The sequence below is a fragment of the Phyllobates terribilis genome, unplaced genomic scaffold (genome assembly GCF_046119375.1).
Source record: "Phyllobates terribilis strain yellow unplaced genomic scaffold, ASM4611937v1 Scaffold_5__5_contigs__length_657084704, whole genome shotgun sequence".
In the NCBI taxonomy this organism is placed as follows: Eukaryota; Metazoa; Chordata; class Amphibia; order Anura; family Dendrobatidae; genus Phyllobates; species Phyllobates terribilis.
This window is the reverse complement of record NW_027362765.1, coordinates 297,475,779-297,619,957: the sequence shown is the minus strand read 5'-3', so window position 1 is coordinate 297,619,957 and position 144,179 is coordinate 297,475,779. Positions and strand designations below refer to the sequence as shown.

The 144,179-nt window shown below is 46.3% G+C and overlaps 2 protein-coding genes across 8 annotated transcripts; one reads left to right on the top strand and one right to left on the bottom strand.

Moving 5' to 3' along the window:
* The first annotated feature begins 68,376 nt into the window (after positions 1-68,376).
* CAPG (capping actin protein, gelsolin like) lies at positions 68,377-82,754 on the top strand. Its single transcript, XM_073684379.1, has 11 exons — positions 68,377-68,435; positions 68,560-68,658; positions 68,861-68,890; positions 70,342-70,511; positions 72,700-72,854; positions 73,276-73,440; positions 76,554-76,703; positions 78,297-78,392; positions 78,467-78,593; positions 79,760-79,848; positions 82,489-82,754. The coding sequence occupies exons 3-11, from the start codon at positions 68,868-68,870 to the stop codon at positions 82,552-82,554; spliced, it is 1,041 nt and encodes a 346-aa protein (XP_073540480.1). The 5' UTR covers positions 68,377-68,435; positions 68,560-68,658; positions 68,861-68,867; the 3' UTR covers positions 82,555-82,754.
* Positions 82,755-82,967: 213 nt separating this feature from the next.
* Positions 82,968-140,289, bottom strand: LOC141273043 (zona pellucida sperm-binding protein 1-like). 7 transcript variants are annotated; one of them, XM_073684378.1, is made up of 12 exons: positions 139,983-140,289; positions 114,340-114,461; positions 108,990-109,425; positions 108,771-108,914; positions 108,192-108,367; positions 108,016-108,110; positions 103,477-103,598; positions 101,464-101,653; positions 87,293-87,410; positions 85,857-85,938; positions 84,301-84,381; positions 82,968-84,225 (listed from the first exon to the last, which is right to left on the bottom strand). In XM_073684378.1, exons 1-12 carry the CDS (start codon positions 140,035-140,037, stop codon positions 84,092-84,094), a joined length of 1,755 nt encoding a protein of 584 aa, XP_073540479.1. In that variant the 5' UTR covers positions 140,038-140,289; the 3' UTR covers positions 82,968-84,091. The 7 variants fall into 7 exon arrangements, with proteins under 7 accessions (XP_073540479.1, XP_073540478.1, XP_073540474.1 ...); XM_073684377.1 differs by lacking the exon at positions 139,983-140,289 and adding exons at positions 126,434-126,531; positions 130,652-130,787 and having other exon boundaries at positions 82,968-84,381; XM_073684373.1 differs by having other exon boundaries at positions 82,968-84,381.
* Positions 140,290-144,179: the final 3,890 nt, after the last annotated feature.

Sequence of the window (144,179 nt, the reverse complement as noted above, 5' to 3'; positions counted from 1 at the left end):
TAGTATACCCATAACAGTGCCAGCCATAGTATCCACATAACAGTGCCAGCCATAGTATCCCCATAACAGTGCCAGTCATAGTATACCCATAACAGTGCCAGCCATAGTATCCCCATAACAGTGCCAGCCATAGTATCCCCATAACAGTGCCAGTCATAGTATACCCATAACAGTGCCAGCCATAGTATCCCCATAACAGTGCCAGCCATAGTATCCCCATAACAGTGCCAGTCATAGTATACCCATAACAGTGCCAGCCATAGTATCCCCATAACAGTGCCAGCCATAGTATCCCCATAACAGTGCCAGTCATAGTATACCCATAACAGTGCCAGCCATAGTATCCCCATAACAGTGCCAGCCATAGTATCCCCATAACAGTGCCAGTCATAGTATACCCATAACAGTGCCAGCCATAGTATCCCCATAACAATGCTAGCCATAGTATCCCCATAACAGTGCCAGCCATAGTTACCTCATAACGGTGCCCACCATAGTATTCCCATAACAATGCCCACCATAGTATCCCCATAGCAGTGCCCACCATAGTATTCCCATAACAGTGCCAGCCATAGTATCCCCATAACAATGCTAGCCATAGTATCCCCATAACAGTGCCAGCCATAGTTACCTCATAACAGTGCCCACCATAGTATTCCCATAACAGTGCCCACCATATTATTCCCATAACAGTGCCCACCATAGTATCCCCATAGCAGTGCCCACCATAGTATACCCATAACAGTGCCAGCCATAGTATCCCCATAACAGTGCCAGACATAGTATACCCATAACAGTGCCAGTCATAGTATACCCATAACAGTGCCAGCCATAGTATCCCCATAACAGTGCCAGTCATAGTATACCCATAACAGTGCCAGCCATAGTATCCCCATAACAGTGCCAGCCATAGTATCCCCATAACAGTGCCAGTCATAGTATACCCATAACAGTGCCAGCCGTAGTATCCCCATAACAGTGCCAGTCATAGTATACCCATAACAGTGCCAGCCATAGTATCCCCATAACAGTGCCAGCCATAGTATCCCCATAACAGTGCCAGCCATAGTATCCCCATAACAATGCTAGCCATAGTTACCTCATAACAGTGCCCACCATTGTATTCCCATAACAGTGCCCACCATAGTATCCCCATAGCAGTGCCCACCATAGTATTCCCATAACAGTGCCCACCATAGTATCCCCATAGCAGTGCCCACCATAGTATTCCCATAACAGTGCCCACCATAGTATCCCCATAGCAGTGCCCACCATAGTATTCCCATAACAGTGCCCACCATAGTATCCCCATAGCAGTGCCAGCCATAGTATCCCCATAACAGTGCCAGCCATAGTATCCCCATAACAGTGCCAGCCATAGTATCCCCATAACAGTGCCAGCCATAGTATACCCATAACAGTGCCAGCCATAGTTACCTCATAACAGTGCCCACCATAGTATCCCCATAGCAGTGCCCACCATAGTATTCCCATAACAGTGCCCACCATAGTATCCCCATAGCAGTGCCCACCATAGTATCCCCATAACAGTGCCAGCCATAGTATCCCCATAACAGTGCCAGCCATAGTATCCCCATAACAATGCTAGCCATAGTTACCTCATAACAGTGCCCACCATAGTATTCCCATAGCAGTGCCCACCATAGTATTCCCATAACAGTGCCCACCATAGTATCCCCATAGCAGTGCCCACCATAGTATTCCCATAACAGTGCCCACCATTGTATCCCCATAGCAGTGCCCACCATAGTATTCCCATAACAGTGCCCACCATAGTATCCCCATAGCAGTGCCAGCCATAGTATCCCCATAACAGTGCCAGCCATAGTATCCCCATAACAGTGCCAGCCATAGTATCCCCATAACAGTGCCAGCCATAGTATACCCATAACAGTGCCAGCCATAGTTACCTCATAACAGTGCCCACCATAGTATCCCCATAGCAGTGCCCACCATAGTATTCCCATAACAGTGCCCACCATAGTATCCCCATAGCAGTGCCCACCATAGTATCCCCATAACAGTGCCAGCCATAGTATCCCCATAACAGTGCCAGCCATAGTATCCCCATAACAATGCTAGCCATAGTTACCTCATAACAGTGCCCACCATAGTATTCCCATAACAGTGCCCACCATAGTATCCCCATAGCAGTGCCCACCATAGTATTCCCATAACAGTGCCCACCATAGTATCCCCATAGCAGTGCCCACCATAGTATTCCCATAACAGTGCCCACCATAGTATCCCCATAGCAGTGCCCACCATAGTATTCCCATAACAGTGCCCACCATAGTATCCCCATAGCAGTGCCCACCATAGTATTCCCATAACAGTGCCCACCATAGTATCCCCATAGCAGTGCCCACCATAGTATTCCCATAACAGTGCCCACCATAGTAGTCCCATAACAGTGCCCACCATAGTATCCCCATAACAGTGCCAGCCATAGTATCCCCATAACAGTGCCAGCCATAGTATCCCCATAACAGTGCCAGTCATAGTATCCCCATAACAGTGCCAGCCATATAGGTGCCTCACAGGAATTAATGCAATGAGAAATGAAAAAGTGAAAAATGTAATTTCTTTCAACTAAAATGTTGCTTCAGCCTCAAATTTTGAATATTCACGAGGGGGAATAGGAGAAAATTGATATAATTTGTTACACAATTTCTAGAGAACGCGGCGATGCCCCTTATGTGGTGTTTGGGCACACAGCACGGCACAGAAGGGAAGATGCACTATTTGACTCGTAGCGCATAAATTTCACTGGAATAGACTGTGATCAAGTCGATTTGCAAAACCTCAAGGGGGCCGACATACAGAAGCCCCGACCCACATGTGATGCCATGTTGGAAACTACACCCTCTTAAGTAATTAATCTGGGGGTGTTGTGACCATTGTGGACTCACAGGTGCTTCATGTTTATAGCATTGGGACAATGAAATTAAAACGTGTTTCTTTTACTAATATGTTACTTTAGGCCCAAATTTTTCATTTAATTTTCTCAAGAAGTATCAGGAGAAAAAAGATACACAATTTGTAACCCAATTTCTCCTTAATGCGGCAATATCCCTCATGTGGTTGGAATCTACTGTTTGGGCACATGGCACAGCTCAAAAGGTAAGATGTTTGATTTTTGGAGCACAAATTTGGCAGTATAAGTCATAACTTTCTAACTGGTTTGTCTCCCTCACCGATTTTCAAATCAGAGAGTTGTTATCTCCGATGGGGAACTTTTATCCCTGTTACAAGATAGGACAGAAGCTGAACCGCTGCTCCATTCATACTCTGGGGGGCTGCCGATAAAAGCCAACTGCAGCGATTGCCAGCCCCTTAGGGAATTAATGAATGGTGAGTGGTCAAACACTGCAACTCTATTCTAATGAGATCGGTGCAGGTTACAGCAGTTGGACCCCCACCGATCAACAAGTTTTCACCTGTCCTATTGAGGAGATGTTGTTTTCACTGAAGATTCCCTTTAATATGGTGTAAGGGCCACATGTGGGAATTATTACAGTGTGAAGACACAAAGGAGGCCTTATTATTATTGTGTGGGGCACTAGACAGGCATTATTATTGTTTGGAGACACAAAGAGGACACTGTGTGACATGCAGAAGAAGTTCTGTTGCTTCCAAAGCATCCAGCAACTGTGACAAATAACACAAGCACAGGAGACAGAAAGTGTTTTGCTTCAGAAGCATCCAGAAACTAGAGGGGTTAACACAGTCACAGGAGACAGGGAGTGTTTTAGCAGAGCCCCAGGGGGATTGTGAGGAACTTGTTATTGTAGTCTGGCTGAAGCCGAAGAGAAAGGTGGTGGTGTGTTATCTGGATCTGACAGAAGGCAACTGAACAGGATTCAGATCAGGAGAGAAACTAAACACAGGTCAGATAAACTCACTGAACTAGCAGTGCAGAGTATTATCTGGCAGGAAGATAAGGACTGGAAGAATTGTGTCACAGGGATCATCTCCCTCATCAAACCCTCCCCCCTCCATCTCCATGCAGGATAAATAATGCTGTGTACTATTGTGTCCTTGTGAAGGAAAAGCCTGTGGTTGTGCATGCATAGAAGGGTGCTGCTGAGAGATCTAATCTATGCTGAATTATGCTACTGAAGAGACTGTAATACTGTGCCTTGTAAAGAAACTACTGTATTGTTACTGGAGCCGGAAACTCGGACTGTACTGTAATGAAGATTGTTGCTGTAATATCACCGAATTGCACTGGCCGTGCTTCAGATTAAATTCCACTGTTAAAATGTTGAAAAAGACTCTTGTCAGATGTGTCTAGTCAGCAATTGAATCTATCGTGTGCCTGAGAGAAGCTGCAGCCTATGGTCGCCCTGAGTAACGGTTCCCCGATTCATTCAGCCGATACAATTGAACTTGCGATGATGGGGGGGGGGGGCCCGACGCTGGCACTGGGCCCCCCTGGCTCACAGGCCCCATAGCGGCCATGTGGCAGTTTCAGGGAGATTGTGTCTCCCTGCTCTGCCGCAGAGTTTATCTGTATCAGTGCGCTGCGCACTCCAATACAGTTAACAGTAGTGTAGCTCCGGGTGGGGCCTGGGGTGACCGCACACTCTGCCCACCCCGGAGGGAGGGAGTTGAAAGCCCGTGTTGCCCAGCGACAGCCCCAAAACATCACTGCTCTAGAGTAGATCTGCATGGAGGAATGGGCCAACATACCAGCAAAAGTGTGTGCCAACCTTGTGAAGACTTACAGAAAACGTTTGACATCTGTCATTGGCAACAAAGGATATATAACAAAGTATTGAGATGAACTTTTGATTGACCAAATACTTATTTTCCACCAAAATGGCAAAAAAATGTCTTTTCATATCAGACAATGTGATTTTCAGGATTTGCTTTCTCATTTTGTCTCTCATAGTTGAGGTCTACCTATGATGTCAATTACAGGCCTCTCTCATCTTTTTAAGTGGGAGAACTTGCACAATTGGTGGCTTACTAAATACTTTTTTTTCCCCAATGTAAGTATATATGCGGGTGCATGTCTGTATTCAGTAGCACAGTGTGTGGGATCTCTTATTTAGGAAATAAATGTGTACATATATATATATTTATATATATATACAGTATATATAATGGGTGAAAAAGGCTGTAATCAGATGAGAAGTCAGTGGTAAATTACTGGATGTAAATACTCCCAGCGCCGTTGACGCGCCCCCTGGGCCGTGGGGTACTCGGTAGCCGGGCCGGTCGGTGCTGGGGGATATCACGGTGGCAGTGACCTGGTCCGTGACCTAGGGCGGTAAATTAAAGGGGAAAGTGAAAGCGGAATAAAGTTTTTAGAGATAATGTTCGTGACGCCACCTGTGCTATGCGGTATATGGAGCCGCCGCTGCGGTGCAGATCCACTGGAGCTGATGGTGACGCAGCAGAGTTGGTTCAGCTCTCCACAGGTAGAGCTGAGCTCCAGGGCAGGATATAGTGATGCTATGAGGTAGCTGTTGTCGGTGCGGTGTAGTGCAGGGCTGGTGATGGCGCAGTAATGAATCAAGGACACAGTGGGGTGCAGTCTTCAGGCTTTACTCATAGTTCAAGGCAGTTCCAGGTCACCGCTTCAGCCGGTAATGAAAGCCCACGTTGTCCTGTGTCCACGGGGGTAGGGATCCAGCAATCTCTCAGGTACCTCAGGAGCACTTAAACGGGACCCCGTTCTATGTACCTTTCCCGGTCGTCTCACTGCGCTGGCTCTCACCCTCCTGCCCTGCGCCTCACAATCAGTGTCCCAAGCCAGTGGCCTCGGGCCTTGTTGGGCGACGTACTCTCAGTCCCCTGGACCCTATGCGGCCACCTTTTCGGCAATGTTATTGTGGGTTTTGGCTGCAACACCTTGAAAATGCTGCTGCATCTGGTTGGCTAGCTGAGCCTGGTTATTCTCCACTAGTTTTGGGGCCGGTCCCCTTCTGCGGCCTGATCCCTCCACGTCAGCGTGATTTTGGGCGCACGGGTGGCCTCTGCACTCGCCGTGCCCCTGGGATCCCCTCTGTCTCTCCTGGAGCCCTTCTCACTGCTCCTCTCTCCTCCTGGGCCTCTCTCACTAGGCCCGAGTCTTCTCTCCACTCCTCTGAGCAGAGCTCCTCCTGAGCTCCTGCTCCCAACTTGACTCTGAACTCTGACCACTTCCAGAACCTTCCACCCTCACTTTTATACTCCTACCCTCTGTGCTCCCCTGATCTACTTCCTCTACCCACACCCATTACATGGTTCCCCCTCTCTTGGTTCCCCCCCTTCCAGCCAGGGACAGGGCTCAGCAGTGAACAAGTGCATCTTGCCCCTCCTGCTGGTCTGGAGTCGTGTAGTGTTGGATGTAGGTGGGTGGGTCCCGGGTAGTACTCCCTCCTTACCTGAGAGTGGGGTACTACACCTCTGGGTGAGATGCTGTACCTCTGTGGCGACTGGACCCGCAGGGGCGCCACACCGTTACTCGGTCACTGCAGAGTTTGCTGCACTGATCACTGTCCCCCTGAAAATAAAAAAGGTCACATGAACATATTTGTTTCCTGAATAAGGCTATGTGCCCACGATGCAGAAATGAAGCAGAAAATTTCTGCAGCATTTCTGCATCTCCCTGGCAGAAAAAACGCATGCAGATTGTGCATGCATTTTTCCTGCAGAATACATGCGGATTCACATGCGTATCCACATGCGTTAACGCATGTGTTTCCGCATGCGGACTGACAAGCACTTTCCAGGCGATAGCATCACGTGGAAAGTGCTTGACAACTAGGTCACACTGTATAAATCCATGCAAACGGCATAGATTTGTATAGTGTGACCGTAAAAATTAAAAAAATAAAGCTATACTCACCCCCGATCCCCCGCCGCGTGTGCTGCAGCACTCGTCCTGGCTTCTTCCGGGTTGCCGGGCTCTCGCGAGACAGCCTGCGGTCACATGACCGCGACGTCATCTCAGGTCCTGGAAGGAGAAGCGCTGCCGGCAAGCCGAGAGAAGCCGCCGGACAGGTGAATATAAACTTTATTTTTTATTTTATTCTTTTTTTTACAGGTACAATGGTACCCAGGTCTGGATGAGAGTCTCCTCTCCTCCAGAACTGGGTACCATCCGCACATAGAGACGCATAGAAGCCGCTTGTACAAATGTACAGACGCACATTCTATGCGTCTCAATGCAAGTCAATGGCGGCGCTTCCGCAAAATTAATGAACATGCTTCGGATTTATGAGCGCTGCAGAAACGCTGCGGAAAAATCCGCAGCATGTGCATTGACATTGCGGAATGCCATTGGGGAGCATGGGGTGCGGATTACCATGCGTTCTTGATGCGCATGAAAAACGCATCGTGTGCACGCAGCCTAAGAAATCTCCCACGCTGCGCTGCTGAATACAGACATGCACCCACCATTAATAACTATTTAGTATGCAACCCAGCATTCCAAATGTAAATTGATAATCCACCACTGTAAACCTATAATTAGCCACTGTACTCTTTTCCCCACTTCATTACCAATCATTCTCCTGCGTCCTCAATGCCCCACCACTGTGAACGTTCCGCTCCCCTTATTCATTATAATTACATGTTCCCCCTGATTCTTTATATTTACAGGCCCCCTCCCCCCAAATCATTATGTCATGGCCTCTCTAAATTCCATTTGGCAGGATGTGTGAGTGTTCATCTTCTATATGAAACAGGATGTACAGTACTGCAGGAAGTGCTACCACAAAACAAGATTGATCACTGCATAAAAAAGAATGCAGAACGATGCCCAGAGTACTGGGAAATCCATGTGACCACTTACAATTGCACAACAGCTAACAAATTGTCTTCTACTACTGATGACCCAAATTGGACTTAGAAAATTCTTTACCAAGTTCTTTTAGAAGTTTGAGAGACGAACCTGGGTTAATTTTGTAGTCAGTTTCAAGACCTTAAAGGGGTTGTCTTGCCTTAGGCCACATGTCTGCAGTCACTGTATGGGACTGCAAACACTTATGAATCCTCACAGTGCGCACACTGCATGCTGTGAGGATTCTCTGATGCCGGCGCTGGAAGCGGACTGGCGCCTGACTGCAAGTATGCGATTTGCATACATAAGATTACGTGCCAACTAGATGTGCGCGGCGTTGCTTGATACAAGTCAATTGAGTGAGTCCGGATATGTCTAATTGGAATGTGACCAGGAGTATGGAAATCGCATACTTGAGGTCACATGATTGACCGGTTCTGGCACCGGAGAATCCTCATGCTGGTAGGATTCACAAGTCTGCAGTCATATTCAGTGACTGCAGACTTGTATCCCAAGGCCGGACAACGCCTGTAATGTCTGCCATCTTAGACTGAAGAGTCTTTTGGTTTCCTGTTGGGGGTATGCCGTTAAGGGCTAAGGTTCTAAAGGTTTTGCCCAGCAAAGTCCTTTGACAAGTCAGTAAGACATCATAAAAGTGTGATCGGTAAGGATGCAGATTACACCCCCACTGATCCAAGGATTGAGATTGTACGATGTGCATGTGATCACTCTCCAGAACAAAGGAAGATACAGAAGCCTCATTCTTCAATCAGAAGATTGATACCATCAGACAAAGCTTTTGCCTAAAGTCCCCACAGCCCCTTCTCATATCTACTCAATCCTCAAGGGCCCCATAGTGGCTGCCGAGCAGTGCAGGGACATCGAGTCTCCCTGCTCTGCCCCAGGGTGTAACTGCGCAGCACGCCGATACAGTTACACTAGTGTAGCTCCGAGTGGGCCTCCTGAGAGCACGGGGCCTGCCCCCTTTGCCCCTCTGGTAGCTATGCTACTGGGGCCAATGAATGAAATCTGCCGTCATCCAGAAGTTGTTCTGTGTCACGGGATTGTCCCTGGTGCAAGGAATACTCAGGTCTCTGCTATGAATGGATTTGGGGTAGGTCCTGTTTACTTAATATTTCCATTACTCATTATATAGGGATTATTCTCTTGCTCTTTATCATTATTATTTGCCCTTCCTTGTGAGCACCTGCCCATCTATTAGCCTGAGCCTTTATGTTTTTTACTATATTTGTTGACAACCATCCAATACCATTGTAGTGATTGCATTGCTTTTCAGTTTACTTTGTAAAAAATTGCACATATAGTGCTTCTATAATATCTATCTATCTAGAAAAAAAGAATAAAAGCAGCACCCGTTATATATACACTGCTCAAAAAAATAAAGATAACACTTAAACAACAGAATATAACTCCAAGTAAATCAAACTTCTGTGAAGTCAAACTGTCCACTTAGGAAGCAACACTGATTGAGAATCAATTTCACATGCAGTTGTGCAAATGGAATAGACAATAGATGGAAATTATTGGCAATTATCAAGACACACTCAATAAAGGAGTGGTTCTGCAGGTGGGGACCACAGACCACATCTCAGTACCAATGCTTTCTGGCTGATGTTTTGGTCACTTTTGAATGTTGGTTGTGCTTTCACACTCGTGGTAGCATGAGACAGACTCTACAACCCACAGAAGTTGCTCAGGTAGTGCAGCTCATCCAGGATGGCACATCAATGCGAGCTGTGGCAAGAAGGTTTGCTGTGTCTGTCAGCGTAGTGTCCAGAGGATGGAGACGCTACCAGGAGACAGGCCAGTACACCAGGAGATGTTGAGGGGGCCGTAGGAGGGCAACAACCCAGCTGCAGGACCGCTACCTCCGCCATTGTGCAAAGAGGAATAGGAGAAGCACTGCCAGAGCCCTGCAAAATAACCTCCAGCAGGCCACAAATGTGAATGTGTCTGCACAAACGGTTGGAAACCGACTCCATGAGGGTGGTATGAGGGCCCAACGTCCACATATGGGGGTTGTGCTCACAGCCCAACACCGTGCAGGATGCTTTGCATTTGCCACAGAACACCAGGATTGGCAAAGTCGCCACTGGCGCCCTGTGCTCTTCACAGATGAAAGCAGGTTCACACTGAGCACATGTGACAGACGTGACAGAGTCTGGAGACGCCGTGGACAGCGATCTGCTGCCTGCAACATCCTTCAGCATGACCGGTTTGGCAGTGGGTCAGTAATGATGTTGGGTGGCATTTCTTTGGAGGGCCGCACAGCCCTCCATGTGCTCGCCAGAGGTAGCCTGACTGCCATTAGGTACCGAGATGAGATCCTCAGACCCCTTGTGAGACCATATGCTGGTGCGGTTGGCCCTGGGTTCATCCTAATGCAGGATAATGCCAGACCTCATGTGTCAGCAGTTCCTGCAAGATGAAGGCATTGAAGCTATGGACTGGCCCGCCCGTTCCCCAGACCTGAATCCGATTGAGCACATCTGGAACATCATGTCTCGCTCCATCCACCAACGTCACATTGCACCACAGACTGTCCAGGAATTGGCGGATGCTTTAGTCCAGGTCTGGGAGGAGATCCCACAGGAGACCATCCGCAACCTCATCAGGAGCATGCCCAGGCGTAGGGAGGTCATACAGGCATGTGGAGGCCACACACAATACTGAGCCTCATTTTGACTTGTTTTAAGGACATTACATCAAAGTTGGATCAGCCTGTAGTGTGTTTTTCCACTTTAATTTTGGGGGTGGCTCCAAATCCAGGCCTCCATTGGTTAATAAATTTGATTTCCATTGATGATTTTTGTGTGATTTTGTTGTCAGCATAATCAACTTTGTACAGAACAAAGTATTCAATGAGAATATTTCATTCATTCAGATCTAGGATGTGTTATTTGAGTGTTCTCTTTATTTTTTTGAGCAGTATATATATATATATATATATATATATATATATATATATATATATATATAAGGAGCAAATGGGTGTACAAAGCTTCCCATGCATAAGCCTAATGTGAAAATAAGAAACATGAAATGGAAGCAGCATTCCAAAAATAGTGCAAATTATAGGACTTTAACTGCTCATGTAGCGACGTTTCGGTTTATCGGACTAGCTTAAAAGAGAATGGAACAGCACCAAAATTGTACAAAGACGGGGGCAAGGCCTCCGAGACAATGATGCCGTTGTCATATGGATATATATTCAAAAAGAAAAGCAGGCAGCACTTCAAAGATAGTGAAAAAAATGAGGACTTTATTAGCCCATCAGGTGTGCCAACGTTTCGGCTGAGAACACCCTTTTTCAAGCTTGAAGTCCACATTTGTTTCAGTATCTTTGGAGTGCTGCCTGTTTTTCTTTTTGAATATCTATCTATCTATCTATCTATCTATCTATCTATCTATCTATCTATCTGTGAAGATGTGCGGTTGTGGATTTTAATAATAATCAACTAGGCAGGTTAACTATGTAATTAGTTTTATTCCTTCTGTCTATGGTAATACAGCAATTCCAGGTAAATGGCCAAAATGCAATTCTCTCAGTCCTCAAGTTCCCAATCCAGGATCAATAGTTACACTGCCCCCATGCCAGGTGATACCTACTGTCTCCCAACTTTTGGTTGGTCCACAGCTTTGGGTATTTCCCGCTGGCATATCAGGAGATACCCAAATATCAGTATTCCAGCCCCATTGCAGCACAGTGTTCACCGGTTGGGGATGTGGATGATGTGAGCTAGAACATTCCCGGTATTCCCTGGCGAAGTGTTCCATGCATCCACAATTATGGCAGCTTAACTCCCCTCATCCTGACAGGGGCCATACTTGGGGGCTTGGGAAGCCTCCCCCTCTTTGTGAAGTCTGAAATCCCTGCAGTACCTCCTTTCGTCGGTCCATGGGTCTCGCTGGCCTCCCTGTGAGCCCCTGTTTCCGACTCGCTGTTGCTGTACTTCCACATAGCCTTGGTCGATTAGCAGACCAATCATCATTCAATCTTGCAGCCTCATCCAGGCTGAGTGGTTTTCTATCCACCACCCATAGGCGGATTATAATGAGGGCAATTTGGGCTACCGCACATTGCCAGATTACCCTCACTATAATGTTTTCTGCGCTGCCACTGGTGGCGCAAGTGGTGTCGCTGTAAACCCGAGGACTTCTTTGCCTGAGCCCCGGACCTCCTGTGACTACCGCACTTAACTGTGCAGAGCAGAGGAGGGCTGCGCCGGTCCCCAACCAACTGAGGGGCCTGCAGTCTTAGCAGCCGCAGGCCGGCACTGTACTTCTGAGTGCTGCTGTGCCCGGCCGGCGGCATCATGGTATAGCAGACGCATGACGCACCCCGCTGTGCGCAGTCGTGTCTGCCAGCCTCCATGACACGAAGCGCGAGAGACTTGAAGAACAGGATACAGGAGTGTGGGCCGGACCGGAAGCAAGCCGCCCAGCAGGTGAGCACTATGTGTCTGGATGCTTCATTCAATGGCTGTAAAAGCATCCAAAATGTATTTGCATGTAGCTGAGGTTGTATATATCTACAAATGTATGCTTGTGTGTATATATGTGAATATATCTATGTATGTTGAATTGTGCGTATTTGAAGATGTGTGCGTGCATGTATGTGTGTATATACAGTGGGTACGGAAAGTATTCAGACCCCTTTAAATTTTTCACTATTTGTTTCATTGCAGCCATTTGGTAAATTCTAAAAAGTTAATTTTTTTCTCATTAATGTACACGCTGCACCCCATCTTGACTGAAAAAAACAGAAATGTAGAAATGTTTTCAAATCTATTAAAAAAGAAAAACTGAAATACCACATGGTCATAAGTATTCAGACCCTTTGCTCAGACACTCATATTTAAGTCACATGCTGTCCATTTCCTTGTGATCCCACTTGAGATGGTTCTAATCCTTCATTGGAGTCCAGCTGTGTTTAATTAAACTTATAGGACTTGATTTGGAAAGGCACATACCAGTCTATATAAGACCTCACAGCTTACAGTGCATGTCAGACCAAATGAGAATCATGAGCTCAAAGGAACTGCCCAAGGAGCTCAGAGACAGAATTGTGAATTGTGGCAAGGCACAGATCTGGCGAAGGTTATAAAAGAATTTCTGCATTACTCAAGGTTCCTAAGAGCACAGTGGCCTCCATAATCCTTAAATGGAAGAAGTTTGGGACCACCAGAAGTCTTCCTTTACCTGCCCGTCCAGCCAAACAGAGCAATCGTGGGAGAAGAGCCTTGATGAGAAAGGTTAATAAGAACCCCAAGATCACTGTGGCTGAACTCCAGAGATGCAGTAGGGAGATGGGAGAAAGTTCCACAAAGTTAACTATCACTGCAGCCCTCCACCAGTCGGGCGTATATGTATATAGGGAGCAGCGTGCGGCCTCACACTATATATAGGGAGCTGCGTGAGTCCTCACACTGTATATAGGGATCTGCGTGCAGCCTCACACTGTATATAGGGAGCTGCGTGCAGCCTCACACTGTATATAGGGAGCTGCGTGCGGCCTCACACTGTATATAGGGAGCTGCGTACGGCCTCACACTGTATATAGGGAGGTACATGCGGCCTCACACTGTATATAGGGAGCTCTGTGCAGCCTCACACTGTATATAGAAGTGCTGGCGAACCTATGGCACGCGTGCCAGAGAAGGCACGCAGAGCCCTCCCGGTGGGCACGCGCGCCATCGCCGCACCACTAGCGCTACTGGATCGTGCCTGGGGGGTGAGAACTCTGAGCCCGCCGAGTGCCGACGCCAGCCCCTTCAGCTAGATGTGCATTCTCGGACGTAATCTAGCTGAAGTGTATTGCAGCGCACGAACTTGCCAATCAGAGGCCAGCAGCTAGCAGCGTACACGCGACTGGGCAGTGACGTCATGCGTCCCAGTCGTTAGGACGCTGGAGTCAGCTGCCGGCTACAGGAGAGGACGCTGCGAGGGAGAAGAAGGAAGGTGAGTAGGAGTGTTTATTATGTTTTTTGTTTTTTTTTAATATGCGATGCACAATGGCGCCAGCAGGCTGGGGGGGGGAGCATATATACATGGACTGGGGGGGAGCATATATACACGGACTGGGGGGGAGCATATATACACGGACTGGGAAGGAGCATATATACATTGCCTGGGGAGGGAGCATATATACATGGACTGGGGGAGGGAGCATACATACATGGACTGAGGAGGGAGCATACATACATGGCCTGGGGGAAAGAGCATATATACATGGACTGGGGGACGGAGCATATACAGTTAGGTCCATATATATTTGGACAGAGGCAACATTTTTCTAATTTTGGTTCTAGACATTACCACAATGAATTTTAAACAAAACAATTCAGATGCAGTTGAAGTTCAGACTTTCAGCTTTCATTTAAGGGTATCCACATTAAAATTGGATGAAGGGTTTAGGAGTTTCAGCTTCTTAACATGTGCCACCCTGTTTTTAAAGGGACCAAAAGTAATTGGACAATTGACTCCAAGGCTATTTCATGGACAGGTGTGGCCAATCCCTTCGTTATGTCATTCTCAATTAAGCAGATAAAAGGCCTGGAGTTGATTTGAGGTGTGGTGCTTGCATTTGGAAGGTTTTGCTGTGAGGTAAACATGCGGTCAAAGGAGCTCTCCATGCAGGTGAAACAAGCCATCCTTAAGCTGCAAAAACAGAAAAAAACCATCCGAGAAATTGCTACAATATTAGGAGTGGCAAAATCTACAGTTTGGTACATCCTGAGAAAGAAAGAAAGCACTGGTGAACTCATCAATGCAAAAAGACCTGGGCCCCCACGGAAAACAACAGTGGTGGATGATCCATGGTGAAGAGAAACCCCTTCACAACAGCCAACCAAGTGAAAAACACTCTCCAGGAGGTAGGCGTATCAATATCCAAATCTACCATAAAGAGAAGACTGCATGAAAGCAAATACAGAGGGTTCACTGCACGGTGCAAGCCACTCATAAGCATCAAGAATAAAAAGGCTAGACTGGACTTTGCTGAAGAAACATCTAAAAAAGCCAGCACAGTTCTGGAAGAACATTCTTTGGTCAGATGAAACCAAGATCAACCTCTACCAGAATGATGGAAAGAGAAAAGTATGGCGAAGGCGTGGTACAGCTCATGATCCAAAGCATACCACATCATCTGTAAAACACGGCGGAGGCAGTGTGATGGCTTGGGCAAGCATGTCTGCCAGTGGCACTGGGTCATTAGTGTTTATTGATGATGTGACACAGGACAGAAGCAGCCGAATGAATTCTGATGTATTCAGAGCCATACTGTGTGCTCAGATCCAGCCAAATACAGTCAAACTGATTGGTCGTCGTTTCATACTACAGATGGACAATGACCCAAAAACATAAAGCCAAAGCAACCCAGGAGTTTATTAAAGCAAAGAAGTGGAATATTCTTGAATGGCCAAGTCAGTCACCTGATCTCAACCCAATTGAGCATGCATTTCACTTGTTAAAGACTAAACTTCAGACAGAAAGGCCCACAAACAAACAGCAACTGAAAACCACCGCAGTGAAGACCTGGCAGAGCAGCAAAAAGGAGGAAACACAGCGTCTGGTGATGTCCATGAGTTCAAGACTTCAGGCAGTCATTGCCAACAAAGGGTTTTCAACCAAGTACTAGAAATGAACATTTTATTTACAATTATTTAATCTGTTCAATTACTTTTGGTCCCTTTAAAAACAGGGTGGCACATGTTAAGGAGCTGAAACTCCTAAACCCTTCATCCAATTTTAATGTGGATACCCTCAAATGAAAGCTGAAAGTCTGAACTTCAACTGCATCTGAATTGTTTTGTTTAAAATTCATTGTGGTAATGTCTAGAACCAAAATTAGAAAAATGTTGTCTCTGTCCCAATATATATGGACCTAACTGTATACAAGGATGAGGGGAGGGCAGCATATATACAAGGATGAGGGGAGGGCAGCATATATACAAGGATGAGGGGCAGCATATATACAAGGATGGGGGAGGGCAGCATATATACAAGGATGGGGGGGCAGCATATATACAAGGATGGGGGAAGTACAGCATATATACAAGGATGGGGGGAGGGCAGCATATATACAAGGATGGGGGGAGGGAAGCATATATACAAGGATGGGGGAGGGCAGCATATATACAAGGATGGGGGGAGGGCAGCATATATACAAGGATGGGGGGAGGGCAGCATATATACAAGGATGGGGGAAGGGCAGCATATATACAAGGATGGGGGGAGGGCAGCATATATACAAGGATGGGGGCATATACCAAGATGGGGGTGAGCACATTCTTTATTTCTGCTGTCTCATACCCCTGCTCCTTCCTGTGGCTGCTCTATGCTGCCCTCGCCTGCTCTTTGTATCAGTTGTTTTTTCTAAACTAAAACCTCAATATTTAGGTTAAATTGCCGTGTTGGCACTTGGCGATAAATAAGTGGGTTTTGGATTGCAGTTTGGGCACTCGGTCTCTAAAAGGCCTCATACTGTATATATAGGGAGCTGGTTGTGGCCTCACACTGTATATAGGGAGCTGCGTGTGGCCTCATAGTGTATATAGTGTAAGGTAGCGCTAATGATCATGTTGAGGGGCACTCACTTCACCAGGTCAATTAAAGCACGCATGCAACGTTTTCCGGTAATATGAAGTCCAGCAGTTTATTACACATCATAAACTGCTTATAACATAATCCATCTCAGTGGCTAACAGGAATGTTACACATGTAATATCCTAGAGCCTTTTCAGTGGCAGCTATGCCCGCTTGGCTTCAGATACAAACTTCAGCAAGGTACAACATCAATATTCATTTTAAAGCACCGATTTACCTTTGCTGGGTCTTAGTTGCTTCTATCAGCTCTGTTCTGCCACAGGTGTGGATTAAGGCTCCCGAGACTTGGTCTCCAGGCCACGTGCCTTCCAGGGCTACTGGTGTCCCAGACACAGGGATCAGGCCTCTTGCCTCTCCAGGCTACTGGTGTCCCAGACACAGGGACCAGGCCTCTTGCCTTCCAAGGCTACGGGTGTCCCAGACACAGGAATCAGGCCTCTTGCCTTCCAAGGCTACTGGTGTCCCAGACGCAGGGATCAGGCCTCTTGCCTTCCAAGCCTACTGGTGTCCCAGACACAGGGACCAGGCTTCACCATTGTTTCAAAAACCACCAGGATTTATATATCCTTCTGTGCGCACAGGACCTGTGATGATGTCACAGTCATGTGATCTGTCACCTGAAGGGGAGGTACGTGGTCAGCCAGAACACACCCCCTCTGACATTTTGGCAATGCAGCAAGCCGCTGCATAACAATAGGAAGCTACATGTGGCCTCACACTGTATATAGGGAGCTGTGTGCGGCCTCACACTGTATATAGGGAGCTGCGTGCGGCCTCATAGTATATATAGGGAGCTGCGTGCGGCCTCATAGTGTATATAGGGAGCTGCGTGCGGCCTCACACTGTATATAGGGAGCTGCGTGCGGACTCATAGTGTATATAGGGAGCTGCGTGCGGCCTCATAGTGTATATAGGGAGTTGCGTGCGGCCTCACACTGTATATAGGAAGCTGCGTGCGGCCTCACACTCTATATATAGGGAGCTGCGTGCGGCCTTACTATATATATATAGGAAGCTGCGTGCGACCTCACACTGTATCTAGGGAGCTGCGTGCGGCCTCACAGTGTATATAGGGAGCTGAGTGCGGCATCACAGTGTATATAGGGAGCTGCGTGTGGCTTCACACTGTATATAGGGAGCTGCGTGCGGACTCATAGTGTATATAGGGAACTGTGTGCGGCCTCACACTGTATGTAGGGAGCTGCGTGCAGCCTCATAGTGTATATAGGGAGCTGCGTGCGGCCTCATAGTGTATATAGGGAGCTGCGTGCGGCCTCACACTGTATATAGGAAGCTGCGTGCGGCCTCATAGTGTATATAGGGAGCTGCGTGCGGCCTCACACTGTATATAGGAAGCTGCGTGCGGCCTCACTATATATATATAGGAAGCTGCGTGCGGCCTCACACTGTATCTAGGGAGCTGCATGCGGCATCACAGTGTATATAGGGAGCTGCGTGCGGCTTCACACTGTATATAGGGAGGTGCGTGCGGACTCATAGTGTATATTGGGAACTGTGTGCGGCCTCACACTGTATGTAGGGAGCTGCGTGCAGCCTCATAGTCTATATAGGGAGCTGCGTGCGGCCTCATAGTGTATATAGGGAGCTGCGTGCGGCCTCACACTGTATATAGGAAGCTGCGTGCGGCCTCACACTGTATATATAGGGAGCTGCTTGCAGCCTCACTATATATATATAGGAAGCTGCGTGCGACCTCACACTGTATCTAGGGAGCTGCGTGCGGCCTCACAGTGTATATAGGGAGCTTTGTGCGGCATCACAGTGTATATGGGGAGCTGCGTGCGGCTTCACACTGTATATAGGGAGCTGCATGCGGCCTCACACTGTATATAGGGAGCTGTGTGCAGACTCACAGTGTATATAGGGAGCTGCGTGCGGCCTCATAGTGTATATTGGGAGCTGTGTGCGGCCTCACGCTGTATATAGGGAGCTGCGTGCGGCCTCACTCTGTATATAGGGAGCTGCGTGTGGCCTCACAGTGTATATAGGGAGCTGCATGCGGCCTCATAGTGTATGTAGTGAGCTGCGTGTGGCCTCATAGTGTATATAGGGAGCTGCATGCGGCCTCATAGTGTATGTAGGGAGCTGCATGTGGCCTCATAGTGTATATAGGGAGCTGCGTGCAGCCTCACACTGTACATAGGAAGCTGCGTGCAGCCTCATAGTGTATATTAGGGAGCTGCGTTTGGCCTCACAGTGTATATAGGAAACTGCGTGCGGCCTCACACTGTATATAGGGAGCTGCGTGCAGCCTCATAGTGTATATAGGGCGCTGCACTCGGCCTCATAGTGTATATAGGGAGCTGCGTGCGGCCTCACACTGTATATAGGGAGCTGCGTGCGGCCTCATTGTATATAGGGAGCTGCGTGCAGCCTCACAATGTATATAGGGAGCTGCGTGCCGCCTCACAGTGTATAGAGGGAGCTGCGTCCGGCCTCACAGTGTATAGAGGGAGCTGCGTGCGGCCTCACAGTGTATAAAGGGAGCTGCGTGCAGCCTCATAGTGTATATAGGGAGCTGCGTTCGGCCTCATAGTGTATATAGGGAGCTGCGTGCAGCCTCACACTGTATATAGGGAGCTGCGTGCAGCCTCATAGTGTATATAGGGAGCTGCGTGCGGCCTCATAGTGTATATAGGGAGCTGGTGCGGCCTCACAATGCATATAGGGAGCTGCGTTCGGCCTCATTGTATATAGGGAGCTGCGTGCGGCCTCACACTGTATATAGGGAGCTGCGTGTGGCCTCACACTGCATATAGGTAGCTGCGTTCAGCCTCATTGTATATAGGGAGCTGCGCGCGGCCTCACACTGTATATAGGGAGCTGCGTGCGGCCTCACACTGTCTATAGGGAGCTGCATTCAGCCTCATTGTATATAGGGAGCTGCATGCAGCCTCACACTGTATATAGGGAGCTATATGGAGGCTCATACTGGGTAGGAGCTATGTGGGGACTCATACTTTATATAGGGGGATGTCGGTGACGCGCCCCCTGGTCCGTGGGGTACTCGGTAGCCGGGCCGGTCAGTGCTGGGGGATGTCACGGTGGCAGTGACCCGGTCCGTGACCCAGGGCAGTCAATTAAAGGGAAAGTAAAAGGGGAATTAAGTTTTTAGAGATAATATTCGTGACGCCACCTGTGGTATGCAGCTATATGAGGCCGCCGCTGCGGTGCAGGTCCACTGGAGCTGATGGTGACGCAGCAGAGTTGGTTCAGCTCTCCACAGGCAGAGCTTAGCTCCAGGGCAGTAAATGATGAATAGTATGAGGTAGGTAGGTGTTTGTTGGTGCTGTGTAGTGCAGGGCTGGTGATGGAGTGCAATCTTCAGGTTTTACTCACAGTTGTTAAGTTACTCAGGTTACACTTTCTGGATTATAACCACCCACGTCGTCCTGTGTCCTCCGGGGTAGTGATGCAGCAAACTCTCAGGTATCTCAGGAGCACTTGGACGGGACCCTGTTCTATGTACCTTTCTCGGTCGTCTCACTGCGCTGGCACTCACCCTCCTGCCCTGTGCCTCACAATCAGTCTCCCAGCAAGGCCTTGTCGGGCGACTTGCAATCCCCTGGACCCTATGTGGCCACCTTTTTGGCGATTTAATTGTGGCTGTTGGCTTGCAGCACCTTGAAAATGCAGCAGCCTCCAGTTGTCTAGCTGAGCCTGGTTGTTCTCCACTAGTTTAGGGGCCGGTCCCCTCTCTGCGGCCTGATCCCTCCACGTCAGCGTGGATTCGGGCGCACGGGTGGCATCCGCACTCACCGTGCCCCTGGGATCCCCTCTGTTCCTCCTGGAGCCCTTCTCACTACTCCTCTCTTCTCTCTTTCCTTCTCCTGGGCCTCTCTCACTAGGCCCGACTCCTCTCACTCTACTGAACTCCTGCTCCAAGCACTGGAGCCAGGAGCCTGGACCTCCTACACTGCTCTCCTGAGCAGGACTGGCTGTTTCTAGATGGTTCCCTTTCTTCTTATACTCCTACCCTCTGTGCTCCACTGAACTTCTTCCTCCACCCACCTCCTCTACCTAGTTCCACCCTCCAGCTAGGGACCAGGGACTGTGCTCTCCCTTAGGAGCAATGTCACCCTTCCCTACTGAAGTGGAGTGTATTGGATGTGGGTGTGTCGGTCCCGGGTAGTGCTCCCTCCTTACCTGAGAGTGGGGTACCACACCTCTGGGTGAGATGCAGTACCTCTGTGGCGACTGAACCCGCAGGGGCGCCACATCGGCATATTTAATTGTGCTCAATATTAAGTCATGCAATTAAATAAAAATTATTAATTATTAAATTAATAAGTTAATGAGCACAATTAATTTCAGCCTATTGCTTCGGCCTCCACAACAGTCACGGTCTCTCATGTGGCCCCTCGGAAAAATGAATCTCCCACCCCTGCTCTATTTTATATAGTGCTGTGCTATGTATAGTGCTGCATACAAGGGAAACACTTGTGTGGCACGTTATGCATGCCACTATCTGTCTTTTTCCATCTACAGATCTGCACCAGAGCACCTGTGTGTTACTCACATGACCTATGACATGATCTATAAAAAAGGGATCCAGTGACATGTCACGTGATCAATTGGGTATCTGGGGTGGGCCACGCCTTCAAAACTGCCCGAGGCACTGGCTACTCTGAATGCATCCCTGCCGCCACCCATTGTTTTAAGTCACCTGGGAGCTTGGATATAAATTGTTCCAGCATGAATATATCCACAACATGTTCTGCTTCCCAGGCCCACAGTTCTTCTATCCTCCGAGTGCATGCCGTACATAATATGTTGGCAAACTCCTGATGCGTGTGTGCATCGGGCTTGTCAGTCTCCCAAAACTTCCTCCGGTAGGTTTCAGGCATGACGGCATACCTCTCTAATAATGAGCTGTGAATGGTAGAATAACATCTCTGATCCCCGGAAGACAAGTTATTAAAAGCTTCTCTTGCATTTCCGGTAAAGCCAACATTCAAAAATCTGGGCCAGTCATCGACTGACACCTCATGCACCAGGCAGAGGTTCTCAAATAAATGGAGATATTCATCAATATCCGACGTGTCCTCATTGAACTGTGGTATATCCTGGAACCTTAACCCCTTTCTGACGTGGGGAGTAATAATACGTATCTGCGCCCTGAGCCTATTGGACCAGATAAGTATTATTATGCCCTGGCAAGCGCACCCGCACAGAGGTTGTGCTGACGCAATCGCCGCTGGGTGTCAGCGGATTGTCATTGTCACAGCTGACACTCGGTACTATGTGCCAGGAGTGGTGCCGCACCGCTCCCAGCACATTAACCCTCGAAATGCTGCAATCGAAGTCGATCGCAGCATTCCGGGAGCAAGGGGAGGTAAGCGCCGCTTACTTACCTCGTCTCCAGCGTCCTGTGCTGTCTGTGCTGGGTCCCGTGTGACATCCTGCATGGGGCATTATAAAGAAGGGGGGGGGTGTGATATCATGCATGGGGCATTATAAGGGAGGGAGAGGGGGGTGTGACATCCTGCATGGGGCATTATAAAGGGGGGGAAGTGACATCCTGCATGGGGCATTATAAGGGAGGGGGGTGTGACATCTTGCATGGGGCATTATAAAGGGGGGGAAGTGACATCCTGCATGGGGCATTATAAGGAAGGGGGGGTGACATCCTGCATGGGGCATTATAAGGGAGGGGGGATGATATCCTGCATGGGGCATTTTGAGGGAGGGGGGGTGTGACATCCTGCATGGGGCATTATAAAGGAGGGGAACTGACATCCTGTATGGGGCATTATAAGGATGGGGGGGTGTGACATCCTGCATGGGGCATTATAAGGGAGGGGGGTGACATCCTGCATGGGGCATTAAAAGGGGGGGAAGTGACATCCTGCATGGGGCATTATATGGGGGGGTGACATCCTGCATAGGGCATTATAAGGGGGTTGACATCCTGCATGGGGCATTATAAGGGGGGTGACATAATGCATGGGGCATTATAAGGGGGGTGACATCCTGCATGGGGCATTAGAAGGGGGGGTGACATCCTGCATAGGGCATTATGTGGGGGGAACAGCCTGCATGAGGCATTATGTGGGGGGAACAGCCTGCATGGAGCATTATGTGGGGGCACAGCCTGCATGGAGCGTTATATGGGGGCCAGTATTCTGTATGGAGCGTTATATGGGGGCCAGTATCCTGTATGGAGCGTTATATGGGGGCCAGTATCCTGTATGGAGCGTTATATGGGGGCCAGTATCCTGTATGGAGCATTTTATGGGGGCCAGTATTCTGTATGGAGCATTATATGGGGGCCAGTATACTGTATGGAGCATTATATGGAGGCTAGTATCCTGTATGGAGCATTTTATGGGGGCCAGTATTCTGTATGGAGCATTATATGGGGGCCAGTATCCTGTATGGAGCGTTATATGGGGGCCAGTATCCTGTATGGAGCATTTTATGGGGGCCAGTATTCTGTATGGAGTGATTCGCCGGTTTCTGAGCTATTGTGGAATTTAGATAGATATCGGTCATGTAATGTAAGAAGTGAAATCTTTGGCATTGTACTATATATATATACAGTACAGACCAAAAGTTTGGACACACCTTCTCATTTAAAGATTTTTCAGTATTTTCATGACTATGAAAATTGTACATTCACACTGAAGGCATCAAAACTATGAATTAACACATGTGGAATTATATACTTAAGAAAAAAGTGTGAAACAACTGAAAATATGTCTTATATTCTAGGTTCTTCAAAGTAGCCACCTTTTGCTTTGATGACTGCTTTGCACACTCTTGGCATTCTCTTGATGAGCTTCAAGAGTTAGTCACCGGAAATGGTCTTCCAACAATCTTGAAGGAGTTCCCAGAGATGCTTAGCACTTGTTGGCCCTTTTGCCTTCACTCTGCAGTCCAGCTCACCCCAAACCATCTCGATTGGGTTCAGGTCTGGTGACTGTGGAGGCCAGGTCATCTGGCGTAGCACCCCATCACTCTCCTTCTTGGTCAAATAGCCCTTACACAGCCTGGAGGTGTGTTTGGGGTCATTGTCCTGTTGAAAAAGAAATGATGGTCCAACTAAACGCAAACCGGATGGAATAGCATGCCGCTGCAAGATGCTGTGGTAGCCATGCTGGTTCAGTATGCCTTCAATTTTGAATAAATCCCCAACAGTGTCACCAGCAAAGCACCCCCACACCATCACACCTCCTCCTCCATGCTTCACGGTGGGAACCAGGCATGTAGAGTCCATCCGTTCACCTTTTCTGTGTCGCACAAAGACACGGTGGTTGGAACCAAAGATCTCAAATTTGGACTCATCAGACCAAGGCACAGATTTCCACTGGTCTAATGTCCATTCTTTGTGTTCTTTAGCCCAAACAAGTCTCTTCTGCTTGTTGCCTGTCCTTAGCAGTGGTTTCCTAGCAGCTATTTTACCAGGCCTGCTGCACAAAGTCTCCTCTTAACAGTTGTTGTAGAGATGTGTCTGCTGCTAGAACTCTGTGTGGCACTGACCTGGTCTCTAATCTGAGCTGCTGTTAACCTGCGATTTCTGAGGCTGGTGACTCGGATAAACTTATCCTCAGAAGCAGAGGTGACACTTGGTCTTCCTTTCCTGGGGTGGTCCTCATGTGAGCCAGTTTCTTTGTAGCGCTTGATGGTTTTTGCAACTGCACTTGGGGACACTTTCAAAGTTTGCCCAATTTTTCGGACTGACTGACCTCCATTTCTGAAAGTAATGATGGGATTCTTTTTTCTTTACTTAGCTGCTTTCTCTTGTCATAATACAAATTCTAACAGTCTATTCAGTAGGACTATCAGCTGTGTATCTACCTGACTTCTGCACAACACAACTGATGGTCCCGACCCCATTTATAAGGCAAGAAATCCCACTTATTAAACCTGACAGGGCACATCTGTGAAGTGAAAACCATTTCCGGTGACTACCTCTTGAAGCTCATCAAGAGAATGCTAAGAGTGTGCAGAGCAGTCATCAAAGCAAAAGGTGGCTACTTTGAAGAGCCAAGAATATAAGACATATTTTCAGTTGTTTCACACTTTTTTGTTAAGTATATAATTCCACATGTGTTAATTCATAGTTTTGATGCCTTCAGTGTGAATGTACAATTTTCATAGTCATGAAAATACAGAAAAATCTTTACATGAGAAGGTGTGTCCAAACTTTTGGTCTGTACTGTATTTCTCTGCGGTATCTGTGCATCATGAATCGTGGTATGTGTTAAAGGGGCCCACTGACACTCTTTGGCCCAGGGCCCACAAAATCCCGGAGCCGCCCTGCCGGTAGTTGCCATGGTGACCTGATGTTGTCATGACGATATCCGGGTCACCAGGCATCAGCAAGTTAGCTAGATTGTGCTCAGTGCACGGTCCAACTAACTTGTGTGTGTAGGGGCTGCAGCCTGCATAGCATAGAGATGCTGCTGCAGCATTTCTATGCTATGCAAGCGATCTGCCTTCAAAAAGTGAGAGTCCCATAGTGGACAAAGTGTAAAAGTAAAAAAAAGCGTCAGAAAGTTAAAAAAAAAAAAATTGTAAAAATAATCCTAAAAAAAATATATATATATATACTGTACCCATAAATAAACATAATTATGAACCCCCCCCCCCAAAAAAAAAATATATAGAAGTACACATATTTGGTATCGTCGCATCTGGAACGACCTGACCTATAAAACTGTCCTACTAGTCAACCCCTTTAGTGAACACGATAAAAAAAAAACGAAGCAAAAAACTATGCTTTATCATCATACCGGCAAACAAAAAATAGATAAAACGCGATCAAAAAGACGAATGTAAATCAAAATGGTACCGCTAAAACATCATCTTGTCCCGCAAAAAACAAGCCAACATACAGCTCCATCAGCCGAAAAATAAAAAAGTTATAGCTCTCAGAATAAAGCTATACAAAATAATTATTTTTTCTATAAAATAGTTTTTATTGTGTAAAAGCGCCAAAACATAAAAAAACTATCTAAATGTGGTACCGCTGTAAACGTACTGACCCAAAGAATAAAGCTACCTTATCAATTTTACCACACGCGGAATGGCTCAAAAAAAAACAAAAAAACAATTCCTGAATTGTTGGTTTTTGTTTTTTCTGCCTCCCAAAAATCGGAATAGAAGGCGATCAAAAAATGTCACATGCCCAAAAATGGTACCAATAAAAACGTCAACCTGTCCCGCAAAAAACAAGCCCTTACATGACTCTGTCAGCCAAAATATGGAAAAATTATAGCTCTCAAAATGTGGCGATGCAAAAACTAGTCTTTGCAAAACAAAAGGGCTTTTGAGTGTGTGACAGCTGTCAATCATAAAAACCTGATATAAATCTGATATCGCTGTAATTGCACCGACCCGAAGAATAATCACTTATACCGCATGAGGAAAGGCGTAAAAAATAAACTCTAGGGTTAGGGTTGTGCTAGGGTTAGGGTTGTATTAGGATTAGGGTTGTGCTAGGGTCGGAGATAGGGTTGTGCTAAAGTTGGGGCTAGGGCTGTGCTGGGGTTGGGATTTTTTCAAAAGTAAATAAAAAAAATGTTGACGATATGGCGACTAGTGTTGAGCGCAAGTGCTCGCTAGTTGAGTTTGCATCGGGTGCTTGGGTATGCACCGAGTATCGCTGGTGCTCGAGTCTCCAACCCATATGTTCTGCGGCTGCTATACAGCTAAAAAAACCTTGCGGGGATTGCCTGCTATGCACGAGCAATCCCTGAATGTTTTTTTGGGGGGTGTCTAAAAACCGTGAAACATGAGGGGCGGGGACTCGAGCATCCGCGATACATGGTGCATACCCGAGTACCTGATGCAAACTCAAGTAGCGAGCACTTGCGCTCAAGACTAATGACAACTTATTCAATATGATGACCTAATGTTATCAAATTCTATGTCGTACCTTTGGGTTCAAAATGTTCACTATACCCCTTAATAAAATCCTTGACTGGTATAGTCTCCAAAATGGGGCCACTTGTGGGGGAATTTCCACTATTTAGGCGCATCAGGGGCTCTCCAAACGCCACATGGCGTCCGCTCTCGATTCCAGACAATTTTGCATTCAAAAAGTCACACAGTGCTCCTTCCCTTCTGAACCCTGCCGAGTGCCCAAACAGTGTATTTTCCCCACATATGGGGTATCGGCATACTCAGGAGAAATTGCACAACAGTTTTTGGGGTCCATTTTGATTCTTTTATTTTCACGGCTCTACGTTATAAATGTCTGTGAAGCACCTGGCGGTTCAGGGTGCTCACCACACATCTAGTCTAGTTTCCAAAATGGTGTCAGTTGTGGGCAGTTTCCACTGTTTAGGCACATCAAGGGCTCCTCAAACGCGACGTGGCGTCCGCTAATTATTCAAGCAAATTTTACATTCAAAAAGTCAAATGGCGCTCCTTTCCTTCCAAACACTGCCGTGCGCCCAAACAGTGGTTTTCCCCACATATGGGGTATCGGCTTACTCAGGAGAAATTGCACAACAAGTTGCATGGTGCAATTTCCCTTATGAAAATGCAAAATTGGGGGCTGAAAAACATTTTTGTGGCAAAAAAGTAAAAATTTTATTTTTACGGCTCAATGTTATAAACTTCTGTGAAGCACCTGGGGGTTCAAGGTGTTCACCACACATTTAGATAAGTTCCCTGAGGGGTCTAGTTTCCAAAATGGTTTCACTTGTGGGGGGTTTCCAATGTTTAGGCACATCAGGGGCTCCCCAAATGCGACATGGCGTCCGCTAATTATTCAAACAAATTTTACATTCAGAAAGTCAAATGGCGCTCCTTGCCTTCCGAGCCCTGCCGTGTGCCCAAACAGTCGTTTTTCCCCACATATGGGGTATCTGTGTGCTCAGGAGAAATTGCACAACAAATTTTGGGGTCCATTTTTTCCTGTTACCTTTGCGAAAATAAAATCCCTGTGAAGCACCTGAAGGGTAAATAAACTTCTTGAATGTGGTTTTGAGCACCTTGAGGGGTGCAGTTTTTAGAATGGTGTCACTTTTGGGTATTTTCTGTCATAAAGGCCCCTCAAAGTCTCTTCAAATGTGATGTGGTCCCTAAAAAAATGGTTTTGTAAATTTTGTTGGGAAAATGAGAAATCACTGGTCAACTTTTAACCCTTATAACTTCCTAACAAAAAAAAATGTTGGTTCCAAAATTGTGCTGATGTAAAGTAGACATGTGGGAAATGTTATGTATTAACTATTTTGTGTGACATATGTCTCTGTTTAAAGGGCATGAAAATTCAAATTTTGAAAATTGCTACTTTTTCTAAATTTTGCCAAATTTCCGATTTTTTCACAAATAAATTCAAGTCATATCGAAGAAATTTTACCACTCTCATGAAGTACAATATGTGACGAAAAAACATTCTCCGAATCAGTGGGATCCGTTGAAGTGTTCCAGAGTTATTACCTCATAAAGTAACAGTGGTCAGAATTGTAAAAATTGTCCAGGTCATTAACGTGCAAACCACCTTTGAGGGTAAAGAGGTTAAAGATGCAGGTCCCTCTCTCCTGTTATCCACTGTCCTCTGTGCTGGGGCAGGTAGGGGTATTGCTTCATGCACACTCAGGCATAGGCGATTATAATGAGGGCAATCTGGGCTACCGCCCAGGGCCCCGAGCCTGCAGGGGGCCCGCGGCTTCGGGCGGGGCGTCTAATGCCGGATTGCCCTCATTATATGTGCGGGCCGCCGCGGCACATACCGGTACAAGTGGCGGGAGGGGGGACCCCGGACCGCTCCCCCAGCAGCAGCCGCCGCTACTTCTTCATCGGCCAGGCCAGCACTGAAGCAGTTAACTTCCCTGTGCTGGCCCGGCCGCGTCACTGCTAGGAGACACGGCCCTGTGCGCGGCCGTGTCTCCTAGCTCTGACGTCACGCAGTGTGCGCCTGGCCTGCAGTGCTGCAACGGAGAAGTCAGAGCAGGCAGGAGGAATGGAGCCGGGGGATGGTATGTGTGTGTGTGTATGTGTGTGTATGTGGGCAGATGTCATTGTGTGATGTCTGTTTATGTGTATGTGTGTGTGGGCAGATGTCATTGTGTGATGTCTGTTTGTGTGTGTGTGTGTGGGCAGATGTCATTGTGTGATGTGTGTGTGGGCAGATGTCATTGTGTGATGTCTGTTTGTGTGTGTGTGTGTGTGTGTGTGTGGGCAGATGTCATTGTGTGATGTCTGTTTGTGTGTGTGTGTGTGGGCAGATGTCATTGTGTGATGTCTGTTTGTGTGTGTGTGTGTGTGTGTGGGCAGATGTCATTGTGTGATGTCTGTTTGTGTGTGCATGTGTGTGTGTGTGTGGGCAGATGTCATTGTGTGATGTCTGTATGTGTGTGTGTATGTGTGGGCTGATGTCATTGTGTGATGTCTGTTTGTGTGTGTGTGTGGGCAGATGTCATTGTGTGATGTCTGTGTGTGTGTGTGGGCAGATGTCATTGTGTGATGTCTGTTTGTGTGTGTGTGTGTGTGTGGGCAAATATCATTGTGTGATGTCTGTTTGTGTGTGTGTGTGTGTGGGCAGATGTCATTGTGTGATGTCTGTTTGTGTGTGTGTGTGGGGGCAGATATCATTGTGTGATGTCTGTTTGTGTGTGTGTGTGTGGACAGATGTCTTTGTGTGATGTCTGTTTGTGTGTGTGTGTGGGCAGATGTCATTGTGTGATGTCTGTTTGTGTGTGTGTGTGTGTGTGGGCAGATGTCATTGTGTGATGTCTGTTTGTGTGTGTGTGTGGGCAGATGTCATTGTGTGATGTCTGTTTGTATGTGTGTGTGTGGGCAGATGTCATTGTGTGATGTCTGTTTGTATGTGTGGGCAGATGTCATTGTGTGATGTCTGTTTGTGTGTGTATGTGTGTGTGGGCAGATATCATTGTGTGATGTCTGTTTGTGTGTGTGTGTGGGGGCAGATAATCATTGTGTGATGTCTGTTTGTGTGTGTGTGGGCAGATATCATTGTGTGATGTCTGTTTATGTGTGTATGTGTGTGTGGGCAGATATCATTGTGTGATGTCTGTTTATATGTGTTTTTGTGTTTCAAATGTGTTTATGCGTGTATGTATATGTCTGTATATGTTTGTGTGTGTGCGTGACTGCATGCGGCCTCCTGCTGAGTATAGTTGGCGCCGTGCGGCCTCCTGTCGTCTCTGGGAGGGGCGCCGTGCGCCCCCCCGCTGTGTATAGATGGCTACGTGCGGCCCCCCGCTGTGTATAGATGGCTACGTGCGCCCCCCGCTGTGTATAGATGGCTACGTGTGGCCCCCCGCTGTGTATAGATGGCTACGTGCGGCCCCCCGCTGTGTATTGATGGCGCCGTGCGGCCCCCCGCTGTGTATAGATGGCGCCGCGCGGCCCCCCGCTGTGTATAGATGGCTACGTGCGGCCCCCCGCTGTGTATAGATGGCTACGTGCGCCCCCCGCTGTGTATAGATGGCTACGTGTGGCCCCCCGCTGTGTATAGATGGCTACGTGCGGCCCCCCGCTGTGTATTGATGGCGCTGTGCGGCCCCCCGCTGTGTATTGATGGCGCCGTGCGGCCCCCCGCTGTGTACTGATGGCGCCGCGCGGCCCCCCGCTGTGTATAGATGGCTACGTGTGGCCTCCCGCTGAGTATAGATGGCGCTGTGCTGCATCTATACTCAGCAGGAGGCCGCACGTAGCCATCTATACACGTATACTCAGCAGGAGGCCGCACGTAGCCATATATACGGTGCCATCTATACACAGCGGGAGGCCGCACGTAGCCATCTATACACAGCTGGAGGCAGCATGTAGCCATCTATACACAGCGTGAGGCCGCACGTAGCCATCTATACACAGCGGGAGGCAGCATGTAGCCATCTATACACAGCGTGAGGCCGCACGGCGCCATCTATACACAGCGGGAGGCCACACGGCGCCATCTATACACAGCGGGAGGCCGCACGGCGCCATCTGTACACAGCGGGAGGCCACACGGTGCCATCTATACACAGCGGGAGGCCGCACGGCGCCATCCATACACAGCGGGAGGCCGCACGGCGCCATCCATACACAGCGGGAGGCCGCACGGCGCCATCTATACACAGCGGAAGTCTCAGTGCTTTGCAAGAGCAGTCAATAAATTCTGCTTGACTAATTCTGAGCACCATAAAGTCTGGTTCGCTTCTAACCTGCTGTCTTCATTTTCAGCTTGCTGAATTCTAACTCATTTACTGTCATTCGAGACGATGCCTTTGCTGGTCTCTTTCACCTTGAATACCTGTAAGTGCTCCACTTAATGTCATATTTTTGATTCTGTTCTTCTTCATCTTTTGGCATGTGCAATTGTATGAGCAAGTATTCATATGAATTTATGACCTACTTAAACCTTGGAGGACCTTAAATTTTATTCAATCAAATTTTTTTCCAGTTTAAAACTATGGGACATATATGTGCCTTGGTCCTCAAAGGGTTTTTAAAGGGGCTGCAAACATAAATACGAAAAAAATAATTCAATTAGTGCTTTTTGTGTTCATTTAATTATTATTTGAAGTCCATTTATTTTTATATACCTTGAAATTAAGCCCTACCCCATGGAATGAAGCCCTACCTACACGACATCTGAGAGCTACATGGATCCCGCTTGTGAGGTGCCTGTCCGTCACTACTATTCAGTTTTAGGGTCCACTCACTAAGCCATATATTCTCTCATGCAATAGAATAGGGCCAATTATGCTAATGACACTCGGCTCAAACTCTGTCAGAGCTTCAACTAAGTGTGATCCGATTCTCTCGCAGCACAGATATGGAGAAGATGGAGAACTTAATTTCTCCATCTTCTCCATAGTCTCTGTGAGTGTTCATCGGACTGCACTTGCATGACATCTGAGTGCAGTCCAATGTTTTACGTGCACCCATAGACTTGTATGGGTGCACATGGTCCGAATATCGAATGAGATTATTTTCTCATGCCAATAATCGCAGATCTGCACTGTCCCATAGTATAACATAGGGCCGAGTCCTATCCGATAAAACATCACATAGCATTCGGCCGTGTTATACGACAGTGTGAGCGAGTCCTTAGAGTCAAGGAATATTTACATGCAGATGATGATATTACTCTCCAAGTGTATATTTTTTTAGGCGAGTTCATAGTAAATGCTTTGCCTTTTTGACATGTGATCAACTAAAGAGCAAGAAAGATTTAGGACCTCCCCTATAGAGAAACGGAAAATAGTTTGGAGGACTTGCATGTCCTTTTTAATTTATTATGAGAAAATCATAAAAGATCCCGTTTTTTAACCATGCTGTGACTTTCTGCTGAGGGAGAGGGAGAGAGCTGCCCTATTCAGAGTCTGTAATAAGACCTGCTGACAAAAGTGTTGAAGATACAGTCTAATGTGAATTAACAATGAAAAAAAGTTAATTTCACAAATGGCTTGTATTTTTTTTAATACAAACTTTTTTGTGTTTACAGCTCCTTTAAAGGGAATCTGTCATCAGGTTTTTGCCACCTAATCTGAGAGAAGCATAATGTAGGGTTAGAGGCACTGATTCCAGTAATGTGTCTCTTACTGGGCTGCTTAGTGTTGTTTTGATAAAATCATTGATTTGTCAGAAGGTAATTATCACTAGATGACTAGTAAGTTCTGTAGGACCCCACCCCCATCACTGATCAGTAGATTTCCGTGTACACTGAGCATGGGCAGAAAGCTGCCAATCAGTGGTGTGGGTGGGGCTATACAGAGCGCAGCATTCAGAGAGCTGCTAGATCTGCAGCAGATAAAACGGTGATTTTCTCAAAATGACAACAAGCAGATGAAAAAGTGACACATCGCTGGAATCAGGGTATCTGCCCCTATATTGTGCTTCTCTCAGATGGGGCAGCACAATTAATATTGTGCCAAATTAATTTCCCGTGAACTATCACATGATCTATCACAGGGGATCATGTGACATGTCACGTGATAAATCAGGTGTGGGGGGGGGCCGCGCCTTCTTCTTGCTACTCTTAATCCACCCCTGCACTCAGGTATTTACTTACCACTGCCGCCCGCTCTATCTCCGTGGCCCGCTGTCCTAGCGTGTCTATCATAACGCCTCAACTCAGTCGGTTGATACCAGCCATCTGGATGACAGCCCTGGGCTGTGATCCCTCCATGGAGATGCCCTCCTCAACGTCTGAACTGACCTCCTCATGTGGTTGTTCACAATCCCAATCGTTCGAGGGTTGTATTAGGGTTTCCCAGTTGTCCTCCGGTAACCACTCTAGATCTCTCCCAGAGCAAAGGGCTCTCAGCTCTTTCTTCTTGAGCTCCCTTGTAGATGGAGTCTGCCATCTCTTCTGCCCAGTCACCGCTCAGTAACTTTCCCTGGTATGCTGTACAGAGATAGGTGATCCCACCGCTTGCCACCACTTGTGAAGATGTGCGGTTGTGGATTTTAATAATCACCTAGACAGGTTAACAATGCAATTAGTTTTATTCCTTCTGTCCATGGTAATACAGCAATTCCAGGCAAATGGCCAAAATGCTATTCTCTCAGTCCTGAAGTTCTTAATCTGGGATCCGTAGTTCCACTGCCCTTATACCAAGTGATACCCACTGTCTCCCAACTTTTGGTTGGCCCACAGCTTTGGGTATCTCCCTCCGGTATATCGGCAGTCACATCCTATGCTCCTCCAGACGACAGATATCACGACCGCAGCACGTGACTTCCACTCCAGCTCACCTCTGACTAAAACATGTGGCTTCTTTTTTCTCCCTCCCTGGTATCAGCCCCCTGAATGGGCAGAAGTGTTCACACCCTCCCGCTTAGACATTTGATTTTTAGCTGCAAGAATGAAAAATCTTTCAGAAGCCCATCACTGGTGACTGCATGTGAGACCCCCTGTGATGACAGTTCCGGTGAGTCTACTTTCTCCATCCACACAATGTGACTAGTGGCTGTTAAAACAATGGCTTGACGCCCCTGAGATACTAAAGGAGCGATGGCTTTTCTTGATTATCAATCTTGGGTCTGGCCTTATGTATGGAAGATCCAGCCTGCATGTCTGACGGAACCGGTGCTCCGTGCTGGGAAAGTTTGCAACTCTTAGAGCTGTGGACTCCACTCTACGTGCATTGGTCCAGTAGTCTTTAGTAAGTGGCCTGCTCCTCACACTATTGCTCAATGAAAAAGTAGAGCTGTGAGGTAAGGTTCGTACTTGTGTATGTTGAACTCACCACCTGGACCAGCGTTCACAAGTTCCTATGACACAAGTCTCCTAATAAGGAGTACTTTCCACAAATTCCTGAAGTGAGGGACATCACCCTAGTGATACCACTCCTAGCACCTGCACAGTATATACTCTGCTCTGGCCTCTAAGGGCACCATCCTAGTATAGAGCAGTGCCTAACCTCCCCAATGCGTCAGTTATTAATATAAACTTGAGAAAGGTTCCAGGAGGACCTGCACATTGTTGTTTTTTAGACATGCAGTAATAAAGACATCTCCACTTTTCTTTGATCCTTTGGAAATATACCATTTTTGGATGATATTTTCCATAGAATAGGTTGAGGTCTGAAAAGAATTTGCACCCATTGCTGTTATGGTGCTTATTTTTTTCTACATACTATCTATCTAGAAAGGCTCACCAATGTTTTTTTCTGGAGCCAATACATTGCATTTGAGGTAGGTCAATAAAGCATCTCTACTTTTTGTACACTTTACTTGGAGTTCTGCCTGTCTTCTATATATATTGTATCTATTTATCTATCATAAAAATGCCCCTCTTTTCTGCTACCAGAGATATGAAAACAGATTAGTCCCTTCCAGTGTTGTGCCAATTAAAACATGCACAAACTTACCTAACTAGTTCTTCCAAAAAAGGGAACATTCCATGCTAATATGGTAATATTTGCCCCTTAGGCTGAAGGGAAATGTCTTCTTTCATGATTCTTACATGATTAAACATTATTTGACAGGCATCTCAGTTTATCTGCAATATTTCCTATTCCAATAAATGCGATCTGAGCTGCAATTCTTGACAACGGCCACACGACAGTGTGTAGAGCTGTGCTGTTCAGCCCCATACTCTGCTAACTTCCCACAGCTGCCGATTCTAAGAATACGAATTGGAAACAGTGATGTACGTTAGATAAAGCTTGAAGTGCTGACTCGTTTCCATATTTGTTGAGGCCATTGGGTTGTGTTCTGGCAGCTTGCACGCTTTTGTGTCTATCTATCTCCCAAAAAAAATAACCAGCTCCTATGAACAGAATAAAGCAAATATGAACAGATGCAAGCTGCTATGAGTGTATGATATACAAACAAAAGAATACTTCAACCAATGGTGTACCTAGAGTCCAATGCATGTTGGTCAGATGTATGGGCCCTTGCAGCATTCTAGATCCTATAAAGACATACATGTTAGCTCCCCGTGCAGGGCCGCCATCAGGGTATTACTGCCCTTACTACTGTATGGGGCCCGGTGAGAAGAAGCAAAAGGGGGGGCTCGGTCACGCTGGCAGCCCGGGGCCCCCCTCTCTTTGCTTTTGCTCACCGGGCCTTAGGGGCAACAGTTCAGTGCCACCGCACGCCAGATGCATGATACACCCGGCGGACGGAAATGGGCGCTGCACCTTTAAGCCGCACCAGGTGCATCATGGTCCTGACCCCGATCTACTGACATGCTGCACGCTTCATTTCTGAGCAGAGCAGCGTGCCTTGGAGGCGGCGGCAGGCAGTGTGTGAGGAGGAGGCTGCTGAGTCTGGTGCTGAGGGGAGGCTGGTGGTGAGGAGGCAGGTGGTGATGAGGGGAAGCTGCTGGTGGTGAGGGGAGGCTGCTAGTGGTGAGGCGGGCCTGGTGGTGCTGAGGGGGGCCTGGTGGTGAGGAGGCTGGTGGTGGTGAGGGGAGTTTTGTGCGGAGGGGGGTCTGGTGGTGAGGGGAGGCTGCTGGTGGTGAGGGGGGCCTGGTGGTGCTGAGGGGGGGTCTGGCGGTGCTGAGGGGGCCTTGTGGTGAGGGCAGGCTGGTGGTCCTAAGGGGGGCCTGGTGGTGAGGGGAGGTTGGTGGTATTGAGCGGAACCTGGTGGTGCTGAGGGGGGCCTGGTGGTGCTGAGGGGGGCCAGGTAGTGAGGGGGAGGCTGTTGGTGGTGAGGGGGGCCTGGTAGTGCGGGGAGCCTGGTGTTGAGGGGAGGCTGGTGCTGAGGGGAGGCTGGTGCTGAAGGCAGGCTGTGTCAGGCAGGGTGAGGCTGGTGCTGTAGGGAGGCTGCATCTGCATCCGGCAGGATGAGGCTGGTGCTGAGGGGAGACTGTGTCTGGCAGGGTAAGGCTGCTGCTGAGGGGAGGCTGCGTCCGGCAGGGTGAGGCTGCTGCTGAGGGGAGGTTGCATCCAGCAGGGTGAGGCAGCTGCTGAGGGGAGGCTGCATCCGACAGGGTGAGGCTGGTGCTGAGGTGAGGCTGCGTCCGGCCGGGTGAGGCTGGTGCTGAGGGGAGGCTGCATCCAGCAGAGCAAGGTTGCTGAGTGGAGGTTGCGTCTGATCCTGTTTGATGCCTAATGTTCTCAAACAAACCTCTGAGGCCTTCACTGAACACCTGTAGTTATACTGAGAATAAGTTACACATAGGTGGACTCAATGTACTAATTAGGTGACTTGTGGGGGCAATTGGTCACTCAGAATTTTATTAAGGGGTATCAGACAACAGGGGTCTGAATACAAATGCATGTCACAATTTTCAGATTGATATTTTTAAAATATTTAGTAAACCATGTATCATTTCCTTTACACTTCACCAATAATGACTACTTTGTGTTGGTATATCACATAAAATCCCAATAAAATACATTTAAGTTTATGGGTATAATGAGCAAAAAAGGTGAAAAATTTTAAGGGGTATGAATACTTTTCAAGGTACTTTTAGATAATAGACACATTTTGATGATTCCTGTCACAGACTGTAACTGTACAATGCAGAAGTCCTAAAAAAAAGACTGTGGCCCAGGGTCTCCTCTACTTCAGGTTGCCTAGGCAGATTGTCAGCCATCCAAGTGCTCAACTCTCTCCTCTCTCAGGGGACCTGGGTACAAACTTTCACTGTGCCCCCACAACTCTCAACACACAAGTCAAGAGGACATAGTCTTTTTATTTATTTTTTTTTTTATTTAGGAACGAAACATAAAACACAGCAAATATATAGATAAAGCCATACACTAAACATATTTTTGGCGGAGTAATACAGTAGAATACAAAAGTATCATAGAACTGTCAATATATATAAATATAATATAACCATCTGTAACACAATCAAGAATCCACATTGTGACTTTAGTTTCATCCAAATTTTTCATAGTAAGACAGGAAGGAGAAGAGGAGGAGAGAGAAAAGAGAAGGGCTTCAGGCAAAAGGAAGGGACTAAAAGAGAAAAGTAGCCAGGGGGGAGAGGGGAGGGGGAAGGGGTGAATTGGGGAAGGGAAGAGAATGGGAAAAAAAATCCCACCCCAATCCAGACAACCGCTCGAACAAAAATCCCCCAATGGCAATCAAGTCTGAGAGCCTAGCTGCACAAGGCTTCCATATTCATTAGATTGCTTAAATTCAATCCAGTGGAACCATGTTTTATAGAAGACCTCATATCTACTGTAGAGAGAAGCTGTCAAGTCCGCCATGTACAGTACACACCAAAAGTTTGGACACACCTTCTCATTTAAAGATTTTTCTATATTTTCATGACTATGAAAATTGTACATTCACACTAAAGGCATCAAAACTATGAATTAACACATGTGGAATTATATACTTAACAAAAAAGTGTGAAACAACTGAAAATATGTCTTATATTCTAGGTTCTTCAAAGTAGCCACATTTTGCTTTGATGACTGCTTTGCACACTCTTGGCATTCTCTTGATGAGCTTCAAGTGGTAGTCATCGGAAATAGTATTCACTTCACAGGTGTGCCCTGTCAGGTTTAATAAGTGGGATTTCTTGCCTTATAAATGGGGTTGGGACCATCAGTTGTGTTGTGCAGAAGTCTGGTGGATACACAGCTGATACTCCTACTGAATAGACTGTTAGAATTTGTATTATGGCAAGAAAAAAGCAGCTAAGTAAAGAAAAATTAGTGGCCATCATTACTTTAAGAAATGAAGGTCAGTCAGTCCGAAAAATTGGGCAAACTTTGAAAGTGTCCCCAAGTGCAGTTGCAAAAACCATCAAGCGCTACAAAGAAACTGGCTCACATGAGGACCGCCCCAGGAAAGGAAGACCAACAGTCTGCTTCCTCTGCTTCTGAGGATAAGTTTATCCGAGTCACCAGCCTCAGAAATCGCAGGTTAACAGCAGCTCAGATTAGAGACCAGGTCAATGCCACACAGAGTTCTAGCAGCAGACACATCTCTTCAACAACTGTTAAGAGGAGACTTTGTGCAGCAGGCCTTCATGGTAAAATAGCTGCTAGGAAACCACTGCTAAGGACAGGCAACAAGCAGAAGAGACTTGTTTGGGCTAAAGAACACAAGGAATGGACATTAGACCAGTGGAAATCTGTGCTTTGGTCTAATGAGTCCAAATTTGACATCTTTGGTTCCAACCACCGTGTTTTTGTGCGACGCAGAAAAGGTGAACGGATGGACTCTACATGCCTGGTTCCCACCGTGAAGCATAGAGGAGGAAGAGTGATGGTGTGGGGGTGCTTTGCTGGTGACACTGTTGGGAATTTATTCAAAATTTAAGGCATACTGAACCAGCATGGCTACCACAGCATCTTGCAGCGGCATGCTATTCCATCCGGTTGGCGTTTATTTGAACCATCATTTATTTTTCAACAGGACAATGACCCCAAACACACCTCCAGGCTGTGTAAGGGCTATTTGACCAAGAAGGAGAGTGATGGGGTGCTACGCCAGATGACCTGGCCTCCACAGTCACCAGACCTGAATCCAATTGAGATGGTTTGGGGTGAGCTGGACCGCAGAGTGAAGGAGTGAAGGCAAAAGGGCCAGCAAGTGCTAAGCATCTCTGGGAACTCCTTCAAGATTGTTGGAAGACCATTTCCGGTGACTACCACTTGAAGCTCATCAAGAGAATGCCAAGAGTGTGCAAAGCAGTCATCAAAGCAAAAGGTGGCTACTTTGAAGAACCTAGAATATAAGACATATTTTCTGTTGTTTGACACTTTTTTGTTAAGTATATAATTCCACATGTGTTAATTCATAGTTTTGATGCCTTCAGTGTGAATGTACAATTTTCATAGTCATGACAATACAGAAAAATCTTTAAATGAGAAGGTGTGTACAAACTTTTGGTCTGTATTGTACATTAAATCATTGACCTCAGAAATCCAGAGGGATGGGCTAGCTGGAATAACTTTCTTCCATAATAATGGAATACAAGCTCTGGCAGCCATCACCAAAAATCTTCATAGGGACCATTTGTAGGAGGAAACAGAAGTCTCACAGAGCTGTAGAGGCAATAGTTCAGGACCCATTTCAGATGAAATGCCTGTAACTGACCTGATAATGCTTTTCACTTTAGTCCAGAACGGTTGTAAAACAGACAGGACCAGAAGATATGAAGGAAATCTCCCTCGCCTGATCCACATCTCCAACACTTAGGGTCAATAGAGGAGAACATTTTGTTTAACTTAACCGGGACCCTGTGCCACCTTGAAAGGAGTTTGAAATTCGCTTCCTGAAGCCAAGAACTTATGGAAGATTTAAGCGCTAAGGACAGCTCCTTTTCCCTTTGTTCCATGGAGAGAGTTATACCCAAGTCCTCTTCCCATTGTGTTAAAAATCTGGGAGGAGGCTGATCTATTGGGTTAGTTAGCATTGAGTGTACAGAGGAAAGTGCATGATGAATCACCCCCTTACCCATGCAAAAATTTTCAAACTCGGAAGGGGTTAGTGTATATTGAGCGTAATTTGGAAGGGAGCTAAAAAAGTGACTGAGTTGGAGAGAGCGCCATGTGCCCAGTGGTAAGGGATCAGTAATAGCTTGAAGTGCCTCTAAAGAAAGCCAGTCATTATCTATGGCTATCTGGAAAGCCCTAAACCTTCCCCGAGAGATCCAAAGTCTAAAAACAGGATCATCATCTGATAAACAAGGGGAGAAGTCCGGAGAGTTGATAATAAGCGATAAAGGAGACGGAATGGGAAGGAGAAGTTTGCGTATCTCTGGTCTGGAGCAGTAGTAGAGTGTAGCACTAATTGTGGGGTGAGATTTCAGTGAAGATTGGGAAATGCAGGGTACCCAGGGGAGAGCAGCTAAATTGGCCTCTGAAAAGCTTTGTTATATTTGTACCCATGGCTTCGCCGAGGCATGCCTACACCAATCTATAACTCTAGACATATGAGCAGATAAATAGTATGTTTTTACATCCGGGAGGCCCACGCCTCCCTGACTTTTTGGTCTACATAGAAGGGATCGCTGGTGTCTAGCTGGTTTGTTAGCCCATATGAAACCTATTTGCAAAGACACGATAGATTTAAAAAAGGAGCTAGAGATTTTAATGGGAACAGTTTGAAAGAGATATAATAAGGGGAGGATATTCATTTTAAGAATTTCACATCTGCTAAACCAAGTAAAGTAAAGTTTAGACCATTTTAAACAATCAACTTTAATGTTCTGGAGCAATGGTAAAAAATTAAGTTTGAAGATGGAATTAATGTCAGCAGAGAGGAGAATGCCTAAATACTTCAGGGACTGAGATGACCAACGAAATTTGAATGAATTCTGTAATGAGGAAACTAATTTCAGAGGGAGATTTATATTCAAAGCCTCAGACTTAGTTAAATTGATTTTGAAATTAGACAAAAATGCATATTTTTTAAATTCCAACATCAAGCTAGGGAGAGATACAATCGGCTTAGTTATGAAGAATAACAGGTCATCCGCATAGGCTGCAATTTTGTAAGAGATATTATAAATCTTTAGACCCATAATATCTGGATTGGACCGGATACACCGAAGAAAGGGCTCAAGAGTGAGGATAAAGATTAGGGGGGAGAGGGGGCAGCCCTGCCGAGTCCCATTTGCAATTGGAAATCTCTCGGAGAAAACACCATTCACTCGCACACACACGGAGGGGCTGCTGTAAAGAGAACCAATCCATTTTAGCATGGAGCTCTGCAACCCAATAGATTTCAACACCTCCTCCATGAACACCCAGTTGACCCGATTAAAGGACTTTTCGGCATCTGTAGATAAGAGCATCAAAGTGGTGCCATCCAATTTGGCCCGATAAATAAGAATCAAGGCCTTGGTGGTGTTGTCCCTCTCTTCTCTACCGGGCATAAAGCCCGCCTGGTCAGGGTGAATAATGTCTCCGAGTAAGGGCGCTAATCTGGTGGCTAGAATCTTGGTAAAGAGTTTCAAGTCTACATTAAGTAAAGATATTGGACAATAGCTGGAGCATTGGGCAGGGTCTTTACCTACTTTATGTATAACCGTAATGTTGGCAGATAATGCATCTTTGGGGAGCGGAGATATCGAGCAAGCAGATATATTATTGATGGCAGACAGGAGGGGAGAGAATAAGTAGGAGCCAATTTTTTTGTAATAAATTAGGGGAAGACCATCTGGGCCTGGGGCTTTACCTATAGGAGAATTCTTGATTGCAATTTTAAGCTCCAACTCGGAGATAGAAATCTCTAGGGAAGTGATATCCTCACTCTTCAATGAAGGTAGATTTTTATATAATCATGAATACGGTTCCGGAAATCAGCCCTGGCAGAATCAGAGGAAGATTTATCGATAGTGTATAGAGAGGTGTAATCTTTAAAGGAAGAAGCAATGTCTATTGGCAGAGTTGCTTTACTGCCTGAAGGGGTCTGAATCATTGGGATATAACCTTCGTTCGCTGGGTCCTCAGGGCTCTAGCAACAGTTCTAATACATTTATTCCCAAATTCATAAAAATGTCTTCTACATTTAGCTAGGGCACACTTAGCCTTATGAGACAGAAGGGATCTCAACTCATCTCTTTTCTGAAAGAGAAGAATTTTTGTGTTGTGATCAAGGAGGCCCTTATGTCGAGTTTCAAGTGTACGAATGTCGGCCAGTAAATCCTTGATTACTGAAGTTCGCTCTCTTTTTATACGCTACCCGTGTTTGATAAAGATCCCTCTGACCACACATTTATGCGCTTCCCAGATTATGTTGGGGGACATTCCCTCAGTAGAATTAGTGGCAAAATAATTTGTTACGTTATTCTGGATTTCTTGAATAGTAATCTGATCATTTAATAGTGACATCTATAATATAACCGGGGATGCGTACCTCTGTCTGAAGCCTCGATAGACTGCGCATGCGTGACGCGCAGTCTGGCTCCAGACAGAAGCAGGCATCTAGCCATTACAGGTAAGAGGAGGTGTATGGCGACGGAGATCGCGGTATGCGTAGGCACTGAACGCATACCGCGATCTCCGGCGCCATACTTACATACTTACCTGACTGGGAGGAGCATTGCCGCGGCGCCTCTCTTCGCAGGAGACCGGGGCAGGAGTGAGGCGCGTGCGCATCGGCGTGTGCTCACAGCGCTATCCGGCTCCATTTTACTGAAGACACATTTACAGTGTGTCTTCAGCAAAATGGCGCCGGACAGCGCGGTGCTCCGGCGCTGCATTCCTCCCCCGGCCTCCGGCAGAACAGGACGCAGCAGCGCTGGAGCACAGGGAAGAAAGGTGAGTATAAGTGTTTATATTTTTGTATGTGTGTACAATGTGAAAGGGATGAGGGGGCCACACATATCAGGATTGGGGGTGAGGGGTGCCACGCATACCGGGATTGGGGACGAGGTGTGCCACGCATACCGGGATTGGGGATGAGGTGTGCCACGCATACCGGGATTGGGGACGAGGTGTGCCACGCATACCGGGATTGGGGACGAGGGGTGCCACGCATACCGGGATTGGGGACGAGGTGTGCCACGCATACCGGGATTGGGGACGAGGGGTGCCACGCATACCAGGATTGGGGACGAGGGGTGCCACGCATACCGGGATTGGGGACGAGGGGTGCCACGCATACCGGGATTGGGGACGAGGGGTGCCACGCATATCGGGATTGGGGACGAGGGGTGCCACACATACCGGGATTGGGGATGAGGGGTGCCACGCATATCGGGATTGGGAATGAGGGATGGGGTGCCATGCATACCAGGATGAGGGATACTATACACTCCAGGATAGGGATTAGGGATGGGGTACCATGCATACCAGGATGAGGGATACCATACATACCAGGACAGGGATGAGGGATGGGGTACCATGCATACCAGGATTGGGGATGAGGGGTGCCATGCATACAGGGATTGGGGATGAGGGGTGCCATGCATACCAGGATTGGGAATGAGGGTTACCACGCATATCAGGATTGGGGTTGAGGGGTGCCATGCATACAGGGATTGGGGATATGGGGTGCCATGCATACCGGGATTCGGGGTGAGGGGTACCATGCATACCGGGATTGGGGATGAGGGATGGGGTGCCATGCATACCAGGATGAGGGATACTATACATACCAGGATAGGGATGAGGGGTGCCACACATACCAGGATTGGGGATGAGGGGTGCCATGCATACCAGGATTGGGGGTGAGGGGTGCCATGCATACCAGGATAGGGGGTGAGGGGTGCCATACATACCAGAATAGGATTTTGGAGATAGGATGGGGGCAGCACAAATACAAGGAGGGGGGAAGCATATACCAGCATGGGAGACCATATACCAATAAAAATGCTCGCCACCCGGGCGTAGAACAGGTTTAATAGCTAGTATTTAATATCCATTGCCCATGTCTGGAAATAAAATTAGATAGTGAGAGAGTGAGAATAACTAATGCATGATCTGAGAAAGATATACTTTCAATTAAGACATCTATAAGAGAGTGTAGGTCATAGTGTTTGATGAAGAAATAATCTAAACGAGAGTATGTATCATGTACCGATAAGTAATATGTGTCAGATTGTTGTAGAAGACGCCAGGTATCGATCAATTGGTGTTCATAGAACCCCCTTTTGATGCGTCGCAGAACAATTTGAGGCATGAATGATTTCCCCTTCGAAATATCAACCGGGGCTTCCAGGGAAACATTAAAATCCCCCCCTAGAACCAGCGCGCGCCCTCCTTGAACTCCTCCACCAAGTCAAGATAACGCAGAAGAGAAGGACATTGACCAGAATTAGGTAAGTATAGGGATGCAAATGTGAAAATTTGAGAAGCAATTCGGCCTTTGAGCAATAAAAGTCTACCTTCCTCATCCGTGAGAGACTCCATAAACTCCCATGGAAGAGAGCTAGATAACAAAATACTGGTCCCTCTGGATTTTGAGTCTGGAGAGGGAGAGTGGTAAACCACTGGAAACCGCCCAGCAGAAAGCCTATAGGGTTTACCTGTACAATAATGAGTTTCTTGTGGGAAAACTACCTGAAGACGACTTCTCCACAGCAGTTTCTTGAGAATAGAGCATTTTTCAGGACTATGAAGATCCTTAACGTTGAGCGAGCCCACACGAATCTCAGACTGTGCCTGCCTAGACATGGTCGTAGCGGTCACCTGAAAGGAGAAAAAAAAAAAGGGTGGAGGGAGTAATGGGAAAGAGTAAGACTATAGAAGGTAGAAAAATCAGATATAAGAATTAGAGAAAGAGGCAGAAAGGGAGGATACTAGAAATAGAGGAGAACAAGCTTACAAAAAGCAAACAGGCCCCAGAACCAGTAAGGAGCCTTCTAGGAAAAGGTGGAAGCGAAGCAAGCCATGTGGAGGGAGCTCGATGGCCTGCAAGTGAACCATGAGCAAATCACTCCCCCAACTATCAAGAGGGGGAGGGCACAAACTTAAGAAGTCCCTGCTGGAGAGAAAAAACAAACAAACACAACACTTGAATCTATGTTATGAATGTGGTCGTGTGGACAATAAATCCGGACACCTGTCCTCCCGTACGGTAGGCTGGCCCAGATTATTCCCAATTGCTGAAACCCAGGGTAGTGAATAGACATTGAGAGAACGCTCAATGCATTATCCCCATATAAAAAGAGTTGAAAAAAGGCTATAAAATTAGAACACTAAGTCAGGTTTCTGTGGAAGGAGCTGGAGTGTTCATAGGCAAATTCTGCAAGTCAGATGAGGAAACTGGGCCTATCTTAGCAAGGACATAGTCTTTTACTCAATGTAAGTTTTATACTTACAGTGTGTCCCATCAGATTACAGAGGAGGGTGGCCACCAATGTGACTTTTTGTGGGCAGCAGTGGAACTTCTTCCTTTCTGAGCGCTGTTCTTCTCTCCTGTGCTGTGCACACTGTAATACAAAGGAGAGGGCTTGTATCCCTCCAGCTCTCTACAGAGATCTACAGCACCTGCTACTTAGTGCCCACAGGAGAGAGCCTCTACACCTGCCACCACCCACTCAGTGAACTCTCTGAGAGGAAATCCAGCAAGAGGTAAGGGAGTCTTTTAAAAATAAAAAGCTTTATTTATTGTTAGCAATGATTTGCACTGCCTCCTGTCACCTGCCGCCCTAGGCACTGGACCTTTAGTGCCTGGTTTCAAATACAGTCCTTGTAGTGTACTAATAGTTTTTCCATACAGTGCATCTATTCTATCTTTATATTTAACTTTTCAGTCTGTCTTTGCACATGAAATATTAGAGTGCTGTCTTTTTTTGTTGGCACGTCTAAGGCTTTTTGGTAATCCGCTGAAGGTGTGCACATGGTGATATTGCAAGTGGTACTGCTTCAGTCTCTTCTTTATTCTGTTTTAATTTTTCTATCTACTCACAAATATATTTATCTATCTATCTAAAAGATAATGGAGCAGGACAAAAGGATGAATAATAAAGGGTGCAAGAGATCCCAAATAAAAATCCAATTGTTACACTATATCTATCTACAGTTAAAACCAGAAGTTTACATACACTATATAAACAGACACATATGCATGTTTTTCTCAATATCTGACATGAAATCAGAATAAACGTTTCCTGTTTTAGGTCAATTAGGATTACCATAATTTTTAATATTTGCCAAATGCCAGAATAATGAGAGCGAGAGAATGTTTTAAGCAATTTTTATTACTTACTGCAAAGTCAAACGTTTACATATTCTAAGATTACTATGCCTTTAAACAATTCTGGACTGCCCATATGATGATGTCATGTGTTTGGAAGCTTCTGATAACTCAGATGTTGCCAAAAAAACTTAATTAGAGACACACCTGTGGATATATTTTAATGCACACCTGAAACACATTGCTTCTTTGTGCAACATCATGGGAAAGTCTAAAGAAATCAGCCAAGATATCAGAAAGAGAATTGTGGACTTGCACAAGTCTGGCTCATCCTTGGGTACAATTTCAAGATACCTGAAGGTGCCTCGTTCATCTGTACAAACAATTATATGCAAGTACAAACAAGATGGGAATGTCCAGCCATCATACCGCTCAGGTAGGAGACAGGTTCTGTGTCCCAGAGATGAACGTGATTTGGTCCGATATGTGCATATCAACCCAAGGACATAAGCAAAAGACCTTGTGAAGATGATGGCGGAAGCTGGTAAGATTGTGTCAATATTCACTGTGAAACGAGTACTGTACAACATGGGCTGAAAGGTCACTCTGCCAGGAGGAATGCATTACTCCAAAAGAAACATAAAAAAGCCTGATTAATGTTTGCAAATGCACACAGGAACAAAGACCTTAATTTTTGGAGACATGTCCTGTGGTCTGATGAAACTAAAATTGAACTTTTTGGTCATAATTAGTGTTGAGCATTCCGATACTGAAATATCGTGTATCGGCCGATATTCGCGGTATCGGAATTCCGATACTTAATTCCGATACTTTTACAATATCGAATACCGGAATCGGAAGTTCCCATAATGCCTGCGCTCTGCAGTGTCTCTGAAGGATGACAAGCTGGATGGCAGCGCTCAGCTGAGATCCAGCCTGTCATCAGAATGCCATCCCAGCGTGGGAGAATTCTCCTGATCGTTTAAAAGCCGGCGGGCGGTAAAAAGCCGCCGGCTTTTAAACAATCACACAGCCCCATACTGCTTCCCCGCAGCCTACCACCCCGATCCTCCGCTCCCCTCGCCACCTCCCATCCCGATCGTAAGTTAGGACCGGGCGGGGAGCGCAGCACCAAGGAGCGGGGGGCGAAGGACCCGGGCGGGGAAGCCGGCAGTGAAAAGACTTCACCGCCGGCTTTCCCGTTCTGTGCTGCGCTTTCCCGCTGTTCATTTGAAGTCGCCGCGGTGCCCTCAGAGGGTTCACGTGAGTTCATGCTTGACTGCATTGCATAAACTCACATGAACTTTCCCACGGCCGCACAGGTCAGCCTCACCTCCCAGACGATCAGCCCGTCATGATTGGTGTGTGTGGGTGTCTGTGCGCGGTGTCTGCGATTGTGTGCGGGGTGTCTGTGCGTGTGTATGCGAGTGTGTGCGGTGTCTGTGCGATGTCTGCGGGTGTGTGCGTGCAGGCAGACATAGGCCGATGTGACACTACTACTCCCATCGGCCTATGTCTGTCCCCCGTCCACTCGTGCCAGCAGGATCAGCTCGATGGGAGCAGTAGTTCCCATCAGCCTGATCCTGCTATTTAAATTGCCCTACTGTGTCCCCAATAAATTTTAAATACATGTCATTGGTGGCCAGTGGTTACCTAAAATAAATTAGTTTATACATTACCTGTCCCCGCCGATCGCCACCTAAAATAAAGTAAAAAATAAAAAACTACACCTATACTCACCTAGACACCTAATTCCCCGAAGCCATCGATCTCCTGTAATAAAATATAAAATAATAAACCACAACCTTATCCTTACCCCTCCGTAGTAGTCCACGAGTGTCCCACGATGATCTCCAGTTTAGAGCAGCCACATAGAATGTGACCGCTCTGAACCGCTGCCGCCGCTAGAATGACGGGGCCGTAAAGCAGCCCCGCCATTGCATAAGCGGCTTCGCCGGAGTTCAGGCAGCGCTGCTCCGGTTAGCTCCTTTACGGCCCTGCTGTATCGTGAGAAATTCCCATGGTACAGCAGTGCCGTAAAGGAGGTCTCCGGAGCTGCGCTGCCTGAATGCACTCCGGTGACCTCAGTCAGTGGCTCCCGCTGCCGGGAGCGGACGTGTTCCCGGCAGTGTGAGCTTACAGCAGCCATGCACAGCTGTCACCATCTCCAGATGTGACAGCTGTGCATGAGAGATCAGCGCTGGAACGTGGACAGGTAACTATTTTTTTTTAGTAAACTAAGAATTAAATAAAATGGTGTGTTTTATTTCAAATAAATTATTTTTTTCTGGGTGTAGTGTGTTTTTTCTTTTTAACACTTTGTAGGTTAGTAATGGGGGTGTCTTATAGACGCCCATCATTACTAACCAGGGCTTCATGGCAGCTGGCGCTGACATGAACCCCACCACTATTACCCCCTGCCACCGCACCAGGGCAGCGTGGAAGAGCGAGGCTAAGTGCCAGAGTTGGCGCATCCTATGGATGCGCCATTTCTGGGGCGGCTGACGGCTGGTGTTTCTAGCCTGGGAGGGGGCCAATATTCATGGCACCCTTCCTGGGCTATTAATATCAGCCCCCAGCTGTCCGCCTAGCCTTTGCTAGCTATTAAATAGGGGGTACCCCACGTCATTTTTTTTTGGGGGGGGGTCCCCCATTTTAATAGCTATTAAAGGCTAGGTATTCAGCTGGGGGCTGATATTAGTAGCCTGGGAAGCTCCGTGGGTATTACCCACTTCCCAGGCTTCAAACATCTGCCCCAGCCGTCTGCTTAACCTCCGCTAGAGCCTAAAATTATGGGGGATCCCACGCCAATTTTTTTTTAAATAAATCCTTTATTTTAACACTAAATGACATTTGAGGAGTTAATAAAGATGCAGTCCCTAAATTATTATTTATTTTTTAATTAATTTTTCCCCAAAATTTTGACGTGGGCTTTGCCATATTTTTGTATGCCAGCCAGGTACAGCATCCAGCTTCTATGAACGCGCCATTTTCCGGGGTGGCTGCGGACTGCAATTTGCACCGGGGGGGGGGGGGCAGAAAGCTTGGGCCTCCCTGAGCTGCAGATTCCAGCCCCCAGCTGCCTAGTTGTACCTGGCTGGACACACAAATAGGGTGAAGCTCCACGTATTTTTTTTTTAAATTACTTCATGAAATTCATGAAATAATAAAGAAAAAAAGGGCTTCCCTATATTGTGTCCGGCCAGGTACAAATAGGCAGCTGGTGGTTGGGCGCAGCCCGTTCCTGCCTGCTGTACCTGGCTGGACACAAATATAGTGCGAAGCCCCACGTCAATTTTTTTTAAATTATTTCAGGAAATTCATGAAATAATTAAAAAAAAATTGATGTGGGGCTTCGCCCTATATTTGTGTCCAGCCAGGTACAGCAGGCAGGAACGGGCTGCGCCCAACCACCAGCTGCCTATTTGTACCTGGTTGGACACAACAATATAGGGAAGCCCTTTTTTTCTTAATTATTTCATGAATTTCATGAAATAATTAAAAAAAAAATACGTGGGGCTTCGCCCTATTTTTGTGTCCAGCCAGGTACAACTAGGCAGATGGGGGCTGGAATCCGCAGCGCAGGGAGGCCCAAGCTTTCTGGGCCCCACCCGCTGCAAATTGCAGTCCGCAGCCACCCCGCAAAATGGCGCGTTCATAGAAGCGCCATCTTCTGGCGCTGTATCCAAGTCATCCAGGGCCCTGGTGCTGTGGCTCACTGGGTAATAAAGGGGTTAAGGCCAGCTTGGCATTATCAGCTGGCCCTAAGCCCGAAATTCATGGGGTCACGCCAATATTAGACATGACCACCATGAATTTCTAGTAAAGTATTTAAAAAAAACACAACACCCAGAAAAAAGTCCTTTAATTGAAATAAACACACAATTCTTTATTGTTCTAAATTAAACTCTACTTACCATCACGCCCATTCCAGCTGAAGCCAACGATCTCCTGCAATAAAAGAAAAATAATAAAGCAACCTCATCTTTACCTTTCCATGGTTCCCACGACAGCTTCAGCTCTGCTACATCGAGATGACAGGCTGGACCGCAGCAGAACGCTGCCATCCAGCCTGTCATCCCACAGACACTGAGAAGCGCAGGCATGCTTGCGCTCCTCAGTGTCTCTCTGTGACGGCATAAAGATGAGCCGAGGTCATGTCCAATGAACTCGGCTCACCTCATGCACGTCACTGACAGCGTGGGAAAATTCTCCTGCACTCAGCGCTTCAGCGTGAGAATTTTCCCACGCTGTCAGTGACGTGAATGAGGTGAGGTCATGTCCAATGAACTCAGCTCACCTCATGCACGTCACTGACAGCGTGGGAAAATTCTCACGCTGAAGCGCTGAGTGCAGGAGAATTCTCCCACGCTGTCAGTGACGTGCATGAGGTGAGCTGAGTTCATTGGACATGAACTCGGCTCATCTGGATGCCGTCACAGAGAGACACTGAGGAGCGCAAGCATGCCTGTGCTTCTCAGTGTCTGCGGGATGACAGGCTGGATGGCAGCGTTCTGCTGCGGTCCAGCCTGTCATCTCGATGTAGCAGAGCTGAAGCTGTCCTGGGAACCATGGAAAGGTAAGGATGAGGTTGCTTTATTATTTTTCTTTTATTGCAGGAGATCGTTGGCTTCAGCTGGAATGGGCGTGATGGTAAGTAGAGTTTAATTTAGAACAATAAAGAATTGTGTGTTTATTTCAATTAAAGGACTTTATTCTGGATGTTTGTGGTTTTTTTTTAACTTTGACTGTGGGGTTAGTAATGGGGGTGTCTTATAGACGCCTCTCCATTACTAACCTGGGCTTGATGTCAGCTGGCATTATAAGCTGACATCAACCCCAACCCTATTACCCCACTGCCACCGCTACAGGGCAGTGGGAAGAGCGAGGCTAAGTGCCAGAATTGGCGCATCCTATGGATTCGCCATTTCTGGGGCGGCTGACGGCTGGTGTTTCTAGCCTGGGAGGGGGCCAATATTCATGGCACCCTTCCTGGGCTATTAATGTCAGCCCCCAGCTGTCTGCCTAGCCTTTGCTAGCTATTAAATTAGGGGGGACCCCACGTCATTTTTTTGAGGGGGTCCCCCATTTTAATAGCTAGTAAAGGCTAGGTATTCAGCTGGGGGCTCATATTAGTAGCCTGGGAAGCTCCGTGGGTATTACCCCCTTCCCAGGCTTCAAACATCTGCCCCAGCCATCTGCTTAACCTCCGCTAGAGACTAAAATTAAGGGGAACCCCACGCCAATTTTTTTTTAAATAAATCCTTTATTTTAACACTAAATGACAAGTACAGTAAGCAACACTGTCACTGTACTTCATATATATGTGACTGACATGTTTCTATCTATCTAACCTATGTGTGAAGCTCTATTCTGTCTGTTATAAATTGTCGGGTACCGCTGCTGAATTGCCGGCCAGCTTTCTTAAAGAGACGGTGCATGAAAACACTATTATTTTTTTAAATAAATCCTTTACACTAAATGACAAGTACAGTAAGCAACACTGTCACTGTACTTCATATATATGTGACTGACATGTTTCTATCTTTCTAATCTATGTGTGAAGCTCTATTCTTTCTGTTCTAAATTGTCGGGTACCGGTATATGCCGCTGATGAATTGCCGGCTTTTCATGTAATACATTCTACATTATTCTTAGTTGTTTTACTTCATGTAGAATTAACCTACAAGGAAAGAAAGGGTTTATTTTCATTCCGATATTAGTGTCCCATTGACTTGCATTGGTTTCCGGTATCGGAATCGGCGATATCCATACTTTTTGGGTATCGGTCCGATCCAATCCGATACGATATTTCCTGATATCGGAAGGTATCGCTCAACACTAGTCATAATGTCCATCATTACGTTTGGAGGAAAAAGGGAGAAGCTTGGAAGCCTAAAAACACCATCCGAACTGTGAAACACAAGGGTGGCAGCATCATGTTGTGGGGTTATTTTGCTGCAGGAGGGACTGGTCCACTTTGCAAAATAGATGAGAAAAGAAGATTATTTGGCAATACTGAAACAACATCTCAAGACATCAGCCAGGAAGTTAAAGCGGAAATGGGTCTTCCAAATGGACAATGACCCGAAACATACTGCCAAAATGGTAACAAAGTGGCTTAAGGATAACCAAGTCCATGTTTTGGAGTGGCCATCACAAAGCCCTGATCTCAGTCCTATTGAAACTTTATGGGCAAACCTGAAAAGGCAAATGCGAGCAAGGCGACCTACAAACCTGGATCAGTTACACCAGTTTTGTCAGGAGGAATAGGCCCAAATTCCGACCAACTATTGTGAGAAGCTTGTGGAAGGATATCCCAAACGTATGACCCAAGTCATTCAGTTTAAGGGCAATGGTACCAAATACTAATGAAATGTATGTAAACTTTTGACTTTGCATTAAGTAACAAAAATGCCTTAAAACATTCTCTCTCTCATTATTCTGGTATTTGCCAAATATTAAAAATTATGGTAATCCTAATTGACCTAGAACGGGAAAGGTTTATTCTGATTTCATGTCAAATATTGAGAAAAACATGCATTTGTCTTTTTATATAGTGTATGTAAACTTCTGGTTTCAAGTGTATCTATCTATCTATCTACGGTATCTACAACGTATCTATCTATTAATTATCTATCACCTATCTATCTATTACACAGGTCTCCCAAAAAAAATTTTTTTCCAGGTGCCAAGGTTTTTTAATGGATTTTGGGTATTTTGAGGGTGCTAAATTCAAAAATCCCATTACTTTTGCTGAATTGGTTATAGTTTTTGAGATAATTCATCCAATGAAAATAATGCATTACCCCAATGCAACTTGTGTGTGATAACCAAAGCAATAGCTTTTGATCTATCTTTTGACTCTTTAAATGTGTCATAGATAATAAAATATCCCATATAATTATTTTGTATTTCAATTTGTAGGCTTACAATGCTATAAAAGCAACTTTTTGAAGACAGAATTCTACTGTAATTAATTAATTATTAAATATCTCAGAAACTAAAGCCAATCTGGCAAAACCAAAGTCATATTCTTAATCAGCACCATACACTTAATATAAACCCGTTCAGACATCTGCAGCACCCCGAGGGCACGGTTGCTACAGAGGTATTGCACCTCATCCAGATGTGCGATATCTCACTTCCAGGTAAGGATGGAGTGTGGATCAGGACCCCGACACCTGCATGCATTACACCACATTTCCGGGGGGCAGGGCGACAGATATGCTCCAAGTAGAGCAGGACAGTCCCTGTCCCTGGCTGGAGTGGGGGGAGGGAACACCGAGGAAGGGGGGGACCCTGTAGTGCATAGGAGGGAGAGGGCAGTTCCAGGGTGCACCTAGAGGGAGGTATAAAAGGTGGGCACCATCTTAGATCAGTGTTCAGTCTGAGAGAAGAAGTGACAGAGCAAGGGCCTCTGCATGGGGCTCTGCTCCGTGGGCGGGCCTAGCCTGTGAGGCCCAGCCAGCACTGAGAGAGCCAAGAGAAGGGAAGTTCAGACAGAGAAGAAGAGGGAGCAGGAGGTGGGAGCAGAGGCTCTGCATGGGCTCTGCTCCACAGGCGGGCCTGAGAGTGAGGCCGGGGCCTGGAGGAAGAAGAAGGAAGGAAGAGGAGTGGGGGAGGCTCCAGGAACAAGGAACGAAGGGACCCCAGGGGTGTGGACCGGGGAGTCGCCACCGCACGCCCGAATCTACCTGCGTAGGGGGGTCAGGCCAAAGGGGGATACCGGTCCCCGAAACTAGTGGAGGCGGGGAACTATCCTCAGCTAGAAACCGGAGGCTGTGACATTTCACGTGGCGCGGCCCCCCCCGCTACACCCGCTAGGAAGGCACCATATAGGGTCAGGGAAACGGGCGCCAAGGTTTACCAGAGAAGGCCCGAGGCAGCCGGACAGAAGCGAGGTCACTGGCGGGGTATGACAGGCCAGAGAAAGGACACACAAAGGGGGTCCTGTGAAATGCTCCAAAGTTATCTGGGAGTTGGCCGAGCCCCTCACCTGGTGAACACAGTGTGACGTGGGACGTTATGACCAGCTGTAGTAACGTGGATAAAGAACTGTGAGTGAATACCCTGGACTGCATTACAGGACTCTGTGTCGTTACTGCTGCTCCCGGTCACCATCACCCCCAGCATCCTATCACACTGCCCTGAGGCTACACTCCTCCCGTGGGGAGTTATACTATCCCCTGCTGCACTCCCAACACCAGCCTCAGCGGACTGCCCTGCAGCGGCAGTTCATTCTGACCGCAATCCACGGGTGGCGTAGTCGGACATTTAATCACAAAACCCTATAAATAGACTGCCATTTCGGTTGACCACCCTGAGCCAAGGGACCGGGTCCCCGCCACGCAAGGACTACGACCCCCAGCATTCGCAACGGGTCCGGTTCCGGGTATCCCCACACACACACGGCCCAGGGGGCGCGTCATATAACTGGCACCAAAATCACTGTGTACCAGTTATCTACAATGTATCTATCTATTATTTATCTATATCACATATCTACCTATACATTATTTACAAAGTATCTATTTCTCTATCTACTGTACTTCTACTTATTATCTATCTACGTTAAATGTTTCTATCTACTCACAAATGTATCTATCCATTATCTATCGTCTATAAGTATCTAATGTCCATCTATCTATGTATCTATCTACAACATCTATCTCTCTATCCATTACCTCAAATGTATCTTTCTAGATTGATTTTTTTTTATCTACTCACAAATCTATCTATCTATTATGCTTGAGAAAGGCTCACATTTGGAGCTGAAACGTCTCATCAGCACCTTATGGGCTAATTAATCACTTTTTTCACTTTTTTCAAAGAGGAGTGCTGTCTTCATATTTTTGCATCTAGCTATCTATCTATCTACCCCATATCTATCTATCCATCTATTATATCTATATATCCATCCATCTCTCTCCTATCTACCTACCTCATATCTATCTATTCTATAGGAAAAGAAGGCAGCACTCCATGAAGTTGTGAAAAATAGAGGACTTTATTAGCCCATCAGATGTGGCGACGTTTCGGCCTTTTTCAAGCCTTGTGACCAGCCGAAAGGTCGTCACATCTGATAGACTAATAAAGTCCTCTATTTTTCACAACTTCATGGAGTGCTGCCTTCTTTTCATAAAAAATATATAACATTGGACAACGGAATCATTGTCTGGGAGGCTGGGCACCCAATTTTTATGCCTTGTGCTGTTCCATTTTCCATTTCATTTCTATCTATCCCATATCTATTTATCTATCTATCTATCTATCTATCTATCTATCTACCCCATATCTATCTATCCATATATCTATCTACCCCATATCTATCTATCTACCCCACATCTATCTACCCCATATCTATCTATCTATCTATCTATCCAACCATCCATTCTATCTATCTATCCATCCATCTCTCTCCTATCTATCTACCTACCCCAATATTTGTCTATCTATCTATCTATCCATCTAATAGATATATAGATATGGGGTAGATAGATAGCTATTAGAGAGATAGATAGATAGATAGATAGATAGATAGATATGGGGTAGATAGCTATCTATCTATCTACCCCATATCTATTTATTTATCCATCTATTATATCTATATATCCATCTATCTCTCTACTATCTATCTACCTCATACAGTGGGTACGGAAAGTATTCAGACCCCTTTAAATTTTTCACTCTTTGTTTCACTGCAGCCATTTGGTAAATTCTAAAAAGTTCATTTTTTTCTCATTAAAGTACACTCTGCACCCCATCTTGACTGAAAAAAAAACAGAAAGGAAGAAATTTTTGCAAATTTATTAAAAAAGAAAATCTGAAATATCACATGGTCATAAGTATTCAGACCCTTTGCTCAGACACTCATTTAAGTCACATGCTGTCCATTTCCTTGTGATCCTCCTTGAGATGGTTCTACTCCTTCATTGGAGTCTAGCTGTGTTTAATTAAACTGATAGGACTTGATTTGGAAAGACACACACCCGTCTATATCAGACCTCACAGCTCACAGTGCATGTCAGACCAAATGAGAATCATGAGCTCAAAAGGAACTGCCCAAGGAGCTCATAGACAGAATTGCGGCAAGGCACATATCTGGCCAAGGTTACAAAAGAATTTCTGCATTACTCAAGGTTCCTAAGAGCACAGTGAACTCCATAATCCTTAAATGGAAGAAGTTTGGGACCACCAGAAGTCTTATTAGACCTGGCCGTCCAGCCAAACTGAGCAATCGTGGGAGAAGAGCCTTGATGAGAGAGCTAAAGAAGAACCCCAAGGTCACTGTGGCTGAGCTCCAGAGATGCAGTAGGGAGATGGGAGAAAGTTCCACAAAGTCAACTATCACTGTAGCCCTCCACCAGTCGGGCCTTTATGGCAGAGTGGCCCGACGGAAGCCTCTCCTCAGTGCAAGACATATGAAAGCCCGCATAGAGTTTGATCAAAAACACATGAAGGACTCCCAGACTATGAGAAGTAAGATTCTCTGGTCTGATGAGATGAAGATAGAACTTTTTGGTGATAATTCTAAGAGGTATGTGTGGAGAAAACCAGGCACTGCTCATCACCTGCCCAATACAATCCCAACAGTGAAACATGGTGGTGGCAGCATGATACTATGGGGGTGTTTTTCAGCTGCAGGGACAGGACGACTGGTTGCAATTGAAGGAAACATGAATGCGGCCAAGTACAGAGATATCCTGGATAAAAACCTCTTCCAGAGTGCTCTGGACTAGTGTTGAGCCACCCCCGTAGTGTTCGAGTTCGGTTCGGTTCGTCGAACACCCGTGTGTTCGCCGAACTGTTCGTCGAACTGTTCGTCGAACACCTTCGAACACCGTTAAAACCAATGGCAGGCAAACAAAAACACATAGAAACACATAGAAAACACCTTCAAAGGTGTCCAAAAGCTGACAAACTGCTCAGAAGACACAACTAACACATGGAAAAGTGACAAGTACATATAGTCATGCGAAAAGAAAAGAGGTGGAGGAGTAAAAGGAGGGGGAGACACAGATATAGGCATGTCATGCCCTTCTAAAATCCAAAAAGTGAGAAGCCGAGACGGCCAGTCCGCTCCTGCCCGTGCCACCTCCGTGTCGCCGAGTTTGTGCCAGAGCCGCGGTGAACCCTGACGGCCAGCCCCCCTCTCCCAATACTGGTGCCTGTCCGCTGGTGGGTCGAGAGAGCCCCCCTGTGGTGGAGGCAGCTCTAAGCTTTTTAATTTAAATTGTCCCTCTAATTTGAATGAATACACTTTAAATCCATTTACAAGGATCTATTGGAGGGCAAGTCTCATGCCAGCAGCCGCGTAATTCCAGCTCCAGTAGCGTCCACTAAAGCTGCTGCAGTTAAAAAGCTTTTATAAGGATCGAGCTCGGCTGTCCACCGCAAGGCATCCTAGTGCCAGTCCCAGCCCCTATGCCTTGGGGTGCCTCCTGATGCTCTTCACTAAGTATCCCGTGGTCCCGAAGCATTTCCTTTGAAAAAATTAAGTGTCCAAACTACAGGTGGTGTAGCTTGCTTAACAGCCGGGATAATCCGCTGACTAGCAGACACTGCTACTAGGCACAAAGTATTTCCTGGGCTAGATGCAGTTAAAAATTTGTAAGTAGATACTCTCGTTGGATGCTGAGAAAGCATTCCATAGAGTCTCCTGGCACGCCATATATGATTCTCTTAAAAAGCTTGGGGTAGGGGTCTAGGGGACCCTTTTATAGCCAAAATCACGGCCCTGTATCACAATACGTCACCTAGGCTGAAGATAAATGGAACTGTAGCACCGAGGGCTCGGTTGCTACAGACGTATTGCACCTCACCCAGAGGTGTGATATCTCACTCTCAGATAAGGATGGAGTGTGGATCAGGACCCGACACCTGCATGCATTACACCACATTGCCGTGGGGCAGGGCGACCAATATGCCCCTGAGATGGGCACGACAGTCCCTGTCCCTGGCTGGAGTGGGGGGAGGGAACACTGAGGAAGGGGAACCCTGCAGTGCAGGAGCAGGGAGGAAGCAGTTCCTGGGTGCATTGAGAAGGGAGTATAAAAGGTGGGCACCATCTTAGTTCAGTGCAGAGAAGTCTGAGCAGAAGTGGCAGGGAGCAGGGGCTCTGCATGAGCTCTGCTCCGGAGGCGGGCCTAGTAACAGAGGCCCAGGCCTGCAAGAGGGAGAAGGAAGGAAGAGGAGCGGAGAAGGCTCCAGGAACGAGGAATGAAGGGATCCCAGGGGTGCGGACGGGCGAGTCGCCACCGCACGCCCGAATCCACCTGCGTGGAGGGGTCAGGCCAAAGGGGGAGACCGGTCCCCGAACTAGTGGAGGCAGGAAACGACCCTCAGCTAGAAACCGGAGGCTCTGACATTTTATGTGGCGCAGCCCCTTGCTCCACCCGCTAGGAAGGCACCACATAGGGTCAGGGAAACTGGCGCCAAGTTTACCAAGAGGAGGCCCGAGGCAGCCGGACAGAAGTGTTGGTAAGAAAGGCCAGACAAAGGACACACAAAGGGGGTCCTGTGAAGCGCTCCAAAGTTATCTGGGAGTTGTCTGAGCCCCTCACCTGGTGAGCACAGTACGACATGGGCAGCCGTTACCTGCAGACGTGGTCTGGATAATAAGAACTGTGAGTAAAGGCCCTGAACTGCATCACTGACTCCGTGTCGTTACTGCTGCTGCCCTGCACCATCACCCCCATCCTCCGCATACACTGCCCTGAGGCTATACTCCTCCCGTGGGGAGTTATGCTACGCTCTGCTGCACCCACAACACCAGCCTTAGCGGTCTGCCCTGTAGCGGCGGTTCACTCTGACCGCAATCCACGGGTGGCGTAGTCGGACATTTAAACATCAAAACCACATAAATAGTTCCGCCACTGGTTTGACCGCCCTGAGCCACGGAACCGGATCGCCGCCACGAAGACTACAACCACCAGCATCCACCAAAAAGGGTCCGGCTCCAGGTGTCCCAAGGCCCAGGGGGTGCGTCAGAACATTTTCATCACCTTTCACAATCACCAATGGGACAAGGCAGGGATGTCCTCTGTCCCCTCTCTTATACATCCTAGTGACGGAGCACCTGCTCTCATCAATTCGCCATAACCCCAATATTAGGTGGATTGAGGTGGGAGGCACCGAGTACAAGTGCTCTCTATTTGCTGATGATGTCCTAGTATATATCACTCAATCACATATATCCATCCCTGCTGTTATGGCTGAAATAGATCACTTTGTTACATGGTAAAATTTTAAAATCAATGCAGCGAAGTCTGAGGCCCTCGATGTCTCCCTCCCTAAATCCATATAGGATTCCATCCAGTCCAACTTTCCCTTTGCCTGGCCCTCACAGGGTATCAAATACTTAGGAATTCCTATTCATAGAGACCTCTCCCATCTATGTTATCTTAATTTTGGGCCCTTTATTGAACAATTCCATACAGACCACGGTTGGCAAGTTAGAACTGTAAGATTCACTATGTGAACCACTGGTGTTTTGTGGAAAAGCACATGTACACCGCGTTCCAAATTATTATGCAAAAAGTGTTTAGGAGTGATAAGGGAAGAATTTGTTTGTTTGTCAGTTAAACTCATTGATGGTGATGTGTGTCAGGGCTCTTTATATCACTGTAAGCAGTTGCAGACACCTGTGCTAATTAGTTTGGCAGGTGTGTCCAATGAAAGGCAAGACTACTTAAGAAGGCTCTCTCACATTATTAAGCAGCCTACATTTTCTGCCAAAATGGGAAAGAAAAAGGATGTGTCGGCTGCTGAGAAGCAACAAATTGTGGAGTGTTTAGGTCAAGGCATGACTACAATCAACATTGTGCGATGATCAGGATGAAGTGTCTTGGCAATCAAGAAGTATGTAGCTGATTCACAGTACACACGTGTGCGTGCTGATAAGGGCAAATTGAGGACTCTTTCCTACAGGCAATTACGTCAGGTTGAAAGAGCAGCGGCAAAAAAGCCTTGTCATAGCAGCAGACAAGTTTTTGAAGCTGCTTGTGCCTCCAACGTCCCCCGAACAACAAGATGCAGGGTCCTTCAGAGGTTTGCAGCTGTGCATACGCCATCCTGTCGACCTCCTCTATCCACTTCACACAAGCAGAAACGGCTCCAGTGGGCCAAACATTACATGAAGACTGATTTCAAAACTGTTTTGTTCACGGATGAGTGCCGTGCAGCGCTCGATGGTTCAGATGGATGGAGTGGAGGATGGCTGGTTGATGGACACCCCACGCAAACACGGCTACAGCGCCAACAAGGAGGAGGTGGAGTAATGTTTTGGGCTGGAATCATGGGGAGAGAGATTGTCGGCCCCTTTAGGATCCCTGAAGGCGCTAAAGATGAACTCCATAATGTATGTGGATTTTCTCAAACAGCACTTCCTGCCATGGTTCAAGAAGAAGAACCGTGTATTTCACAGCAAGATCATTTTTCTGCATGATAATGCACCATCTCATGCTGCACATAAAACATCTGCATCTCTGGCTGATATGGGCATAAAAGGGGACAAACTTATGGTGTGACCCCCATGCTCCCCTGACCTCTACCCCATTCAGAACCTTTGGAGCATCATTAAAAGGAGTGTCTATGATGGCGGGAGGCAGTTCACATCTAAGCAACAGCTCTGGGAGGGTATTCTGTCCTCATGCAAAACAATTGAAGCAGAAACCATCCAAAACCTGACAAATTCAATGGACGAGAGAGTTCAGAAGCTCCTTTCGAACAAGGGGTCCTATGTGAAAATGTAACATCACCTAGAATAAAGTTTTGAGTTGAAAACTGTTTGATTTCAGTTTCTAACAACCTGCTAATGCTTATAATTTCAAAAATGACCATTTTTTTGGTCTTTATTAAAATGAAAAGGTTGATCGAAAAGTTTGGGGGATCTAAGAGTGTGGCAACCCAGTAGTCATGATTACTTCGAATTCTGACAATATGAGGGTCATGCTGCAGGTAGTGCAGCAAGAAGGCACTTATGTGTCTTGCGCATCTCGGAGCCCCAAAATTATTTTCCGGGCTAGATGCAGCTAAAAATTATTTTTAATTTTAAATCTGGTGAAGCTTATTATAGATGGCCTAATAGGATCAGTGCTGCACACTGCTACAAAGCCCAAATTATTTTCCAGTCAAGATACAGATAAACATGATTAGTAATTTGAAAGCTTAAAACGGTTGGTAGGGTGATTTTAACCAATCATCAAGCTTTTACTCTCCCCAGGATGACACAGGGGTAGAAAAGTCGTTTCGGATCCATGATTTGTTCATCTTTATGAACGTGAGTCTGTCTACATTATCAGTGGAGAGCCGCGTGCGCTTATCTGTCAGCACACCACCAGCAGCGCTGAACACACGTTCAGACAGAACGCTGGCTGCGGGGCATGACAAGATCTCCAAGGCGTAAGTGGCTAGCTCCGGCCATTTATCCAGATTGGAAGCCCAAAAAGAGCAAGGGTCCAGTGACACAGTCGTGGCTTCAATGTTTACTTGGAGATACTCCTGTACCATCGTCTCTAGGCGTTGACTATGTGTCAGACTTCTTGTCTCCTGTGGCCTTGCAAAGGATGGGCTAAAAAAGTGGTGAAATGATTCCGCAAAATTGATGTTACCAGCAGATACTGTGGTTCTGTTACGGTTTGAGTGCTGAACACTTGACGGTCCCACGGTTGGCAAGTTGGAACTGTGAGATTCACTACGTGCACCACTGGTATTTTGTGGAAAAGCACATGTAAGATTCTGCAACAGTCTCTGCTGATACTCCTGCATGCGTGCATCCCTTTCTATGGCAGGAATAATTTCTGCAAATTTACTTTTGTACCGGGGATCTAACAGTGTGGCAACCCAGTAGTCAGGATTATTTCTAATTCTCACAATTCGAGGGTCATGTTGCAGGTAGTGCAGCAAGAAGGCACTCATGTGTGTTGCGCATCCAGGAGCACCAAGTCCCTGTTGTGTTGGTGGCGAGGTAACAATCATGCTTCCTTCCTCTGTCCTCTCCCCCCAACCTCGCACAACAGAAATGTGATCAAGGTCTCCCTCATCTGATGAGTCTTCCATCAGTTCGTCCTCCACTTCTTCCTGGGCTCCTGCACCTTCCTCACTAGTTTGGCTGCTACCATGCGCCCTGGTAAAATCATCTCCCCCACCCTCACATGCCTGCCGCCCTGGTGCTGCCGACCGTCTGGACCTTGCAGATGTTAGCCCTTCCGCATACAACTCCTCCTCCTCTACTTCCTCCACCTCCTCTTGTGCCACCACCTGACTCCGAATTCTGTTTAACATGTGCTCCAGCATGTAAATCACCGGAATAGTCATGCTGATAATGGCATCGTCAGCACTAAACATCTTCGTCGCCATTTCAAAACTGTGCAGAAGGGTGCATAGGTCCCTGATCTGAGACCACTCCTCCAGCGTGATTTGCCCCACCTCTGAATCTCGTTGGCCCAGGCTATACGTCAGAACGTATTGCACCAGGGCTTGTCGGTGCTGCCACAGTCGCTGCAACATGTGCAGAGTTGAATTCCACCGGGTAGGCACATCGCATTTTAGCCGGTGAAGTGGCAGCCCCAACGACTTCTGTAGAGATGTAAGTCGCTGAGCTGCGGGATGCGAACGGCGGAAGTGAGCACACAGCGACCGTGCCCTCTGCAGAAGGCCATCTAGTCTGGGATAGTGGGCTAAAAATTGCTGGACAACCAGGTTCAACACGTGAGCCATACAAGGCACGTGTGTGACATTGCCCCGGCGAAGGGCCGCACCCAGGTTTGCAGCATTGTCGCACACGGCCTTCCCTGGTTTCAGGTCCAGTGGAGACAACCATTCATGAAATTGGTTCTCCAGAGCTGACCACAACTCCTCAGCTGTGTGACTCACATTTCCCAGACATTTCAATGTAAAAACTGCCTGATGACGTTGAGCCCTACTGCCAGCATAGTAAGGAGGTGTGCAGGATCCCTTCTGCGCAGTTAGAAAGCTTGTGGCATGACCAGACAGGCTTTGGGTGCAGGTGGAAGACCGAGAGGAGGTTGAGGAGGCAGAAGCAGTGGAGGAAAAATGACATAAAGAGGATTGACGCACAACTCGTGGGGACGGCAAGACTTGGACAGCAGCCCCTTGTCCTGCTGTCACCATAGTTACCCAGTGCCCAGTCAGCGACATGTAACGCCCCTGTCCATGCCTACTCGTCCAAGTGTCTGTGGTGAAATGCACCCTGTCACACACAGAGTTTCTCAAAGAAGCGGTGATGTTGTGTGCGACATGCTGGTGGAGCGCAGGCACACCTTTCTTTGAGAAGTAGTGCCGACTGGGCATCTGGTACTGGGGCACTGCGACGGACATAAGGTCTCGAAAATCCTCTGTGTCCACCAGGCGGAAAGGCAGCATTTCTGTAGCCAAGAGCTTGCAGATGGTGAAATTCAACCTCTTAGCTTTCTCATGGCTAGGAGGAAATGGTCTTTTACTTGTCCACATCTGAGGGACCGAGGGCTGGCTATTGTGCTTAGACGGGGTTGATAAGGGTGTCCCCGGCAAACTGCCGGTCTGTGAGGAAGATGCAGGCGGACATGTTAGGTTGCCTTGATCCAAAGGTGGTGCTATCGATGTCGGACAGCGCTCAAGACCAGCTGGTGTTACCACCTCCAAAGAAAATGATGACCTGCCAATCACGCTGGCTGTTGCGGGTAAAGAGGTGGCAGGTCTGCGCCCCAAAACAGGTGTGACTGCTGTCCCCCCAGTCACAGAGGATGAAGAGGCCGCGGATGCACAAGATATGGCAGACGGTGGTTGGCCCGGCCGGCTAGACCGCATTGTAGCACACTGAGCTTCCCACTGCAACTTATGCTTCATGTCCATGTGCCGGTTCATGCATGAAGTACTCAAACTATGTATTTTTTGGCCTCTACTTAGCTTTTGCTGACAAATGTTACAGATAACACGAGTTGGGTCATCTTTATCGATCTGAAAAAATGCCCAGGCTATGCAAGGCTTAGCACCCATGCGACCTGAAGAGCCACCACGACTTGTGGTGAGAGGCAGAGTTGTGTTTGAGGATGCAGTTGTTGACGTGCTTCCAGTACTACGTCTCTGTCCAGGAAGGCGCAACCTGACCTCGTCGTCACTAGCATCTTCCTCCACCTCCTCTGCTGACCTCATCTCTTGGCTGACTGTGGGTTGACAGTAAGTGGGATCTCCGACCTCATCATCATCACCCTGTGCGTTATCACACCCGTCGTCCTCAGAGCCAACCTGTTCCTGCCCTGACAAAAAACTAAAGTTGTCGCTCCAATCAGGTATTTGAGTCTTATCATCGTCTTCCTCATTGTCTCCACCAACAGGAGTTACAGTTTGGGAATGAGGGTCTACATTATGGTCAGAACCTTCTGCGTCTGGTCCTGGATCCGACTCATAAAGATTCTGGGCATCAGTGCAGATCATTTCCTCGTCTGGATTCACAGAAGCGCTGGAGTCGACCTCTGATTCCCAGGCTATAGTATGAGTAAACAGCTCTGCAGACTCAACCATCTGTTCTACCTCATACTCAGACGGGCAGCTGGAGATTTGGGAGCTGTGAGGAAGCAAGTGCGATTTGGGTGACACCTTTGAGGACTGGAGTATTTGTGATGTTGAAGTTGATGTGGAGGAGAGCCCACTTAAAGGAGCACTTGATATCCGTTGAAGCACCTGCTGTTTTTGTGCCTCATCTGGAATTTGTAGCGATTGGCGTGGCCGTAAGAAAGGGATCTTATCACATTGTCCGCTAAAAGAAGTAGACATTTTAGTTTGGCTGGAAGATGGTCTTTCTTCTGCACCTACCCCACGGACACAACCTTTTTTCCCCTTCCCAACACGCCTATTCCCCTTTCCACCAGCAGCAGGCCTTTTTCCACTCATTTTGGTGGTTAACTAATTCACAACTCTGGAGTTGTTTGCACAAAAAAACAATGGATGGTAACCGAGCAGAGCTGAGTGGCCAAACTGTGGTATTAGGCCAAAACTATTGGCTGGGTTAGATGCAGAAAAAAATTATTTTTAATTTGCAACCTGATGGAGGTCAGTATAGATGGACTAATAGACCAAGTCCCACACACCGCTAGAAGCCCAAATATTTTTTCAGAGCTAGATGCAGAAAATTTTTTTATTCAATTTGCAACCTGATGGAGGTCAGTATAGATGGACTAATAGACCAAGTCCCACACACTGCTAGAAGCCCAAATATTTTTTCAGAGCTAGATGCAGAAAAAAATTATTTTTAATTTGCAACCTGATGGAGGTCAGTATAGATGGACTAATAGACCAAGTCCCACACACCGCTAGAAGCCCAAATATTTTTTCAGAGCTAGATGCAGAAAAAAATTATTTTTAATTTGCAACCTGATGGAGGTCAGTATAGATGGACTAATAGACCAAGTCCCACACACCGCTAGAAGCCCAAATATTTTTTCAGAGCTAGATGCAGAAAAAAATTATATTCAATTTGCAACCTGCTGGAGGTCAGTATAGAAGGACTAATAGAACAAGTCCCACACACTGCTAGAAGCCCAAATATTTTTTCAGAGCTAAATGAAGAAAAAAATTATTTTTAATTTGCAACCTGATGGAGGTCAGTATAGATAGACTAATAGACCAAGTCCCACACACTGCTAGAAGCCCAAATATTTTTTCAGAGCTAGATGCAGAAAAAAATTATTTTTAATTTGCAACCTGATGGAGGTCAGTATAGATGGACTAATAGACCAAGTCCCACACACTGCTAGAAGCCCAAATATTTTTTCAGAGCTAGATGCAGAAAAAAATTATTTTTAATTTGCAACCTGATGGAGGTCAGTATAGGTGGACTAATAGACCAAGTCCCACACACCGCTAGAAGCCCAAATATTTTTTCAGAGCTAGATGCAGAAAAAAATTATATTCAATTTGCAACCTGCTGGACGTCAGTATAGAAGGACTAATAGAACAAGTCCCACACACTGCTAGAAGCCCAAATATTTTTTCAGAGCTAAATGAAGAAAAAAATTATTTTTAATTTGCAACCTGATGGAGGTCAGTATAGATGGACTAATAGACCAAGTCCCACACACTGCTAGAAGCCCAAATATTTTTTCAGAGCTAGATGCAGAAAAAAATTATTTTTAATGTGCAACCTGATGGAGGTCAGTATAGATGGACTAATAGACCAAGTCCCACACACCGCTAGAAGCCCAAATATTTTTTCAGAGCTAGATGCAGAAATTTTTTTTATTCAATTTGCAACCTGATGGAGGTCAGTATAGATGGACTAATAGACCAAGTCCCACACACTGCTAGAAGCCCAAATATTTTTTCAGAGCTAGATGCAGAAAAAAATTATTTTTAATTTGCAACCTGATGGAGGTCAGTATAGATGGACTAATAGACCAAGTCCCACACACTGCTAGAAGCCCAAATATTTTTTCAGAGCTAGATGCAGAAAAAAATTATTTTTAATTTGCAACCTGATGGAGGTCAGTATAGATGGACTAATAGAACAAGTCCCACACGCTGCTAGAAGCCCAAATATTTTTTCAGAGATAAATGAAGAAAAAAATTATTTTTAATTTGCAACCTGATGGAGGTCAGTATAGATGGACTAATAGACCAAGTCCCACACACTGCTAGAAGCCCAAATATTTTTTCAGAGCTAGATGCAGAAAAAAATTATTTTTAATTTGCAACCTGATGGAGGTCAGTATAGATGGACTAATAGACCAAGTCCCACACACCGCTAGAAGCCCAAATATTTTTTCAGAGCTAGATGCAGAAAAAAATTATATTCAATTTGCAACCTGCTGGACGTCAGTATAGAAGGACTAATAGAACAAGTCCCACACACTGCTAGAAGCCCAAATATTTTTTCAGAGCTAAATGAAGAAAAAAATTATTTTTAATTTGCAACCTGATGGAGGTCAGTATAGATGGACTAATAGACCAAGTCCCACACACCGCTAGAAGCCCAAATATTTTTTCAGAGCTAGATGCAGAAAAAAATTATATTCAGTTTGCAACCTGATGGAGGTCAGTATAGATGGACTAATAGAATGATGCTATGCCCAAAAGATTTTACTTCACTAGGTGCAGTAAAAAAATTGGTATTCTATACACAGGTGGTATATCTTGCAACACAGATAGGCTACTCCACTGACTAACACACTCTGCAATAGGCCAAAAAGGATTAGCTTTGCTAGATTCAGCCAAATGCTGTGAAAAAAACTTGCACAGCACTGGCACAGACCTGCCTGGCAAAAACTGATAGGAACTGATGTAACCTAGTCCTGAAAAGGACTCCAATTACAATTAGTCTTTACTCCCACAACCTATCTATTTAAGAGCACAGACCTGCTTGATAAAAGTCGTAGGAAATTCTGTAACCTAGTCCTTAAAAGGACTGCAATCACAACTATTCCCTACTCCCAAGCTATCTGTATATTTGTGCGAAAATTGGCTTGAAATTAACAAGGTATAGCGCACACAGCAACAGCGGTGCCGTCTAACACGCAGCTGCAGCAGTGAGAAAATGGTGGCGACGGGGAAAATGGCTTGGTCTTATAGGGCAAGGACATGTGACATACACTGCCAATGACACATGCCCTTGCTTGTGTGAAAAAAAGCACTTCGCTCCGTGTGTGCGCTGCTGATAGGCTGACAGATTGCACCTCCCCACTGCAAATGCGGGAAAGAGAAAAAAAAATGGAGATCTTCATTGTTCCTGCAGAGATCCATCCCCTGCCCCTCCCCCCGCCCCGCTGTACACTCAAACTGCGTATTAACATTAATTTTCATCATTACTGAGAAAAAATCCAGTTATGATTTTGGTGCACGAACAGTTATCGAACATAACCTCGAACAGCCGAATTTTTCTCAAATTGTTCGTGTTCGCCGACCGGCTCGAACACCGCCCAAAACAGCTCGAATTTGAGATTGGCGAACAGTTCGAGTAGAACAACGCTCATCTCTACTCTGGACCTCAGACTTGGCTGAAGGTTCACCTTCCAACAAGACAATGACCCTAAGCACACAGCTAAAATGACAAAGGAGTGGCTTCAGAACAACTCTGTGACTATTCCTGACTGGCCCAGCCAGAGCCCTGACCTAAACCCAATTGAGCATCTCTGGAGAGACCTGAAAATGGTTGTCCACCAACGTTCACTATCCAAGCTGAGGGAACTGGAGAGGATCTGCAAGGAAGAATGGCAGAGGATCCCCAAATCCAGGTGTGAAAATCTTGTTGCATCATTCCCAAGAAGACTCATGGCTGTACTAGCTCAAAAGGGTGCTTCTACTCAATACTGAGCAAAGGGTCTGAATACTTATGACCATGTGATATTTCATCTACTCAATACTGAGCAAAGGGTCTGAATACTTATGACCATGTGATATTTCATCTACTCAATACTGAGCAAAGGGTCTGAATACTTATGACCATGTGATATTTCATCTACTCAATACTGAGCAAAGGGTCTGAATACTTATGACCATGTGATATTTCAGTTTTCTTTTTTAATAAATTTGCAAAAATTTCTACATTTCTGTTTTTTTACAGTCAAGATGGGGTGCAGAGTGTACATTAATTAGAAAAAGAAAAACTTTTTAGAATTTACCAAATGGCTGCAATGAAACAAAGAGTGAAAAATTTAAAGGGGTCTGAATACTTTCCGTACCCACTGTATCTATCTATCTACCCCATATCTATCTATCTACCCCATATCTATCTCATATCTATCTATCCATATATCTATTTACCCGATATCTATCTATCTAATAGATATCGATCTTAACCATATCTAATCTATCTATCTGCCCCTTATCTAATTTATCTATCTACCTCATATCTATATCTATATAATATCTATCTATCCCATATCCATCCATCTATGCTCTTGTGTTACAGCTGTTATGAATCGCACACACATTCCTTTGCTGTGCCCATGTGTTGGGGTCATTGCCTGTCTGCATTTACAGATGCTCTGCAGACTATGTTCCTCCCATCATCCTGCCCTCTCTTCCCTGGTAGAGGGGGTGAGTGGTAGTATACTGTTACCGGTCAACCTGAAAGGTAAAAAGTTTCTTTTCTTCTTCCTTCCTGTTGCAGCTGGCAGGCGTGTTGTCTGCGGCTCTCCCTCATGATATTGAGTCATACTGTATCCTCCCTCTCTTTTTTTCCTATTTAAAAAAAAAAGCCACAGACTTTTATAAAAAAGAAAGCCCTGAAGAACTAGCAGGGTGTGGTGAATAGCTCCACTGAAGACAGCCAGGAAGAAACAGTGAAGACGAGCAAGGTGAGAATTAGGGGGGCTAAAAACCTGCATTGGGGGGGATAGTGTGCGAGGGTAGTACTGTGTAGCTACATTCACTGGGCATAGTGTACAAACCTTGCCCGTGGGCAGTGGGTCCAAGCAAAAAAGACTCCACCGTTTAGTCCAGGGACCAGCCTGCAGCTGTTTTAGAGCTGTTCACTAACCTGTCCATCTCTTTTCACAGAGTCAAGATGTACGGAGGTCCCAGTGCAAAGTAAGAGCTCAGTCTGCAGACAATATGTGTGATCCTGTCACCCGATACCTGCACAGCCAGATACACAACACCTGGCAGGAGAAATGTGATGGCTTACCAGGGCGTACCTACTTCAGAAAGAATAGACAATTCATGTCTCATATACAGGCTTGTCCCACACTCCTATTTCAGATCTTAAGAAGTGCCTTGATGGAGTCATGTGAAGGCGTCACTGAGATGAGAGGCTAAGCTTGTGGTTGGGTGCACTGATATGCTACATTTGTAGTTCATTCCCTGAAAGGATGAGGTTTTGGTCTTCAGACATTTTCATTCCAGGACACCTTTGACCAGTTTACTTGACCTTCCTATGTTACTGCAAAAACCGATATTTTCCAGTCTAACGTTATTCACTAGCAGTTTTTAGTCAATCTGCATCTGTTTCTCAATCTCTTAATACATTCCGGTTTCCTCCCCTCAATTCTTCCGCTACCCACCCAGCCTGTTTGCTGTTTCCTTTTTTACTCTGTAACCTCAACTTGACTCATATTGCTATCCCACTTTGCAAATCACATTCATTCTATTGAGCCTTTCACCTAACCACCAATGGCTTAAAAGGGGTTGTTCAGTGAAAACAAGTTATTACCCATCCAAAGGATAGGTGATAACTTGCTGATTGGTGGGTGTCTATGTGCTGGGACCTGCACCAAACTAGGAACTTTTATCTCAATTCCAAAATGGAGTGGCAGGTTAGACACCCAATCATTGCTACCTCTATAGAGCTGCCGAAAAAATCTGTCCTGTGGCTGTTTTCACTGGACTTAACAATTGTTCGTGTAGGATGTAAGAACATTGATTTAGACAGCCCTTTCAAAGTGGTTGGAACACCATTACATATCATATCCACTACATAGATAATAAAAAAAAATAATAATTGCTATTACACGCTGTTAACACTCCCTCTCACAAGAATACTGTTGGGTGAAGAGTTCTGATAGTTTTGTATATAGTGTAGCACCGCCCAGTTGTCACAGTGTATAGCAATGTGCAGGTCCTTCTAATGAGCTAAGTGCTGGTCACACATCCTCATCACTCTCCCTGCAGACAGTTCTTTGCATAGTGAACCATTAGCCATTAGAAATTACATGGAAGGTATTTAATTATTTTGACTTCTCTGCAGTGAACTAAGGGCAGCATTCAGCTCATTAGAATGACATTCACATTGCTCTACACTTTTAAAACCAAGTGCCACCATCTTATCTAAGTGATTGTCATTATTCTCCAATGGATCATCATTTTTAATATCATGTAAATTGCAAATTTTATTCATTTTGTATATGTAATGGTGGGCCAACTCCTTTAAGGACCTTCAATGTATTGTTCAATATTAGGCAGTATGTTTACTTTGTCTGATGTACCATATCTTTCATGGAAGTATATTTATACGGTCTACATTTTTTTCTTTTCAACCATAGAGATCTAAGATTTCCCTCAACGATATCTGAACCAGGTCTCCAGATATTCCGCATCGAAAAGATGAAGTTAATCCCTGTGCCCACTGAGAGTCATGGCGTGTTTCACTCTGGAGACACCTATCTCCTTGTCTTTAACTCACCTGAAGGCAACTACATCTACGTCTGGAACGGTGAGGTTCTGTTCTTATGTCCTTAGTCTATTCTTTTATCATATTGTAAATGTGGCAAAATGTTCATGAAATTATTATTGGGAGATCCATGTGACAAAGAAAAAAGATTTCAGTTCCCTTTAAAAAGAATTCTGACACTATTCTAAAAGGTAAGTGGAGAGGTTGGGGGTATATTACCCAGAAGAGCAATTTCTAGGAGTACCCAAAATCCTGTTCACTTAAAAGGTTAAAAAAATTCACTGACCCAAAATTTCTTGAACTGTTCAAATTTTACATATAGAATCATAGAATGTTAGAGTTGGAAAGGACCTCCAGGGTCATCTGGTCCAACCCCCTGCTCAATACCGGATTCACTAAACCATCTCAGACAGATGTCTGTCCAGCCTCTATTTGAAGGAGAACTCACCACTAGTGATGAGCGAGCATGCTCGGGTATTTTCCTAGTATCTTCAGCATGCTCGAATGTTATGTTTAAGTTATGGTTTGCAACTGTTTGACAGTTTTAATACATGTGAGGAATGCCTGTTTGTTAGGCTTTCCTCATGTTTATTAAAGCTGTCAAACAGTTGCAAATCATGCACACTGAATGACTTAAACACAACATTCGAACACTCCGCAAATACTCGGCGAGCACCCGAGCATGCTTGCCGAAAGGGTTAACAGAACACGCTCGCTCATCACTACTCACCACTAGTGATGAGCGAGTGTGCTCTGTTAACCCTTTCGGCGAACATGCTTTGGTGCTCGCCGAGTATCTTCAGCATGCTCAGGTGTTATGTTTGAGTCGCTCCGTGTGCATGATTTGCGACTGTTTGACAGCTTTAATACATGTGAGCAATGCCTAACAAGCAGGTATTCCTCACATGTATTAAAGCTGTCAAACAGCTGCAAATCATGCAGACGGAGCAACTCAAACATAACACCCGAGCACGCCGAAGATACTCGGAAAACATCTGAGCATGCTCGTAAATCTCAAGTAACGAGCATGTTCGCTCATCACTACTCACCACCTCTCATGGAAGCCTGTTCCACTCATTGATCACCCTCACTGTCAAAAATTTTTTTCTAATATCTAATCTGTATCTTCTCCCTTTCAGTTTCATTCCAATGTTTCTCGTGTTTCCATGTGCAAATGAGAATAAGGATATTTGTAGACAGCTATTGACTCCTCTTAGCCTTCTTTTTTGCAAGCTAAACATTCCCAGATCTTTTAACCGTTCCTCCTAGGACATAGTTTGCAGTCCGCTCACCATCCTGGTAGCTCTTCTCTGAACTTGCTCTAGTTTTTCAATGTCTTTTTTAAAATGTGGTGCCCAGAACTGGACACAGTATTCCAGATGAGGTCTGACCAAGGAAGCGTAAAGGGGGATAATTACTTCACGTGATCTAGACTCTATGCTTCTCTTAATACATCCCAGAACTGTGTTTGCCTTTTCTGCTGCTGCATCACACTGTTGACTCATGTGCAGTCTGTGATCTATTAATATACTCTAGTCTTTTTCACATGTGCTGTTGCTTTTACCTTTTACTGTTAAAACCCAAAGAAGTATTCTGCATACTCAATATTATTAGATATTTTTGGGAATGTATGTGTTACAAATTGGTATTTCCTTAAATCATCAATTAAATCGAATTTGTCAGCAGGATTTTACCCCTGAACTATATATATGCACATGTAGATCTTTCAAAGACAAGTCCAGCAATACCTTTATACCACCAGTCCGTTCTACCATTATCCAAAAATCAGCACTTGAATGGATATGTAAATGAGTCTGAAGAACTATTTCTAGATCTGAAGCCTCTGTCACTCCAGCTCTTTTCCCCACCCAGAGCCGCCTCCTTCTTTCTGATTGACAGCCTCTATGCTGTGTGACCTCAGGCTAAGGAGGCTTCAGTCAAACAGGAGGAAGCGGCTCTGGGCAAGGAATAGAGCTGGAGTGACAAAGGCTTCAGATCTACCATAGTCCTTCAGCCTCATTTGCTTATCAATTCAAGTGCTGATTTCACAGTAATGGAAGAACAGACTGACCATGTAAACGTATTTCTGGACTTGCCTTTAAAAGAGCTACATGCGCAGATAAATAGTTTGGGGAAGTGAAATTCTGCTGTCAGATTCCTTTTAATCCAGGGATAGGATGCTTAATTTCTGGTGTCTCTCTTTCACCTTTATCTTTATGCTTCACGGCAGGAAATGGAACCTCAGTAGATGAGAGGGCAGCTGGCGCCATCTACAGTTCTCAGCTTCACATGCACATGGGTGAAAAACCCACTCAGAACCGTGAAACACAGGGTAATGAGACTCCAGAGTTCATGTCTTTTTTTCCAAGGGGAGTTACTTATTTGGTAAGTGACATACTGGGCAGATTGTACCCACATCATTTAAATTGTACCCACATTTAATTAAATGCTGTCTTGCTTGGTCCTGTGTTACAATTCTCTGCCAGCTGTGAAATGTATAATATATGTTTTATAGACTTTCTTGTAACATATATGCACTATGCACATGTATTAGCAGCACTCTGATTTATTCAAGGATTTCATAGACAGGATCTCATAGATGACTCTGAGCTGTAATGTTTTCTTCACTAGCTGTTATTCAACCTTCTTAAAAAGCAAACTTTATTACTTTATGTAATCCTATTCCTTTATCTGGCATTAATGGGACTTGATAGGTTTAATCAGATTTTCTGCAATATGGGATTCCAGATTAATAATCATAATCATAGTGACTCTGGCCTTTTCCATCCATTCCTGTATGTTATAGGATGGAGGAGTTTCTTCAGGTTTTCAACAAGCACAAAAGGATCCTGTTGCTCCTGCCAACCATCTGTATCATGTGAGGGGAAGGAAACAGATTCGGGCTACTGAGACTGACTTGACGTGGGAAAGTTTCAATACTGGAGATTGCTTTATTCTGGACACTGCAAAGGTAAGAACAGCACGATGCTGTGATCAGGTTGTAACAAGGGGTGTGGAAGATTCTGGTGATGTGATCTCACAGGGGCTCACTTCTAAGGGGAATTGGAAAGTAGAGGGCACTACTCTTACAGTAAAGAATAACATACAGAATACCCTCTTGTCATTATTGTAGGCCAAGGAGTAAACCGCTCATTAGATAGATCTCGGTTCTGTCCCCTCATATTTGTACACTGTAATAAGATCACCCCTAAGCTTTTATTTTTCCAAACTGAATAACTAAGTGTAATAACCTGTCTTGGTATTGCAGTCCACCCATTTCCGTAATAACCTTGGTCGCTCTTCTCTGCACCTGCTCTAGTTCAGCTGTCTTTCTTATATATCGGAGATTGTGCACAGTATTCCAAGTGTGGCTGCACTAGTGACTTGTATAGAGGCAAACTATGTTCTTATCATGAACATTTATGCCTCTTTTAATGCATCACATGAATTTATTTGCTTTGGCAGCAGCTGTCCAGCTTTGGTCATTAAAGTTCCGTTTGCTGTCCACCCACGTACCCAAGCCTTTTTTAGTGACAGTTTTATCCAATGTTTTACCATTTAGAATGTAATTGTGCATTTTGATTCCTTGGCCAAAGTGCATAACTGTACAATTATGTACATTAAAATTTATATGCCATTTCTAAGCCCAACCTCTCCTTTCCTTAAATATGTCTGTAGTATTATATTATCCTCCTTTGTGTTGATTTTCTTGCAAGTTTAGCATCATCAGCAAATATTAAAATTCTACTCTGTATGCCTTCTACAAGGTGATTAATAAATATATTTAAAAGAAGAAGGCCCAGTACTGACCCCTGTGGTACCCCACTGTTAACGGTGACACAGAGTGTGTTGCATTAATAACCACCCTCTATTTCCCATCACTGAGTCAATTGTTAACCGCTCTTTTTGCTGCTTATTCAAGTAGCTAGTATTGTAGAATTTATGGACTCCCTAAACATGTTCTCTGCTATTGAATTTTCCTTTGTAAATACAGAAGAGAAGATTTTTAATAGGTATTGGCCTGGTAAAGTCCTCCCAATTATGGGATCATCATTGAGATGTCTTTAAGATGCGGTTTATGACTACAATCACAGTGATGGTGGTGATTCTAAAGTCAGATAAACTTTCAGACAGAGAAGACAACGGTAGACTCTATAGGCTGCTGCTGCATAGGAGGCTCACACTGCTAGGATCGCTGCCATGTACGATGCTGACTGTTTACATGCTGCATTCGCACTGATCGCGCATTTAAAGACTGCCCATCGGCATCCCAGCTGCATGAACCTGAGATGCCCATGGATTGCTATGGATCCCGTGTCTGTCATATACACCAGCATATCAGATCCCTCTGGGGATAGGGTTAGTAATGCAGAGTACTACAAATATGTAGTACATTATATTCTCCCAAAACCAGGTGACGAACAATCATAGAAAAGGTAGAATAGAAACAAGTCACCAATTCTGCATTTATCACCCACTCCTGACTTTGGCTCCCACTCCTGAGAAAAATACTGACCGAATACGGATAGTGAGGCCATGGCCCAATAGTGTTTTTTCACATGACAGGTTCCCTTTAACCTATAGACAGTGAGTACTCATTGTACATACGTAACACATTGAAGATGTTACACAGGCTGTTGCAACTTGTGCACCAAAGAGGTAAAGTGGCCCACTTCCAGCTCCAAAGTCTCAAACAGCTTTTGGCACAGACACAAAGGGGTGCATCGTTTGGAGCTATTGTACTGCAAAAGGGTCCAAATATGGTTCTTGCAAATGGCCTTTATTCTGCCAGTGTCTGCTCCTACTCCATGCAGCTACTGCTGCCCCCTCTTCGGTACTAAGCTTTAAGCGCTAGATCTCCTGGCTAGAGACTGTTGGAGTCAACCCATGGCCCATTCTTACCTAGAGCCTGGGAATGGGGGCAATAAATAAATCAATGAGTAGCAGATATCACCCTAACACTAAGTGCTGATTCTCAAATATGTGCAGCCTCCGCCGTACTAGTCACCCCCTCATTCAATGATTCCCTTTAAAGACACATTGAAGAGGGTAATCTGTCACCAGGTTATTGCCACCTAATCTGAGAGCAGCATAATGTAGAGGCAGAGACCAACCACAACTCCAGTGATGCGTCACTTACTAGACTGCTTAGTGTAGTTTTGATAAAATCACTCAACAGGGGATCACTAGAGGACTAGTAATCCTGGTGCCAGGTAGTCCTCCATATTCATGAGCTCTGTATAACTCCGCCCTCACCAATGATTGGAAGCTTTCTGTATACACTGTACATGGACAGAAAACTGCCAGTGTTGTGGGCAGGGTTATACAGAGCTTAGCATTCAGTTAACTGGTAGATCTGCAGTAGATGGTGATTTTATCAAAACTGCAGCAAGCAGCCAAGTAAGTGACACATTTTTGGAATCAGGGTCTCTGTCCCTGCCTCATGGTGCAACGAGTCCTTTAAAGGGACTCTGTCAGTACAGAATGAGTGTTCAAACCAAGTACAGGCGTTTGGTGCACCATGGTGTGGCCATTTATTTACATACATCTTCCCACCTCCTTGTTTTCCCTCAATCTCCACCCCACCTCCACTCTGACTTTATAGAGCCAGTGAAGGGCAGAGCTAGATGGAAAAGAAGCAGGTGAGATGGTGTATATAAATGATTGGCTGCCATGATGCACCAATCACCTGTATTTGGTTTGAACAGTCATTCTGTGCGACCTATGCCTAGAATTAAGGTTAGTTTTCAATATTTTTCCAAACCAAAGTGCAAGAAAAGAGTGCACATAAGTATTAAGAATATTCCACAATGCTGTACATCCAGTTCTCAATTGATCATCAACGTGGAAATAATCAACCAATATCGTGAGATAGCAGTCTGAGAAACTCCATTTATCTCATGAAGATGAACCTTGTTCATATGTCCTCATTAGTGCGAGCAGAGAGCCAAGACCCCCATTACTTACCAACTGCATGGTGCCTGTAGCCATCAGCTAGACGTAATGCTCTTCCCCTCAACCATTGACTGTGTAATGGCACCACTGGTCTAATAACACTGAGACTCTTCTGTCATTACTCCCTAGGTTATTTATGTCTGGTCAGGGTCTCAGTCAAATATACTGGAGAGGAACAGAGCACAGGATCTGGCCAATCAGATACGAGACAGCGAACGTCGTGGAGCTGCAAAGGTGGAAATCATACAAGAAGGAGAGGAGCCAGAAGAAATGATTCAGGTATCACCCACTGCCCAACACGGGCTTGGTGAGAAAGGGAAAGCCCAAAGGACTAAAAGCACATTTGGGTATTTCAAGCACTTGGGCACCTTCTGTGACATTGGCCACAACACCAGAAAGGGGAATAGCCCAACTTCATTCCTATTGCCATGATATGCCCTGAACCCCAAAATACTGTACACAAATTAAAAGCTTCTTGCTTATGTGCACACCCATTTATCTGCCATTTGAATAAGGCTTTGAAAACGGTCCATGAGAATCCTAAATTCATGTTACTTAGTTCAAATTGGAAAGTGCTTATTAAAGAAAAAAAAAATATATGGAAATTTACATGGTAAAAAATGCTTCGTTTAAGAACAAAGCGATTTTCAATTCTTACTTCTTTATTGCTTGTTGCCCAGGTTAAATCGGCTACCACTTCAGTCTACCCAAACAAGCTTTTTTTTTTAAATATAAAGTTAGTAACTAATACTGTGAAACTGGCCAGGATAGCAGGAGTGCACAATTAGCTCCCAACCCGGACAGCTTCAGTGCAACAGTGTTCCACCAAAAGTTCAGAGGGAAAGCCGTGTATGCTTGTTACATCTGATCGCGCAGAGATCGGGCCATTGGCATCATTGTGCCGCTGGCCCTAACTGTCAATGAAGCACAAATGCACATGGATAAGTAGGAAGGAAGCCAGGGGGAGTACGCCTCCCGAACAAACCTTTAACCCTACTTAAAAGCTGGGGGGGGGGGGTCCCCATTCACATTAGACAAATGTCAGCAGATTTGGATAGCAGACTAATGTTTACAGGGGGCCCCACACAACAGATTGTCGAGGTAGATGTTGATTGGTAGTCCAAAATCAGACATGTCAATTTGTTTAGTTCTCCTGGAGATGAGCTGCCAACAGAAGTGTCTGACAGCAGCTTTCATTGAGAAGACAGGACTGCTCCGGTGTATAAGGGAGCCGGCCAAGATGGCAGGATGCCAAACGATTGTTCAACCAATTGCCATCTAATGTGTTTGGCCAGCTTAATGCACTACTCCAGTTGTTTTTTTTCCACCGCTGGAGTGGTGCTTTAAGCACGAGTCCCCCTCACCCTCGTTCATACACTCACCCTCTGGCGTCTTCACCATTTTTCAGCGCTGGTCCAGTCCCATGACGCAGCTTCCGTGTGACCGGAAGTCAGAAGCTACTTAAGAAGCTCTCAGTGCAAGTCTATGAGAGCCAGAGCAAGGCTCTCCTAGGCTTACATTGATTAGTGACCTCCGGCTTGCTCCATGAAACACTGGAGCAGCCGGCAGGTCACAAACTGCAGGAGACGGACCGGAACAGCTGTGAAAACAGATGAAGACACTGGAAGGGCGAGTATCAGATAGGGGGCTTGGATTTTAAAGCACCACTGCAGCTGTGAAATATAAAAAATAAAAAAAAAAAACACACACACACACACACACACACACACACACACACAACGCTGGAGTGATGCTTTAAAGGTGGTGGTGAAAATTATAGTTCACTAAATGGGCACTATATACCCAAAAGATATATTCTGTATTGCTACCGTCAAACTGATAATATTCAGAGACAATGTGTGTAATTTCTAGATTTTGGGGAAAAGACCAGAATCTCTCAAAGAGGGTTGTGCCGAGGATGACAAAGAAGCAGATAAAATACATACAAGGGGAGCTGTGCTTTATCAGGTACATACCAAATAATGCTTTAATGTGGCACAAAGTAGTTGCTACAGTCTCACAGGCATTGTCAAATGGCACAGGTCTCAAATGCAAGCGGCAAGATGCAGGTGTCTAGAGTGGCCGACGGGGCCATCTTCCGAAAAGAGCAGCTAATATCAGATGACTGCTTCATCCTGGACACTGCGGGGAAACTCTACGTTTGGAAAGGTATTTATGGCTTATTGTTAGCAGCAACCAAAGCTCTATACTGTTAAGCAAACCATCACAATGCAGAACCATTACTCTAGTCACATGGGCAGTTGAGACACTGATCGACAAAGTAAATCTGGCACTCGGTAATACATTTTAAAAGGAACAAGTTTAGAAACCTGTCTACCTTTTTACGCTATGTAATGAACGTTACCACATTGCTTTTTATGTAGGAAAAAAACCCCTCTAGAAATCATATAGGCAGTCCTAGCTTGATTAACCTCCAACAGGCTATCATAGGTCATTGTAAAGTCTAATGACATCTGGTGAATGTATAATATATTATAGTCTATATCTAGGTTGCTATCTGTTTAATATCGGTACAAAAATTTGTCTTCACAACTTTTATCCAGCACAAAAAAGTTTAAAGTGTAAACCGTTTTAACTGGATTTAATAAGCCAAAAAAAAAAAAATCTGCCACTCATCCGCCTTAGATGGCTATTCCTAGGGGATTTAAAGATTTGGCTGTCCAAGTGGCTAATGATCATAACACTCTCTAGAAGGGATCCTAAGTACACCATTATAAATTTTATAACAAATCAAGACTTCACGTCACAAGGCATAAGCTTTAAATGGAATCTGTCTGCATAATTTCACACCCCAAACTACATACAACATATGCAAATGTAGCTCTTTTAAAAGCAAGTCCAACAGTACCTTCACCTAGCTAGTGCATTCTTGTGTGGTTGGGAAATCAGTGTTTGAATGGATATGTAATTTTTAGGTCTGCAGCCTCTGTCACTCCGGCTCTATTCCTGCTCGACTGACTGCTCCTTTGCCTGAAGTCAAACAGCATAGAGGCTATTAGTGAAGTAGGAAAAAGCAACACTTGACAAGGTATAGAGCTGGAGTACAGAGGATTCAGATCTACAAATAGTTCTTCATCATCATTTATAGATGAATTTAAAACATTGATTTCTCATCAATAGAGGAACAGGTAAAAGCATTTCTGGATTTTTCTTTGAAATATTTGCATGTGGAGATAAATAATTTCTCGTGGGAAATCTTGCTGACATTCCCTTTAATAAAATCACTCACATCATTTCAGGATAACAATCTGTAAATGTGGATGTCCTGTGGATCAAAATGAAAATGGCACTAACAAGCAGGGTGATTTTTGCAGGTAAAAAAGCAAATAAAGAAGAACGGGACCAATCACTGGAGATAGCCAATGAGTTCCTGACGCTAATGAAATATTCTCCAAAAACTCAGGTGAGACTCTGTCATTCCAACTATTAAATTCCAGCTTCTGTATTACAACTGTACAGTTTTTTGCATCACATACCTAGGTTTGCACCCTGTGTGTATGATCTTGCAAATCAAAAGATACATACGAGGAAAAAAAAAAGTTGGAGAGTGAGGGGAGCAAACAGGCTTGGATGGGAATCTGTATAGTATATTGTATATTATATATACACACACACACACATATATACACAGTACAGACCAAAAGTTGGACACACCTTATTTAAAGATTTTTCTGTATTTTCATGACTATGAAAATTGCACATTCACACTGAAGGCATCAAAACTATGAATTAACACATGTGGAATTATATACTGAACAAAAAAGTGTGAAACAACTGAAAATATGTCTAATATTCTAGGTTCTTCAAAGTAGCCACCTTTTGCTTTGATGACTGCTTTGCAGACTCTTGGCATTCTCTTGATGAGCTTCAAGAGGTAGTCACCGGAAATGGTCTTCCAACAATCTTGAAGGAGTTCCCAGAGATGCTTAGCACTTGTCGGCCCTTTTGCCTTCACTCTGCGGTCCAGCTCACCTCAAACCATCTCGATTGGGTTCAGGTCTGGTGACTGTGGAGGCCAGGTCATCTGGCGTAGCACCCCATCACTCTCCTTCGTGGTCAAATAGCCCTTACACAGCCTGGAGGTGTGTTTGGGGTTATTGTCCTGTTGAAAAATAAATGATGGTCCAACTAAACGCAAACCGGATGGAATAGCATGCCGCTGCAAGATGCTGTGGTAGCCATGCTAGTTCAGTATGCCTTCAATTTTGAATAAATCCCCAACAGCGTCACCAGCAAAGCACCCCCACACCATCACACCTCCTCCTCCATGCTTCACGGTGGGAACCAGGCATGTAGAGTCCATCCGTTCACCTCTTCTGCGTCGCACAAAGACACGGTGGTTGGAACCAAAGATCTCAAATTTGGACTCCTCAGACCAAAGCACAGATTTCCACTGGCCTAATGTCCATTCCTTGTGTTCTTTAGCTCAAACAAGTCTCTTCTGCTTGTTGCCTGTCCTTAGCAGTGGTTTCCTAGCAGCTATTTTACCATGAAGGCCTGCTGCACAAAGTCTGCTCTTAACAGTTGTTGAAGAGATGTGTCTGCTGCTAGAACTCTGTGTGGCATTGACCTGGTCTCTAATCTGAGATGCTGTTAACCTGCGATTTCTGAGGCTGGTGACTCGGTTAAACTTATCCTCAGAAGCAGAGGTGACTCTTGGTCTTCCTTTCCTGGGGCGGTCCTCATGCGAGCCAGTTTCTTTGTAGCACTTGATGGTTTTTGCAACTGCACTTGGGGACATTTTCAAAGTTTGCCCAATTTTTCGGACTGACCGACCTTCATTTCTTAAAGTAATGATGGCCACTCGTTTTTCTATACTTAGAATTTGTATTATGGCAAAAAAAAAAAACAGCTAACAGTCTATTCAGTAGGACTATCAGCTGTGTATCCACCAGACTTCTGCACAACACAACTGATGGTCCCAACCCCATTTACAAGGCAAGAAATCCCACTTATTAAACCCGACAGGACACACCTGTGAAGTGAAAACCATTTCCGGTGACTACCTCTTGAAGCTCATCAAGAGAATGCCAAGAGTGTGCAAAGCAGTCATCAAAGCAAAAGGAGGCTACTTTGAAGAACCTAGAATATAAGACATATTTTCAGTTGTTTCACACTTTTTTGTTCAGTATATAATTCCACATGTGTTAATTCATAGTTTTGATGCCTTCAGTGTGAATGTGCAATTTTCATAGTCATGAAAATACAGAAAAATCTTTAAATAAGGTGTGTCCAACTTTTGGTCTGTACTGTATATGGGCATGTAGGTCATAGGAATCTGAATAAAATACCTTATCTGCGATACGATGTCTTATTCTAGAGAGATCCATATCTTTCTTGATATGCAAATATATTGTTAAGATCTATAGCCCTGACATTGTGAGACATGTAGATCAGGAGGCCAATTTGGATGCCAACACCACATCAGGCTGCGCTGCTGTAATAAAGACTCCTTAGGACCAAGATGAGTTGAACGGTTTTTAATTTCCACAACACGTTTCAACGCTGGACTAGCATCTTTTTCAAGTGAAAAAAAACATTATCCCCAGCCACAAGGCAGCAGCAGCTGATCTCTTCAGGTGTTCATAGGATTTGTGCCTGCACACAACCTGCTCAGGTGAACACCTTCCTTTTACTTTCCTTTGCAGCTAAAAGGTATCACCTGATGGTCTGGTGCGCTTTTTTTCCCCTACAGTTTTTCTACTATGTAGATCAGGAGAGCAAACTATCACACTGGTAACACCCCCTTTTATTTATTTAAGAAACGCTCTGGACACAGATTCTCAGTGAGATCAATGTCCAGCCCCATAGATCTTGACATCTAATTTACATATTCCAGAGAAATACATATTTTTCTTAATAAGACACGGTATTGCAGGTAAAGATTTTTTATTCGACTTTATGCCCTGCATGCCCATATAGATAGCTTAGGAGGGTTGGTCCTACTGACAGATTCCCTTTAAATGGCAAAACCCATTAGCATAAGGGATCCTTTTTGAATCTGCTATGGAGCCCAATGTTTGTTAAACATTTTTATCCTCAGGTCCAAGTAGTGTCTGAGGGCAACGAGTCACCGCTCTTCAAACAATTCTTCAGCAACTGGGTGTGATCGCCATAAAGTAACCAAGAAGGGTCCAAGTCCGCTCCTTCTGGAATAGTACAATGCGCTTCAGCCCCGCGGTACCCTTGGTATATATAAATATTTTGCTATTAAAAAGCAGCATATTGGTGATTGAAACAGGAGGATGACTCCAACACTCTGCAGACTGGGACTATTTATTCTGCACATTAAACATTTATTGCAATTTTTGTATACAGTTCATCGTTATTCACTTGGACCCCAAGCGTGTGGCACCTACCAGCTGTAGCTACAGTACAATGATCTATCCCACATTAACAATGCATGAAAGCTAGCACCGGCCTGACACTCCACACATGGCCTCAGCATTCATTGCATGCTTCACTACCCAGTCCTTGAGATTATAATTAGACGGTAGCATGCTTTATTCTTCGAGGCCACGCTTTTTTATTTTTTGTAATTAATCTTTATTTCAAGAAAAAATAAAATATAACGAAAGTATAAAACAATTACAGGAAGACTGAAATATCAAGATGAAAGTAAATCACTAGCAGTAAGATCAGAGCCTTTAAAAAGGATTACTACAGGATAAGACAAGTTCAGGGCTTTACTTTCTCAGTGACATTCAGAGAATTAAAAATTAACCTATATGCACATTTAGATACATTATACTAGTATTGTCCAACCTGTGGCTCTCCACCAGCTGTTGGGATAACTTAGGAGTCAGAGGTTGGAGACCACTGCATTACACTATCTGTTGAGACAACGCTGCTCTTGATCACCAATAAAAAGATAGCTGATGATATTTAAGCAAGCCTCCACCCCATTTTATATGTGACTAAGGTATAGTCACATTATACTGACATCTGCTCCAGTTTCTACTCATTGAGATTGATTAAGGCATGGATTGTTAGCGTTATGGCAAGTCTGAATCACGCCTCCTGTCTTTCTCTACATGTAATTTGGATACAGCACAGTTGTCATAGGAGTTTCTCTATCCCACACCAATTGAAGAGCCAGGGAGGCGTGGATCAGACTAACCCCAGCACTCCCCATGCCCAGCAATGAAGAAATCAAGGCACCAATCTCTGGCCATTATGTATAGTGACAATACATTAGAAGTTCTGGCCATGGAGGGTCCTTAAGTGATCAAAGAACAGTTTGAGAAGTTATGCAGTACATGAAGTCTTCTCCTCTAGGAGCTAATTTGCATAGAGTTTACCCATGAAACAAACTGATTTCATACACAAATTCCCTACCTTAAAAGGGAATCTGGCCTAAATATATACAGCTCTATGCCTTGTTCATGACCTGAGGGGTGGTGCATTGAGTGCCTGGAATGCTCCTTTAAGTCCCTTCAAGAATAAGAATAGGTGAGGCTACCGCAGTATTGCCGCACATAAACAAGAACTCTATAAGCAGTTTTACAGTCACAGACCAAAACAGAACTGCTTGAGATTTAGGACATCAGATCAGATCTTCTCTTAAAACAGTATTTTGTCATTGCTAGATGTATAGACCATGTAAAACGATGTCATCAATAGGGACAATTGCATTTATTTTGCATTCAATTACATCTACTGCTGTGTAAAACCACTTTTAACTTTAAGAGCACCAGCAGAAGCAACACCAAGAGGAGGAACACGACAGCAATGATGATTCCTGGGAGGGTTGAGGCCAGGTTCTGGAGACCAGTCACTCCTGAGGAAACATTTGTAAGACCAGTGTTAGTACCTTCAACAATTGTGGGCCTGCCCTTGGTTAAAGTTTGGTTACCCAATTCTTGCTCCTGATTGAAAACTAGTGGTCCAGTGGTACCCACCAAGTACAAAGTGGTATCAGTCTGAGCATGGTGACCTATAAAAACAGAGTTTAGGCAATGTTAAGTAGGAAGGAAGAGCATCAAGGCCCACCCAATGGAGGGAAGGAGTCATTGACCAAGTTAGAGGTTGACTTGACATGTGTCTAGTTTGAAACATTTGGAGGTGGATGCATAAGAACTGGTGGAGATTAAGGAAAAATGAACCTTGGCCATTATCAGCAACCATTCAGATCATCACTATAGAAAACTGATTATCTGGACATTTACACATCCCCTACACTGAACAGCTCTCCCATGACTGTGCTACGCAAACATTGAGCTGAGGATTTAGGCTATGGTCACATACAGCAGGGTTTTTTTTTGCAGCGTTAAAAGCTGCTTTTTACAGTTCCAGAACAAGCTACGAGTTCAGAAATCTCATGCACATGTTTTTCCCCCTGACAGAATTGACATGCTGCAGTTCTCTAAGTCAACATTTTTCTTTTTGTTGTCCCCCCCCCTCTACACCCATTGAAAGAAAAAAAGCAAAAAAACACTGCAAAAAGCACCACAAAATGAAAATGCTGCTTTTTTGATTGGATTAATTAAAACTGTCAAGAGATCAGCTTTTGGCTGTAGGAAATAAAATGCAAAGACTTCTGTATATTTAATGGAGAAGCTAGAGACTTCTGGAAACCTCTCCCAAAAATAAAGATATTCAGCTGGTTGTATCATCCCAACTGAGGAGTCGGGAAACTTCCATACACATCAGATCATTGAGCTGTGCCAACTTGAGTGGGTATGGAGGGCCCAAGCATTCGAGTTGGGCTGAAACACCTCAATGCAGTGGGCAAACAGCTGAAGAATTGGAGAGGTGCTCTATTGCTTCGGTAAGACTAGTAAATAATGGGCAAAAAAAAAAAAGAGGCATGGGAGAAATCACCCATCTAGCTCCAAATAACATGCACTACTGAAAGATTATTTTCTTCGCTCTAGGAGAGCCTTAAAATTTGTATACAGTTTCCCAATGGAACACAGGCAAATAGATTCCAAAATTTCATTATTTAATTTATTTTTTTACATGAAATCTGGCACCAGGTTTTGCGGTTCTTCTGAGAGCAGCATGATTTAAGGGTAGAGACCCAAATTCCTAGTGATGCATCACATACTGGGCTGCTTGCTGCAGTTTTGATAAAATCCATGTTTTATCTGCTGCAGGTCTACCAGTTCGCTGAATGTGTAGTTTTGCTTAACTCAGCACACATACAGATTGGCAGCTTTCTGGGTACACTGTGCATAGGCAGAAAGCTACCCATCAGTGGTAGAGATGGAGTTATACAGACCTCATGAAAAAGGAGGAGATCTACATGACAGTCTAGTGATAAGTCGCAAAACTACAGCAAGCAGCCCAGAAAAGGACATTGCTGTAATCAGGGTCTTATTATTATCATCAGGGTCTCAGATTAGCTGGCAAAAACCATGTGACAGATCCCCTTTACTGAGAGCCAGAAAGCATGCTGCATGAACTTACTGCGTGTGAGATTAGCACAATCTGATGTGCAGCTTTCAGATGAGGATGGCACACAAACCGAGACACTACAGAAGAAATAAACCTACAAAATAAGGATTAGAATGGTCATTGAATATACAAGTTAGTTTCATGACTAAGCAGTTAAACAAAAAGTACATCATACTAGGTGTCAAGTGGATTTCTCAGAGCTTCAATATTATAGTTGCCAACTTTATTTTTTCTGAACAGTTTGTAAAAAATTTATATTTTTTGATAGACACATTGGAAAATCATAATAAATCACTCACGCCAATGTAGTTAGAAACAGTAGTTCCAGGTAGCAGCCTCCAAGGGCAGGGCGGGGGCGACAGAACTCTCTGCAATCCTCCCCCGATAACTACGCTACTGGTCGCATGTATTTAATATCTTTTTACGTCAATTAAGCAATATGCTCCTCAGATCTCGTGGGGGCATCACAATCTTGGACCAGACCTCAATCAGGGGACAATAAAACTTTCACCCTCTATCTATGAACTCCTCCAATATTTACCGCCACAGCTGTATTCTCCCCGTCCCACTTCGATAGTTCTGCTTCTCGTCACTTGACTTATTTACTGCATTACTCCAGTGTCCTGTTGTATATAAATGTGTGACTCTTCAGATTTTGAGTTCTACTATGAAGCCTGATTAAGAGACCTGCGTAGTCTCAAAAGCTTGCCATTTGTTACCTTTTTAATGGCTGATGCCATCTTTACAGTTAAACAGTGAGGACTCAAGTTAATATTTTTCTATCTAATGGCTAAAACTGTACAAAGATATTTTCCTGTATGGTTTTCATATTCTACACTAAAAGGGGTTGTCCAGAATTTGTTTTTTTTAATGGCCTTAAAAGTAGGGAATGTAGTAAAATTGAACAATATATACTGATCTAGCAAGTCCTCCACAGTTCCAGCACTGCTGCTCCAGTTAATTGGCCTAAAAGATGTAGACACTGTAGTGAATGGGACAATGCCAAAAATTCTCTGCACCACAACTACTAGGTAGACACCATACCATGTAGCTAGAGAGCTATGAAAAAGGTTGAGATCGGCATAATTGTCAACATGCCCAATCCTGTAGGCAAATTTATTGGATCTGTAGATTACCAACTTTTGCCTTTTTGTAATTTCCAGTTCGGTCCCATTTAGATGGGCCTATATTTAGCGAACAAGGGATCTAGTGAACATTTGTTGGCAGGTTGTCCACCGGTGTAAGCCTTTATTATCTGTTTACCTTGGGCAATGTGCTGCTGATACATGCTACTGATCAGGACAACTATTCTCCATCTTTTTTTCTTCCTTCAGCCCATGTGAACAAGTACCAAAATATACTTTTATATGGTTGATCAACACTCGTTAACAGTGTGAAATTAGCCACCCAATCTAAACGGGCCTTTAGTCACATTTTAGCAGTTGTACCTGTGTGTTATATGGAAAGCCAACAAAAGTAAAGGTGGACACTGCAAATCTCTGATAGCTTGAGGGAATGGATCCTGGCAGAATCTTTGTCACTGGATCATCTTCTGAAAATGGACATCTGCAAGACATGAGTGTCCATCCTATAGTTATCTGGTCTCCAATCAAACCAAGGATACAAATTTTAATTGAGATGAGTTTACAGTGAAAGATTCTAAATGCAGTGGCCAAGTATTTTAATAAAAATACAGAGATACATACATACATCCGAGATAAAGGTAAGGCATAAGCTAGCAAGTTGGCTTAGTTTTAAGTGGCTAACCTTCCATATTCCATGTAGGTCACCATAGGAAAAGTAATGGCCCGGACTGCGCCCCTTAACAAGGGGCTAGAGGGGAGGGCCACACACGACTTAGTAGGGCTGCTAGGTCCGAATAGTTGGCAGTTAGGGGTTAAAGTGTCTAGCGTGGGGTTTGTGGGGGGAGGAGCAGTAGGTAGCTGTTTGAATTAGCCTTACCCGATAGGCTGGTGGGTGGTCCTGCAGGGATCTTGATAAAAAGGGGGTGCCCTTGGGGGGGGTGGGGGGGGCATTTTACTGTGGAGCTCAGGAGGTGAAACATGATAGGGGTGGGACAAGTTTTGGTTAACGTAATTGTATTTTAAATTGTCACAGCAATCAGCATAAAAGGAGGGGGGTTTGAAGTAGATGGATGCACTGAAGGACAGTGGAAGTCCAGTCCCGGGTTTGATTTCTGAGATGTTGGAAGGTTTTAAGTGGAGGCGGATCCCTACTGGGCTAGGTCCCAGCGGGACAACTTGGTTCGGGCAGCAGACCGCTGGGGGTGGAATATCTGTCATTGCATCACGTTTTAAATGGGCATTCAACCTTTAACTCCCCCCTCCTTTTGCTGGTTATAGTTTATTGAATAAACGAGGCTGCTGTGGCCTTAACATTCCAACGTCACGCAGTGTGTTGTGTTTTTATTTAATAGATAAGTTGAAGGGTTTCAATGGGCACAACGGGCCTATAGTCACACATTAAGAGGTCTTGAAATATTTCTACTTAGAAGAAAATTGCACACATTACACAGTGATGTATTATACACTCAATTGAACAGTGGCATCTTCTGTGCTCAGTTGCTTATGGCACTTTCCTATCGACCCACTAGTTGCTAGTTGTAAGAGGGTGGACTAGGAGTCCTATCCCCCTTAAGAAGATGTTGAGACAAGTATGATGAAGGTTATTTGTGTGTGTGTGGTTATATTTCTGCTTACAATACATAAAAATTAATTTTATCCCTAAGGCCAGTGTGTCAGATTCCTGCAGGGTTAACTGCAAGGCCATCCCCAATGATAGGGGGAGGACAGCCCTATAGGGGGAACCAGTGGGAAGGTTTTAGGGATATAGAAGTAGCTAATCAGTGTTGAGTAGGCTGTGTGTTGGGAAGGAGGTGAAGGAAAGACAAAAGGTTTATTGGTTGTGTAACTACAAGGCTCAGCATGGAAAAATCTAGTTACAGAGGCGGCAGGACATCTTCGGGAAGAGTGGACCCCTGCAGAAAGGAAAGCTTATCAGTCCGGGAAATGTATGGTCCAGCGGAAAAGAGGGACCTTAGGAAAAGGTCGCGCCCTGCTGCGAGTACTTAAAACAGGGAGCATTGCCTCAACGAATGACCGCTGGGACCGACCTAGGTAAAGACTCCGGGTACTATGGTCATAGCGATACATGTGAATCTGTATGACCCTATCCCTAAGAAAATGCAGCTTGGGGAAGGGGGGGGGGGGTGAGGGGACCACGCATACCAGGATAGGGATCTGGGGGGTGCAAAAGGAGGATCTACTAAATATTAATGTCACTTTTCTGGTGAGGTGCCCATACTTATGCACCTGTCAAATTTTGTTTGAATACAGATTGCACATTTTCTGTTAGTACAATAAACCTCATTTCAAGGCAGAAACATTACTGTGTCCAACAGTTATTACATATATCAAACTGAAATAGCTGTTGCAAAAACACCAATTTTTATAAAACATTAAGCTTAAGATTAATAGGGGTGCCCAAACTTTTTCATATAACTGTACAACCCCCAAACCAATCTTTTTTTCACACTTAAGAAAACTTCAGCCTTGCCTTCCATGGCAAATCCAGCTGAAAATAGAAACCAACTTTTCACTGACCACATGGTAATTGGAAATAGAAGTTCAAGGTGATTAATTTTAAACTAGGCACTCATGTGCAGAGCACCACTGGCTACTTCCATTCCCACTCCTCCCTACATACAAACCAATGGTCTCTTTATATGCAAATGTGTCTCAATCAAAATTAAGGTAAACACTCGTTGCACACACATTTTGTTTAACAAGGGCAAGTGTGGGGTACATGCAGTACTTTTTTTCCCCCTTCTCGAAAACGCCCTCATACTCCATTTTATTCTCATTTACATACAACCCGACCCCAAATTACAATAAGCAATGTATCCTTCAAAAGTTGTTTGACAGTGATAGACCACCCAAAGCTACTTTTGAGTCACAGTGCAAAGCTCAGAAGGGAAGAAGCACCATATTGGAGTTCAAATTTTGGTGGATTGGTTTGAGGGCGATATGTCACATCGGCAGAGCCTCTGAGGTGCCGTGGTCATATTGACACCACAGGTATGTCACAGAAATTTATACCATTGGGCAGTGTATTAAAAAAAAAAAAAAAATTACATTTTTACCACCAAGGAAAATGGGTAAAAATGTTACAAAAATGTGTCACAATTTCTGCTGAACGTGGCAAGGCAATATCCCATATGTATAGTATTGCTTAGCACACGGTGAGACTCGGGAGGGATGGTGCGCAGATTTTCCTAGAATAGTTTGCAGACTCCATATACAGAGCCTCTAAGTGCTAGAAGAGCAGAATCCACCCTCAAGTGACCCCATTTTAGAAATTATACCACTGCCAAATATGTGGACACTGAATTTCGTTTAGGCACACAGGGGCTCAGAAGGGAGGGGGATTTGGATGCACAGAATTTGCTGAATTTCTTTGGATGGGGGGCCCCCCTGAGGAGCCATTTCACTTTTCCAGAGCCTTTCTGCTACCCGTAATGTGGAAGCCCCTATATTTCCATTAACAAAATGATGGACCCGAGCGGAGACTTGCTTTTTTTGTGTGGATTGAGTTGAAGCTTTTATTGGGAACATTTTACATAACATTTATCCTGCGCTCTACACGGAGCATCTGGGTTTCAATCTAAATCTTAGAGTGACGTGATTCAGATGAAACTCCCAAGGAAATCATTCACTATAATGAGGCAGCAGAGTTACTCAAGACTCAGTCTGGCCTCTGTTCAGCAGTGTCCTTCTCATAGGTGCACAAAACTGTCAGACCGTGCTTTTATGCATGCCTAAAAAGACAGAACCACAGGATCACAGGCCAGACAGAGTCCAGTGTCTCCATCTGCCTCTGGGGGTTCCGTCTGACTCATGTATTTCAGAGATTTACATGGAGACCCGGGTGCAAGCGCTCAGCGCAGGATATATGTGAGCTGAGCCTTCCAGCGATCTTTGTTAGGCAGAATGAACAAATCAATAGCAGGTGAAGAATTAGTTTTATTTATTTTTTACTTTGTTACTCGTGCGGTATAAAAGGGATTAGACTGTTCTTCGGGTTGATGCGACTACAGAGATACCAGATTTATATTGAGTTTTTATGATTGGCTGCTGTCACACTAAAAGATGCTTTTTATTGCAAAAACTAGTTTTTGCATCGCTATATTTAGATAGCTATAATTTTTCCATATTTCGGCCTACAGAGTCATGTGAGGATTTGTTGTTTTTTTTTGCGGGATGAGTTGACATTTTTATTGATACCATTTTAAAAGGCACATGCCATTTTTTGATCGCTTTCTATTCTGATTTTTTGGGGAGGTAGAACAAACAAAAACCAACAATTCAGGAATAGTTTTTTTGGGATATTTTTTATGCAGTTTCGCGTGTGGTACAATTGATAAGAGCTTTATTCTTCGGGTCAGTACGATTACAGACATACCATATTTATAAAGTTTTTTTATGTTTTGACACAAACTTTAGAAAAATTATTTTTGCATCGCTATATTCTGAGAGCCATTATATTTTTCGGCCAATGGAGCTGTATGGCGGCTTATTTTTTGCGGGACAAGATGACGTTTTCAACTATACCATTTTTTTTAATTTATATTAGTCTTTTTGATCACATTTTATTCCACTTTTTTTCCCCAGCGGTATGATAAATAGTTTTCTACCATTGCTGGACACGGCAATACCAAATGTGTACTTTTGTTTTTACATAAGTGTATTTTAGTGCAATATTCAATTTAAATATATATAGACATACATAAATAAAATTATTTATTACTCCCCCCCCCACCCCCAATATTTTTTTCATAGGTATAATGCATTGCAACATACTAGCATTGCAGTGCATTATACCAATACTAAAAGCTTCTTAGACCATTGTTTGAGCATAGTCTCACAGTCTCCGAAGCTTGGTGCCCCGGGGGTCGTCATGACGGCTCCAGGTAACTATGGAAACGATCGGGCCCCTGCGATGTAGTCGCTGATCTGAACGCAGAGGGAGCTCCCATCCCTCTGGCTGCCTCCTGAATGTTGCGATTGCGCCATTTAGGGGGTTAACAGTCAGGGGCAGCGCTGACACAGTTCCCGGCTGTTTAGTGCAGGAGCTCGGCCACTGGCAGCGCTGAGCTCCTGTTCTGATGAGGCGCTAATATTTCAGCATCTCCTACACAATCATGCTGCGATTGGTCATTTAGATTGAGTGAGCGATCTGGTTGCTGGGACCGCCGGCATGGGTCTCTACACCTCTTCTCGTGCTGCTCCACTGTCGGCACTGAACTGTCACACAGTGACAGCTGAAAGTCATGACAGGCATAGCACAGCAAGGAGCAGGAACTGACACCCACTCATGACAAGCTATGTCAGGCAATGGATGTAAAGGGGTTAAATAAAATGTTCCTGTGCCGAGATAATCTTATAAATGTGCTCCTGTTGTCTACTGTATAATGGCTGATCATTCCAAGATCTATTGATTAAAATTAACTTTTTTTTGTCGGTAATGGTTTAACGGTTAAGATGTTATAGTTTAGTGTAATACAGCAATAGCCACAGTCTTTCACTTCTGGACCCTGTAGTATGAGGAAACTACAGATTATGTCCATACATATGGTTTTGCTGTACCAAGGAGAACCCACTTAATTTATGGGGAGTGTCTTTGGTGGTACAGCATATTGGGCTTTAAAATAGCACAACTATGGAAAGTGCAATTTTTACAATTTTTATTTTGCAAATTAATGTAAATCAGTTGTGCAGCCAAATAAGAACTATACCCCATTATAAATGCCTCAAGGAGTGTAGTTTTCCTGGGGCTACTTCTAAAAGGGGGCGTGGAGGTTTTTACCATTCAGTCTGAAGCCATAATATGTAGAAAGATTAGAGGCACATGTAGATTTTCTAAAAACCATAACACGTATCGTGCGGGTTCTCAGCCTCCCACCTAGGCAACTATGTTTAATCGCTGATTATGTGAGACATTAAGGATATGAGATGTTCACCTTGAGATATGGCTATTTATAATATATATTGATTTTCCTCGGGGTGTTCCTCTTTATACATTTGTTATAGTCTCTTAACACTTGACAATGGAGAGGAAAGTGAGACATGACACCTGCATCTTATGTGTTACCTGCTTGTTTTTATTCATGCTTTTATAAATTGTATGTCGATTTGGTACCCATTTGTCTTCCTGACATTCTGTTCTATATTTTTTGTATGCAAATAAATGTTTGAATAAAGTTTATATACGTTTTTCATATCATGGCCATGTGATCGTTGTCTCCTGCTTCGGCACTCTCCAATAAAAACCATAACATAGTATAGTTAAAGAAGTCTCTTCACACAACATACGGCCACTGAAATGTCATGTCTAGAGGTTGCAGAGTGAAAACTGCCACCCCCACCCCAAAATGGTCACTAAAACCTCAAGCTACCTTCTTACCCATGCAAATCTGACTTTTTGTAGGTGGAAAGGATGGCAACCCCATCTCTACTCAGCAAAACTAGGGGGGGGGGGGGACCACAAAAACTGACCACATACTTGTTCAGGGATACTTCTTCCTTACAATTCCCCTATACACTTTTTTTCACAGTGGGGAGAAGAATAAACAATTGTCAGAATGGACTTATGTTGGGGTTCATTACATCTGCAATATAGGAACTTGCATGAAAAGTGGCCTAGAGATGGTGATACATGAGGGATTTGAGGAGTCTGTACCTTGAGCCCTCTTCCTTTTATTCTCACAGCGCCATAAAGCTTTTCCTTGGCAAATTCAAAGAATCTACTCAATAACAGGACATTTAACACAATTAGTTTTTGAGAGAAAATATCTGTATGCAAACATATTTCAAGAAAGGTGCTGGAAGCAAGGGAAGCTGGATGGAAGCCCCACATGACCGGGATGGGCCACGAGGGTGGAATTTTTGAGATAAAGGATCAGGATTGGGTATTAGAGCTGAGGGGCGGGCAGTTGGTGGTGGGAGGGTGAGTATATCAAGAAAAAGTGCGGGAAATTAGTCAGTCCGGCAGGGAAGTTACAGGAGAAAGTTCACAAAAAAAAAAAAAAAAATTTAATATCCGCTCACCCATTGTTCTGGACACTGACCGGGCGTAATGGAGACCGTGGAATCTCTGTTCAGCAGACTGTGGGATGCGGCTCAATCCAGGCGTTGAGGGTGGCTGGAGGCACAGCTTTAAGGGTTGCGGCATGGCTCATCCGAGGAATCGGCGGCGGGGTCAGGAAGGAGGGCAAGGAGAACGCGGCCCCCTGAGAGGCTTTTGTCAGAGACTCCCACGTGCCGCAGACGCAGGCTGCGGAGCCCCTCATGGGACCCTGAGCCAGGTGAGCCCGGCGGCGGAACCCCCCTGCCACTGCGCCCGCCGCTGCAGGAATCCGCCCAGCCGGCCTGTGGGCGCTTCTGTCGGCGGATCACTAGCAGGGTCTGGACCGAGGGCCCCACCGGAAGTGCGGCCTGCTCCGGCTGCGCGCCGCAGTAATAGAGCCCAGGCCGCGCCAGAAGCAAGGCCCGCACTAGAGCTGCGTCACAAGTCCGGGGGCGTGGCTTCGCCGGAAGTTCGGCCCGCGTCACTTCCTGTGCACGTGACCGGGCCGGACAGGAAGTCGTGGGGCAGGAGGAGCAGCAGCGCGGCAAGCACACCTGGCGATGTACCAGTCGGGGTGCCTGCCAGTCAAATCAACAGTGGAGGACAGTATGGCGTTTTTTCGGGCAGGCAGAAGCAGTTTGTAGACCTGTTACCTGGCCCCAGTCACTGGAGTCACGGTAGCAGAGCGGCGGGCAGCAGCATGGAGCTGCCTGGCAGCCCCCCCCACAGATAGATCAGCACGGACTGGGCTGGGGGGCCCAGGTCCAGAGGTCGTGGTGGATCACGGACGGCAGGAAGGATCGGTGCAGAAACGTGCAGCGGACGAGCTGCGGGGGCATCGGCACGTGCTCAGGTCCCCCCTGGTGACAAGGAGGCCAGGGGCGCGGGCCTTGAGCAACAGCGAGAGGGAGGATCGGAATACGGAGAGGATCAGGACGACCCAAGGAATCGGCAGGACTCAGGACGTACGGCTGGCGGGGACACAGCACCTGCGCAGCTCCGTGAGTATGCGTCTATGTATGTTTTGTCACCCACGGGGTCGGTAGCGGATGGGGTAGGGGATAGGCAGTTGGCAGGGCCCTGTGGTGTAAATGTTAGGGGGAGGCGTGGTTAGATGTCATGGGGCTCAGGGATAATTTGGCAAACATGTCACAAATTCTGGCTAGTTTAGGCACTGGTGGAGCCAGTGAGGCAGGGTTATCTCCGATGGGGGCTTGGTTACCCGGTCGACCTGTGGAGTCGCAGGTGGGGAGTGAATCGGCAAGGGCGGCGGTGTGTACTGAGGGGGACTTTAGGGGGTATCGGTTTCTGTACAGACAGAAAAGGATAAAGCGGATGCTGTAAAACTGGATGATAGGGCGAAAGGGGAGGTATACATGTGCTTTGAGGGGCAGCTGGGCACATTTAAAAAAAAAAAAAAGAAAAAAAAAAGGAGGTTAAAGAAAAATTGGGCGGGATGAATTTGTAGAAATTTTTTCCCTACTTTCTCTTGAAAAGTTTAATTTGGACAAGGGAGAAAAGGACGACAGCCCAAAAAAATGGAGGAAGAAAAGCGTAGGTGGAGGTTCATTCCTCAGACGTTTGTTAATTGGTTGCAAGCTTTTGCAATAATGGCTAGTGTCATTGGGAAAAAAGCTCCGGATAATTGCTCAGGTTTATTTTGCTACCTGGATGCTATAGGGGAGGCTCATCGCACTTAGGGGGGCCAGACATGGTTACGATACGACGAGCAATATCGGCAGAGGAAGGCAGTCCGCCTGGAGATTAGATGGGATCAAAGGACATCGGGTTGTGGCTGAAAGTTGTGGCTCCGGAGAGGTATGGGCAGTCCTTTCACGGGAGCAGCGGTAGTGGGAACTAATCGGCAAGACACGGGGGAAGTAGTCAGGGTGCACAAAGCACTAAGAAGGAAGCGGGATCTTGCTGGCAATTTAATGATGGCCAGTGTAAGTACGGGAACTCCTGCAAATTTAAACATGTGTGCTCCCATTGCAACGGTATTTCACACGGAGCATCTAAATGCTTTAAGAAGGGTAATGGAAAAATGCCAATGGGTACCGGTCAAGGGGGTGACTCCGGTGAGGGTTCACGAGATGGCCCCCTTTCTAAGTAGGTATCCAGATCAGTTGAAGGCTAAGGTCATTTCAGATGTTTTTTTGTTTTTGGAAGGTTTTAGAATTCCTCCTCCTGATCATGAGGTCCCCTTTTCTCTTAAAAATTTGATGTCGGCTTCCCTTCATCGGGAAGTGGTTAGCTTGAAACTGGCAAAGGAGGTGGAATTGGGCAGGATGGCTGGTCCGTTTCAGGATTTACCTAGCAGCAGGGTGATTGTTTCGCCGTTGGGGGTCGTGCCCAAAAAGAGGCTAATAAGTTTCGTTTGATTCAGCATTTGTCATACCCTAAGGGGTTCATTCGGTGAATGATGGCATTGCTCAGGAATCATGTTCGGTGGAGTATTCAGCATTCGATGCGGCGGTGGGATGGGTATGGAGATATGGGCCAGGATCGTTGCTAGCTAAAACGGATATCGAATCGGCTTTTAGATTGCTGCCAGTACATCCGGATAGCTTCCCATTGTTAGGTTGTTTTTGGAAAAGGGAATACTACGTGGACAGGTGTTTGCATATGGGCTGCGCAATTACGTGTTCCCTGTTTGAAACGTTTAGTACCTTTTTGGAATGGGTGGTGAGGGACCTGGCATCAGTTCAGTTGGTCATTCATTATTTGGATGACTTTTTGTTTATAGGCCCTACGCAATCGTTGTTGTGCAGGACTTTGTTAGGAACTATGGTGTGGGTAGCGGAGCAGTTTTGGCATACCTTTGGCAGGAAATTAAAAAAAAAAAAATTAAAAAAAAAAACAGGGAGGGACCTTGCACCTTGTTAACTTTTTGGGCATCCTAATTGATACGGAGAGGATGGAGTGTCGGTTACCTGATGATAAATTGAGTTTGCTCAAGCATGAGGTCGATAGTCAGGAGGTTGCGTAAGGTGACGCTGAAGGAGCTACAATCCCTGTTAGGTCGTTTGAATTTCGCATGCAGCATATTTTGTCGCGGGTTGGCAAGGGCGATAGCAGGAGTGCGGGCCCCCCATCATTTCATTCGTTTAAATAAGGATCACAAGGAGGATTTGAAGGTTTGGAAAATGTTTTTTGGAAAATTATAACAGCAGGTCGTTAATTCAGCACGAGTTTTTGAGCAGTCATGATTGTGAGATTTTTTTTTACAGATGCTGCAGGAGGTGCTGGTGTAAAAATTCCATCGCAGATGCCTTGTCTCGTTTTCAGTGGGATCGTTTTTCGGGCGCTAGCACCAGTGGCAGAGGACGTGGGACAGGAATGCCCTTCGCATTTGTGGCAGCTGGTTATGCAGGAGTGGGGACGTTTAATACGAGAGTCCATTACGAGGCAGACCTGGTCCTCATACGAGGCATCGTGGCGAGTATGGAAAAGTTGGATAATGCAGTGGGGTTTGGTGGAGAATGTCGGTGATAGGGAGATGGCGGTGTTCTTTTTTGTAGGTAGGGCAGCGGAGATTGGATGGTCTGTTTCAAAAGTGGGGATAAGAGATGTTACAAAGTCCTTTTTAGTGTAGCAAGCACTTAGGGGCTTTAGGAGAGGAGATAAGGTGCTGGATAAAAGAAGACCGGTGATTTTTAACATCTTGGAACGTTTGGGTTTAGTGTTAGACAAAACTTGTTGTTCAGTTGTGAAGCTACATTGTTTAGGTTAGCCTTTTCGTTACTGTTTTTTGGTGCGCTGAGATTGTCTGAATCGGTGGCACCAAGTAGACTGGCAATTTTGGCCTGGGCGAGTGGGTTCCTTATTATGTCATGAAAATGGGGACTTTTCTTAAATAGCAGTATTTAAGAAAGGAGTTCGGGAGTTGGGCCTTCGCCCGGAGGTGTACGGGTCACATTCTTTTAGAATTGGCGCAGCGTCAGAAGCCAATGGCTTGGGCTTAGGCAAGGATGTGACAAAGTGGATAGGGAGGTGGAGTTCTGATTGTTATTTGTCCTTTGTGCGGCATTAGGTACGGGGGGCTGAGGTTGTTTTCATCTTGCTAAGTATTGAATACATTGTGGTTGTTTGTTGCAGATGGTGTCCCATTGTTAGCGTGGATTCTGGGACATTCCTTCGTCCACTGGGGGTGATGCGAGCGGACGGGAGGCCAGACGGTAGGCAGTTGGGTTTTAGGAGAGAGCAAGTTGTGGTTCGGTGGCTCGTCTCCAGAGGCATGGTATGGAGAAGGGTGCTGCCTGAATTTCATAAGGCAGTCCGTTTGGTTCGGACGCTGGATATTTTGGTGCTGCATATGGGGGGGGGGATGACTTGGGGGCTCGCCCAGTCAGGGAACTGATGAGGGACATTCGATTTAATTTTTAAGGTTATGGACATCCTTTCCTGTGGTGTTGACGGTCTGGTCTGACATTGTGCCAAAAAAAATAAAATAAATAAAAAATAAAAAAGGTGGAGGGAGGCTAGATCTTTGAAGGGGATTAATAGGACGAGAGTGAGGTTAAATAGAGCCATATCAGCCTTTGTGTCAAGGAACGGGGGAGTAAGCGTTCGACATTTTGAACTCGAGGCGGGAGTTGGAAACTTTTGGGCAAAGGATGGTGTACATTTGAATGACATTGGTACCGATTTGTGGGCATTGGCTATACAGGAGGGGAATGAGAGGGCTTTGGCGTTTTTTTGGGGCACTCACGAGCCTGAGGTGGTCAGGGCTGTTCGTTTGTGGCGGGGGGGTGGGGTTCTTGGAGTTGGCACAGAAGTGTCGGTGGGAATAATTTGGTTAAAATTACAGCCAATTGGTTAATTGAGCGGGGTGATCTGCATTTGGTTTTTGGGCTCTGGACGGGGTTTTACCCTGGGAGCTTTTGGTGCCCTTGAGCTGGTGATGGACGGCTGAGGGTAATATGGTGGTTCCAGTTCGGTTTAATGTATGCCAGATCTAATTTTTAACTCCAAGAACCCTCCCTTCTTATTTATTTATAACACTGTTAATGTGTTAATGTTGTTTGTTAATAAAATGGCTGCTGTGGCCAAATTTATCCAAAGAAATTACAGGTGCAGTGTTTTTATTTGTGGGAAAAGGTGAGTGCTGGAAAATGGGAGGAACAGGTTAAACGGTGGAACCCGGGTTGGCCATACACGGTCATGCAACACAATCTCCATTTTGTTACATTTGACTGGTCTTTATTCTTACTTTTGATATTAAGCATCGTAACATTTGCTGTAATTCAGCCATCTGGGACAACTAACCACAGCATTACACAATTAGACATGCCATTGGAGAACCAAACAAACCGACTATTCCAAAAATAGGTTATAGGAAAACTTCTTCACATTAACTATAAATCATATGCCTTTCAATATAAATTATGTAGTTAATATGCACAAGATATGGAATATGTACTGTACTGAGTGGTTTATATTCTACGTCTCGTTATAATCTTATTGGGCTATTTTTTACCTACTGTTATAATAATTAAGGGGTACCAGAGAGACTTTACCATGCACACCATGTATCTATTTTGCTTCTCCGGTCAATCACTCCTTAACACCAGAGGGCGATAACTTACTCTTTTTTTTCGGGATACACAGACAACAGGCTGCAGGGGGCCTTACAAAAATACAATTTCTGGAGCAACATTTTTTTTTAGGCCACATTCACATTGTAAGCCAAAAATCAGGAGTGGAACAGTCAGAGGGGAAGTATAAGAGAAACCCGTGCACCACTTTTGCATGTATCACCCACTCCTGGTTTTAGCTTAAAAAAAAAAAAAAAAAAAAAAAAAAAAAAAAAAGTATAATATTGACCAAATACTCAAAATGTGAATGTGTCCTTATTGTACACTCCTGCTCAGTTATTGGCACCCCTTCATTCACCTTCACCTAATTAATACTTGGTTGCACACCCTTTGGCATTGCTGACTGCCTCCAAATGTTTGTCACCATCTATAAGCTTCTTGCACTTCTCTTCTGGAATTTTCCCCCACTCTTCCTTTGTAGTTTATTCAAGCTCTTGAATATTTGCGGGTTTTTTTTCCCCCCAATGACAGATTTCAGCTCACCCCAAAGACTTTCAATGGGATTGAGGTCAGGACTCATTGCTGGCCATTTTAAAACGGTCCATTTTTATTTCATTTCAACCATTCCTGTGTGCTTTGGGTTATTGTCTTGGTGGAGGACCCATGATCTCAGACTCAAACCAAGTTTCCCTACACTGGGTAGGACATTTCACTCCAAAATCTCTTGATAATTCTCCGATTTCATGATTCTTTTGATATGGTCAAGAACTCCAGTACCAGACTCAGCAGAGCAATCCCACCGCATTATGGATCTTCCAACATACTTAACTATTGGTAAGGTGTTCTTTTCCTTATAAGCTTCATTGCGCCATGTGTAAAAGTGTTGCTTTGAATTGCCAAAAAGCTAAAATTTTTGTTTCCTCTGTCCACAGAACATTTTCCCAGAAGGATTGTGGTTTGTCAAGGTATTCTTTGGCAAAGATCAGTTGTTCGTTTTTAGGTCTTTTCTTCGGCAATGGCTTCTTCCTTGATTTAGTGTGCGGCATATGGTACTTCGTTGAAACCATGACCACAGACTGTTCCAGGTTGGCCTTCAGGTCTTTGGATGTTTAACGTGATTTTTTTTTCCCCACCAATCTTCGAAGACATCTATTGTCAATTTTCCTCCTTCCCACGTCCAGGGAGGTGCTTGACAGTTCCATGCTTGGCAAACTTCTTAATGACATTGGAATCCTAGTTTCAACAGTGCGCAAAGTCTTTGAAGATGGCCTTATACCCTTTGGAAGTCTTGTGTTTTCTAATAGCAGTTCTGATGTCCTCAGACAGCTCCTTTGTCTTCACCATTGTGACAAGAGTAACACAGCCTACCATGTGGCTTTTTAAAACAGTGAAGTCATCATTAATTGGCCAATTCATGTCACATGGGCACCGACAATCACAGGAGAATCTCTTGTGATTTACCACAGGCGAGTCAAAATGTGTTTCGATACTAAATTAATGTAAAGGATGCCAATACCAGTGACACAGCAAGCTTTAGGTTTTTCTATTTTTCCCTCCCATTGTTTTTAATTTTAAATTTGTTTATCATTGGCTCTTTTGTATTTAACACAAGTGCTCTATGCAAAAAAACAACAACTTTCATTTGATTTTTTTTTTTTCCCCCAGGAGATATTCCACATTATGTACTTAAACTTCATCAGTGCCAATAACGATGAGCAGCATAGAGGCAACACACCCTCACACTGTTCATGCGTCATGCATAGTACTCCGGTCTTACATTGCAGATGAGCTATCGTGCCCTTGAGACATTCCCAAACTATAGCTATGCGCCTGGACACGATGGAAATAATCAAAGCTTTACTCATGTATCAGTCATCAATGGAATAGCCAAAGTAAAAAAGGTCATGACAAGTTAAGATTGCCATTTGGTGACTCACCCATCATATATAACCAGCCATCTCACTGTAGTTGACGGGTCTATACTTGGAGCTCCCCAGCAGTGGTGGAGGCGGAGGTGCAGTCTGGGATCAGAGGGTTGCAGAAGATGAGCCTCCAAGAACACAAGCTCACGAAGTTGAACCTGTAATGGAAAATCTTCTGGTGCGTAGAATGTGGAAAATGATGAACCTGCACCAAATAATAGTTTAAAGGGGTTTGACACTGGCTACTCTTTATAGCAAAAAAAAAAAAAATTAACTTTAAACATTTTGCAATATGAAAGTGTTTTGCATCAATAATTACAGTCCTTTTACCATTGAAAAGGCATATGAATGCTAACGTGGTGTCCCTAGCTCTAGAGAACTCTACTTGTCCATGCATTACCACTGCCAAGGAAATGTACAGTTAGCTGAAGTGTCCCAAAGCAATTCTAGGAACTGGACCAATGGAGATAACTACAACCGCTGGCAAAAATTATGAAATCACCGGGCTCGGAGGATGTTCATTCAGTTGTTTAATGTTGTTGGAAAAAAAAAAAAAAAGTAGATCACAGACATGGCACAAAATTAAAGTAATTTCAAATGGCAACTTTAGGGCTTTAAAGAAACCCTAAAAGAAATCAAGATAATTGTGGTACTCTGTAAGGGTAATTTTTTTCAGACCAAGCAGAGGGAAAAAATTATGGAATCACCCTGTAAATTTTCATTTCCAAAACTAACACCTGCATCAAATTATTTCTGCTTGTTAGTCTGCATCTAAAAAGGATTGATCACACCTTGGAGAGCTGTTGCACCAAGTGGACGGACGTGAATCATGGCTCCAACACGAGAGATGTCAATTGAAACAAAGGAGAGGATTATCAAACTCTTAAAAGAAGGTAAATCACGCAATGTTGCAAAAGATGTTGGTTGTTCACAGTCAGCTGTGTCTAAAATCTGGACCAAATACAAACAACATTGGAAGGTTGTTAAAGGGCAAACACACTGGTAGACCAAGGAAGACATCAAAGCGTCAAGACCGGAAACTTAAAGCAATATGTCTCCAAAACAGGAAATGCACAACAAAACAAATGAGGAACGAATGGGAGGAAACTGGAGTCAATGTCTGTGACCGAACTGTAAGAAACCACCTAAAGGAAATGGGATTTACATACAGAAAAGCTAAACATAAGCCATCATTAACACCTAAACAGAAAAAAACAAGGTTACAATGGGCTAAGGAAAAGCAATCGTGGACTGTGGATGATAAGATGAAAGTCATATTCAGTGATGAATCGCGAATCTGCATTGGGCAAGGTGATGATGCTGGAACTTTTTGGTTTGATGCTGTTCCTATGAAATTTATTAAGATGACTGCATGAAATGAACATGCAAAGTTCCACAGTCATTGATGATATGGGGCTGCATGTCAGGTAAAGGCACTGGGGAGATGGCTGTCATTACATCTTCAATAAATGCCCAAGTTTACATTGATATTTTGGACAGTTTTCTTATCCCATCAATTGAAAGGATGTTTGGGAATGATGACATTTTTCAAGATGATAATGCATCCTGCCATAGAGCAAAAACAGTGAAAACATTTCTTGAAAGAAGACACATAAGGTCAATGTCATGGCCTGCAAATAGTCCGGATCTCAATCCAATTGAAAATAAGGCTCCAACCTGCAAAGCTGATCTGGCAACAGCAAGCAGAGAAAGTTGGAGCCAGATTGATGAAGAGTACAGTTTGTTACTCATTAAGTCCATGCCTCAGACTGCAAGCGGTTATTAAAGCCAGAGGTAGTGTAACAAAATACTAGTGATGCATTGGAGTGTTCTTTTGTGTGTTTGTTTTTCATGATTCCATAATTTTTGCCAGGGGTTGTACAGTGGATCTTTTTAGAGAATGGATCATCTTCATGAGAACACCTTTAAAACTGCAGCTCATCAATTCAGTGGATCAAAAAGAAGAGATAGAGATTATATATAATATAATATATATATATATAATACTGCACCCAATGTCTTAGTTACCTTTAGAAATGCGCAGCTCCACACGCAGAACCCCAGTACTGGTCACCATAGGAAGTTGTGGGGTTAGCACCACCAGAGAGATATTTGACAGGGTGTTATTATACATGCACTGAGAGACAACCCTGGAAGATTCAAAGATTTTTTTTTTTTTAAACAAACAATAAAACATTCTATTTATTGCGGCAAAGCTTAACCAAAAATGATTGCAATTGTACAATCAAAATAAACCTAATTTGCAATATGGGGTGCACTTACAGTGGGGAAAAAAAGTATTTAGTCAGCCACCAATTGTGCAAGTTCTCCCACTTCAAAAGATGAGAGAGGCCTGTAATTTACATCATAGGTAGACCTCAACTATGAGAGACAAAATGAAAAAACAAATCCTCAAAATCACATTGTCTGATTTGGAAAGATTTTTTTTTTTTTTCTTCAAATTTTGGTGGAAAATAAGTATTTGGTCAATTACAAACCAGCAAAATTTCTGACTCACAGACTTGTAACTTCTTCTTTAAGAGGCTCTCCTGTCCTCCACACATTACCTGTAGTACTGGCACCTGTTTGAACTTGTTATCAGTATAAAAGACACCTGTCCACAACCTCAAACAGTCACACTCCAAACTCCACTATGGTGAAGACCAAAGAGCTGTCGAAGGACACCAGAAACAAAATTGTAGCCCTGCACCAGGAAGACTGAATCTGCAATAGGAAAGCAGCTTGGTGTGAAGAAATCAACTGTGGGAGCAATAAATTAGAAAATGGAAGACATACAAGACCACTGATAATCTCCCTCTATCTGGGGCTTTACAGAAGATCTCACCCCGTGGGGTCAAAATGATCTTAAGAACGGTGAGCAAAAATCCCTGAACCACATGGGGGGACCTAGTGAATGACCTGCAGAGAGCTGGGACCAACGTTACACAGGCTACCATCAGTAACACTACGCCGCCAGGAACTCAGATCCTGCAGTGCTAGACGTGTCCCCCTGCTTAAGCCATTACATGTCCGGGCCCGTCTGAAGTTTGCTAGAGAGCATTTGGATGATCCAGAAGAGTATTGGGAGAATGTCATATGGTAGGATGAAACCAAAGTAGAACTGTTTGGTGGAAACACAACTCGTCATGTTTGGAGGAGAAAGAATGCTGGGTTGCATCCAAAGAACACCATACCTACTGTGAAGCATGGGGGTGGCAACATCATGCTTTGGGGACATTTCTCTGCCAAGGGACCAGGACGACTGAGCCGTGTACATGAAACAATGAATGGGGTCATGTATCGTGAGATTTTGAGTGCAAACCTCCTTCCATCAGCAAGGGAATTGAAGATGAAACGTGGCTGGGTCTTTCAGCATGACAATGATCCCAAGCACGCCGCCAGGGCAACGAAGGAGTGGCTTCATAAGAAGCATTTCAAGGTCCTGGAAAGGCCTAGCCAGTCTCCAGATCTAAACCCTATAGAAAATCTTTATAGGGAGTTGAAAGTCCATGTTGCCCAGCGACAGCCCCAAAACATCACTGCTCTAGAGGAGATCTGCATGGAGGAATGGGCCAACATACCAGCAACAGTGTGTGTGAACCTTGTGAAGAATTAGAGAAAACGTTTATTATATATCCTTTGTTGGCAATGACAGAGGTCAAAGTATTGAGATGAACTTTTGAAATTGACCAAATACTTATTTTCCACCAAAATTTGAAAAAAAAAAATAAATTCTTTCCAAATCAGACAATGCGATTTTCAGAATTTGTTTTTTCATTTTGTCTCTCATAGGTGAGGTCTACCTATGATGTCAATTACAGGCCTCTCATCTTTTTAAGTGGGAGAACTTGCACAATTGGTGGATGACAATACTTTTTTTCACCCCCTCTGTATTAGCAGAATTTAAAAACAGCTGCACTACCTCAACTAATGAGTATTTTCACCAAATTCAACCCAAAATGCCACTTTTAAATATCTCCTGTAGTCTCAAAAATAGTCGACCTCATTCAAGACCAGAATCTTTAGTATAGCAGCTTTGGCTTTTGTATCATGTTTGCAACAGGTTATATGGCCAGACACCAGTTTCTGCCAGTATTCCTGAGGAAACTTAACGCGTGCGTCTCCAGTTCACTAATAGTCTTGGGTTATCAAGAGAGGCTCACACCGAGCTGAAATGTTGTGGACCTTTGGCATGGAAAACTTTCACTTTTTTTTTTTTTTTTTTTTTTTTTTTTGAGATGTTTAGACTACGACCTCTTTTACTCATATTATCCACTTGTTAGTGAGAGAGGTATGCATGCATGCATGCATGTACAGGTGCATCTCACCAAATTAGAATATTGTCAAAAATTTTATTTCAGTTCTTCAATACAGAAAGTGAAACTCATATATTATATAGAGTCATTATAAACAGAGTGATCTATTTCAGGTGTTTATTTCTGTTAATGTTGATGATTATGGCTTACAGCCAATGAAAACACAAAAGTCATTATCTCAGTAAATTTGAATAATTAACAAAAAGTAACTGCAAAGGCTTTCTAAAGGTTTAAAAAGGTCCCTTAGTCTGTTTCAGTAGGCTCCAAAATCATGGGGAAGACTGCTGACTTGACAGCTGTCCAGAAGGCAGTCATTGACACACTAAGTAAATGCTAAGTAAATTTTGCATTTCATTTGGAAATCAAGGTCCCAGAGTCTGGAGGAAGAGTGGAGAGGCACACAATCCAAGCTGCTTGAGGTCTAGTGTGACGTTTCCACAATCAGTGATGGTTTGGGGAGCCATGTCATCTGCTGGTGGAGGTCCACTGTGTTTTATCAAGACCAAAGTCAGCGCAGCCGTCTACCAGGACATTTTAGACCACTTCATGCTTCTCTCTGCCAATAAGCTTTTTGGAGGTGGAAATTTCATTCTCCAGCAGGACTTGGCATCTGTCCACACTGCTGAAAGTACCAATACCTGGTTTACAAACAACAGTATCACTGTGCGTGATTGGCCAGCAAACTCACCTGACCTTAACCCCATAGAGAATCTATGGGATATGGTCAAGAGGAAGATGAGACACCAGACCCAACAATGCAGACGAGCTGAAGGCTGCTATCAAAGCAACCTGGGCTTCCATAACACCTCAGCAGTGCCACAGGCTGATCGCCTCCATGCCACTCCGCATTGATGTAAAAGGAGCCCCGACCAAGTGTTGAATGCATTAACTGAACATACATTTCAGTAGGCCAACATTTCAAATTTTAAAAACATTTTTCAAGCTGTTGTTATAAAGTATTCTAATTTACTGAGATAATGACTTGTGTTTTCATTGGCTGCAAGCCATAATCATCAACATTAACAGAAAAACACTTGAAATATATCATAGAGTCATTACAAACAGTGATCCATGAGTGATTTTTTGTATTGAAAAACTGAAATTAATTGGTTGATCATATTCTAATTTGGTGATACATACATACATTTTGAACTTTTCAAGTCTATGGATCAGCGGTTTATCAGGAAGAAAAATGAAGCGCATGTTGAAAAGGACACCCTGCTTTTAGTGAAACATGGTGAGGACTCTGATGCTCTGGAGCTGCTTTGTTTCCACTGCCATTGGAAACCTGCAGTATGTGGAAGGCAAGATGAATTCCCTGATGCTGTATTGAATCCTTGGAGAAATCATGTCTTCAGGTTGGAAGGTAAACCATCAGCTTCCTCCAAGACCAGGATCTCAAGGTTTAGTTTCAGAAGTAGTCCTGGAAGATTCTGTAGTGGCCCTCACAGCCACCAAAGTTGAAAAAAAAACACTAAGATCTTTGTTGGGATTTGAATAACGTGATTGCAATGTGCAAACTCTAAAAAAGTTAATGAACTCGACACCATTGCCCATGAGGAATGGCCAACATTCTTCAGGATTGCTGCCACAAGCTGGTGTTTGGCTATACATCACGTTTGCAGAAGGTCATAACAGGGAAAATGTGCTCTACAAAGTACTAAAGACACTTCTTGTGAAGGGGGTTGAATAATTCAGAGTCTGAAGTAGTCAGTAAAAGTGATATTTTGAGAAACCACTTGTAATATTAGTTGTATTGAGCTACTTAAATTGTTCTTGATTGTCATAAAATAATGAAGACAGCAGAAAGTTTGTAATTTCAACTAACACTCCTAGTTTACAATGGGAGTTGAATAAGAATTTTTTTTATATAATTCTTCGAGATGGGAATGGGAAGTTGAGATTATGGAGGATGTCTTGGAACATTATCACATCTATTTCAATAATTTTGATTGCATAAACAGTGCCACCCTTGTCAAGTGAAATGAATGGGGCTGCAATACCAGACAACTTTGTCCGATTATGGAGACAACCCCCGTCATTCGACAAAGTTCAGCAGGATTTGGGCAGAACGTACCAAAAGTAATTTAAGTAGCTGTGAAGGGATGCAGGAAACTAGTTTTGCAACTATTGGGGACCAAAAGGTTGGAACCTCTTATACAGGTCACAGTGTGCAACATTTGTAAAGTCTTGACTATCAGAGACCAATATAGAAACAGCAGAAGCCCATACATATTAGAAAAACTCTTACGTGAGGCTGCTGTCTCGGGTGATGGATCCTAAAGGGGAGACCAGAACATCTTGCTTTGCAGTTAGAAACAGTTCGTACACCGGGCGTTCGAGAAACTGAAAGAAACAGACCACACTGATACAGCAACCTCAATGAGAGAGAGGACTTGTAAAAGGTCATAGAGAATGGTTTCTCACCCGGAGGGTGCTGCATGAAGATAGATGACCTTTAAATTCCAGGAAATCTCCTAACATTGTAGGTGAGGGACAAGTGCCAGGACCCAGAACAACTGAAGATAATCGCAGCGGAGGGTTTGTCACAAAACGAGACAATATCAGTTGGAAAAGCCCATCAGGAAAGCAGTGAATGGTTACTGAAGAAAACAAGGGGTATTTAAGCATCACATACTATCCATTTATACAAAGCTATTTGATGCCAATAATTTGTAACAGCCAGCTATTTTTAGAGACTATACCTGACCATTTGGCAGATTAAGCATTTAACCCAAAAACCACAATGCAGCAATATATTACAGTGCAGCGATGTATCAATTGACACCTATTTTAAAAGGGTCAATGCCTTTTGCTGTGTTTCCAATTACAGTTTTCTGTATATAACCTACATCTGTTATGCTAAATTCTGCAACTTTAAATAACCCCCAAGTATAGGGGTATTGGTGTGGAAGAAAGGCTATAGAAGATGGTCACTTGCATTGAGTAGTCCTGAAACTGCACTAGTAGATGTTTTAGGACAAACAACAATTTCCTAAAACTTACTAGTATGCCCATAGTAGCAAGGATTGATTGAGTCTACAGGGTCAAAGCAGCAACTGTAACCTAAACACACATCACGAGAGACCGTTGCATTTAGGCAAGTTATCCTCCCTGCTGGAATTACACACTGCGAAGTAGTCCACGCATCTGTGAAAAATTCAAAAAGGTATCAAAAGCAAGTTGCAAAATGTAGACAAAATCAGCCAGTGAATTTAATACTACCAGGAAACTGTGTGATTGGTACCAAATCCGTATGCTTCGAAGATGTGACTTTCTGTGACAATTCCTCAGTTTGATGTCCAGAGTGGGAAACCACATCTTTAGTGGTACCTACCACCATGGTTCTGAAGTCTTCTGTTGGCTGTGTTACAACTATGCCTTCATTGGTCCTACCAGTTATAATTTTGGCAGTTTTAATTGTAGGTGTCTGTATCGGTAACCTTGTTACAGTAGGACTTTCAGATGTTCTATTCTGTGTCGTTTTCCAAAGATGGACAGTAGTAATAGTAGTAGTAAGCTTAGACATTTTTGTACTGCGAGGTCTCTGTGTATGATTCATTCCTCTAGGACGTTTCAATTTTGGCTTTGGGCAAATTAGATCCAGGTCTTCAGATTTGGCTTGGCCAACCAGTCTTACACGAAGAAGCCAGTCTCCTTCCTGCAGGTTGAGCAGAGGACAAATCTTTAGATAGTACATACTTTATGAAAAACCTTCTTGTTCATTCACACATTTAGACATTTGTTCTGATTGAACAGCAAGATTAGTTGAGTGTTGGACTTGTACCTATAGAAAATACTGTACCTGACTCCACTACTGGCTACATTTTGTATTGTAAACAAGAACTCATGTAGCGTAGAATAAATGAGCATCTCTGTGTGTGACTATGGACCTGACAAGGACATATACAGTGGGTACGGAAAGTATTCAGACACCTTTAAATTTTTTCACTATTTCATTGCAGTCATTTGGTAAATTCTAAAAAGTTTTTTCTTCTCATTAAAGTACACTCTGCACCCCATCTTGACTGAAAAAAAAAAAACAAATGTAGAAATTTTTGCAAATTTATTGAAAAAGAAAAACTGAAATATCACATGGTCATAAGTATTCAGACCCTTTGCTCAGTATTGAGTAGAAGCACCCTTTTGAGCTAGTACAGCCATGAGTCTTCTTGGGAATGATGCAACAAGTTTTTCACACCTGGATTTGGGGATCCTCTGCCATTCTTCCTTGCAGATCCCCTCTAGTTCCGTCAGGTTAGATTGTGAACGTTGGTGGACAGACATTTTCAGGTCTCTCCAGAGATGCTCAATTGGGTTTAGGTCAGGGCTCTGGCTGGGCCAGTCAAGAATGGTCAGAGTTGTTCTGTAGCCACTCCTTTGTTATTTTAGCTGTGTGCTTAGGGTCATTGTGTGGTTGGAAGATGAACCTTTTGCCAAGACTGAGGTCCAGAGCACTCTGGAAGAGGTTTTCATCCAGGATATCTCTGTACTTGGCCGCATTCATGTTTCCTTCAATTGCAACCAGTCGTCCTGTCCCTGCAGCTGAAAAACACCCCCATAGCATGATGCTGCCACCACCATGTTTCACTGTTGGGATTGTATTGGGCAGGTGATGAGCAGTGCCTGGTTTTCACCACACATACTGCTTAGAATTATCACCAAAAAGTTCTATCTTCATCCCATCAGACCAGAGAATCTTATTTCTCATAGTCTGGGAGTCCTTCATGTGTTTTTGAGCAAACTCTATGCAGGCTTTCTCATGTCTTGCACAGAGAGGCTTTCGTCGGGCCACTCTGCCATAAAAGCCCCACTGGTGGAGGGCTGCAGTGATAGTTAACTTTGAGCAACTTTCTCCCATCTCCCTACTGCATCTCAGGAGCTCAGCCAGTCATCTTGGGGTTCTTTTTTACCTCTCTCACCAAGGCTCTTCTCCCATGATTGCTCAGTTTGGCTGTATAGCCAGGTCTAGGAATCCTTCTGGTGGTCCCAAACTTCTTCCATTTAAGGATTATGGAGGCCACTGTGCTCTTAGGAACCTTGAGTAATGCAGAAATTCTTTTGTAACCTTGGCCAGATCTATGCCTTGCTACAATTCTGTCTGAGTTCCTTGGACAGTTCCTTTCAGCTCATGATTCTCATTTGGTCTGACATGCACTGTGAGCCTTTCCAAATCAAGTCCTATCAGTTTAATTAAACACAACTGGACTCCAGTGAATGAGTAGAACGATCTCAATGAGAATCACAAGGAAATAGACAGAATGTGACTTAAATATGAGTGTCTGAGCAAAGGGTCTGAATACTTGTGATATTTCAGTTTTTCCTTAATAAATTTGCAAATATATATATATATATATATATATATATATATATATATATATATATATATATATATATATATATATATATATATATATATATATATATATATATATATATACATATATATACATACATACACACACTTCTGGGGTTTTTTCAGTCAAGATGGGTGCAGAGTGAACTTTAATGAGAAAAAAAGTGAACTTTAGAATTTACCAAATGGCTGCAATGAAACAGAGTGAAAAATTTTAAGGGGTCTGAATAGTTTCCGTATCCACTGTATAGGTACAATAAGTGCTAGTTGACAGTGGTTGCTGCATCCTTTAATGGGAACCTATCATGTCCCCAAACCCAGCAGCATTTCACATACAGCTCTGGCAAAAATTAAGAGACCACGGCAAAATTTTCATTCTCTCAGATTTTCCTCTTTATAGGTATATTTTTGAGTAAAATGTACATTGTTGTTTTAGTCTATAAACTACTGACAACATGTCTCCAAAATACAAGCTTTTTAGCTTTGAATTTATTTGCAGCAAATGATAAAAGTGTCAAAATACTAAAAAAGAAGCCGTGCTTTCAGACCTCAAATCACTCATGTTTTAACTCAGGAAGAGTTCAGAAATCAATATTTGGTGGAATAACCACGATTTTTAATCACAGCTTTCATGCGTCTTTGTATGCTTTCCACCAGTCTCTCACCGCTTTCCAATAGAAAACTGTTCAGTGGTCTCTTAATTTTTGCCAGAGCTGTATGTATGACTAAATTCCCTGCTTAGCCAGCCCTGTATAATGTTATTCAGTTAAATCAATGTTTTTTTAAAAAATAAATAAATTTTTTTTATAAAAAGGTTCACTTTTCCTATGCTAATTAGGACTTTGACTAGTCGATGGGGCGTTAGTTTCCCCAGACTAGTCATCCCTCTTTCCATGTTATTAAATAGCTTAAAAGAACACCACAGCAACCATATGTTCATTAAATGTATAACAAAAAGCTGAAATACTAATAGCTCTATGAGCAGCATTAATATGACTAATATTAGACCAATCGTTATTAATACTAGAAGAAGAGATGTCAAAACGACCAAATAGGTCATATTATAAATATAGAAAACTTTATTATCTCTTCAAATGTAGGCATCCCTACACTTAGACTATATGAATGGGCACATGTTGCACATTATGAGTAAGTGTAGTGATACCTACATTTGATGCTTTCCTCATGAGCAAGTGATTCACCTATGATAGGCATGATTACAATGGTTGGCACTACTGTGCGCAGCCGTCCCTTGTTTTTGTCTTTATTATAGGTGTATTCACCCAATGCATCTGCTTCTATTTATCCTGTGTGTATATAAGAGATATTATAAATTATAGAAAAATTTTATTATATGACCTGTTTTGTCATTGTGTTTGGTCGTTTTGACCATCTCCTCTTCTCTTTCCATGCCCCTATGGTCATCATCAGCAAATCTCGTGCAAATCATACTGCTGACTACAGAGGCGCAGCGACGCTGCCGAAATGAGCAGCACACGCAAGATTTGCAGCAGCTGCCGATGAAACCGGCTTGTGAAAATTATGTTATCACGCCCACAGGTGCGTGATAACTTGTAAAGAGGGCCGACTAGTCTGAGGAAACTAAAGCCCCATTAACTAGTCAAAGCCCTAATTAGCATAGGAAAAGCACACCTTATAAATGCTTTTTAAACGTGGATTTAAGTCAGGGGTGGGGAACCTCAGGCACATGGGCTGTTTACGGCTCGTAATGACCTTTTCTCCAGCCCCCAGGCAGATTCCTAGGGACCGCAGATCTTGGGTCGCAGCTGTGTTTTGATGACCACCGTTCCTTTAATCTCTTCTTGCTCTGAGCGCGCATGCAGCATTCACTACTGAACACCGAGACGCGTGCAGTGAAAGATTACGTCCTGACACCAATGCTTTGTAGGCAGAGTTAACACGATTGGTATGGCCCCCGAAGTATGGTATAAGTATTCGAATGGCCCTTGGCAGAAAAAAGGTTCCCCACCCCCGATTTAACATTAAAAAGGGCTGGTTAGGCAGGGAATTTGGTCACACGCATGTAAGGAGACAAGACATTGTGGAACCAGAACAGCGAGGAGGCGTGGCAGAGGGAAGGAGTTTGACAAGGACTCCGAGTACAGTGTTGTCAGGGAAACCAGCTCAGGAGAAAAACAGCGCGTGTGCAAGTTCTGACGCTGAAGAAAGAGACGGGAGGAGCAACAGCAGCAGCCGGAGCTCCTGTCAGGAAGAAAGGTGCCGCGTATCCGCCCAGCCCAGATGTTGATGGTCAAGCCCTGAAGACCCGAGCAACGCCAGTCAAGGTTCCCAGCCCAGACATCGGTCAACGGGACGAGAGCAGGTGGTGGCGGCACGGTTTTCAGACCTGTGTGCGCCAGTGGCAGGACATTGCAGAAGCTTTGGAGATGGCAGATCGAAGATTCACGGTCGGGCCGGCGACCAAGAAGGACACGCGAGAGGGACCGTTACCTCTGATAGGGACATATGGTACCAGCAGACGCCAGAGCAGCATCACGAAAGTGGATAGAGAGTTACAGGGGAAATGGGCAGCGAGTTGTGATAGGAACAGAGTATTGCCAAGGCTTTAAAAGACTGCCCGGTATAGTAAATGACAATATAGCTCCTCTTCCCTCCAGTAGATCATTTTAAACTACCAGTTTCTGAATTCTAGTGTATTCTGATAACATAATAAATTATGTAATTTTCTGCTTATTTTACTGTCATTTATTCCCATATGTCCAAAGCAAAAAAGAAGTATAATGTTAGATACCTCAACATTAATATAACCTGTACCCCTGTGTATTTTTGCTACATATTGAGGTGTTACCTCCCCTTTTTTTGGAGGTTATTTTTGCCCTGTCTGATTTTAATTTTAAGTTCATTTTTTAACCTCTTGATGTTTTTATTATGATCAATAAAGTACTAGATTTTAAACTTTTGCAATAAGAATCTCTTCCTATCTGATCGGTGGATAGACCAATATAGATTATGAGGTTATATTTATTTCACCGTTAAAGAAATGGTTACCATATAATACATGTTTTATAATATTAGTTGTTAAATAAAAGATGTTGTTCCGCCTGTGTCTCCACTGTTGCATTCTGGTACCTGTATTATACATATGTGAATGCTGCGGGGTTGGAGGGCATGCGGGACCTGACAGGTTCCCTTTAACCTAGGATTATTCATGAAGGTGGCTGTTACACTTTTACCCACCTTCCGAACAGATTGGCATATTGTGTAAGAAACGTAAAATATGCTTTCTCCTTTTGGTCCGCGTGTTGAGAGAACGCATTTTGACAGACAACCGTGTAGGTCATAGCCCATATCAAACTCATCTGTGGGGAAAAAAAAAAAGTTTAAAAAAACCCCAAAATACACACATTTCCCCAACATTACCATTTAGGTCCCCGAAATTAGGAGCATATCCTGAAATTATTATTCATGTGGCTTAGATACATAGTATATTTTGCCAATACAATCTAGGCATTTCATTTTCAATAGAGTTCATCCATGACAATGTCCGAGACATCCTAAATGGAGGGGCCATCTGTGACCTCTGGTGACAGCATATCATTGCTGGAGCCTGGTAGATTATAAAGACCAAGGAGGCGTTGATGGGAAGCAGAGGGGTAGTGGTATGCACTATTACTCATTTTAGAAAACTGGCATTTTGTGCAAAAATTATGCTGTTGGGCAACTTCAAGGGTGGTATGGTCATCGTGCGGTCTTACAGCAAACTGCCGCTGCTTATGTACAAGCCGCAAATTCGCCCTAATAGAGAAGAAAGATGATCACCCGTTTGGAATTCATATCCTTCATTTCCACTAAGGGAAAGAAAAAAAAAAGTATATTGTAGACCTTTAATCAGAGTAATCTCCAAAGCCCAGGAGATAGTAATATTTTTGTTTGGCTATAATGTTAGAAGCACAAATGCAGTTGTAATTACGCGAGTATTTTATTTTTTTGGAGCCAGACCCAGAAATGGATACAGAAAGGAGAAAGTAAAGAAAATCCTGATACCTCTTTTGCCAACACTCCTGTAAAAGCCCTCACAATTCTGGCCAGGGGGCACTTACAAATGTGCAGCTTTATTGCATTTAAAATATGGCAAGATACTGCAGAAGCCAGCGATTGGCTGCAGTGTTAGGTTCAATATATGTAAACAGCATACCAGTGGGAAAAGCCCGGGATCATTGGAAGGAGGGAGAGTAGAATATATTGAGTCTGTAGTATAGCTTTTAGGGTGCAGTCAGATGGCTGTAATACTCGCACAAGGATCGCATCGCTATCCTCGGACTGGCAATCGGCTGTCCTGACCTGAGTGTTACAGCATGCATTTCTATGCAGCTCTCACGGTCAGGTCTGGAGAGCCAATGGACAGTGAGGATTGTGATGCAGTAGTCAGACTGCGTCATTAATAGTTAACATGCCCAAAAAAAAAAAAAAAAATCGTATGCAAATGAGGGGGCTTCAGCACATCCTCAGTATGGCCATAGGTTCAGTGCACAATATTCTTCCTCAATTTGTATAATGCGCATGGTCATGGTTGACAACACTCAAGCAGTGTGGCGCCCTGCTGTGCATTGGTGCCACAGAACCCAGAAGGGTGCATGGATGGACTTCTCCACAAGAGGCCCTCACACATTCACACACCTCCACCCTACCACCTCAGACCAGCAGAGGGAGCCCATTAGGGATATATATATAGGGAGGGTGGAGCCAGGCAGCTCAGTTTAGCTTGTTTAGTTTAGCTCAGTTTAGAGCTGAGAGCGTGCGGACGCTCAGAGAGCAGCGAAGAGGCAGCATTCTGGCAGCTGTGCTTAGGCGAGCCAAGGCCTACAGCACGTGTGAAGGCCTAGTGAGGGCCTTGAGTGAGCCGAAGGCGAGAGGAGAAGGAAGAAGTAGCAAGGGGGCAGAGGAGCATACCAGGCTCACCCCGAGATATATACCGGACACCGGGTCCGTGCCTACAGGGACTCTACACCCAGTAGGGACTACCGGAACCCCTGGAGGACTACAGGTCCCAGGTTTGCCAAACACTGACTACAGTACCAGGGCTAGGAGTCACGGAGGCCCCAGCGTCCAGGGAGAGTGATCTCCAAAGAGAAGGCCCTACCACCAGGACAGCAGGTGCAAGGGAGAGAGAGACAGTAACCAAGCTAGGCCTAGTTCCAGGCAGGTCTGAAGCTTAGTGAGAAAGGCCACGGATCAGGAGGCCCTATACCCGCTCACTGGGGAGAGTCAAAAAGTGCACCCTTCGCCCGGAGTACCCTGGACCGTACCTGCACCATCACCAGTAAAAGTACTGAAGCTTACCCCCGTGTGAGTGTCCGTCTTTCCTCCGGGACCGTCCTGCCATCTCTCCCCTGCACCACCATCCATTACACCCCACGCTGCCCTGGAGCTAGCTCTACCTGTGGAGAGCCACACCATTCCTGCTGCCGTAACACCCGCTCCAGAGGACTGCTCCGCAGCGGTGGCACCCCTTTTGCCGCATTCCCCTTTTTACTGACAGCCCAGGGTCACGGACCGGGCCAGCCACCGTGATATCCCCCACCGGCATACGCAGAGGTCCGGCTGCCGAGTACTCCCACAGCCCAGGGGGCGCGTCAGCAGCATCTCTGCATGGACACAGCAACTGTGGTCAGTGTGTCATTGCTGGATCCAGTTTGTACTACTGAATGAAGGCGGTCTGACAAGATCCAGTGATCAGAGCCAGCAAAGACACTATATAAACGTGGCTGCAGTGTCCGTGTGCGGAGCTGCACTGTGTCATTGCTGGCTCCTAAATGCTGCTCCCAGCACTGTACTGCAGATGGAATCCAGCAATAACACTGTTGCATTGCAGGAGCAATATTTTAAGGTTTTCATTGACGAGGGCTTGAGTTTCACTGTACGAGTTGTATTTGTTAATGGCACCATTAAGGTAGATATAAGTCATTTCTATTGAGAGAAACAGGACAAAAATAGTGTGTTTTAAAGTTTATGCTTTAACCCTGTGGTACTATTTATTTATTTAACTCACTTATATAGCACCATTAATTCCACAGTGCTTTACAGACATTATGGGCACTGTCCCCATTGGGGCTCACAATCTAAATTCCCTATCAGTATGTCTTTGGAGTATGGGAGGAAACCCAGGCAAACACGGGGAGAACATACAAACTCCTCGCAGATATCGTCCTTAGTGGGATTTGAACCCAGGACCCCAGCACTGCAAAGGAACAGTGCTAACCACTGAGCCACCATGCTGCCTATTTGGGTCTATTTGACCAGAAAAAAAAAAAAAGTTTGTGAAGCTGCAGATTATGAGGATCTGTAAATCATGGCTAGGCAAGTTTGTTTATGCATAGATGCCATTATTTATTTTATCTCTGTATGAAATAATTGTTACATGTGTACTGTTCGGGTCAATATGACCCGATAGTCTTTTATACAGATCGCCTGCCATATTTTCAGCCACAAACGATTTATAGTATTATTGTGGATTTATTGCATCTACTATTGTTTATCAATTTTTCCAGTTCCTGCAGATCCGTGCGCTTAATACGTTTGCAAGTTATTGCAGACGGATGGGCTTTGAGTAGTGATGAGAGAGCACTAAAATGCTAGATGCTCGGGTCGAGCACATTGGAATACTTGGATGCTCGACCAGAGCAACGAGCCCAATGCAAGTCTATGGGAAAAACTAGCATTTTTCAGGCGGCTCCCCCCGGCGGTCTGCAGAGGGCCTAAAAATTGCCCATATCGATTGGAACAGTGCTCAAATGACATGGGAACAGCATGGGGAAGACCCCTAGAAGCATTTCTGACTCCCAGGTCACTTCTGTCAACAACGTTGTCAGAGGTATTACACCACTTTAACCCTAGAATGCATGACCATAAAAATCTACACTTTCACATACCTGGGGCCTTTTAGGCCCGTGTGCAAATAACATGGAATAACTCAAACAAAAATGACAAAACTATCTACCTGAGGAATACCTAGAGTTTCAAAATTCTAACTAAAGTAATCTTCCACAAAATAGAACACAATTAACAGGGCGGGCCTGCGAGGCCCTAGGTATGCGTTCTAGGGTTAACGGACTCACAGTAAAACGAAACCAAAATGGATTTTCCTGGGAAATATGTTAAGAAATATCCTTTCCAGGGTAATGAGTTGTACTATATGGCAAAATAAATAACCAAAAATACTCCTCCACACCTTGGGCTATGTTCACACGTAGCGTTTTTGATGCGTTTTTTTCACTTTTGCATTGCTTTCAGCCGTGACAAATGCATTCACCAGGAAATGTCATTTTAACATTTTACAACCTTATCTGGCCATGCGGTGTGCGAGATATCATCAAACACATCGTGTTTCATTTATGAAGGAAGGACTCAGTCATAAAGCCTATTTTTATAGGGCCATCAGGCGGCTATGTTTTATTGTTCCCATTACTAAAGAGTGGGTCTCCTATACTGTTACTGCATACGCAGTGAGTGGCAGGGCTGCCCAAAATTTGGATGCACCCCAATACCCCTATGAAGAGACTTAGAGGAAGGCCTCCTGAAAACAATGTTCCCATTATTAGGAAGTAAGTCTCCCATTGTGTTTGCCTATGCAGTGAATGCAAGGGTTGCCAAAAATTTGGAGGCACTCCAATGCCCCTTGGAAGAGACGTGGAGGAGGGCTTCATAAAAAAAAAAAAAAATGTTCCCATTAGAAAGGAGCGGGCCTCCTATACTTGTAATGCCCAAGTGTATGGGCTGACAAACATTTACCCCTGGGGGGTATACATGAACATACTGTATAATTTTTTTTTTTTTTTTTACGGGCATCATAAACACACTTTAAAAAAATTATGTGGGTGTTGCATCACGGACCACGGTCACCCTGGTGATATGGTGGTGGAGGATGAGGAGAAGGAGGAAGATAAGAGGAAATAGCCAAAATCAGGACGCGTATACCTTTGTGTGGGTGCGAAGAGGTGCATGGGAATACACCTCCCAAGAAAAGACACTGGATTTGAGTTTATGTTACGCTGCTCTCATTCGGTGGTGTTGAGAAGTCTGGCCCAATCCAGCCCTTGTTCATTTTTATAAGAGTCAGCCTGTCAGCATTTTCAGTTGACAGGCGGATGCGCTTATCGGTTATAATTCCACCGGTGGCACTAAAAACCTGCTCTGAAAACGCTGGCGGCAGGGCAGGCCAGGACCTCCAAGGCATAGAGAGCCAGTTCATTCCACATATCCAGCTTGGATACCCAATAATTATAAGGGACAGAGGAATCACGGAGGACTTTGGTACGGTCGGCAAGGTACTCCCTCAGCATCTTCTCAAACTGTGCACTCCTTGTGAGAGTACCCCGCGCCTCAGGGCCTATGCGATGGGAGGGTCTGAGAAAACTCTCCCAGAACTTTAACAGTATTCCCCTGCCTCTGCTGGATTGAAGTTGTGTCTCTCTCGCCTGTACTCCTTGGTTGTCCAACGAAGTGTGCCCTCTGCCACCAGCGTTTTCAGATGGGAATTTTTTTTTAATAGTTCCGCAACAAGGGCCTTCTGGTACAGCCCCATTTTTGTAGACCTGTCCGCCTCAGGAATAAGAGATATAAAGTTCTCCTTTAGTGTGGGTCTAGAAGTGTCACCAACCAGTAATGACTGTCACCCAAAATTTTGAGAACGCGAGGGTCATGGGAAAGGCAGCGTAACAAACTCAGCCATGTGTGCCAGACTACTAACAGGCAAGACTTCCGTGTCCTCACCAAGAGGATGACTGACCATGCACTCCTCCTCCTCTCTGTCCTCTGGCCATCCACGCTGAACACACAGTATGAAGCTGTGCAGGTAGTACCGTCAATAGCACATGAAACTAGCTCCTGTTCTTCCTCCTTCTCTTCCTTATTGTCACCCAATCCACGTTGGGATGAGATGAGGCTGGACTGTGCGTAATCACCCTGTATGTCCATCTCATCGTGCTCCGCCTGCAATGCATCCTCTTTGATTGTGAGCAGAGAGCGTTTCAGAAGACAGAGAAGCGAGATGGTGACGCTAAATTATGGCATCATCGCCGCTCACCATCTTGGTGGAGTCCTCAAAGTTTTGGAGGATGGTACACATGTCTGACATCCATGTCCACTCCTGAGGTCTTATGTGTGGAGTCTGAACTGAATACAGACAGCCTTGTTGATGCTGGTACTCAACAACTGCCCTCTTCTGCTCACAAATCCTTCCCAACACGTGGGGACGTCACACACCAGTCTGTGAGCCGGAAGCTGCAAAGGCTGCTGAAGCACGGCAAGGACAGCGGAAGCTGTAGGTGACTTTCTAAAATGGGCACACAGGCGGCGTACTTTAACAAGCAGATCCGGCAGCTCCGAGTAGGATTTGAGAAACCACTGAACCACGAGGTTAAGCACATGGGCCAGGCATGGTACGTGTGTGAGCTTGCCTCGCCTCAGAGCCGCCACCAGGTTCCGTCCATTGTCACACACGACCATGCCTGGCTGTAGGTTCTGCGGTGTGAGCCACAGATCTGCCTGCTCTTTCAGAGCTGTCCACAACTCTTCAGCATTGTGCGGTTTGTCACCTAAGCATATTAGCTTCACCACAGCTTGTTGCCGCTTGGCCGAGGCAGTGCTGTAGTGCTTCCAGCTTGTGACTGATATGGTCATTTCGAAGATGGAGACTGAAGAGGAGGAGCAGGCTGAGGAGGATGAGGTGCAGGAGCTGTAGACCATGGGGGCAACCCTGATTGACCCAGGGCCCGCAATCCTTGGCGTCGGGAGGACGTGTTCCGTTCCAATGTCCGACTGGGTCCAGGCTTCCACTATGTTAACTCAGTGTGCCGTCAGCGAGATGTACCGTCCCGGCCCACGAGCACTTGCCCACGTGTCCATGGTTAGGTGGACTTTCCCGGTAACTAGCCGTGCCCTCAACAACGCAATGTTTTGGGACACGTGCTTGTGTAATGCGGGGATGGCACATCGGGAGAAATAGTGGTGGCTGGGGACAGAGTACCGAGGAACGGCCGCCGCCATCAGGTTGCAGAATGCTTCAGTCTCCACGAGTCTAAAAGGCAACATTTCGAGCACAAGCAGTCGTGAAGTGAGAGAATTTAGTAGTGTGGCCTGTGGGGCGTTGGCTGCATATTTGCGCTTGCGTTCCAAGGACTGGGGTATGGACAACTGAATGCTGCGCTGGGACAAGGACGTGGTTCCTGATGCTGCTACTTGAGAGTGTGCAACGACAGGTGCAGGGCAGGAGGCATCTTCGCATTCACCATGGACAGGGGATTGGCTTGCATGCACAACAGCAGAAGAAGCAAAGGTGCCACCCACAGACACTGTTCCTGGACCCTGGGGTTCGGCCCACAAAGTCGGGTGCTTTGCTGCCATGTGCCTGATCATGCTGGTAGTGGTCAGGCTGGTTGTTTGTCCACCTCTGCTGATGCTGGCCTGGCAGGTGATGCAAATGGCCTTTTTGGGGTTATCGGCAGAGTCTTTAAAAAACAACCAGACTAAGGAAGACCTAACAGTTGTACTGGCAACTTCCTTCATGTTGGTGTGACGGGGAACGGTTGCCTGCCTTCTGTCTGCGGCCACCACACTGCTTCTTCCTGCCTGTTGGGGTGCTCTGCCTTTCTCCCCCTGTGTGCTGCTCTCCTCACTCTGCATGTCCTCCTGCCAGGTTGGGTCAGTTACTATATCATCCACCACCTCGTCTTCCACTTCCGCACCCTGGTTCTCCTCCTGACTTTCTGGCAATTGTGTCTCATCATCATCCACCTCTTGTGACACTTTCCCACCGTCGCCTTGGTATGACCATGGCTGCTCAAATATTTGGGCATCGCTACATGCGATCTCCTCTTGCCCCGCTTCAAGTGGACCGGGCGAGAGGCCCGAATCTATAAATGGAAAAGTGAACAGCTCTTCAGAGTGTCCAAGTGTGGGATCATTTGTCTCGGAGCACTCGGCATGGTGGGAGGAAGGAGGATCAGGGTGAGGAATATGCAGTCCAGACTCACAGCTACTGAGACTTGACCATGTGGTGGTGGCTAAGTGACTGGAAGCATTATCCGCTATCCAACCAACAACCTTTTGACACTGCTCTGGGTTCAATAGTGGTGTGCTGCAGTCCCCTAGGAATTGGGACAGGAAGGTCGGGCGAGAAGATGTGGGTGTTTGTTGTGGCACAATTTCAGCTTGCCCACGGTCTTGGCCTCTGCATGCACCATCACGTCCAGTTCCCAATTCCTTGCCACATGCCTTGCCCATTTTAAATGGAGGACAATATCTTCCACGCTCACTACAAATGATTTTATTTGGAGCAAACATATATGTGATCGGTGTGACGGACAAACCAGTTTTAAATACCTAGCCTGTAGATAACCATTTTGAACAGCAATCTGGTGTCAATTGCTTCACTGACACACTGAAACAAATTTTTAATGGAGGCCAAAAATGGCAGTAATTTCTGAAAACGTATATGTGATCCGTGAGATGGAGAAAACCGTTTTAAATAGCTGGATTTTTAGCGCTGTAATATGGAAAGGACCTGGCTGTATTCTGCAGTGCCAACAAGTAAATGGTGCAGATAAAAAGCAATCCAGAGAACATAGTTTAAGCAAATAATGAGGATTAAGATCCAAAAAAAATTATTCCTGGCCCCTGAGACCTGGGCATTTGTCTAGAAATATCTAACAGCAGCAGAAGGCAGAACTGGAGCTCTTTTATTATAAAAATATAAAACAAACCATAAAAACACACTACACAAAGAACCAAGACACAAACCCCAACGAAACACAAACAAATCCAAAATTATAATGTCCAGTATAAATTATAAAGCAAAGCAAAAAAATGTCCTACAATGTTCATAACATAAAATCCATTTCCCAAAATCCCCCCAGCAAGGGAAGACCTTAAACCTTTTTTTCCAAAAATATCCCCTTCCAACATTCACTCCACATTCATACCTAAACCCCCAAAACAAAACAACAAACTGGCCCACTGCCAAAAACAAAGAAATAGGCCACCTGGCCGAAACAAAACTTAATACACAGCAAACCTTTTTTTTGTAGTTTTTTATATTATTATTTATTTTATTTTTTTTTTATTTTTTTTTTCCCCACAAACAACGGGTCCTTTTTCCCGCATCCCGTAGGACGTCCATTCTCCCAAAAACCCCTCCCCCTCCCCCCCTGAAACCCCCCACCCAACCTACACTAACCCCCCCGTGCGCAAATTACACATACATACAATACACAAAACTATACATGTATATACAGTACTCAACATAACCAAAGCAAACACAACAATAGCACAATATAAACAAATGACCATAACCATGAACAAAAGTCAGACCCAAGTTCAGTACTTGCAAGCCCTATATTCGGGTTTCCAATACCGTAAAACAAAAAACTATAATGTGAGGGGAGCAGCCCACCACCAGGAAACTGGAGACTACCGAGGTTCTCACCCTAATCTAGCACACAAACACCCTGTCCCTCCCTATTAAAGAAAAAGAAAAACCTGTCCCTACCGCCCTACCAATCTATCCCTACCTGTCCCTACCTGTCCCTCTCTGACCCTCACTACCAACCTAATGCTAACTACCTATCCCTAAAGACTGTCCCTACCTGTCCCTCCCTGACCCTACACATCCACCTGACCCTACAAATAAATATAAAATATAGAAAGGACTAAACTAACCCTATCACAGACACACATACCCTAACTCTCCCTAGGGCACATTAAATGAGAACCCCCTCCATAGAAGGGAAGCCCTCCCTGCACCCAGCCTCTCATACTCCAGCGAGCGCACTTTTGCCAGGTCACCCAGGATGTTCCTAATCACCTCTTCCCGGGGGAGGACTTTATGCTGGGTGGACACTAAACACCGTGCATTCCACGTGTAAAACCTAGTCACTAAACTAACTAAGAAGACAGTGCCCCGATCTCGGCCACCAAGGGACCTGAATGTCCCATAGGCCCACTCCGCATAGGAAAGGCCTGCCAGCCTAGGCCAGCCAATGGAAGCACCCACCCTACTGTAGACCTCTGTATTAAAGGGACATTGAAGCAGGAAGTGCTCCATGCTTTCAAGCATGCCGCCACACTCCTCGCGGGGACAATCCCGGTCATCAGAGTTCCTGTACTTCAGGTTGCCCCTCACATACAGTCTCCCATGGAAGCAGCGCCAAGTCAAGTCCCAAAACTTCAAGGGGATCCGCTTAGAGTTTAATAACCCGAGCCCCACCTCCAGATCCCGGCTTGGGCAATCCCTGAGGGCCAGGGGCTTCTGGAAGTGGGTCAACAAAACCCTATTGTCAAGTAACCTCCTTGACAAGGTCCTGATCTCCCACACTCCCAGACCCCACCGGCGGATCGCCTTCACAACCAGGGTAGCATAAGCCGGAAGATGCCCATGAGGCGTGCGAAGGTCCTTCACCCGCCCTCCTGTCTCCCATTCCTGGAAGAAAGGCCGAAACCACCCCCTACAGGAGAATACCCACGGAGGAGCCCTCTCTAACCAGAGGTTGGCGATGTTTGCCTTAAGAAAGGTGTTTACTAGAAACACCACCGGGTTGACCATACCCAACCCTCCTAGTCTCCTTGTGCGGTACGTGACCTCCCTCTTGATCAGGTTCAGCCTATTCCCCCATAATAGTTGGAAGAACAGGCTGTAGACCCGTGTCCAAAGAGGTTCTGGCAAGATGCAGACGCTGCCCAGGTATATTAATAAAGGGAGCAAATACCCCTTGGCCAGGTTAACCCTTTCCCTCAGGGTCAAGGACCAACCCTTCCACTGATCCACCTTCTGGGCGGCAATCTTAAGTCTGCCCTCCCAGTTTTGCTGGGGATAGTCCCCCGGGCCGAAACTGATGCCTAAAATTTTTGCTGTGGCCTGAGGCCCTGGAAGGGTGTCCGGGAGATCGAAACTTGGATCTCCCCCTCCCAGCCAGAGACTCTCACACTTATCCCGGTTGATCATGGACCCAGAAGCCACCGAGTAGCGCTCAACTTCAGACATGACCCAGTCCGCCTCCTCTCTCGAGGATACAAAGAGGGAAACGTCGTCGGCGTACGCCACTACCCTCAAGGTGGCCTCTGGCTCCGCCCGGTCCATCCCGACTCCCACCAACGGTCCGCGTTCCACTCTCCTTAAAAAGGGGTCGATCGCGAACACGTATAACAGTGGGCTCAGAGGACAGCCCTGGCGGACACCAGACCTCACCTCAAAAGGGGGTCCGACCCAACCGTTCACAAGCGGAAAAGTCTCTGCCCCATTGTATAATACTCTCAACCAAACAAACCTCCCGGGCAGACCGTACCTCAGAAGGACGGACCAGAGGTACTCATGGTTAACCCGGTCAAAGGCCTTCGCCTGGTCTAAGGACAGCAAGTACCCCTTCCAGAGACCTGCCCTGCCCTGCTCCACTGCCTCTCGGACACCGAGCACAGCACTAAAAGTACTGCGGCCTGGAACAGAGCAGTGCTGGGCCCCCGAAAGGAGCCAGGGTGCAAACTTCACCAATCGATTGAAAAGCACCTTTGCCAGAACCTTTCGGTCCGTATCGAGAAGCGCTATGGGACGCCAATTCTCAATACGGGACGAGTCTTTACCCTTTGACAGGATAATCAGGGCGGACTTCCTCATTGAACCGGGAAGAATGTCCGAGGAGAGACATTCATTAAAAACCTCAGTCATGAGGGGGACCAAAGAGTCCCTAAAAGTCCTGTAAAACTCGGATGTTAAGCCATCCGGACCGGGCGATTTTTTGGGCCGGAGCCCATCAATGGCCCGTCTCACTTCCTCTTCCCTGATTGCTTCTGCCAAACCATGAAGAGAGGGGTCATCCCCTGGTTCAGGGATGGTTTCAGCCAGGAAAGCCGACATCTCATCCCGATCTGGATCCCTCCTTCCCAAGAGATGCGAGTAGAAGGATCTGACCACCTCCAGGATCCCTGATTTGGATCTGTTCAGGGAACCTGTACTGTCGATCAGTCCTGTTACCATCTTGCAACTCACTGACATCCTGCAGTTCCTGTAGGGGTCGGGCGAGCGGTACCTCCCGAAATCCCTCTCAAAAACTAAGGATGTGTGCCTATCATACTGGCACCCCTTGAGCAAGGCCTTCACCCTGGAGATTTCCTCACGGTCCCCTCCAGTCGAGACGAGCTGCTCGCGTTTCCTCCCCAGCTCCCGATACAGGCGGTACCTGTTCAGGCCTCTGAGGCTCGAAAGCTGACGGAAGAACCCCGCAACCCTTGTTTTGAAGATCTCCCACCACTCAGACTTACTGCTACAGAGACCCAAGAGAGGCACCTGGCTCTGAAGAAATTCCTCAAAGGATTGTCTCACATCCGCTTCTTCCAACAGGGACGAATTCAGCTTCCATAGGCCTCTCCCTATCCGGGGAGTCTCTGCAACATTCAAAGAAAAGGAAATGAAACAGTGATCGGAGAATTCCACCTCAACAGCGGACACTGCAGAAGAGACGGCTTCCTCCTTTAAAAAAAAACCTATCTATCCTAGACCTACAACTACCCCTATGAAAGGTGAAACCCCCGTGACCTGGGGTGTGCCGGATGTGGACATCCACCAGGCGAGCTTCGCTTGCTATGCTGTTAAGGGTATTACTATCAAAAGCCAGCCTTCGGTCTCCGGGGCCTCCCCTATCACGGGGTCTAGTTATAGTATTAAAGTCCCCACCGAAGACCACCTGCCGGCTGGTAAAAAGATAGGGCTTGATCTTCAGGAAGAGACATTTACGGTCCCACTCTGACTGTGGACCATAGATGTTAATGAGCCGGAGCTCCTGTCCCCCCATGAAGACGTCAAGGACCAAGCACCTCCCCATTTCTACCTCGATCACCCGTCTGCATTCCACCGAAGCGGCCTTAAAAAGGACCGCTACCCCGCTATACGGCTCGGCCGCAAGAGACCAGTATGAGGGCCCGCACCTCCACTCCCTCCTTGCTTTGTAAATGGCCCCCATGTCCGTTAGTCTGGTCTCCTGCAAAAATAAAATGTCAGCCTCAACTCGGTTGAAAAAATCAAAGGCCATAAATCTGGCCGCATCTGACTTTATACTGGCGACATTAATCGACGCCAGAGTCAACGGGGTAGGTTCCGCCATCATGGGTGATTGAGTTAGACGGCCTTCTTTTTAACCGCACCCCTCAATTTACTTTTTTCACCCTCAGAGGAGGAGCCAGACTCTCCCCTCCTCTTTAGTGACACCGAGGTGTCCATAGCACCCGTCACCACCTTCCCAGTACCGGGTTCCTCACCCCTGGACCCCAGGGCAGTCCCCCCCCCCAGAGGAAAGTGAGCCCTCCGGAGGACGGACCCCGCCGCTCCCTGAAGGCACCTCAGATGTTACCGCCGGACCCTCACCCCCGACCTCCGACACAGCAGAGTCATCGAGGGCATGGAACCGGTTGGAGAGGGGGATCAGAGGGGAGCCAGTGAGCCCTTCCGTAGGCACCTTAGTGGCCAGGGGGGGGGGGGCTTAGATGTTTTTGCCCCTTTTCGGTTCCTCCTCCGACTCTTACTGGTCTTACTGTCACCTTTTGTTTTAGGCTGCTCCACCACCTCCTCGTCCAGACTTTCATACTGGGAGGAGTCATCAGAAGCAGCCACCTCCTCCCTCTCCATCCTCCTGATCTCCTCGCTCACCGCCTCCTCCCCCAGGGCCTCAGGGGCACCGGCTGCCGCTTCCGAGGAGGGTACAGACATCACCCCAGTCGCCTGGGGCTTATCCTGCCCCCTACCCCCACGGCGCCTCACCTGATGCCACTGGTGGGCAGATGTACTGGCCACGCCTTCCTTCACCGGCCCTTCAGCTCCTCTCCCGCCCCCACCTCCAGCTCCAGCAGAGGATGCACCGCTGGGGACCCCCCCATGGCTCTCCCCCACCTGACCAGAGATGGTGTTAGAAAAGGAGCGGGGGCAGTGGCTGTACGGGTGACCTAGGTCACCACACAGGTGACACCTAATGTCACCACAGGCCGCGGCAAGATGACCTACCCCGCCACACAAGGCACATTTCTGCACCTTGCAGCCCGCGCTGAAGTGGCGGGGATCACCGCACCTGTGGCAGACCTTTGGTTGCCCCTGGTAGAAGATCAGGATCCTGTCCCTCCCCAGGAATGCTGAGGAGGGGATGTGGGTGACAGTACCGCCTGAGACCTTCAACCTCATCATGAAGGTCCAGCCCCCTGACCAGATGCCAAACTCGTCCCTGTTCTTTTTTGGGACGTCCGTGACCTCCCCATAGCGGGAAAGCCACGTCATAATATCGACCCCAGAGAGCGACTCGTTATTAGTTAGAACGGTCACTCTCTTTACTCCATTTTGGCGAGACACCGCCTGCACGGCAAAGTCTCGCCAGCCGGGCTCCCCCTTCACCAGTTCAAAATTCGACCAAAAAAGCTCTAGGCCCTCCGGCCGAACAAAACTGATGTCGAAGATGGGGGTACCAAAAGGATGGATCAGGGCAAATATGTCAGTCGCCCTGAAGTTCATCTTCAGGAGGAGCTCCACGACCCTTGCTCTTGGCGGGCACGCTTCACTGCCCCTCCACCGAAGACGAACTACATTCCTCCTGGCCACCCCCTGCCCGGCTGTCGGGAGGGACCACGCTGTCTCCCCCTCCTTTTTATCTTGGAAGGCGGCCAGGCCATGTCTATCTAGCCAAAAGGCCAGGTCCACCTCTCTTCCCTCTACCTGGATCGTCCGTTCTCCCTTCTTGAGGGCCTCCAGGAAACGGCGTCGCAAGTCACCGTCCCTGAGGTCCAGAGGTGAGGAAGCCCCCCGAGAAGACCCCGAGGCCCCGGCTACTACCCCCGCAAAACTCCGGGGACCAGCAGCCGGGGGGGCAGATGGACCAGCCCCACCCCCACTCCCCCCACTAGCAACAGACACACCAGCACTCGCTTCCTCCACCACAGACACATCCATACCGACAGTCACCCCACTTGCCCCACTCCCACTCACATGCACACTGGGGTCACAGTTGTTTTTCTTCTCCACACACTTTCTGCCAGCAGGTTTTTCAACAGCATTACTACTGCTGCCACCTGCTGGCAGCACCTTCCCTGCCGGGGGGTTTTGGGAGCCTGGTGCTGCAGCTATTTTTGCCGGCGCCCCTGCCCCAGATAAGCCCGTGGGCACAGAGGACACCGGCAGGCAGGCACCACCTCCATTTTTAGCCACAGCTGTGGCACTACTGCTCCCAGAAGCTGCCGGCGCTAAGCCCCGCCCCTTTTCGGGTGAAGCCACGCCCACTTATGCGAGATTTACCCGCGAGGACACGCCCCCTGCACCAGGCAGCACAGTGGGGGCCTCAGAGGCCACTCCCACCGGCGCCTTGGATGACAGGGAGGCCACACCCCCCGCACCAGGCAGCACGGTGGGGGCCCCAGAGGCCACTCCCACTGGTGCTGTGGACGGCTGGGAGGCCACGCCCCCCGAAGCCGGCCGCGCCGAGACCCCCGAAGCCGACCCGGAACCGGGTCTACTCACAGGGGCCCCTGGACCAGCGGCACCAGCTCTCAGGGGCATAGCACCCCCTACCGTCACACCCTTTACGACAAAAAGCCTGGCCACCCCAGCTCCGGCGGCCGGCCCCAGGCTAGGCCACTCCCCCTCGGCACCCAGCGGCGGTGGAGCCCCCCGCGCTGACCCATTACTGGGCCCCTGCGCAGGGGGCCCCGACCTCGCCACGGATTTTGCCAGGGGAGCAAGCCCCACCTTTCCTTTATGAGACGGCTCTGCCAGAGCCACAGGCCCCGCGCCCTTCACCTTACCAGGTCTCTGGGTCCCTGAAAGTGATCCAGATTTAGTGGATCCATGCGTGAGGGACCCAGACACCCCAGCACACGCCGCCGGAGATGTGGCCCCGGCTATCGGTGCGCCGCCAGCAGAGCAGGAGGCAGCGGCAGATGTACAAGCCGCCCCCTGCACGCCAGCAGGCGCACCAGGTGCCAGGCCAGACCTCCCTTTTACAGGGGATCCAGCCTGAGCACCACCACAGATCACACCCACCGTCGGGCCGCCCTCCGCGCCATGCTCCATATCAGACACCTTGGACCCACTGCCTCCATTACCACAAACAGAGGCAGCGCTCTGCGTGCCATGGCCTATGTTCTCCCCGCTCCCTCGCTGTGGACCCACAACAGAGTCCAAGCTGGGGTGGGTGGTGGGTGCCGCACAACGGGACAGGGGGGCCCCAGAGAGGGGGACATACACAAATTTGTGCGCAACAGTTGTTTTTCTCTTTTTTTTTGCTTTTCTCTTCATCCCCCTCACGGGTGCCTCATCCTCGCAGATCTCATCCCCGAACGTAAGCTGACCAAAACGTACCGGGGACTCGATCTGCTGGATCTGCTGCATGATAAGGCAGCCCCCCTCACTGCTACTGCTCCCATCCTCCTCATCCTCCCCCTCGCTCCCGCTGCCCTCTGAAGGGCTAGAATCCGACGGGAGAGCCATCTGCTCAGGGGCTATCCCGCTATGCGATGCCTGGAGATCACTTACCAGGCCACCAGGCGGTGGGTAGGGTGCGACCTCCTCCACGCATACCTCTTCTTCCTCCTCCTCCACCGCCTGGCTGGGGCCCTGCGACCCCTCCAGAGCCCCACCGGTCATGGCTCTGAACCGGTCATCATTAAGCAGCTTCTCCATGAAGGGTCCACTGCCCGCCAAGATGGTGCTCCTGCGGTCTTCCAGGTCTTGAATGGCCCGCTTGATCTTCCGGACCGCGGCGGATAGCTCAGGCTTCTTACTGCCAGAGGCCCTCACGGACCTCTCCTGAGCCACCCTCAACTCCCCCCAGAGGGAACTTAGCTTCTTTGTGGCGTCCTCATACTCGCAGAGGTGCGCATGTATACGGGAGGCATAGGTGACGGTTGCCTCCCTCGACGCCTTGGTACCCCAATCAGGGGGCACCGCTGCAGCACCTCCGCTCGTACTCGACCTACCTCCGGAGGGAGGAGCCGCCGCGGTCGCAGCCTCGGGGGTCCTCCGGGTCCTCATGCTGGAACCCCTGCTGCCTTGGCCAGATCTTGTTGCCTTAGCCGGCTTGGTGTTTCTCCCACCCCCCGCCAGCTTGGACCGGGAGGTGGGAGCCGGGGGCCCAGCCCCGGAGGCCAGTCCCACTATGAGCCTTTTTTCCTGGGAAAGGGGCAGACAAAAAGTCCCAGATGGAAGAAAAAACCTCCCTTCCCAGGAGCTCTCTCCACAGCAGCACACAATCAAGACAGCACACGGCACACAGCTCACTGCAGGCTCCACCTCCACCACTTCCTGCAAGAAGCTGCAACAGGCAGAACTGGAGCTCTTTTATTATAAAAATATAAAACAAACCATAAAAACACACTACACAAAGAACCAAAGACACAAACCCCAACGAAACACAAACAAATCCAAAATTATAATGTCCAGTATAAATTATAAAGCAAAGCAAAAATGTCCTACAATGTTCATAACATAAAGTCCATTTCCCAAAATCCCCCCAGCAAGGGAAGACCTTAAACCTTTTTTTCCAAAAACATCCCCTTCCAACATTCACTCCACATTCATACCTAAACCCCCAAAACAAAACAACAAACTGGCCCACTGCCAAAAACAAAGAAATAGGCCACCTGGCCGAAACAAAACTTAATACACAGCAAACCTTTTTTTTTTTTTTTTTTTTTTTTTCCCCACCACCATTTTTTAACACCCAAGGTCCCACGAAAGTCTGTGGCCTTATCACAGCATCTCTTTTTAGGTCCCACGAAAGTTTGTGGCCCACAAATAACGGGTCCTTTTTCCCGCATCCCGTAGGACGTCCATTCTCCCAAAAACCCCTCCCCCTCCCCCCCTGAAACCCCCCACCCAACCTACACTAACCCCCCCGTGCGCAAATTACACATACATACAATACACAAAACTATACATGTATATACAGTACTCAACATAACCAAAGCAAACACAACAATAGCACAATATAAACAAATGACCATAACCATGAACAAAAGTCAGACCCAAGTTCAGTACTTGCAAGCCCTATATTCGGGTTTCCAATACCGTAAAACAAAAAACTATAATGTGAGGGGAGCAGCCCACCACCAGGAAACTGGAGACTACCGAGGTTCTCACCCTAATCTAGCACACAAACACCCTGTCCCTCCCTATTAAAGAAAAAGAAAAACCTGTCCCTACCGCCCTACCAATCTATCCCTACCTGTCCCTCTCTGACCCTCACTACCAACCTAATGCTAACTACCTATCCCTAAAGACTGTCCCTACCTGTCCCTCCCTGACCCTACACATCCATCTGACCCTACAAATAAATATAAAATATAGAAAGGACTAAACTAACCCTATCACAGACACACATACCCTAACTCTCCCTAGGGCATATTAAATGAGAACCCCCTCCATAGAAGGGAAGCCCTCCCTGCACCCAGCCTCTCATACTCCAGCGAACGCACTTTTGCCAGGTCACCCAGGATGTTCCTAATCACCTCTTCCCGGGGGAGGACTTTATGCTGGGTGGACACTAAACACCGTGCATTCCACGTGTAAAACCTAGTCACTAAACTAACTAAGAAGACAGTGCCCCGATCTCAGCCACCAAGGGACCTGAATGCCCCATAGGCCCACTCCGCATAGGAAAGGCCTGCCAGCCTAGGCCAGCCAATGGAAGCACCCACCCTACTGTAGACCTCTGTATTAAAGGGACATTGAAGCAGGAAGTGCTCCATGCTTTCAAGCATGCCGCCACACTCCTCGCGGGGACAATCCCGGTCATCAGAGTTCCTGTACTTCAGGTTGCCCCTCACATACAGTCTCCCATGGAAGCAGCGCCAAGTCAAGTCCCAAAACTTCAAGGGGATCCGCTTAGAGTTTAATAACCCGAGCCCCACCTCCAGATCCCGGCTTGGGCAATCCTTGAGGGCCAGGGGCTTCTGGAAGTGGGTCAACAGAACCCTATTGTCAAGTAACCTCCTTGACAAGGTCCTGATCTCCCACACTCCCAGACCCCACCGGCGGATCGCCTTCACAACCAGGGTAGCATAAGCCGGAAGATGCCCATGAGGCGTGCGAAGGTCCTTCACCCGCCCTCCTGTCTCCCATTCCTGGAAGAAAGGCCGAAACCACCCCCTACAGGAGAATACCCACGGAGGAGCCCTCTCTAACCAGAGGTTGGCGATGTTTGCCTTAAGAAAGGTGTTTACTAGAAACACCACCGGGTTGACCATACCCAACCCTCCTAGTCTCCTTGTGCGGTACGTGACCTCCCTCTTGATCAGGTTCAGCCTATTCCCCCATAATAGTTGGAAGAACAGGCTGTAGACCCGTGTCCAAAGAGGTTCTGGCAAGATGCAGACGCTGCCCAGGTATATTAATAAAGGGAGCAAATACCCCTTGGCCAGGTTAACCCTTTCCCTCAGGGTCAAGGACCAACCCTTCCACTGATCCACCTTCTGGGCGGCAATCTTAAGTCTGCCCTCCCAGTTTTGCTGGGGATAGTCCCCCGGGCCGAAACTGATGCCTAAAATTTTTGCTGTGGCCTGAGGCCCTGGAAGGGTGTCCGGGAGATCGAAACTTGGATCTCCCCCTCCCAGCCAGAGACTCTCACACTTATCCCGGTTGATCATGGACCCAGAAGCCACCGAGTAGCGCTCAACTTCAGACATGACCCAGTCCGCCTCCTCTCTCGAGGATACAAAGAGGGAAACGTCGTCGGCGTACGCCACTACCCTCAAGGTGGCCTCTGGCTCCGCCCGGTCCATCCCGACTCCCACCAACGGTCCGCGTTCCACTCTCCTTAAAAAGGGGTCGATCGCGAACACGTATAACAGTGGGCTCAGAGGACAGCCTTGGCGGACACCAGACCTCACCTCAAAAGGGGGTCCGACCCAACCGTTCACAAGCGGAAAAGTCTCTGCCCCATTGTATAATACTCTCAACCAAACAAACCTCCCGGGCAGACCGTACCTCAGAAGGACGGACCAGAGGTACTCATGGTTAACCCGGTCAAAGGCCTTCGCCTGGTCTAAGGACAGCAAGTACCCCTTCCAGAGACCTGCCCTGCCCTGCTCCACTGCCTCTCGGACACCGAGCACAGCACTAAAAGTACTGCGGCCTGGAACAGAGCAGTGCTGGGCCCCCGAAAGGAGCCGGGGTGCAAACTTCACCAATCGATTGAAAAGCACCTTTGCCAGAACCTTTCGGTCCGTATCGAGAAGCGCTATGGGACGCCAATTCTCAATACGGGACGAGTCTTTACCCTTTGACAGGATAATCAGGGCGGACTTCCTCATTGAACCGGGAAGAATGTCCGAGGAGAGACATTCATTAAAAACCTCAGTCATGAGGGGGACCAAAGAGTCCCTAAAAGTCCTGTAAAACTCGGATGTTAAGCCATCCGGACCGGGCGATTTTTTGGGCCGGAGCCCATCAATGGCCCGTCTCACTTCCTCTTCCCTGATTGCTTCTGCCAAACCATGAAGAGAGGGGTCATCCCCTGGTTCAGGGATGGTTTCAGCCAGGAAAGCCGACATCTCATCCCGATCTGGATCCCTCCTTCCCAAGAGATGCGAGTAGAAGGATCTGACCACCTCCAGGATCCCTGATTTGGATCTGTTCAGGGAACCTGTACTGTCGATCAGTCCTGTTACCATCTTGCAACTCACTGACATCCTGCAGTTCCTGTAGGGGTCGGGCAAGCTGTACCTCCCGAAATCCCTCTCAAAAACTAAGGATGTGTGCCTATCATACTGGCACCCCTTGAGCAAGGCCTTCACCCTGGAGATTTCCTCACGGTCCCCTCCAGTCGAGACGAGCTGCTCGAGTTTCCTCCCCAGCTCCCGATACAGGCGGTACCTGTTCAGGCCTCTGAGGCTCGAAAGCTGACGGAAGAACCCCGCAACCCTTGTTTTGAAGATCTCCCACCACTCAGACTTACTGCTACAGAGACCCAAGAGAGGCACCTGGCTCTGAAGAAATTCCTCAAAGGATTGTCTCACATCCGCTTCTTCCAACAGGGACGAATTCAGCTTCCATAGGCCTCTCCCTATCCGGGGAGTCTCTGCAACATTCAAAGAAAAGGAAATGAAACAGTGATCGGAGAATTCCACCTCAACAGCGGACACTGCAGAAGAGACGGCTTCCTCCTTTAAAAAAAAACCTATCTATCCTAGACCTACAACTACCCCTATGAAAGGTGAAACCCCCGTGACCTGGGGTGTGCCGGATGTGGACATCCACCAGGCGAGCTTCGCTTGCTATGCTGTTAAGGGTATTACTATCAAAAGCCAGCCTTCGGTCTCCGGGGCCTCCCCTATCACGGGGTCTAGTTATAGTATTAAAGTCCCCACCGAAGACCACCTGCCGGCTGGTAAAAAGATAGGGCTTGATCTTCAGGAAGAGACATTTACGGTCCCACTCTGACTGTGGACCATAGATGTTAATGAGCCGGAGCTCCTGTCCCCCCATGAAGACGTCAAGGACCAAGCACCTCCCCATTTCTACCTCGATCACCCGTCTGCATTCCACCGAAGCGGCCTTAAAAAGGACCGCTACCCCGCTATACGGCTCGGCCGCAAGAGACCAGTATGAGGGCCCGCACCTCCACTCCCTCCTTGCTTTGTAAATGGCCCCCATGTCCGTTAGTCTGGTCTCCTGCAAAAATAAAATGTCAGCCTCAACTCGGTTGAAAAAATCAAAGGCCATAAATCTGGCCGCATCTGACTTTATACTGGCGACATTAATCGACGCCAGAGTCAACGGGGTAGGTTCCGCCATCATGGGTGATTGAGTTAGACGGCCTTCTTTTTAACCGCACCCCTCAATTTACTTTTTTCACCCTCAGAGGAGGAGCCAGACTCTCCCCTCCTCTTTAGTGACACCGAGGTGTCCATAGCACCCGTCACCACCTTCCCAGTACCGGGTTCCTCACCCCTGGACCCCAGGGCAGTCCCCCCCCCCCAGAGGAAAGTGAGCCCTCCGGAGGACGGACCCCGCCGCTCCCTGAAGGCACCTCAGATGTTACCGCCGGACCCTCACCCCCGACCTCCGACACAGCAGAGTCATCGAGGGCATGGAACCGGTTGGAGAGGGGGATCAGAGGGGAGCCAGTGAGCCCTTCCGTAGGCACCTTAGTGGCCAGGGGGGGGGGGGCTTAGATGTTTTTGCCCCTTTTCGGTTCCTCCTCCGACTCTTACTGGTCTTACTGTCACCTTTTGTTTTAGGCTGCTCCACCACCTCCTCGTCCAGACTTTCATACTGGGAGGAGTCATCAGAAGCAGCCACCTCCTCCCTCTCCATCCTCCTGATCTCCTCGCTCACCGCCTCCTCCCCCAGGGCCTCAGGGGCACCGGCTGCCGCTTCCGAGGAGGGTACAGACATCACCCCAGTCGCCTGGGGCTTATCCTGCCCCCTACCCCCACGGCGCCTCACCTGATGCCACTGGTGGGCAGATGTACTGGCCACGCCTTCCTTCACCGGCCCTTCAGCTCCTCTCCCGCCCCCACCTCCAGCTCCAGCAGAGGATGCACCGCTGGGGACCCCCCCATGGCTCTCCCCCACCTGACCAGAGATGGTGTTAGAAAAGGAGCGGGGGCAGTGGCTGTACGGGTGACCTAGGTCACCACACAGGTGACACCTAATGTCACCACAGGCCGCGGCAAGATGACCTACCCCGCCACACAAGGCACATTTCTGCACCTTGCAGCCCGCGCTGAAGTGGCGGGGATCACCGCACCTGTGGCAGACCTTTGGTTGCCCCTGGTAGAAGATCAGGATCCTGTCCCTCCCCAGGAATGCTGAGGAGGGGATGTGGGTGACAGTACCGCCTGAGACCTTCAACCTCATCATGAAGGTCCAGCCCCCTGACCAGATGCCAAACTCGTCCCTGTTCTTTTTTGGGACGTCCGTGACCTCCCCATAGCGGGAAAGCCACGTCATAATATCGACCCCAGAGAGCGACTCGTTATTAGTTAGAACGGTCACTCTCTTTACTCCATTTTGGCGAGACACCGCCTGCACGGCAAAGTCTCGCCAGCCGGGCTCCCCCTTCACCAGTTCAAAATTCGACCAAAAAAGCTCTAGGCCCTCCGGCCGAACAAAACTGATGTCGAAGATGGGGGTACCAAAAGGATGGATCAGGGCAAATATGTCAGTCGCCCTGAAGTTCATCTTCAGGAGGAGCTCCACGACCCTTGCTCTTGGCGGGCACGCTTCACTGCCCCTCCACCGAAGACGAACTACATTCCTCCTGGCCACCCCCTGCCCGGCTGTCGGGAGGGACCACGCTGTCTCCCCCTCCTTTTTATCTTGGAAGGCGGCCAGGCCATGTCTATCTAGCCAAAAGGCCAGGTCCACCTCTCTTCCCTCTACCTGGATCGTCCGTTCTCCCTTCTTGAGGGCCTCCAGGAAACGGCGTCGCAAGTCACCGTCCCTGAGGTCCAGAGGTGAGGAAGCCCCCCGAGAAGACCCCGAGGCCCCGGCTACTACCCCCGCAAAACTCCGGGGACCAGCAGCCGGGGGGGCAGATGGACCAGCCCCACCCCCACTCCCCCCACTAGCAACAGACACACCAGCACTCGCTTCCTCCACCACAGACACATCCATACCGACAGTCACCCCACTTGCCCCACTCCCACTCACATGCACACTGGGGTCACAGTTGTTTTTCTTCTCCACACACTTTCTGCCAGCAGGTTTTTCAACAGCATTACTACTGCTGCCACCTGCTGGCAGCACCTTCCCTGCCGGGGGGTTTTGGGAGCCTGGTGCTGCAGCTATTTTTGCCGGCGCCCCTGCCCCAGATAAGCCCGTGGGCACAGAGGACACCAGCAGGCAGGCACCACCTCCATTTTTAGCCACAGCTGTGGCACTACTGCTCCCAGCAGCTGCCGGCGCTAAGCCCCGCCCATTTTCGGTGAAGCCACGCCCACTTGTGCGGGATTTACCCGTGAGGACACGCCCCCTGCACCAGGCAGCACAGTGGGGGCCCCAGAGGCCACTCCCACTGGTGCCGTGGGTGACAGGGAGGCCACGCCCCCCGCACCAGGCAGCACAGTGGGGGCCCCAGAGGCCACTCCCACCGGTGCCGTGGATGACAGGGAGGCCACGCCCCCCACACCAGGCAGCACAGTGGGGGCCCCGGAGGCCACTCCCACCGGTGCCGTGGGTGACAGGGAGGCCACGCCCCCCGCACCAGGCAACACAGTGGGGGCCCCAGAGGCCACTCCCACCGGTGCCGTGGATGACAGGGAGGCCACGCCCCCCACACCAGGCAGCACGGTGGGGGCCCCAGAGGCCACTCCTACTGGCGCCGTGGACAGCTGGGAGGCCACACCCCCCGAAGCCGGCCGCGCAGGGACCCCCGAAGCCGACCCGGAGCCGGGTCTACTCACAGGGGCCCCTGGACCAGCGGCACCAGCTCTCAGGGGCATAGCACCCCCTACCGTCACACCCGTTGCCACAAAAAGCCTGGCCACCCCAGCTCCGGCGGTCGGCCCCAGGCTAGGCCACTCCCCCTCGGCACCCAGCGGCGGCGGAGCCCCCCGCGTTGACCCATTACTGGGCCCCTGCGCAGGGGGCCCCGACCTCGCCACGGATTTTGCCAGGGGAGCAAGCCCCACCTTTTCTTTATGAGCCGGCTCTGCCGGAGCGGCAGGCCCCGCGCCCTTCACCTTACCAGGTCTCTGGGTCCCTGAAAGTGATCCAGATTTAGTGGATCCGCGCGTGAGGGACCCAGAAACCCCAGCACACGCCGCCGGAGATGCGGCCCCGGCTGTCGGTGCGCCGCCAGCAGAGCAGGAGGCAGCGGCAGATGTACAAGCCGCCCCCCGCACGCCAGCAGGCGCACCAGGTGCCAGGCCAGACCTCCCTTTTACAGGGGATCCAGCCAGAGCACCACCATAGATCACACCCACCGTCGGGCCGCCCTCCGTGCCATGCTCCATATCAGACACCTTGGACCCACTGCCTCCATTACCACAAACAGGGGCAGCGCTCTGCGTGCCATGGCCTATAGTCTCCCCGCTCCCTCGCTGTGGACCCACAACAGAGTCCAAGCCGGGGTGGGTGGCGGGTGCCGCACAACGGGACAGGGGGGCCCCAGAGAGGGGGACATACACAAATTTGTGCGCAACAGTTGTTTTTCTCTTTTTTTTTGCTTTTCTCTTCATCCCCCTCACGGGTGCCTCATCCTCGCAGATCTCATCCCCGAACGTAAGCTGACCAAAACGTACCGGGGACTCGATCTGCTGGATCTGCTGCATGATAAGGCAGCCCCCCTCACTGCTACTGCTCCCATCCTCCTCATCCTCCCCCTCGCTCCCGCTGCCCTCTGAAGGGCTAGAATCAGACGGGAGAGCCATCTGCTCAGGGGCTATCCCGCTATGCGATGCCTGGAGATCACTTACCAGGCCACCAGGCGGTGGGTAGGGTGCGACCTCCTCCACGCATACCTCTTCTTCCTCCTCCTCCACCGCCTGGCCGGGGCCCTGCGACCCCTCCAGAGCCCCACCGGTCATGGCTCTGAACCGGTCATCATTAAGCAGCTTCTCCATGAAGGGTCCACTTCCTGCCAGTATGGTGCTCCTGCGGTCTTCCAGGTCTTGAATGGCCCGCTTGATCTTCCGGACCGCGGCGGATAGCTCAGGCTTCTTACTGCCAGAGGCCCTCACGGACCTCTCCTGAGCCACCCTCAACTCCCCCCAGAGGGAACTTAGCTTCTTTGTGGCGTCCTCATACTCGCAGAGGTGCGCATGTATACGGGAGGCATAGGTGACGGTTGCCTCCCTCGACGCCTTGGTACCCCAATCAGGGGGCACCGCTGCAGCACCTCCGCTCGTACTCGACCTACCTCCGGAGGGAGGAGCCGCCGCGGTCGTAGCCTCGGGGGTCCTCCCGGTCCTCATGCTGGAACCCCTGCTGTCTTGGCCAGATCTTGCAGCCTTAGCCGGCTTGGTGTTCCTCCCACCCCCCGCCAGCTTGGACCGGGAGGTGGGAGCCGGGGCCCAGCCCCGGAGGCCAGTCCCACCACAAGCTTTCCTTCCTGGGAAGGGGGCAGACAAAAAGTCCCAGATGGAAGAAAAAAAAACCTCCCTTCCCAGGAGCTCTCTCCACAGCAGCACTAAGTCCAGGAAGCACACTCAGCACAGCTCGCTGCAGGCTCCACCTCCACCACTTCCTGAATGAAGCTGCAGCAGGCTGAACTGGAATGGAGCCTCTTGTGCTATATGCACTGCAGTCTGCTATATACCCTGCCTGCCTGATATCTCTGCAGATGGATTAGTCCTCAGAAGGACTGTTTCTTGAGATGGATATGTGTAATATACGCGTTTTCTCCCTACACTACCTAATACACAAGCAAATCTCTCCCTAGCTCAGCAGCACCTCTCCCTACACTGTCTGATCCGGAGTGACAGAGAAGCACAGCGGCGCCAGGTCTGATATAGACCTGATGACGCTGTGCGGCCAGCCAATCACTAATGCCACAACCACCATGGCTGCGGAATTACAGTGAGTGGCAGGCAATCCCTGCATGTTGATTGGCGTTCTAAAGAGCGCCAAACATGCAGGGAGGGGACCCGAGCTCCCGCCGAGCAACCCCGGAAATACTCGGCGAGCTCCGAGCATCTCGTGTACTGAGATGCTCGCTCATCACTAGCTTTGAGTACAGGTCTATTTCGCTGTAGTATGCAAACGCTTATTGTTGCTACACTGGTTAGTGTTTGCTGCGAGAGAGAGTAGAGATTTTTATTAAACTATCAGAATGCATAAGAGACAAATGTACCCTGATAAAAACACAGCAAGTCATCAAAACCTGCTTTTTTAATGCTAAGAGAGCAGGTTTTGCCTTAAGAAAAAAATGCAACATGTGAACATAGCATAAACTTAATTTTAGATCAGTAATCATACAAAATGTAGTTTTGCATTACAAATACATCAGTGGGAAGAATGGTTTGTTGAAAAAAAATAAAACATTTTTAAATAATTTTAAACTTAGTAGTTTTATGTCCCATATATATGTGATACACCAGGTATACAGGGCACCTCAATTCTTATTTAACACAGGATTTCGTTCAAGTGCCCACTGTCCTAGATGCAAAACTAACATAGCAGATATCCTTCATATGATGTGGAACTTTCCTAACCTGGTGTCCTTTTGGAAGAGTGTTGTAGCAATGATTAACAGGGTTTATTCAATTGACGTAGAGCTTTCACCATTAATATGTAGATTGGGATATGTTTAAGATCTGATTATTGATGAGTACGGCAAAATTGTGGCGGCACGTATGTTGTAAATGGCAAGAAAATTGATAGCCCAAAAATGGATAGCAGATCAGGAGCCTATGATATCAGAATTTATTGATAAAATTAACTGGCTAGTAAATTTTGGAAAAGGCATATACCTAAAAAGAGATGCCATCTCTAAATTTGACAAGATATGGGGTCTATGGATAGATGGCTCTGGTTTGACATCTAGGGAACTGAGGAGATTTTGCCTCAGCTTGCTTTGAGTTACGTTTATATGATGCCTCAAATTAAACTTCTTTGAAAATTAATTAAAATGTTATTAGTACTTCCACAAGTTATATGTAATTGGATTGACTATTGTTACTATGTTCAAATATTTGTTCATCTAATTATGCTGGTTTTACAGAGCCAAAATGTATAAATAACTCATGTTTAATGCTTCTTAAGGTTCAGGGGTGGAGAACTGTGTTTCTCCAATGTTTGTCTGGTTGTTTTTTTTTTTTTTTTTTTTTTTTTTTTTTAACTTAAATTCTATTTTGCAATATTATTCCCACATGTGGACTTGTACATATCATCCTTTGATCACTTAGCCAACATGGACCACCACTTATGTAGTGCAGTGTCCCATTTTAGCCTGCCATCATTAGGCCTCGTTAATTTTGTTTCCTTCAACGTTCACCATTATAGGTATAGTTTTAGTTGTGCAGGTGTCTTAGCCTTCGGACTTCGACTATAGCAGGTATAAATCCATGAAAAACTATGGGGTGGTTCACATGTGCGTGCATATTTGGGGACAGAGGTCCATGCTGAAACATGGAGACAAGTCTAATTTTGAGCAGACTCAGATCAAATGATGTAAAGCAAACCTATGGGGCTTTGAAAATACCTTTTTTGGACTGCACTCAGATACCATTCAAAATTAGAGGCATGAGAGGTTCTCATGTCAATAACACCCTCAGAATGAAATTTTGTTGAAAAACTGAAACCAACCAAGAGTGGACCCAAAGCACTGGTTGAGTGGGGCTAGTCTATTTAATTTGTTATACACAAGGTTTAAAAAAAAAAAAAAAAAAAAAAAAAACACCCACACACTCCACACAATAACACTGGTGTCAAAATGAGCACTTAATCATTTGCAAAAGTACTTCAGAACCCTAGTGCAGTACAAAATCTACATTTCTTTGTGCTCAAGCAAAGACTGACATGCAACATTTTACAGGAAGTGTGCGGCTTTTTCTTTTAAAAGGCCCACGAAAATAGAACGGCAAAAATTTTGAACTCGTGCAAGATTAACACTAATTTGCCATTCGGAGAAGTTTTAACAAAAAAAAAAAAAAACACCCACACAAAGTTGCAGACAACATAGAAACAAGGCCCGGTTAGGCTACATTCCCACGATGAGTTTTAGGTGAGTGTTTTTACACTGCTCATTTTAAAAAAAAAACAAAAAAACTCAAGTAACCAATCTTACTTAATGGGTGCAGAAAATCTACAACATCAAAAACTCACTAAAGGCTCATTCTGGGAACATACAGTAGCTTTAGAGGATTCCAGACAAGTCCTTGAAATGCCTTTTACACCAATGCCCTCCAGAAACTCACCTCGAACTTGGAAAGAGACTTCTTCCCCCAGATAAGCTGGGGTTACCGTGAGCTGTACCCCTTCCTCCCCACACCTATAGTCTGTCCCACTGGAATCACTACATGATCCGAGCAGGAGCCACATGGCAAAGAGCAGCAACCACAAACCAGCTGAAAACTTTAAGGCTACCATTCTGTGCAGGGAGGAGCACACAGAGGGGATTGTTATAGTCTGGGAGGAGGCGCCATGTAACTTATGGGTCATATATATAAACTAGGGTGTCACATGGTTAGGGTAATGGGGATGTCCAAAGTTGCTAGGTTTATATCAGGGTTATTTATCAACTAATTATCACAATATTCATTAGGCCACATTCACACATTGGTCAGTATGTGTAAGTCAGTATTTTTGATCAATATTTGTATGCCAAAGCTCATCGTGGCAACGTAGCCTAAGGCCATGGCCCCACTATTAGTATTTGGTCAGTATTTGATCAGTATTTTTTCTCAGGAGTGGGAGCCAAAACCAGGAGTGGATGATAAATCCAGAATTGGTGACTTGTTTCTATTATACCTTTTCTCTAATTGTTCCTCACCTGGTTTTGATTCCCACTCCTGAGAAAAAATACTGACCAAATACTGATAGTGGGGCCGTGGCCTTAGGCTGAGTGCCCACGTTGCGGATTACAAGCGTTTTTGATGTGGATTTTCCGCAGCGTAAACGCTTGTAAAACGCTTGTTAATCTGCACCCCATGGTTCCCAATGAGAATCTGCAAGTTCTATGCCCATGCTGCGGATTTTTCCGCAGCGTTTATGATGCGTTCAAAAATCCACAGCATGTTCATTAATTTTGCGTTTCCGCATGCGGAATTGCCTTATTCAATGCATGAAAAAACGCAAGGCAATTCCGCATGTCGAAAACGCGCGATAAACGCGTGCGGAATTCCGCATGCGTTTTTCCGGGAGAGGACATGCGGAGATGAAGCAGAAATTTTCTGCTTCATTTCCGCAACGTGGGCACATAGCCTTAGACTTCATTCAGACGTCCGTTTTGACATGAGTTCTATTTGAGGTTTTACACTGATAGAACATATGCCCATTACTGTATAATCTATGGGGATGTTCACATGTCCGTGTTTTTCAGCAGATTCTTTGTCCATGTGAGGCTAATTTCTGAGGATGAGTTTTTGATGCTGCAGATTTTCTGCACCTATTAAGT

What these genes read in the sequence shown, in the direction of transcription:
- LOC141273043 (XM_073684371.1), bottom strand. Translation starts at nt 131,149, where the DNA reads ATGAGGACCCGGAGGACCCCCGAGGCTGCGACCGCGGCGGCTCCTCCC. An exon ending in TTGCTACTATGGGCATACTA is followed by an intron (nt 108,368 to 108,770) that starts GTAAGTTTTAGG and finishes TGTTTTCTTCAG; the next exon opens with TAACCATTCACTGCTTTCCT. An exon ending in ACCCGAGACAGCAGCCTCAC is followed by an intron (nt 103,599 to 108,015) that starts GTAAGAGTTTTT and finishes TGAATCTTCCAG; the next exon opens with GGTTGTCTCTCAGTGCATGT.
- CAPG (XM_073684379.1), top strand. Translation starts at nt 68,868, where the DNA reads ATGTACGGAGGTCCCAGTGCAAA. An exon ending in TTATTCTGGACACTGCAAAG is followed by an intron (nt 73,441 to 76,553) that starts GTAAGAACAGCA and finishes ATTACTCCCTAG; the next exon opens with GTTATTTATGTCTGGTCAGG. An exon ending in AGCCAGAAGAAATGATTCAG is followed by an intron (nt 76,704 to 78,296) that starts GTATCACCCACT and finishes TGTAATTTCTAG; the next exon opens with ATTTTGGGGAAAAGACCAGA.